Consider the following 144,179-nt stretch of genomic DNA (forward strand, 5'->3'; position numbering starts at 1 on the left):
CACAAGTATCACAGGAAAGCCTTTTCCTGATTTTTCCATAATTTTTCACCCAGAATTTTAATGAAATGGGACTTTTCAATTACATTCAGTGGCAATGTAGAGCACAGTATGAAATAGTAGTAATGCTACATCATTAAATTTTCAATAGCCTGAAATGTTAAGGAATAGAACTGATTATAGCAGATATTCAGCCTACCCCCAAAGAAGAGCATGACAGCCTCAAGAGTGGCCAGAACCTACTGCAACAGGACATTAATCCTTTTAGCAGAAGCTTTCATACACATCAAGTATGAAAAGACTTGGTCAACTTGTACTGGAAAATTGAAAATGAATCAGCTCTATTTTTACAACTATAATTTCATTACCCTCAGAAATATGTCTGCATGGTATGTTTGTCCTTTATTTTAACGCCTACTAAATGTAAGTGTGTACCACAGACCCATGGCTTATCTTGAACTGCTTCTTCAGGACACTGTGCGTATGGTTTGTTAACAAAACAAGTTGTGTGTGTGTGTAACAGACCAGTCTTAAATCCTCTCTTTTTCCTTTGCCACCAGTTTTACATCAGAAGGGGGAGAGCTGCATTTGTACTGTACCATTTGTACCATACCAGCAGAGTCCTCCACTTGGAATGCTCTCAAGCTGAACCTACCTCTTTTTTTTTATGAACATTTTCACAGCTTTTTTTTCTCACTGGAAATGGCACCTGGAGAACACATACACAAGTAGTGAACTGTGGCAGAGCCTTTCAAATATAGATTGAATGAAAACACATGGTAGTGATGTTGGTGCAAATATATAGCTCCTGCAAGTCATCCTGACTGAGTCAAGAAAGCTCGCACGGTCATTGCTAAGAGGCTAGCCCTGCATGTAAACTGTACTTCATTATTTTTCATTCAGCTCTGCACCCCACTGGAAAAACAATCAATTGGTCTTTTAATTTGCTCTGAAACTGTTAAGAGATAATCTGGCTGTAAAGGAGTTTTCAATCCCTAGGAATTTACTAATGGTTCATCCCACTTTAAAAATAAATAAATAAATAAATAAAATAAAATAAAAATAAGTAGAAATAAAGCTACAGGGTTTCTTGTCTTGGTAAGGGTACTTTAAATGAAACCTATTGTGGTGGTTTTACCGTGCTGGGCAGCTAAACCCCACAACCGCTCTCTCACTCCCCCTCCTTTAGATGAGGAGGGGGAGAAGTAAAGCAAAGAACAACTCACAGGTTGAGATAAGGATAATTTAATTAAAGGGAAATAATTATAATAATTAAATAAAGACTACCATGAACTAAACAATTTAACTAAAGGGAAATAAAAAGGGAAAGGGGAAAAGGGAGGGGAAAAGGAAAAATAAAAAGAAGGGAGGAAAACAAACAAACAAAATAAATGAAGGCTATATGGAAGTGCAGAGGAAAGAAATTACTCTCTACTTCCCACAAATGAGCGATGACTGACCACGTCCTTGAAGCAAGGCCTCAACGCACGCAGCCAGTGTTCGAGAGGAGGACCGACATTTTCTCGAGAGCCCACCCCTCCCCTCTTCTTCCTGTTTCCACCTTTTATTGCTGAGTGTGACACCACATGGTATGGAATAGCCCTTTGGTTGGTTTAGGTCAGCTGCCCTGGTGATGTTTCTCTCCTCACGTTTTGCCCACCCCCTAGGAGGGTTAGAGAAAGGCCCAATGCTGTGCCACTGCTGCTCAGCAGTAGACACAACACTGGTGTGATAACACTGCTGTTCCAGCTACAAGTACAGAGTACGGCACGGTATGGGCTGCTGCCGGGAAAGTTAACATTCCAGCCAGACCCAGTACATCTATATATACATCCTTAGTTTTCATTCATAGAAATATCTTCTAGTAAGGATTTTAAACATTAATATGTAAGAATAAGATAAATTCATTTTCTTCTTTCTGTCTTACTTTCATTTCAAAGGGTTTCCATGCCAATATACAAAACTGCATTAGACCATGGAATCTATTAACATGAGCCTCCCTCTCAAACTCAAGGATTCAAGCAGGTCAAACATTTCATGGGTATTAAAGTCAAAAGTAAGCAAAGTGACATCAACAATGTGGTATTTTTCAGTGTATACGTGAAGTCTGTCTGTGTGGTTTTTATTTTTTAATGTAACAAAATCAAATCAAATTCAGGAAGGGCATGTATACAGGTTCAAAAATTTTAAATCTGTTAAAAAATTAGAATGCTTGAATGCAAGATTTTGAAAGTGAATTACACATTGATAGTGAAAACCTGATATCCTCCTGCAGGTTTAATACAAAAACTACAAATATTTAAACACCCATTAAAATACTTGTCATCTTGGATCTTTTTTCTATGAAAGGTACCTTCAAGAGGTAAATTTGATTCTACTTGTGTGATAATATTGCCTTCCCCAAAAAGCCAAGGCATTATAGGACAATTAGCCGAGCACTCCAGCAGTAGCTTCTCTGTAATAAAAGTAGTATCAGACTAGTATCAGACACAGACAAGTCCTTTTTATTTATTAGCCTTAGCTTTGAGCAAACTAGTTCAAGCACTGTGCATTTGGACTCACTGTTTAGACCACTGTTCAGGGTAATTTTTATGGGTTCTCAGATCCCTTCTTAAATACAGTGACCATAAGCAGTGTCTAGTCATCCTCTTCATAGCCAGTATCTGTTTGCTTTGCTGATAACATGCAATTCTCCATCCCAAAATTGCAGTTCCCCAACCCTATTTTCTCCCTTTTCCAAATCCCACAGTTCAGACAGGTAGTCCCAGACTCTTGGTCCCAGTCTAAGATGAAGAAGATATTCCCAAACATCTCTAGACTCTTAGTCATCCTAAGTATCCTTTAAATTAGAGCACAATTTTTCTCTCCTTCCCACACTGGTCCACATCTTACTAGATTCTTTACTCTAGCCTGCTCCTTTCTTAGCCTAAATTTTCTTCCATTTTCCTTCCCGCTCTGCTGAGCCAGGATGACAAACAGTTTTACTCTATGTTGTAGGAAAAGGGTCTTCAATAAGGTGCCAACTTTTATTTACTACCTGCTAGTAGTCATTCCAGGGAAAACCATTTTGGTCATGATTGGTCACTGTGCGATGACAGTACTTGGGCTTTCTGGAAAACACTGAGAAACTAGGAAAAGCATTTAGTGAACAAGATTTCCAAACCAGTGCTGAAAATGCCAATTTGTGGCATTTAAGACAAGCCTGGATAGATTGTTACGTTTATGTCAAATGTCATGCCTGGCAAATTTGTCATCCATTGTAAATGTCATAGATGTTGTGCCTGACAAAGCCACACTGACACAGTTCAGATTCTCTGTGCAAAGCCTGGAGGTGTGGTAGCATATTCACACACAATAAATAAATAAATAAATAATAAAAATAAAGAATAACAACAACATTCATTTATTTTTTAAAGTACAATGACAAATAGTATTTTTCCCTATTCTCCTGAACAGAACCAGTTTGGTCATTTGGGGTTTCCAAAACAAACTAAGCATAAACACGTCTAGCATACAAAAACAGACTAACCATGACAGATAAGCAAATAGTAAACAAACTAAAACAGTCTTGCAAGATGTTAGCTATAACAATTTTGATTCTCAACAATAAATGTAATGAGCTACAAGATGGAGTCCACACAAATATACTTTATGAAGCCTGAAATGGCACAACAGTATATAGCCATGTAAAAACAATCAGACTAGGTCCAGAGACAAAATAGCTGAACCAACAAAGCACTCAGCATTTTTCTGCTCAAACCTCTGTGATGCTCTTTCTTCAGTCTTACTGAGGTTTTAGGCAGCACTCCCAGAGTCCCATAAGCATGCCCAAGCGTTGCACTGTAGTTCATCTGGAGGCTAATACAGGGCATATGTTTATGAATGCTCTGCAGATTGGTGCCGAGACAAAATGTTTGTTGCAAGTCATTACGAGATTGTATGTGGAAAGCCAGGTAATGACAGCCTGCCAGTGGTACCCTTCTGGACTGGACACAAAGGTCTAGAAGTCCATTCCTCCCTTGGCAATCAGACGCTCTGACAGCTGCACGAGCCACTGCCTATCACCAAGTCTGCCCTTTTATTGGCAATGTCTATATATAAATAGGGTTTTTGCCATTCTTTAGCTAAATTATTTCTATGAGTCAGCTCTCAGCCATCTTCCTCATGCTCAGACTTTCTCCAGGCTACAGCACCATGGCCTCAAAGCCTGGTATGAGGGAATGAATTTGTTTCAGAAAGCCTAATTCACAGCTAGCCTCCTCTTCAGCATGACACAGTAGGCTAGGAGTCTTCTCACACCCATCTGCTCATTGTTGGTGACAACCAAAGCACAAGACCAGAAAAATATTCCTTCATTAATCATTCACAATGATTAAAATTTCATTCACAATTTATTTTTTTATATCAGCCTGCTGAGAGTTGTTTCCCATATTCTGTGCAGAAAAAAAAATATAATTTGCATTATAAAATTAGATTTTTTAATATTTTGATAGTTATGAGCACCAAAACCAGACAAATAAATAATTAAAACAAAATGAGGTATAGATTAAAACAGCACTTTAAGCTGACCAGTTTTAATTCTTGGACAATAAAGAAAATTAATGTCAGCTTGACATTTTAGACTTTTTAAGTAATTTCATTAGGGCTTTAAAGTGTTGTAGAATGGTTGTCTTAGGGTAAGGTTACCTAAGAGTAAGAAAATTTTAAAAGTACTAATATCAGCAAAAGCATGCAATTTCAAACTTTTTTCAAAGTTTTCAAGTTGAACAAATTTTGTCAGCCCAACAAGAAACTCCATTCTTTATAACATGCCTATCGGCTGTAGAAATAAAGGAATTAGTATCTGTAAGACACTAATTCTATGGGGGTTGTATTGTTTTATTTTGTTTTGTTTTAATTAGGATAAAATGGGGTGGCTAGTGTGCAGTGTCTGTTAATCCAGTTTAAGCACAACGCAGTTTGTAATGAGTGTATTATCCAATCTCAGCACAAACTGACCTACAGTTACCTGATTTTTTTCTGGAAGCTTTTCAGCATAGAATTGATTACTTAGTTAAGCTTCTGTTGAGAAGAAAGAAAATAAAATAATAGTAATACATTTTCCAGAAATTCTTCCAGGGTCAAGTAAATACTAATTCTCACGTACACTTCTATGAGTGCTGTCTGATTGCTTTCTAAACACATAAAAAACTACGTGTTATTCAGAGACACTGATTTAGCATACATAAAATTTCCTACATTTTAGGTAGGTAGGAAATGTTGTATATGCTGTATATACAAGCAATCTTCTGTGCATATATGTAGTTTAACAGAAAAAATTCAGTAAATAATATGGTAGTTGAGCTGCTTTCAGAATTTAGATTCTTTCTGTGTTTTAAATTTCCTTCTTATTTATGCAGAACATACATTCAAGACTATCAAATTTCACTGTTGGATTAGCAACTAAGAATTCATAACCTTCCAACTAAACAAAATCATTTTGTCTCCTTGGTTTACTGGTTTCAGACTTCACAAAGCAAAAAAGGAATACAGAAGTACTTACCCCAATAATTTCTTTCTCATTTAAAAAAAACACACATACATTTCTTTAATTTGCTCTTTCCACTACATCTGTATAATCAGTACTGCCAGTTCGATTCTCAATCTTCAATTTTATAAATTATCAAAAATAACAATGTTGTTGTTGGCAGAATCCATCCTGAAGCTGGTAAACAGAAACACTTTTCATCTGAAGCACAATGGAATAATGAAGTGTTCCTTTCATCTGAGATGTTGAAACAATAAAAGCCATCTCACAAACTGCATGCCATACTGGAAGGCCTTCAGGAATTTGAACTACATGGTCAAATATACTTATTATATATTTTATATATATAAATATATATATTTATATATTATTTATGTATATTATATACTTATTATATATATATATATATTTGCTATGGTAAATATCTAGGTAGAAGGACCAACTTGACTGCAGTTTTAACATTTGTGCATATGCACAGAGAAAGTAGAAGAGATGCACTAAGAAAGGAATAAGACGTCAGAAAAGATAGGTGTGGTAACTGAGGAAAGTTAGAAAAGAGTGCTGAATACCATTTGATTTAGACATGGAACTCCAAGAGAAAATAAACTATTGTTTCCTGATTTTCAATTCCCATGTGTTTGGTGCTACTCAATGCTTTTCTATGTTTATTTGTTTCTGTGGTGGTGGCTGGTTGATTTGTTTTAGTTTGTTTAATTTGGAATTGTTTTGTTGTTTGTTTCTTTGTTTGTTTGTTTATCCTCAAATTAATGGAATTGCAACAAATACTGTACTACATCACGAATTACTCTTAGCCAAGAAAACGTTTGATCACATCTTCTAGGCTATGTATAATAAGACCAGATTTTAAAAAGTCTCTACTCCCCATCACTTTTAATACCCTCTCTGGAACAAAGTGAAGGTCAAGTCACATAAAGCAACAGCTGTCAAGCACTTTCCTGGCTCATCAGTGTCTATGAGCCAGAAGCAATGGTGTGAAGAACACAGGAGAAAGTGCCAATGCAGAAAGGGAAAACTCTCCAGAGAGCAGAGCACTGGTCCACAAGAAACAACTGGAATTAACAAACTAGACATGACAAGATGCGATTTTTCACCTTTTCATAGTCTCACAAATCCAAAGCATGAAAGAATTCCATTGCAAACAATATAAAAAATAAAAAGGGTGCAATGTAATCTAAATAAAGTAAAAGTCATACAAATCCACTTTGAATATTAGAAGGAATGACACTAATACTGAAAAGTTACTCAGAATCTTTTAGAAATTTGAAATAGGCATATCAAATCGGCAGATTAGAAGTATACTGCAAGTTTTCAAATTCTCACAACAATTCAAGCTTTCAGTTGAGTTTTCCTTTTTAGGCATAATGCAGTACAGAACAGTACATCAGCAGATCACTCTTTGTGATTGGAAACCTCTAAACTTTATACAGAGTGCATTCTGTTATGATACAAACATTAGTGCAAAGGAAGCAAAGGTGTACACATACTCAACCTCCATCCTTTTTCTCCTGCAAAGTCCAGTATATCTTACCCCTCAATAAAAGAGAAACGCTGTTTTGTGTAAGGTCTTCTAGACAGTTATATTCTGTTCCTGGAGTTTCTAATGGGGTGAGGTGCACGGACATCAACCGGCAGCATAGTGTGGTCTCAGATTTCTGTAAACTGCAGCCAGTTTGCTTTGTGGCGCTTGGTCTTTGTGGCCTCTTGAAATCTCTCCTGCAAGAATCATTGCTCAGACCTCCTCCAACTTCTTAACAGAGTAGGCTTTCATCAGCCTGCCTTTTCAACATGCAGTCATCTCTTCAGTATGCCCAAAAATGTCTTTTGCTGTGTTTCTTTTTCTTTCCTTTTTGCCAGTTTCTTTTCTTCCCCAGAAACTCCTACACCCTGCTGCCGATTTCCATCCATCTCTCCCACAACACACTATATACTTCTCCAGAAAATGACAGCAGTATTTAGCAACAAATAGCCTCCTCTGGTCAATGCTTCCTCTTTAAAACAAAAATGCCGAATTCTCTTGGTAAAAGACCTAATGAACCCTAAGCAGTTAGTTCTTAAGTACATGTAAAAATACCATTATAGAAATGTCAGCTTGATTTTTTTCAGGCTGTGGCCATGCCTAGGACTGAAAGCAGATGATCACTTGCGATTGTGTTAGAATGTTTTAACAAAGCTATTATTTGACAAAAGTCATAAAGCACTGACCAAAGCAGCCCATATTAAGGACTAAACAGTATGAACTTACTCTATTTGTTCAGAACACATTAGAAAAGTTTTGATAAAAGGAATGCTTAGCAAACACTTTCTTCCAGCACATATTGCCTGTTGTCCCACAAGCGTCGTGGTGTTACTGGCATTCCAGAATGACTGACAGGAATTAAGCCATGGGCTCACTCCTAACAGGAACTTTTTTGTGTACAAAATATACTTCTGCACATTAATAAGCATGGAATCAGAGCCTGTGTTACCACTCACACACCATGCAGCAGCAAAGCATTGCATGCTATTGCCCATTGCACACTATTGCCCATTACATACAATCAAAATGAATTAAATTAGTGAAAACAAATGTGCATGCTATTAACCTAAAATTAGAACAGTTTTACAATAATATAAATCAATGTCGTTACTTTTCTAATTTACATTTGGAGTAGATCATACCCTCTTTTAAAAATTGAACCAATGAATAAAAGTGTTTTAAGGCCAATGTTGAAAAACCGCTAAGAAGAAACCCATAATCACTTATTGGAAATCTATATAGCTTTTATTAGTACATTTGTGTGAACATGTATGTCTAATATTTTTCCATGTCATCACACAATAAACGTTTTAAAATAAACATCACACAATAATTAAAATGTATCAGAAACAAGTTTCAACAAAGAGAAGAAAGAGACAACAGCTGAGGATGAGATTCAATTTAGATTTTCACAGTAAATATCATATATATATTTATTGAAAGAAAAAATGTTCTGTGAGTAAAAAAAAATGGTTGATTTGCTGATGTCAGATTATATGCATCCAGAGCAGCCGCAGGATGTGCAAAGCTGCATCTAAGCAGTCTCAGAAGTTCTGTCCAACTCTGTTCACTCTTATCAGAGCTGACACATCTTCCCCTCTTTTCCTTGTCTTTGCTCACCATCTCTTGCCAGCATAGGAACCATCACCTTACCTGCTCTCTCTGACCATTCTTGCTTTTCCAGGAGGCAGTAACAATAAGAAGTGAAACAAGCAAACAAAAAATGCCAGTACTGTGGAGGGATTTTTTATGCTTTAAGATGAGAAAGTCCTCCAAATGAAACAAAGCACATTTAGTATTGTGAAAGCATATATTAATATGTATGTCTGTAAGAAAGTCAAGGGGAAAGACTTATTTTGTCAAGCCTGCATGTAATATCCTTGAGAAAATGTTTTATCATAACTTCTTGAAATAAGTAGCTATTTTCTTAGCATATACTTTCACTCTTGGAAGATCTTAAATATTAGCATATAAAAATCCCAAAGCTGCTAGCATGGTTAATTTTGTATATTTACTGCCTGAAGGACCTTAGGAAATTTGTTCATCTAGTCCAAGCAGTTGTCACTGTAGACCAAAATAATTTTCTGAATTGGAATTTAAATATTAGGGGGCAAAAGGACCTGATCCTGAGTTAAAAATTCCCAGTCAGGGAGCTTCTTCTATAATACATTAAATAGTTTTGTACTGTGTGTGTACCCAAAATTTAAACAGCTTCAGCTTCCATCTACTTGATGATGTTATTTTTATGCTTCTTGTAGATTATGGGTTTTGGTATGTATCAACTTTTACCTTTCTGTTTCAGAAATAAAGTAGACAGGAAATCTGCAGGTTCTCATAAAGCAAGGCTTTACAACTTTATTGTTTTTTGATGGCTTTTTAATTTTCTCAATGATTTATCAACTTCCATCTGTAAGTATTGGCACCTAATTTAATGTAATCATAGAATGAGTGGGTGATATAAGGGCTCAATTAAGATTTCTCTGTTAATCCCATCAGGAAGAGAATTAGAGAACTGATGTCATCTTTCTAACTACCATGCTTCCCTTTCTGGAGTTTCTGGAGTTGCAGCTTCCTGAGATCATAGAATCATAGAATGTTTCCAGTTGGAAGGGACCTTAAAGATCATCTAACTCCAACCCGCCTGCCACAGGCAGGGATGCCACCACTAGATCAGGTTGGTCAAAGCCCCATCCAGCCTGGCCTTGAACACCTCCAGGGTTGTGGTATCCACAACTTATCTGGGCAACCTATTCCAGTGCCTCACTACTCTTACAGTGAAGAATTTCTGCATTATATCTAGTCTAAAACTGTCTTCTTTTAGTTTAAGACCATTCTCTCTTGTCCTATCATTTTCTACCTGAGTAAAGAGTCCTTCTCCATCTTTTTATAAGCCCCATTTAAGTACTGAATGGCCACAATAAGGTCTACCTGGGGTCTTCTCTTTTCCAGGCTTCTCTTTCCCCAGCTCTCAGCCTTTCTACACAGGAGAGGTGCTCCAGACCTCTGATCATCTTTGTAGCCCTCCTCTGGACTTGTTCTAACAGCCCCACATCATTCTTGTGCTGGGGGTCCCAAACCTGGATGCAGCACTCCAGGTGGGGCCTCACAAGGGCAGAGCAAAGGGGTACAATCACATCCCTCCACCTGCTGGTCACACCTTTTTGATGCAGCCCAGGATGCAGTTGGCTTTCTGGGCTGCAAGCACTCAAATGGGGTGACACCCTCTTGTTAAAATATTGACTCTGTTCTTATATTGCTTCAGTTAGGGCTAACATAAAAGACAGGCTGTAGCAGTGGTTTATGTGGCAGCAGACAAACACACATTTTTGCAATCCAAAATTAGACATTCCTACACAATGATGCTCTCTCCATGATGTTATGTGTGTTTTTTTGTGTGTTTTTTTTTTTTTCTTTTTTGGCAGGGAGAGTTAGTTTTACTCTCAGTATTTTATAGTTTTCTAGTCTTTTAATGTAGAATTTATGTTGAATTGAGTTAGGCATTTTTCAGAGGTCTAATTACATTGTATCAGTGTTACTTTTATTAATGTTATAGATAATATTGTAAAATAAGATGTTTTTAGTTAGACAGGACTGATTTTGGATAAATTAATGTAAATTAGACTTACAGTGCATCCCTGTTCCTTTTGTAAAAGTGAGTTAAGTGAGTCCTAGGTTAGCCAGTCCATGTTTTTTTATTTCAATGACATTTCTCACTTGCCTAAATTATAATGTGTTGTCAGACTTGCAGAAGTATATCTGTAATCAGAACATTTGAGTCCCTTTGGGAAAAAAAAAAAAAAAAAAAAAAAAAAAAAGATGTTATATTTTGGAGGTGTTTCTTCCTATCTTTTTGCTTGGCATCAGAGCTGCTTGGCAGCCCATGTCTAAGCCATTTTACTGTTGTTTACTCATCTTCAGTCACAGATGCTTTGAATTATCACATTATCATTTTTACAGACTTCCATGTTTCTATACCATTTTATCTGAACTCTGCAAATGATAGTCAGACCACTAGTATCTAAAGGCAGAGAAATATATAATATTTTTAAAAAAAAAGGTCTAGCAGTTATTGGGGTACTAACTACTTACATCTAATTTGTACCAGTAGAACAAGTTGTTCCTTTTGTTCTTTTTTAGCAGCATACTGTTAATTCCTTCAAACGTTTGCTGATTTCACTCTTGAATCCACTTCCATTTTTTATCTGAGCACAAATAAAAATGTAGTTTGAATAAAAAGGACCAAAATTTAACAATATCAACGTGCAGTGTCAACCCATGTATACTTGCAGAGTCTTCTCTGCAGGGCAAGTACATTTATTGCTTCTTAAAAAAAGCGTGAGACAAATGGTTCCTTTTATGCACTTTTAAGTGTGTTTAAATTTACATCTTGAGCTTCTGATTTTCCTTGAGAGCTATAAAAAATATATACAATACAGAAAACACCTTCTTCTGTGACAAGAGAATACTTACATGAATTTGATGTTGGTCAAGCAATTAAGCACAAGTAAACTTGTAGCACTATTAAAGTTTGTATACAAAATAAAGCAAGCTCTGTTTGGTCTCAGGAGCTTAAGAGAAATCTAACATAGATAAAAGCAGTTGTAAGTCAAACATCTTCTGTCCAACTTCAACACCTTCCTGCCCTCTTGCACTTGGTTAGATGGTCCTCAAAGCTCTGCTCGGATTACAGAAGACAGTATTTTGCTGGGTAGTGCAGCATTAGCATTTTTTACTGCTTTATTATATTGAGGTTATGTATTTGGGAGAACATGTGTTATAACCCACTAAAACTAATAAATCAGCCTTGAAGATACTGTTTACATTAGTGAGAATATTCACAAACACTACCTACAAGATGTGGCAGAGAATCAACATTGAAATGGAGAAGGGAACTCAAGCTGGCCAAGGACACATTTTCTAAAGACAATCTAGAAAACAGCAGAGATCACACAGACAGAAAAACGGTATCTATTGAATGAAAGGTGAAATCTAAAACTTCAAGTCTTACTAAGAAATTCTTACTACAGTAAAATTTTTAAGATGCCCAAGAGCCACTGAAATACGAATAAAAATGTTTGGAAGGAGATCAAGTTTCATTTTTAACACAATGAAGTCAAATTTATTTTGGCTTCAAAGGCAAGAAAAAAGGGATGGAGGCTCCAGACTCCTAAAATACTTTCTGTAGTTCAGAGAGGCTATCTTTCCTGAAGTTTTCCACTCTGCCATTGATCAAAAGCCGTACATACATTCACTATTAAGCTTCAGGAGTAAAGGGTCACTGGGCCACAGCTGATTGATATTCTTCACTCTCTCCTGTAAAAATCCAATCTCCTCAGAAAAAATATGTCTGACATTTATAGTATACACACACTGTGGTATTTGCTAAGGTTTTAAACTGTTATGAGTCTTAAATTCTGAGAAGGTGACTTTTTCCTGAATGCTTGATTAGCAGAGAGAGGAGAAGCCATATTCTGAAAACTTCTGGACGCACTTGACTTACTACAGACCTCACCTATTATACAAAGAAAAACTGATTGCTGCAGACTTCCAGTTCAGAGCTGTATCCTTCCCCTTCTCCACAGTGGTCTGAAAGGACAAATGTATAGAAGCACTTCTCACACTGGAACTTGACTGTGAAATCTAAGATTTGGAAGGGAGCCAGTCTAGCAGTAAAGCAGGAAAATACTGCATAGATCCTCTTTAAGTTTTAGGAATTTTATATTTTCCTTTCATGTGGCTTTGAGTCCCTTCTCTAACAGAAGCAGGCAGTAGAAAGTTCATTTTTTTTGCTCAGTACTGATTTTCAAATAAGAATAGTCAGACACTAAACTCTATTTTTCTTCAGGGCCTGTAAAACTATTTTATGTAGCATAGGAAACATTTTAAATCAAAATAAAGAAAGCTTTTAATAAGAAGGTCTCTTAAACTTTATAAATTGTTGCTCTTTGTTGTTATATTGAGCCTCACAAGACCATAGTCATTGAATTGTAAATCTGCAAAGTCCTGAACATGAATAACTGTCAGTCTGAAATAGGTAGGGATGCACAGTTGATTTCAGTAAGTGTGGAAGGTAGGAGCTGCTGTGCCTCCTACTTTGCTCCTAATTAGAGACAAGCAAGGGTGGTACCATGGGGAGCACACGGCTGTGTGTTGGTCACAACCAACAGGGAAGGGTCACATCATGAAATGTCAGATTTGAGTGGGAAAAAAAAAGGAAAGAAAAAGGGAAGGAAAATACACATATATTGTGGTCATGACTTTCTAAGACGTTGCTACCAGAGAGAGGTAGAATTAATATTATTAGATGGTGAAATGTAATCACATTTTTTTTCTCCAAATTGCTTCTCAGAACCTATTGTGCAACTCAAACATTTTGCCCTCTTTCTCCCACCTATTTTTATTATTCATTCTAGATGTTTTACTTTCTCCAGTGTCGTATACATATGCCTTTAGTTTCATTTAATGCAATCACACGATATGTGCAAGAAAACCAGGGGATTGGGTCCAGAGAGCACCATGAAAGGCAAACCCTACCTTGTCTCCATTAATGACTGAGTGATCTGCCTGGTGGATGAGGGAAAGGCTGTTGACGTAGTCTACCTAGACTTCAGTAAGACCTCTTGACACGGTCTCCTACTGTATTCTCCTGGAGCAGCTGGCAGCCCATGGCTTGGACAGATACACTCTTTGCTGGATTAAAACCTGTATGGATGGCTGGGCCCAGAGAGTGTTGGTGAACGAAGTGAAATCCAGCTGGTGACCAGTCACCAGTGGTGTTCTCCAGGGGTCGGTGTTGGAGCCCATCCTCATTAATATCTTTATTGATGACTTATATGAGAGAATTGAGGGCACCCTCAGTAAGTCTGCAGATGACACCAAGTAGGAGGGGGAGGGGAAGTGTCAGTCTGCCAGAGAGTACAAAGGCCCTGCAAAGGGACCTCGACAGGATGGGTTGATGGGCAGAGGCCAATGGGATGAGGTTCAACATGTCTAAGTGCCACATCCTGCACTTTGACCACAACAACCCCATGCAGTGCTACAGGCTTGGGGCAGTGTGGCTGGAAAACAGTGCAGAGGAAAAGGATTGGGGGGTGTTGGTAGATGCTCACCTGAACATGAGCCAGCTGTGTGCCCAGGTGGCCAAGAAGGCCAACAGCATCCTGGCTTGTGTCAGAAATAGTGTAGCCAGCAGCACCACGGAGGTGATCATCCCTCTGCACTCAGCTCTGGTGAGGTTGCACCTCAAATACTGTGTTCAGTTTTGGCTCCCTCACTACAAGAAGGACATTGAGGCTCTGGAACATGTCCAGAGAAGGGCTACAAAGCTGGTGAAGTGTCTAGAAGACAAGTCCTATGAGGAGCAGCTGAGGGAACTGGGGTTTAGTCTGGAGAAGAGGAGGCTCAGGGGAGACCTCGTTGCTCTCTGCAGGTACCTGAAAGGAAGTTGTGGGGAGTTGGGGGTCAGCCTCTCCTCACAGACAGCTAGTGATAGGACTACAGGGAATGGCCTCAAGTTGTGCCAGGCAGGTTTAGGTTGGAAATTAGGAGAAATTTAGTCTCAGAAAGAGTAGTCAGGCATTGGAAGAGTTTTCCCAGGGAGGTGGTGGAGTCACCAACCTTGGGGGTGCTTAAGGAAAGGTTGGACGTGATGCTTAGGGTCTAGTGGGTGATATTGGTGCTAGAGGGATGGCTGGACCAGCTGACCTTGGAGGTCTTTTCCAACCTTAATAGTTCTATGATTCATTTCCTGTTTACTTATTCTGATCACCGTGTTTCAGTTTATTTAAACAAAAGAATGTCACTGTATTATAGACATGGAAATCTCCATTAAAAAGCTGTAAGATATAACCAATCCACAACCTTCTGCTTTTAAATCGGAAGAGAGATAGTAAAAAAAACAATTTCAGTGTGTAGGAATATATGCATCAAGTATATAAACCTCCTGCTAACTTATAGTTCAAAACTGATCAAGAGATGATTAGGACCTGAAGATTGTTTTTGTTTTACAACATTTTTTAAGCTCCACTGAATTTCCTGTCTTACAGATGTGCCGTCACAACACAGCATGATAATTTGTAGGGAATGCAAGAACAGAGACATCTTGTGGTAACAACTAGAGGTATGCAAACAAATCACCAAATCATTCTTTTAGATACTGAAAATGCTCTTTAAATACACAAAAGGAATTGAGTTTACTACAGTTTTTCAAAGTGAACCCAGAACAAAAACTTTCTGTTAAAAATGTTTGATTTAAAAAAAAAAAAAAGATCCACAGATTCACAAACAATGGTGTTGGTTCTTGTTGGGCTTTTTTTATTTTGTTTTGTTTTTGCTTTATCTCCTGCCCATGGCATTGGGCTTGGAATTTTTTTTATGATCTTTAAGGTCCCTGCCAATACAAACCATTCTATGGTTTTAAAGAATTACTTGAAAGTTTTACTGGCCAAATCAATTGTATTCAAATTGTATCTCTGGTTAAAAAAAAAAAAAAAAAAAAAAATCAATTATAGAATCTGTTTGAATTTACTGCAATTAAGATTTTCACAGGAAAAAATTTAACAAAACAAAGATAAGTGAAATCACAGATGAAAAGATGTATCTAAATAGCAACATGTAAATGCTGGGATAAATGTTGTACTTCTCAATGGAGCTCTTTAAAAAAGATTAGGTCACCATTTAAAGTGATGTCTAGAAGTAACAGGGTATAAGGAGACAGTGAGAACTGTTCTGCTGTGGTCTTCTCTGTGCTGGTTTTCCGTTATTCAGTTTCTTCATCTTAGAAAAATGCTGATTATCACCTTTTTAAAACGTTTGGAGTTTCTGCTGGAAGTATTAGTATCCACTACTTTCAACACAAATGGGATCCAGATCATGAAATGGGATCCAGACCATGAAAAATACTTTTTTGCTTTCTCCGGTCAGGTTTATCAGATAAAAATGGGCAAATTAAGAAACGTGTTATACAAACTGATGCATGACAACATCGACTGCCCTAGAAATGGGAGTGATCCTTACATGAAGCATTTGTACATCTTTAGGAATCTAGATGAGCAAAACTGGTTGGTAAATTGTTGATCAATATTCTTTTATGTGAAAGGAAAGAATGAACATGCTAAATCTGCAAGATTACTGGAAAGCATTTCACCTCAGAGCTACAAAACACTGCTCAGTGCTGAATGACTGCTGGGTCCTGAAATTCAGGGTCATTTAAATATTTGGGTATGATCAGAGGACCAAGGTCAGACACCTGATTTGGAAAAATGTCTCACACCCCAGGTTTCTGCCTTGAACAACTGTGACACAGTCTCACAAAGGCATATTATTTTACCCTTTTGTTTATGGTAATAAAGTTATCCATGACTGCAAAGCTGTTTTTAACTAGTTCACATAAAAATAGAAAGAACCATCTTACCAAAAGAAAGAGAGGAGAGGAGAGAGAGATCTTTAAACACCGTAAGGCATAAGACTATGTTGCTTTCTGAAAATGAAAAGAAAAAAAAAATACAGTAATATTTTCAAGTAGAAGACCAAAATCCTGCGAGTGGGTTTACCATGCCTTAACAAAACAAGGTGGTCTCTTGCACAATAACAGATTAGAGTAATGAAGAACTACATTGGATTGGAATTGCTGAACAGGCTTGCAGAGTGACAATGGAGGAGATTGCTATTAGCTGACCTGGAAAACATCACATGCTGTTTTGCCAGCCCTCTAGACAGTGAGACGTTTACGTAAGAGACAACATACAGCTCAGGAATTGTGCTGCTTGTGTTGCTATCACTTTTTATTAATATTATTTCCTTTTCTTCTGGAGACAAAAAATCTTGCTCTAATGCAGCTTTCCAAAGGCTGCAGAGCAGGAAGAAAACAGATAAGATCAAGACCACACATTTCTGCTTTCATTAAGTTTTGCCACAGCTATTTTTTATTCTTTATTTTTTTTAAATAGTGTTAAAGAAAATGTTTGGTTCATCTCTAACCAATAAAAAGTATTTTTTCTTATCAACAGCTTGATAGTTTTAACCCAATTCCCAATTATGAGTACAGCTTCAAGTCAGAACACACACTGTTTTTGTTTTGTTTAAATCAAATGTAAGAGCTTTAAAAAAGATAAAATTTTGTAAAGGGAAGGCAATCATCCTGTCACCTACTCCAGGCTGTAAGTTGCAAGAACAAGGAAGAACAAGGAATGACAAAAAGTTCTGAGATCCACCACCAAATAGGTAATTAGTACAGAAACAGAACAAAATTAAACACTACATGTGACACAAATGATGTTCAGAGTTAAGCTCTCCTCTCACAATTGTTTTTATCTAACCCACAGCTTTCACCATCTTAAAAAAAAAAAAAAAAAAATAGTGCCCAGAAATAATAACGGATACGGAATAAGGAGGAGCATAACTGCTTAACAAAGGCGCTAGGCAAGGCTCCTGAGGAGCCCTGACTGCAAGTGCTGCCCATGGCCAAGGAAACTACAAGGATTCAAAGCTTTAGCCAGGAAGCACTGCAAGAATGACAGGTGATAATGAGCTTCTCCACCGGCTTGAGTCCAAGTAAAAGCAAAGTTTCAGCTAAACAGGGTAAGAATAGCAATGCTGCTGTTAGGGATAGAAGCAATCCATGCCTTTGATTCAGAAAATTCAGACTACAGTGTATTTGTCCTGTAAGGGAGTTCAAACTCCGTGACGAGTAACTCAGATAAGTTGATATGCTATAAAATGGATGTAATTGGGTTGTTCTGGCTGTCTACTTTTCTATAGGAGAGATAATTGAGGATCAGAAACTAACTCACCACTCTTTCAAGGTGTCAGAGTTGTTTATTTGTGTAGCAGAAGCATGCAGTATGCATAACTGGGACTGCTGACACAATCCTCGTGCATGCTGCACATGGGGTAACCACAAGCACAGTGGCAGCGACCAGGATGCAGGCATGATACAGTCTCTCAAGAGTCTTTCTCCTTGCCTTCAACAAATTAAAAGCTTCTCTGGGATGGTGGAAAATTCTCATCCTGAGAGAGGGATCACACTTGAAAAAGGAACCATGTGGTGACCACTCTCCTCAGTAGAGCAAAGACAATGCTGCCCTTCTCTGCATGCATCAGTCGTGTCTGTTGCACCAGATGAGCAGCGCGCCCCTGCAGGACACCAACACCCCTGCAGGATACCAGCATGGCTCCTCTGCATGACTCATCTACCACAAGCCTAGTGGCCACTTCGGGATTCACCGAACCTGCACTGGCACCAATCATTCCTGTGGCAGCTGAGTTCATACTCTGCTCTCCAGACTAATGCCTGTTCTTTGCCTTTTGTTCCCATTCCACTGCACTGCATGTCCCATTCACACTACCCAATGTCCATCAGGTAATTTACCCCTGTATCTCATTGAAATCATTGAAATGCAAGTCTGCCTTTGCTTGGGAATCACCTTCAGTTACTGTTTCTCAGATTTTCAGTCTTTCTCTTGCTATTGAACCAAGATAAATCCAGAGGGACTTGTCTCTATTTGAATAGAGATTTGAAAATTGGTCTGTGTCTTTTGCCCACTATCTCAACTCCAAAAGAAGGAATATTCACAGTAACAGTCCAGTTACCTTGCACATTTTCAGCAGGAGGAAAGGCATTACGCTGAAAGAACTGGACTTGCCTAGGACTCAGAAGAGAGTCAACTTGAAACCCTGTTCAATCAAAATTGATTACATTTACACTTTACTGCAGATAAGAAAATCTTTTATGTAATCTCTCAGGAATAACTGAACTATGCAGGGAAACCAAAAAAAAAAAAAAAAAAAAAAAAAAAAGAGCATTCATACATTTCTGCAATGGTTGTAAAAGAACACAGATTTACCCTTGGAAGAAAGCTTTCCATGCTGATGTTTTGTCCAGTCACAGACATACCACTGAAAACAGAATATTTGAATAGAAAGTGCAGATATAATTCTGCTTCATCATCTTCCTTTACTACACCCAAGAAAACGTTTGCAGGGACTTTTTTGCAGGGGTAACTGAAGAAAAAATTCTGAAATATGATTATGGACCTCAAAAGTGTAATGCTTAGCTAAGTACTTGCAGTTCTCATTCCCTCACAACTATTTACTGGATGTGTTCAGAAAAATAAACCTGCTGGTGTTTCAAAAGATGTATACACGGAACAACATCTGCATCACTGTCAGGCTGGAGGGAGTAAGAGAAAATGAGGACAAAATGGTTCAGGCAAGAGAGAAAAGCAGAAGACATGAAGAATAAGAATACAGAGGATTTTTTAAAAATCACAGGAAAAAATAGCCCTGTGAATGCACTCATTGCTATTGGACATAAGGTGAAGTATCAATATTAAGTCACCTCTACAAATACATTTTGTCCCCAAAGCAGTAATTTGCCACTGCTGTGCCTGCTGCATATATTGTTTGACTTACAATCACTTTACTAAACTTTTAAAGAAAATACTGTCCTTCTGGGTCGATTGAGATGTTAATGCATTGTATGTCACAGTGTTCCTACAGGCACCAGGCCCTTTACACATTACTCCTACTGAGACCTTGCAAGTGTTGGGATGAAACAACAATTTTACTGTACGTTTCTGAACAGTTGTGCTTGTGCTTCCCAGATGGCTAGACACTTTTTACAGCAGCATCACCTAGCTGGTTAATATTTGGCCAAAGATGTTATATCCAACTCCTTTTCTGCTGTGTGATTTTCTGATGCTGGCTTTATAGATGAGCAAAGCAGAGGGCTGCTGGCTGTGTCAGAACAACAGGAATATCCCCTCTCACCACCAGCTGCCTGGGTCTTGGTGCAGGGGAAAGAATCACTGCATGTTCCATCGCTCCAAGGCAAGACAGGAATTTTGGATGACTGTGCTTGTAAAAGCAGTCAGCCCTAACCATCCACAATGATTTTGGAGGGTGAGTAGTGAAAAGGAAACAAAAATCAGAATGGCTTTCACCTGCAGCTGTGCAACTGGAGAGAGCAGGGCATGTACCAGCTAGCTCAGTTATCATTCATCACAGAATGACTTCTGCCACCTCAGCAACAGCTCAGGGAAAGATCTTTAACTTCAGGTTTTGCAGAAACTGCATCATCTGAGCTTTGCATGCATTGCAAACACCAGAAAAGGTAAAATGATGGATCAGGAAAGCATCCTGCTCTGTACTCAATCCATCCTTCAAGCTGAAGCATTGGCTGGATAAATTGAACAAGATTTGGCACAGAATTGAGCTAGGAAAAACACCCCTCTGACTGTGAATGAAGTGAAACCCTGACTGCAGGCTCTAGGCTGATTTTCCTCCATTAATGACATTTATCCTGTCACTAGATATTGGATCTTTCATGTTGCATGTCAACAATTGACTGTGAGGTACTATTAATTTAAAAAAAAAATAATAAATAAAAATACAGCAAATCACAACTATAAAAAACTGTCTATCCCATAGAGGGAGACAGATTTTTAAGAAAATAAAATGATAATAGCTGATTTTTTTTCCCAAACTTTAAATTGCTGTTGAGCAGTTCACACTACCCAGTGTACGAGTACTAGTTTATCCCACATATCACAAGAAGTTCCTTTTAAGGTGTTCTGAAACCTTCAGTAGCTTAACATGTGCTTTTGCTTTATAAATAATACCACAATCTAGGCAATTCTTAAATATTTTTGACAGCCAAAACATCAAAATGTCAGTCTCAATCTACACTTTCTACAGGTCTCTTTGTAATCAAGAACCTGTATTTAAACTGCTGTTTAAAACTTACACTGAAATTTAAAAAAAAAAAAAAATACAAACCCTTGCACAAATACATTTAATTTTAAATCGAGCAAATGTACTGGATAAACTACTTAGTTATTCTCTCTTATTTTATGAGAAAGGGTTCATATTGCTCTGCATATATGATTGAAGCAACCAGTACATAATGCTATACTTAATTTCTTGAGGTAAAGTGTTCCGCATAATCACGCAAACAAACAAGGTTAAATCACAAGATTGAATTTTTATGAATTTTTCTAAATAAATTTTGTGTTCATTTAGCCTTAGGAGTAGAGGTGTAGACCCTAAAGTATCCACAATGTCTGCCTCTGCCTCCAAATAAACAAAGAGGCACACTGAGAGAAAAACATTTTGCAGGACCAAAATAGAAAGCAAACAACTGCATCAGAAATTTCAAAATGGAGCTGGTGATGAAAACTACTTGGGGTTATGCTGAATTTGCACACATTCCCAGGGTATGGACAGCACTTACCTTATGCAGAGGTCTCTCCACCACAAGCCTGAGAACAAAAGACAGAGGAAGCAGAGGAAAAGACCTAATATTATAACCACATCTCATACTCAGTCATTAGATTTATCTGGATTTGCCTGGAAGCACAGACAATGGGTAGCAAACAGATCCAGGAAAAATGAAAGGAGAGGAGCTGGCAGTCCTCAAGAGGAGATGGGGTAGCACCAGCTGCATCTGGCAGCTCTCTACTCTGCTTTGCAAAGTGAAAGTGGATGGAAGTGGTCTTCAAGCAGTGTCCACTCTCAGGGCAGCAGTCTGTCTGCAAACTAAGATGCTGCTTAGATCTTTAGTTTGCTCTTTGGTTATCTGAGCGAGCATGGAGTAGCTCAGTTCACTGGTAATCCATATAATTTAACAAATGGAAAACAGGTGTGTTTTCACAGCCACTGCTGGATGAAATATTTCTAACTGTTTCTAAATCAAAAGACATTGCCTTGGTTTACAACAAAGTAAGAGTAATGCATGCTATTTGCTATTATTTAGTAGCTCCAACCTATAATTGTATTGAACTCAATCCACTATTATATCTTTAATTTGGAGGAAACACATTGCCAAACATACTTGTCACAGACCTGCATTAATCTGCGTAATGGGCAATGTTCACAACATGACCAAAGCTGAGCTGGTCATTATGACTGTTTGGCATGCTCCAGATGATTTGACAATTATATCAGCATCTCCCAGAGAATTATGCCATAGTTAATCACCTCTCTTCTTGACACTGCTCTAGGTTTGTAAGACTTGCCTCATCAGCAGTGCTGCTGGAATGTTTTACATCTACTCTTTTTTTGAGAAGTGGCATTTTCATCGTAACTGTTTAAGGATCAGAACAAAGGAGACTTAAGTTCACCTGGCCAGCAGAATGGAATGTCACCCAATAGAAAGGTGCTACCAAAGGCTTCCTCATTAGTGGTTAATATAGAGGAAATTATTAATAAAAAATAATAATAATAAAAAAAAGGCAGTGCTGCTATAACACTGTAACAAATACAATAAGCATAAAGCTAAATCCCTTCTTCTGTTTCCAAGTCTCTGAAAAATACCCTGACTGTCAGAAACTATGGTCACCATGCTGTCCTCTAAATAGCAAGTACACAGAGCACGTAGGAAGTTTAGCAGAGGTATCAGGTTAAAGCCCCGCATTAGTCCACTAATACACGGGTGGTATATGAGACACACAAACATTGGTGCCAAATGGATGAAGCAGCAGCTTCCATAGTCAAGTAAAAATGCAGAGCCAAGCCACGGCAGATAATGTGTGTAAATCTCATAATCTCTGCACAGAGAAGTTTGGTTGTGTTTTCAGGACCAGACCACCACTGAAGCCAATGCAGAGACTGCAGCTAAGTAGAAAGATACTAGATGGGCTTTAACCAAGCTAACTCATCTGCTTGCAGAAGCATGGAGGCCAGTGAGAGGTTGGTTCATAGCCAACCCTGAGCTCAGGTTCAGTGGCCAACTTGGAGCCCATGAGGCCCCTGTCTCCTGCAGTTCTGCAGCTGCAAGAATGGTGGCAGAGCTCCACCAGCTCAGGCTGAATCTGGTCTTCCTATAAGAGTGTTAGGTCAAACAAAAACATATTAAAAGACATAAGGAGGCCTGGGGCTGGCAGAACCACTTACTAAGGCCCACCCCTAATATCAAATAGCATAAACATTTCAAAGAGGTTTCAAATTCCCTAACTCAGTTTCCAAAGTTTCCTCTTATCTAAGTTAAGCAAGTCTGAAATAATTCTCTCTGAGTCATCTTTGAAGTAAATACCAACAACCAGACTTCCTGGCAGAAACCAGCATGCAAGATAAATGCATTTCAAGGGCAGAGATGTATACTGGAGAACCAAAGCAGATGACTCATGAAAGCTATTCAAAATGTCGGTTGTACCTACAGAACTTAAATGCCTTGCAGAAAAGACAGACACCAAGGACAGCACCAAATGAGCAGAACGGGGCAGCTATGGGTAAATTCTCTATGTGGTGAGCTGATTTCAGTGAGAAGCTTGGAAATGCAGAGCTTTGTGCTAGATTGTGACATGGGTGCCTTGTCAAGAAAGAACAATAGAAATTGCTAGCAAACACTACTGGATATGAAACATCATTGCCAGAGAGCTGTCACAATGCTAGGCTAACACTGTATTTATTTTGCCTCTCTTAATTCACCTACTTTCACTTCAATGTTGAGATCATATGAGTGTGTGCAAGAAACTTATGCTTTTAAAATGAACTCTGAGTTGATTTTAACTGTTTTCCTCTTCCAGTTGGTTTTAACTCAACTTTTCCACATGGAAAAAATGTAATAAAGAAAGAAAGATTAGTAATGAGAGAGAGACTTTGTCTTTGTTTACTTACAAACTTGGGAACTTCTGTTATAGCATTTTAAAATATGAGTTAATTTTAACACAGTCAGTAAGAAGATTAATATGCCTACTATGTTCATATAAAAAATGTGAACATGTTAATAAAATGCTGAATAAGTGTCATTAAAATTGATTCATAATTCAGATCAATATGTCAAAAAAGCCTCTCTATTAGCTTACCAATTTTTCACCAAGCCAGTGCGTAGACACTGGAAATCTCTCTTTGCATTTGGAAATGATTCATTCCTAAAAATCATCAATTTATGAATTTTAAAATATTCCTTCTCTGAATACACAAGGTCTGTTACACACAAGTTTTGAAATGACAGCATAGAAAAGCATATTGCAATAAAAATATGCCTATCTGAAGACTTAAAAGTCCTCTTTATGGCTGCCTGCATTTTCACAGCAGTAATGAATCGCACCCATTCTCCAAAACCAAAAGCAGAAGATTTTCCCCTCACTGTTAGGAGCCCAGAAAAGCATACTTCAATCATACCTGCTATCAAAGTAGCTAGTACATGATGCACAGTGGAACAAATCTAACCTTGTCCCGTAGAGAAGTATTCCTCATGACTAGCAACAGTGCACCTTATGTAATACTTCAAATGAAAGATATAATTCCCTAATGAAAGTTTTTCAGATATGAAGTGGAAGGGCATTAAAACAGATAATATAATTTTCATGGTTTCTTACTATTTCATGGATTCTTACTATTTCAGATAAGCACTTTTTCTTTCAAGCACTGATGATTCATGTAATTTAACATAAAAGTAGAGTTTTATACATCACGTTAAATTGGAGATGGCAATATATAACTGTTGTTCTCAAATATGGCTGGCTACAAGAACTGCAGTTTCTTCAGTAAATGTGATTATAACAAACAAGGAATGATAACAGCACAGATATTGCTACTATGAAGCCTCGTAAAGGTTTTAACTTGTTTCCATTTGCTCAGTACATAAGTCAATTAAATGGATGTTACTACATTCAGGCAAAATTAATACTTGCCAAGTTAGAAGAATAGCCCTGTTTACAGATGGAAATGATATGATGTGGCTGCATCTGGCCAGTAAATATCAGCTCAAGACAGCTCGTTTTCTTATGCCCTCTTCCAGTTCATTTTGTGTTTTTCATAATTTGATCCAAATTTGGATTTCTCTCTCACTCTTAGCTTAATGTCCTGGCTTTGCACACTCCTTCAGAAGCCATGATGACTTTAAAGTCGTCAACTTATTTCTAATCCTTGCCTTTTATCATGATGAAGGGAGTATTATATCAAGACACATCAATAAGAAAAGTAATTACTCAAAAGGTTACATGCAGCTTCATAAATTTGAGAATTACCAGACTACATTTTGCTCTGAAAACACCTCAATAGGTCAGAAAAGAGCATCATTATCTCCCTTATCAAGAAGAATAAATATCACTTCAAAAGGGCAATGTTAAACACTGGGAAGGTACCTTCAAGCTCTTATTGGTGTAGCTTTCTCAGGACAGGCAAAGAAAAAAAATGCATGATTTTCAGCATTCACTCTAGGAGTAACAGGGGCATCCCTTTAGCTCCTGGTTAGGGGGTAAAAGAGGAAAGAAAAAAAAATTAATCCCATTCTGTCAATTAAAGTACTGCAGGATTTGAACAATACATTTTTAGTAAGAGATTCACAATTCTGTAACAGAAATGAAAGTTGTTATTTACACAGGATATTTGGAAAAGCATAAGGTTGCATGTTTGTTTGTTTTCAGGGCAACATTACTCATTCCTCAGTGAAGCCTTTACCTCGCTCAATTTATTGCAATAAAATTATAGCCTGGTTATGAGCAGATTTCTCTCATGCAGGCACTGATTCTTTAATAAACAAAATCTGATGCCTAAAAAGACATAATAAAAATGTCATAGACTTTGGGATGAGAACACTCTATAAGTGCAAATCTCTCTGGTTCACAAAGCATGTAAGTTGATGCTGTTCAAATTTTACCAAAATCTAACAGGGAAATTTTCTGAGTTCAATAGCGTACTAGCTCCAGATTGATCAGATGAGCTGATTTCTATTTGCCTGACACAAGGATGTGGATGGTGGTAATGCACTACTCTGGTTCACTAAGGTCTGAGTTAACGGTTAGAAATGTCAAATTTCCTGCTGGGGGGAATTGCCAATGTGCACGTCTGATTGCACCATTTTAACATTTTGCATTTGATTTTAAAATAGAAGAAAAAAATAATAAATGGTTGCATCCATGGAAAACTGCCAAAACAGAACAAGCTGTCATTGCCTATGAATGGCACCTATGGAACCACTTTTATTCAAAGGGGCATCCGACACTTAGACATGCAGCAGGAATATAAATTCTGGAGTACTTCAGCACAAAGCCAAACCAGTCATCTGGACTAATACATATAGATTTTTGCAAATTAATCTCTCACTAAAATGTATCTATCATTTAAACTACTCTAATATTTTTAACAAATTAATCTTTCCAACAAGGTATTTATCATCTTTGGCTTTGCTAAATAAGCACTAAATTCATACATAACAAGGGAATTTCCATTTTAGCTCTTAAAGGAGATTTAATGTATTCACTTTATTAACGATTTATAACACCTTCCCTCAGATTTCATTCATTCTGCTGCTGAGGATTCTTTTTTAAATTAGATCTTCTCTGACAGATAGCTATGCATGACTTTTGAAGAGATATTCATGCAGGAGACTGTTGCCAACATACTGGAGAAATGTTTTAAATACTTAAGAGAGCATTACTAATGCAGTGAAGAAGATCAGAGTAAAGAAAAAATACTGCATTGGAATCAAAATCTCTTTTTTCCCATTATTAGAAAGAAATTCTAGTCCAGGTATTATAGATGTTCTAGAACCTGTTTCACAGAAGTTGTAACACACCTTCAAACTTACAATAGACTAGAATTATTATATTGTTCTGACTTGGTTACCTTTAAGCTACAAGTTTCTTGAGGAAATGGGAAGTATAAACAGAAAACAAACACACAGTTCTTTGCACACTGTTAGGATTTTGGACACCTAATTTAATATCCCACTCTATTAATGTCTTATGTGGTCATGAGCAATTCAGATAGCTTGCATGTGTGAAATTTGTCCATTACTCTGGTGAGTTTAAAAATCATGAAAGCAGAGGCTACATGTACAATACCAGCTGGAAAATAACTACTGCAAAGTACTATCCAAGGAAGGTGGTTTAAATCAGCTCAAGAAGATGTAGGCACTTGCAAACTTATTTTATTGAACTTTATATCTTGCTGTGTGTTTCAATTTAAATGAAATTTAGCATAATCCCATATAAAAGTCCTGGAGAAAGATGCTGATGTTTGAGCACCACAAACACTCCATCTAACTGTCCTGCCAGGATAAAATAAATACTCACCTGTAAGAAGCATTCTGCAGCACTGAAAATTATTTCATTCTCCTTCCTAGCTAGATTTTTAATTAAACAAAAACTTCCAAGGAACTTATTATCAGCAGCTTTTCTTCTTTTTCTCTGAAATGATTGATTAACATCACTACACTTGTTTTGTAACAGTACTAGCAATCAATAAAAGCAATTATGTTTATAATAGAGTACACAGAGGAGCAAAAGATTTGATGAACTTTTAAAACTTCAATTACCCTTCTAACTAAATAATATTGCTAGAACACTCTGTCTATATTAATGATTTACACTGCTGACCAGTCCTACTGTGCTTAACCATTTGCTGTGCTAATTAGACAGGCTACCTGGGGTATCAAGTATTTCACTTGTTCTGGATTACAAAATATTGTGCTCACATAACATGTTTCTTTCTGGTGGGTAAGGACAGCTAGTTATGTGCCTGAAAATTATTTTTTTATGAGAACATTGTTTTCATTATCTGGCCATAAAGAATACTAAAAAAAACAATATTGATATTCAACTTGCACAAGAAATAACATTTCTGGTCAAGCAACACTTTTTTTTGTCTTCATTTAAATGTAAACAAACCGTTGAAAGAAAGGTATACTGGAGATGCATGTTCATCTAAAAGATCTGTGGTTTTGATTTTACTTATTGTGGTTTCTACCACATGGATCTCAAACATTTAAGCAAAGTATTCGGTTCATTCTATAATGTTATGGGTCCTGAGCCAGGACCATAGCAGAGGCACTTAATTTTCCACAGTTAGTAGACTGATGTATGCAACATCTAAAACTCCAGCCTCATTTATGGGAAGAACACGCCCTCCTTCTCACCACCTCCCTCACCTTACCTCAGCTGTCCAGAGGAGTTCCCAGACTGCTGAACAGATGAACCAGAATGAGTTTTAACCAGCAGCCTAAACAAGACATCATTGTCACAGATTAACAGGATTTCTTATATATATATATTTGAATGACACTCTTTTGTATTATAAATGTCAAAGGACAAAACTACAGTTTCAAGCTGTAGGGTGTGCACAAAGTTAATATAGTGTTTAATTAATTCCAGTGTATATAACAATGCTTGTTAATCAAATCAGAATTTCAAGCTGGGTATATATTTGCATGTTTCTTCAGGAACACAAAGAAGTAAAATCATAGATTGTTTCAAAGGTGCATTGTTTCGTGGACTTGAAGAATGATAATACGGTGTTCATGATGGGCAAAAGTGAACATTATTTATAGCATCGACTTTATTAATTACTGATAACATTCATGCCCATCTCTGTATCGGCTGAGTTTCACTAAATTGTAATTACCTTACAGAATGGTTTGTCAACTGAGAAGTTTTAAATCGGTAAGCATTTCCCAAGGTGCAGTTTGTACTGTCATTGTGACTTCAGCTACTTGACACAACGTTTCTCTTGCTTTGAAAAAAAAAAAAAAAAAATTGAAATAAGGTGAACAAACACTGAAAAGTTGTGAGTTTTAGATTGCCTTGTAAAGAGCTTTTGAGGCTGACAAAAAAAAAAACAGCACATACCACCTGTGTGTTTCAAACATACTAGCAGGAGGGGGTGGTAGAAGATGGAGCTCCTGCTCAATGAACATGAGGCTGGTAGCTCTGCAGAACAACAGGGTCGTGTCTCAGTGTCAGGGATGTAGTGACAGCACCCTGAAGCCAAAAATGGGCTAGTCGTCTTAGGCGCAGACCTCCAGCAGCAGCCACAATGGCATTAAATTATATTCCAAAATAGGCTACAGAAAAACAAATATGATTCAAACTCCTTTTGTCACAAATCAGCTCAAAAAAAAAAAAAAAAAAAAAAAAAAAAAAAAAAGGCAAGGACCATAAAAAGTACATCTAAATGCTCAGAATACAATAGAAATTTAAACCAAAGTTTCAAACACACTTATCAAGAAGACCAAAGGCGTCTTAGCCTGCATTAGAAATAGCATGGCCAGCAGGACGAGGGAGGTTGTTGTTGCCCTGTAGTCAGCTCTTGTTAGGCCGTATCTCAAGTACTGCATTCAGTTTTGGGCCCCTCACTGCAAGAAAGACATCAAGGTGCTGGAGCATCACCAGAGAAGGGCTACGAAGCTGGTGAAGGGTCTAGAGAACAAGTCTTATGAGTAGTAGCTGAGGGAACCGGGATCTTTTAGTCTAGAGAAGAGAAGGCTGTGGAAAAAAATCATCTTTCTGTACAGCTAGCTGAAAGGAGGTTACAATGAGGAGTGTGTCGGTCTCTTTTCTTGGGCAAGAAGTGCTAGAACATAAGGAAGTGGATTCATGTTGCACCGGTGAGGGGGGTGGGGAGGGCAAATTTGGACATTAGAAATAAATTCTCCAAAAGAGGGTGATCAAGCATTGGAACTTGGTGCCCAGGAAAGTGGTGTAGTAACCACCCTTGGAGGTCTTCAAGAGATGTTTTGACATAGTACTGAAGGATATGGTTTAGTGGTGGACTAGTGTTAGATGGATGGTTGGACTGGATGATCTCAGAGGTCTTTTCCAACCTAAATAATTCTACAATTCTGTGATTATAAGAACCCCATGAAAACATCAAACTGCCATTATCACGAAGAAACCCAACAGACAAAATGCAAGCCTGCTACAATCACTGACTGCAGGCAGGGAAAAAAAGGTGTAAGAGTGGCATAGCAAATCTTGTTTCAGGAAGCCACAGTACCCAACAGTGAAACCAGGGAGGCTGGAAAGCATACACAGCATGTTTGAGGGCACAGCATGGGCTGCAAATACCAGCCCACCGCCAAGAACAGAAGGGATGACTCAAGCCTCAAGCTACTGTGTTGACACAATGTACAGATACCTTTTTTTTTTTCCATGAGAACCTAAATTTTTTATTAAAAAAAAAAAAAAAAAGCTACAACTTAAAAATCCACTAAGGTATTTTTCAACATGTGCCTAGCATTGCTAAAATTCTATGACTTTTCTCTAATAATGAAATTTTCTCATTTGTTCTGTGTGACATAGAACAACTCCTTTGTGAAAAGGGCACCAAGGAGCTGAAGTACATAATGCTGCAAACCTACAAGTCCATCTATGTTTAAACAAATAAGGGAGAAAAATAGGAAATTAACCAGCATGTAACAGCTAACTAGAAACCTTACATTAGCCAACAGATGTAAAAGTGAAAGCCAGAAATGTATCCAAACACATTTTCCTAATTCACATACAAAACAGAAGTAAATTTCAATCTAAATGCAGAACATGAATAATTATTCTGAGTTAATTTAACCATGATAATTAGAGCACTTGAAACAGAGAGGTGATTGGTGGTACCAGGGCATAAGGGGGTGTCAGTAGCAAACATGGTAAGTCATTATCTCTGGTGGGAGGGAGAGACACAAGTAATTACTACCTGCAGATCCCTGAGGAGTTAGCTGAGACTGACAGTGGGGGAAACTGCCATGTATTATAAAACCAGCATCTTTATTAAGCCTACACTTCAGTGTCCAGAGCTGCACTCCCATCTAACTGGAAGCAGAGTCTCATGTTCCAAGCTTGCCTGTGGAAAGCCATGCACAGGATTATCTTGAGGAGCAGGACTGAGAGGCCAGAAACAGCACAGCTGGTTTTGTGAGAGGTATTTCATTAGTCCATTATCAATTGTGTGCAAATTCATTAGAGTCATTATGATCTTTTGTGGTCTGGCTTCAATTGCTCTTCATAAAACAACTGTAAACAACCTTTGTGTGATGAAAACAGTGACGACATTGTTAAGGTACAGCCTGGCCCCTTCACGAATTATTTTACAGTGAATAAGCCATAATGTAGAGTGTCTTTTGGCTGTTGTCTCTGTCAATTGCCTAGCAACGGTGACAGAGTGCTGCATTAAATATACAAGTTTAAAAGCCTGTAGACCAGAGAACAGTAAAGATGTTTACAGCCACATTCCATTTTCATGGTGGTTAAATTTAGATGTAAGCAACAGACTGTGCACCTACCACCCAGCAGCATTTCAAAATCCAGTACCCCACTGCTGCTGCTTTCATTTTACTTTGGCCTTGTCTTACATGGAATGGCGTGGAAACAACAAACTTCACTCCCCAGCTTGGTCTGCATTTATGAGTCCATTTTGGTCTCCTTATACATGGTATTACAGCAACCCGAGAAAACAACTTCTTAAATAATTTTTGACCCAGATACAAAATTACAGTAACCATAAGGTTTGTTTAAAACATTTGACCTTGAGAGTGCTCTTTAAAAAGATGATTTTCCAACAGGGTGTAGCAATGCACTTACTTCTGGAGCTTTGCAAACCACCCTGAAAATTTAAAACACACAATATATATTATTACCAAATTTTGAGTCCAAAGCTACCTGTTGGCTTTATTTTATTAAAGTCACAAAATATCAGATAAATTACACACTCTAGTGTCTACAACACTGGGGAAAAAATGTTAATTCATATTCTGTGCTGTGCAGACCCTCAAAGCCTAGCTTAGTAAATCTGGCTACTAGGCTTACACAAACTGCCATAAATAACCATGAAAAGTCATTCAGTAATTATGATCCTGCAAGGAAATAACTTCACCATATGATCTTACACTGTCAACCAAGCATTTCTTTAAAAAAGCTCTCAATCTCTAATGAGTGGTTTCACCAGTCTTGCAAAACAGAGTAAAAGTAAATAAAAGCATACCACTCTGACTGTAATTTGTTTTTTTGCTTGTTTGTTTGTTTTTCAAAACAATCTATTGTGATAATTAACAACACTGTCCTTGGATATTAGACTATGAAACTACTGAAATCACAGACTCAGTAAGTGCCTGGAATCAGTCACCAACCAAGCATGAAATCGGAAAAGACCTGTAGATAAACACCTACCTCTCTCATGGAAAAAAACACCACCAACAACAATAACAAAACACTGATTTCGAATGAATGACCACAAGTGATGAGACATTATTTTCCTTCAGATGTGAGTAAAATCATCTATCAGAAGAATTCCCTTAGTCAAACTGTAGTTTAGTCAGTGTTGGGCATTGCCAGCCTCACAAATGCCTTCTGTGTATTTGCTTAAGCCAACTGAATGTTTGATGTGAGTCACAGACCACAGAAGGAAAATATTTCTTCTTGTTTAGATTTTTTCTTCATTTTCCTCAGAAAAAGAAAAATAACAGGCAGGGTTGTTTGCTTGTTTGGTTTGGTTTGTTGTCTGTTCAATTATTTGGTTTTGTTTGTTTGCTTTGGGGAAAGGGGTATTATTCTCTACATTTACATTTTTACCAGCTGTTCTTGGTAACTAATGTGAAAACTAGCACTGACAACTCCCCCTGCCCCCCTCCCCCCCCCAAAAAAAAAAAAGTAAAAAAAATAAAAAATAAAAAATAAAGAAAATAAATGAAAATCATTTATAATATACTTTGAGACAGGAAGGCTATTTTATCTCTGATACAGTAATCAGGTGGACTCATTTTGTCTTTATTAAAAAAAGAAACACCTAAAACACCACATGTATTACATTCAATCAGAAACTCTGCTATCTTTTATCATCATTTTCTAACAGGATTATGATGCTCTCAGCACCATAGCTATTATGAGCTCTGATAAGGTTACAGCAGATATACGGAATTGCAATGCCTGTTGTTCATAAAAATTAGACACAGCTTCACACAACAGAAGGCTGAACAGTGCAGAGCTCAGATCAGTTTTGACCAGAAAAGAAAGAGACATACAGGAGCAGAAAACAGGAGGAACGAGGAGCTTCATGAAAAGGTCAGGCAGCTTCATGAGTCACATGCACTTTATCTCAATGGAAAGATCAGTACAAGTAGAAAACAATGCACAAAAAAGCACTGTAAGAAGAAAATACATAATGCTTTGAGGTTTAACCCAGGCATGTCGACTGATGCAAGCTGCAATTCAATTTCTATTTTCTATAGGAACCTGCTGTCCTAATAACATTGGTACCAGACTGCGAACTGTAGTATCATTCTAACACATCCATCTTCTTTTATTTTCATATTTATTTATTTATTTATTTATTTATTTATTTATTTATTTATTTTCCCTAATCCTTTAAGTACAGGCAATTATTTGAGTAAAGTAAGACCAGGCCTCAGCAATGGACTGCGATTGTTTTCCTTACATTTATAATAATTTACTTTTTTTTTTTTTTCAATGGGCTATTCGTCGATACACAAACCTGTAACCACTTACTCGTTTTTTTATTTAGTCCACAGAATTCCTAGAATCCCAACAGCAAGACTTTTCTGCCAGCATCATTTCTTTCCAGGCTTAAGGTTCAGTGGGATCCAGGTGAAATCAGGGTGCAACAAAAGACATCCTTACCACTCCAGATTCTTCATTAGCAGCTGACATTGCTACTCTAAAATATGCTAGAAGTAATATACATGGAACTACGTTCATAGTCTACTATATTTTTCCTGATGTCACATCAGCTTATGTCCAATGCTGTCTATGTCAGTCTACCAGGCATACAGCTGATGGTCTAAAGGAAAGAATTCCTCACTGCAGAGGAATCGTCATGGAGAACTCACTCGCGTGTGAGTAAGAAAGATATCTGCACCAACTGAAGTAGAAGAAAAAAACACTGTAGAAATTGGAAGATATTAATATTTCCTTTCTTCCTTTACCCTTTCAAACACCATGAAGAAAATGCTGCAATGACACTTAGCCATTCTTTACACAACTCTTTACTCACATTAGAACGAAGCAATGTTATATAAATGCTATCCTATATAAATGTTATCCTATGTTATCCTATCTCATTGTTATCCTAAATGCTGCTTTACCCCTGACACTTGTGAAGTGGAACAGAAGGTACACTTCCAGTGAAACCAACCTCTGTCAGGGTACAACATTACATTATTTTGAAGAGGTTTATTAAAAAAAAAAAAAAAAAAAAAGATGATTTTTTTTAAATCTAGATTATGATAATTTATTTGTTATACTACTGAGTTCTTCCATTTTGCAATGCATTTTAATTTCTTAGGATGAATATTGATATAAGGACAGTTGCTTTTACAAGTAGTACAGTCCAACAAACATAAACACAGATAGCCTTAGGAGTATAATGTGCAATTACAGGTGGGCAGCTATTCCCTCCTCTAAGGAAGTGGGAATAAGCATTAGAAGGGATAGTAGGACATGAAATTTAAGTTTCTCTATCTGAAGTTGCTCAAGTTCACCTCTCTCATGCCTCCCATTCTCCCCCATTTTACTTGTTTTAATGTTCTCTGATTATGAATGCACTTGTCAACATTTAAAGAGCTGTTATCTGTAATTATTGGTGACATCTGGAAGATGTATTGAACTTCACTGAAGTAAACTAATTAAGAAAAACTCTGGTGAATAGAAAGCATAAAATTCAGCACAACGTTCTTTGAAGCCAACAGTTATAGACATAGAGCTTATATAACTTCCCTCATCTGTTATTACTACACTCTTGCTTTAGTTAAAAGGACTTGTAAATGACCGAAGAGGACAAGCCTGTGGAACTACAGTTTACTGTTTGGAGGGAGGAGATAATTGCTAGCCAGCAGGAAGACTGCAATGAATGTAAAGAGTAGAAAAAGAGAAATAAAAATTCCTGAGCCATAATTAAAAAACACAGCAATTTACTCAGCCAGATTTAGCCCTAACTCAAGTATTCCAGAAAACAAACTGTTTGCACAATGCTGTCAGACACATGGTCTGATTTTTGGGTGGTCCTGGGAGAAGGAGGAGTTGGACTCAGTGATTCTTATGGGTCCATTCCAACTCAGAAAATTTTATGATTCTGTGAGAATTTTCATGTAGCATGTGCATATACACACAACTGCAACAAATCCATTTTTCTAATACAGTATTTTTATAGAAATTCATAAAAGACACCTTCTGCATCTGTCACAATGTTGCTTGATAAAGAGCAGCTGTGCAGTACAAGCAATGATTAGACCCAACGTGGAAATAAGTGCTGTGGAGAAGGTTATTAAAGGACTTAAGGGGCATTTCTTCAGTGATGAGCATTGGATGGTCTCTTTGAGGAGGCAAACATCACGCTTGTCCTCTTTCCAATCCATTTGGAAAGTGACCTTTTACATGGGCAAAAGGGACATGGGGGAATGGTTTCAAACGAGAAGAGGGGAGGTGTAGAGGTTAAGAAGAAATTCTTCGCTCAGAGGGTGGTGAGGCACTGGCACAGGTTGCCCAGAGAAGTTGTGGATGCCCCCTGGAGGTGTTCAAGGCCAAGTTGGAGGGCTAGCATCCCTGCCTATGGCAGAGGGGTTGGAACTGGATGGTCTTTATGGTCCCTACCAAGCCAAGCCCTTCTGTGATTCTATTCATGAAGTGATTTATGAGACACACTCTGTCAGTTTCATATTTCTGTCTCAATCAAAGCCTAGCTGACAGTATAGCTGAGAATAAATACTTTTATGAAGAATTTGACTGACTATTACAACGTGTAACATCTGTCCTCAAACTGCCAAACTCATCTGCAGTCCTAACAGGCTCTTTAATAAAGCTGCAGTCTACTCAGGCAGCCAGGGAAGTGTTGCCAACTCCTAGTTCAGGGTTATAAATAAATAAATATTCCCTGATCCCAGGTGTTCAGGTGGCAAGCAGTATGTAAAAGCTGTGGCTATATGATTTACTGAAGAAACTATGCTATCCCAGTTGTACCCATATATACAAAATTAGTAATTCACTCGTACCCGCTATCTTCATAAGAATTAATCTACATCAGTGCTGTATAATACCTCTCAAATGAAAATGTTTCCCATAATTAATGCTTACCACTTCATCCCAGCCTCTCTTTTAATGCAACACTGCATACAGCATCACAGAACAGTTGAGGTTGAAATAGACCTCTGTAGGTCATCAGGTCCAACCTTCCTGCTCAGGCAGGAAGGAACCTAGAACAGGTTGCCCAGGTCCACGTCCAGACAGCTCCTGATGTTCTTCAAGCAGGGAGACTCCACAGCCACTCTGGCAACCTTTGCCAGTGCTCACACACCCACAGCAAAGTGCTTCCTGATGTTCACACAGAAACTCCTGTACCCATTACCTCTTGTCCTGGTACTAAGCAACACTGGAAAGCCTGGCTCCATCCTCTTTGCACCCTTCCTCCCCACCCATCCCCTGCCCTCCCATCTTCAGGCTGAACAATTCCCAGTTTCCCAGCCTTCCCTCACAGGGATAACTAAACTCCAGCACTCCAGTCCCTTCATCTTCTTTGTGGCCCTTCATTGACTCTCCCCAATATGTTCATGTCTTTCTTGTGCTGTGGAGACCACAAGTGGACCCAGCACTCCAGCTGTGGCTTCACCAGCACTGAGTAGAGGGGAAGGATCACCTCCCTCCACCTGCTGGCACTGCTTTGCATAATGAAGCCCAAGATACCATCAGCCTTATTAGCAAGGGCATATTGCCTGTTCATGTTCAATTTGGTGTCCATCAGGAATCCACAGTCCTTTTCTGCTAAGTTGCTTTTTAAGGTGGATGGCCCCCAGGATACATTGATGTATAGGGTCATTTTTCTCCAGGTGCAGGATTTTGTACTTCTCGTTGAGCTTCATGAAGTTCCTGTTGACTCATTTTGCCAGCCTATCCAGGTCCTTCTGGAAGTATCTGACAACAACTTCCATTTCATTTGACCTCATCATTTAATTCTACTACCTCAAAGAGACAGAGAATAACACTGAGTTGGAAAAACAGAAAAGAAAAAAAAAAAAAAAAAAACACCACAAACATTTGAGTCTGGCCCCCCATAAAAAAAAACTCATGATCCTTGTCTTCACTCAGCAGTAGGTATTTACAGGCAAGAAGCGTTAATGAGACTGGTGGGAAAGATGCAGATTATAAAAGTGAGCATGTACATGCCGTGAGCAGTACACCAACTCTCTCAACTGTTAGGGTAGCTACCTCTTCTAATTTCAGCTGTCCTATACTCTTAAGTAGTCACAAATCATTGTTTCTTAGTGTTTCATATTAAAACAAATTTTCCCCAGCATGAAAGAGTTAATAAACAGACAAACCTGTTTTTAAAAGCATCTTCTGCAGTACTTGAGCAATTCTTTTAGTAAAAATGCGCTTGGAAATGCTCTCTTGTTTTTTCAAACAAATAAAGACAGAAAGCCTTTAGAGTTCAGTGTGAAAAACCCCTAATTAAAATAATGAGGCATCCATCTCAAAAAGCCTTACTGAATTTCTGTATAAATTATAACAGAAACTTATTAAAAAAGTGACTGCCTGAAACAGGTTGGCAGAGCTACAGTTCAAGTATCTTCTGTAGAGAAAAAAAAAAACAAGGACAAGATGCAAACAAATAGAACAGACTTCCATTTTCCAGTTTTTTCATCGGGACTGTGGGAGCTTAAGATAAAAAATATTAATTTTAATTACAAGCCAGTATGTTCAAAGAAATTAGGATGTCTAAGTAAGGTGATATAAATGAGAACTAACAGACACATAGATAATATTAAAGAGATATATTCATTTAATTTTCATTAGAATTAATATAGAAATATATGCATCTTTGTAAGAACTACATACCTTTTATTCAGATAAAGACGTACAATGAGAAAAGTATGATTCTGTACTGATGCTGAGAAAGAAGGAACACTATTAATGGTTACGGTTATTTCATAATTGTGTCTACAGCAATTAAAACAGCTTGTATATTAGCAGTTTAATGAATCAGTACATTAACATTACGTAGTCTACAAAGTGTTTTAATCATTGCTTCTGAAGTAATTGAAGTTTCTGTTTTCTGAAGTTCTTCACTACTGTGGTAGATGATTGAGCAATTCAGAGTTTGGCATAATCTTTCAGGATTGTTTCCAGTTTCTGGCTCAGCATGATGTTCCCCTTCACTTTTAGTTTACCAGAAAAGAATGCCTACAAAAAGCAAAGAAAGGAAAAAGTGTATTCAACTGCACAATCCAAAGAATTGCTATCACCAAAAAAAAAAAGCCAAAGAAGGTTGTGGTTGTTTAATGCTTATGTGAAAGCCTTCAGTGAACAATTACTACTGGTTTGGAGTTTTTAAAAGAAACACAATCTAAGGTCCAATTTAATGGCATCCAGAATCACCATTTTCATTCTAGAGTACTGGAAAGAGTTCTAGTTTACCAACCAGAAAAGAAAGCAAAACCAAGTCGAACAAAAATTTAGTGGCCTCCATTTCTTTCCTAAGCGTAGCACAGACAACTTCATCTGGTATAAGGCAAACTTTTTTGCGGAAGCTGACAAAAACAAAGCTCCAAGTCTTCTCTTCCCTATGCAAGAAAAGTTATCCTCGTCTTACTAAATGAAAAAGACATCCAGTTGTTCAAATTTGTAACAATTCCAAATGGGAACTTTCACAATACACACGTGCATATTCTGAGGAAATATAATGGCTTTATACATAGCATATTGCAAACATACAAAAAATAGACAATACAAAGAACAGATTTTGTTGTATTTGCAGAATTAGAGATCAATGAATATTTTCTCTGAAATGCTGGTACATCGCATTCTTATTGTCCCTAGTTCAAAGAGCTATATACTCTGTTTCAATCTAGCTTTTTTCTTTTAAACTCGTTTTGCTTTGCTGTGGTTTTGCAATTTGAGAGCTCTTTGAAAGTTCTCAAAACAACATGCTTTTGCATAGTTCCATTAACTTGAAATACATTCAATTAAGGAAGAGAGAGACAACAGAACAGAATTTGAATAGATACACAGAGCTTCTTTAGATGAAAAACTTCACAGAAACTCCAAGGAAATAATAATGCCTAAGAATAGATAATATCCCTAAAATTGCAATCATTGTTTTCTAGCTTTCTGGAGATGACATGTCAACATCTTGGTTATGCCCTACTCTACTGCTATATACAGGGGATCACGAAAGTTTTCACTTATGTGGTATGTAGGACTTAAACATTTGCCACCAACATTAGTCTCCAATTTTAAAAAACGAAGTCCCCAAGAACTTCTGCTTGGGATCAAAGAAAATAAACTGTTTGATACACAATGAGCTGATTAAACTTTTCATGTGCTCAAGCTTTAATCTGTAAGCTGACGTTAAACTTGTGAGAGTTTAATTTATTTTTACACAAGGCATTTTTACACTGGTAAAATTAGTAGTTTTAAGCAGTTGATTACCCCAAGAAGCTGAAAGTACCAACTTAAGAAAGAAGCCTTTCTTAAATGTTCCCCTTAAAAACTATCTAATTTGGGTGAAGTTTGCCCAGTTTCAATGTATACGCATTCATGCACTGACAGTGATTTTTCTTTACAGCAGTAGTAGCAGTAAATCAAAGCACTGAAGCAAACACCAATTTCCTGTAGCACAACCAATCAAAACAGCCTGAGTGGCAAAACTGATGAACCCTCAAATCTTTTTGTGAAGTGCCAGAAAAACTAAAAAAATAACTTTGTACTGCTAGGCTTTATTTATGTCATTTGAGATTTCTTTGTCTCCCTTAGAAGTAAAGATGGCATAAATTCCTTACCTTGCCCTCTGACTAATTTAGTACAAGGTTATATGTGCTAATACCTAATTTGAATCTGGTATGCACTGTCAAACATCCAGAGTTGAGTGTCTTGGAATGTAAACAGTCATGATTCAGAACTGAACTAAAGTAAACAGTAATTTCCCATGCAAGTGAGTACATCAATGACACCCACCTTTTGGGGGTTGGTCTTTTGTTGCACCACATCCATGAAATCCTGGTCTGAGAGAGTGAAGGTAGTATCAGCAGAACTTTTTGCAGGTCCTTGATAAACAGCCCCAGAGCCATTCTTCAAGTCAATTGCTGAGAAAGAGCAGCAAAGACAGTTTTAGAACAAAATAAAGATGAAATTCTCAGTTTAAAGAACATTACCCTCTATATCTACTATTACAAAGTATCCAGTCGAAACAAACGCCATTACCTCAAAAATGGAATGGTTTTTTTTGTTTGTTTGTTTTTTAAATTCTTCTTTAATGAAATAAAATAACAGATTAGGAAAAAAATATCTATTCCAGTACTGTTTGTACCTGTGTTGTTCTAACAACAGTTAATCGTGCAGATAGTAACAAGTATTTTCATCCTCTAGGTCAGGAGGCAAGCAATTGAAATAGTAGTAAATCCAAAATTCAAACTCTTTTAAGAAAGTGGAGATTAAGGAAGTTTGTAGTTGATTTTTTAGAGCAGGTAACACAAGCCATTACAGACAATCAAAAATACAGTTGTTAACAAATCCATACCTCAGTCACAAGCACATAGTTTCATAGAAATTTAGAATCCCTACTATAGAAATTTAGTCAAAAATCAACTTTTAAGTGAGAACAATCCCTACATCACCTGGAAAAAAACCTGTCCTTTCATTGTTATGAACAGACAAAACTTAGATATTAGCATTGCACTTCCCTTCTCTAAGATCACTGATGTTTCTGTAGCTCAGACATTAGTCTTCAGTAGAAGAAGAAAAAAAAAAAAAAAAAAAAAACACAGCATAAATTTCCTAATTATTTCCAGTGTCTGCTTCTTCAACAACTGTGCTAGATTCAACTTTTGATATTCAAATAGAAAATTATACTTGTCTCTCTCCTTAAAGCATGTTTTTAAACAGTGCAAATGATTAAGGGACACATGCATGTAAGTTCTATTATTTTGTTTTATCATGGTTCCATGCACGTTGGTTTTAATAATCTCATTGTCGTCAATATAATTTAACACAGCATGGGAGAAGATTGTTAGTAGTTTGGGTGAGAACTTTAGTAGATGAAAGGAAAAAAATCTATTGACATCAAGGCAGGAAAATACCCATTTAAAGTAAAACAGACAATTGCTCAATACTAAAACTTGTCTTGGAGGAATAAAAAAATGGATTATTATGAAAGTTTTCAGTTAAATCTCAGCTTTCTGGTTAGTTTTAAAAGCCTTGTAGAGACAACCTAGCTAATGGGTAGAGGAACTTACAGCAAGGACTGACATTTTGAAATTCTTGCAAACAGCACAAAACACTTAAACAAAGAGTCAAAAGAAATAATGACTGCAAATAATGCAAAACCTTCGTATTAGCAGTGAAGTTTGAGGATTTTAAATTAGCATCCTATATTCAGAGAAATGAACGTGGTAGATTTCAAATACATGGTAGCATTTTCCATATTTTGCCCAACAGGCAGTGTAGCACATTGTGCTTGGTGGAAAGAGCATTTAAAGCCTTGCCAAACATCTGTCGTCCTTTTCTGTAAAGCCAAAAATTCTCCTAAGTGCCTGGAGCTTCAGAGTGTTATTTTCCCACACCAAGTGGCCCGCCAAAATAATCTATTACAAGGCTAACACTATCCAGTATTGTGTCATTTGCTTAGAAGAGTATTTTGACAGGATGTGCTCTGCCAACTCTTTCTCAGATTTTGCAAATACCCAGCATTTCCCTTTACACCTTTTCCTTTTGGCCCCCTCTTTTTTAAGCACAAAACAAAATCATTACCAAAGGACATGACATCTCTAATCACAGACTTAAGATTGCCAAACAGTTTCTTTTAGTTGCCAAATTTTAAGACACGTGTCTAACAGTGGAGATTTATTTCTGCATAAACTGCCTCATGCTTATTTTTTTCAAGTAATATTTCTGAAAGGTTAAGGTGAACTAAACAGACTGACAATAGCTTTTTTGTCTGACACAGTTAAGCTTTTCAGTTTTTGAAATCTAAGTAATATTTAGCCAGTTATAACAAAACTACAAAGAGAATTGAGTGTGCAGTGTTGTTCAGTGAGAAAAGTGACATAACAGATAATTATTATCCACTTGATTTTAAGGTGAATTGTAATTTCAGGGATTGGTTTAATGGACATCACTAACTTGACAGTAAGAAAAAAGATTACTGAGCACAAAATGAACGATCTACCTGTCCATCATAAAAAGAACTAGAACATATAGTAGTTAAGATACCACCGTCCAAGTTACAAATAAACCTAAGTAACATTATAGACTTGATGACCTCTTCAAAATCATTTACGTATTTTTTGTTTTATTTCTGTACTCTTCACAGCTAGTGAAACAAAACAGATGAGTTCTGCTTCTTGCCAGATCACTTTCCCCTACACATATGCCAGAAGAAAAAAAAAAATCCTTAAATATTTTGGTTGTGAAGCTTCACAGTATTCATGTGATGAAAATTTGCTTAAGAAAAAAAAGAGCAAAAAATAATTTGCCAGGGATTAGGGCCACAACAGTTTTCCTATACCTTCTGTGATGGTGGGTAAGAGCTGTGTAACATCCCTTTAATCCCAAACATCTACTATATAGTCTAGCATCATAAGCAAGCCTTTAAACTTCACTCCCATGGGTTACATAGGTCCAGGCTATCACGAAGTCTCACAAGGGATACCAGCTCCTAAGGTTAACCAGCCTTAACTGACAAGGAGCTCTTAAAATATACCTCTACTCAAACGCTAGCAGAGTGATGAACCATATCAGTGTGAGCTACGTGAGCTCAGATTGAGCCACACAAAATGCACTGATCGGCAAGTCCTGCTGTCCTGAGTTGAGCTCAGCTGGCTCCTCTCTCACGCCCCCTCCGCAGCAGGACAGGTGAAGAAAATACAAAAAAGCTTGTGGGTTGAGATAAGGAAATAACACTCACCGATTACCGTAATTGGCAAAACAGACTTGACTTGGCGAAGATTAATTTTATTTACTGCCAGTTAAAATTTGGGTAGGATAGCAAGAAACAAAATCCAAGCAAAACCACTTTCATCCCAGGCTCAACTTCACTCCCAACTCTGAGCAGTGCTGGGGGATGGAGAATAAGGGTTGTGGTCAGTCCACAGCCATTCCTCCCTGGTGCTCCTTTCTCCTCGCTCTTCTCCCCCGTAGGTCCCCCAGGAGAACCTGCTCCTGTGTAGTTTCTCCACAGGCCACAGCTTCCTTCAGGGCACATCTACCTGCTGTGGCATGCGGTCCTCCACAGGCTGCAGGGTGCAAATCTGCTCTGCCATGGTACACCATGGGCTACAGGACAACAACCTGCTTCACCATGGTCTTCTCCACAGACTGCAGGGGAATCCCCACTCAAATACCTGGAACACCTCTTCCCCCTTCTTCTTCAATGACATTGGTGTCTACAAAAGCATGAGTCCTGTCTTGTGCTTCATTATGCACGCATTAAGGTTTTGGTTGTCCCTACCTTTCCCAGATTCTTCCATAAGGAAAGCCAGATGCTGAAAATGCCTGACATCTCATAAGACACAACAGACCCTCTTTTCCTCTACTAAGCACCGGCTGGAAAAGCAGTTTTGATGTATCTCATCAACTATATTGATTAGTCAGTCTCAGCATTGTGAAGTTTAGAAGACATGAAATTAGAGTTAAAAAATTGTGACTCAGGAAATTCTAAGAACTCTGAATAAAATACATAATCGACTGTTGCAAGCCCTGTTCTCCTCTATTTCACATCCAAATCTCAAGGACACTGTTTATCAGTCCACATCTAAAATTAATTGTAAACTCTCCAAGCACAAGCATGTCTGTAAATACTACATGATTGTGGTACCAAGGATAAAAATATATTTAATCACATCAAATCCTTAACCCATCTCAAATTAAAACCTTTTTTTTTTTTTAAGAGGAGCTATCTAATATTATGTTCTTTCCTAGAAACATGAAAACCATGATTTCCATTTCCACTTTATTTTTTTAAACAGTATCATTATATCTGCTAAAGAAGACACAAAAAGAAAAAAATAATAATCACAGCATCCACAAAAGGAGAGCTCTGTAACAATACTGCCTTTTTCGTGAAGGATCATCTCCTGTTAATTGACATGTTTCCCCCACCACCACCACCTTGTCCGCTTCCTTTCTTTTAAGCTTGTTAAGAAACTAAGTTTTCCTTTCTGTTGAACGCTAATCAAAACCACTGGTATTTTTGTATTGTAATTGCATTGTATTGTAATTTTATTGATAATCAATACAGTTGTATTTTGAAGAGGGGAAATAAATTAATTCCTTACCGACAGGCAAAACTACCCCCAGAATTTTGTCTGTTCATTTTTCACAGGGAAAAAAAAAAAAGGTATTAGAAACATATGATCTTTTTTTTGATCTCCCAGCATATATTCAGAATAGAATATTCAGATCATAACTGGGGTTAAACTACAGCACCAAAATGCAGACAAGTGATCATAAAATAGCAATGAAAGAAATAAGCTGAAACAAGCACAGATTCCAAGCATCAGAGCAGAACATTTCTAGCTTTTCAAAATGATTTAAGATCAAAGAGGGTGCCTTATTTTAAAGTGTAAAAGTCAAACACCACAGCTGTCTGATGCAGCAGGAAATGGCCTTGACACAAGCCTCCCCTATGTCTGTTGCTAGAGCTACCATCTCATCACTGCAACTTGCATGCTGCAGTACCACTGCAGCAGGCAGCTTGATAGTAATTGGTGTGTCCGTGTCAGTGCTTGAACTGACAAACCTCAGGCTGCCAGTGGCCTTGGTAGGACAAGCACCTCTCACACTGCCAGAGCAGCTCCACAGCTACCAGCAACAGCTGAAGATGTCTCAGGTGACAGCTTTTCCGCTAGCCATTACACAGCTGACTTCATCCATTCAAAAAAGCAGAAGTCTGATAAACAGGCATGGTGCTCCTCAATATTGCACGCACACAACTTAAATGAAACTTAAAGCTGAAGTCCCTTTTTAAAATTAACTAGTTTCTCAAATACACAAAATTTCAGTATTGCACACTTAGTGGAAAAACAATTAAACAGTTTCAGTGGATGAAGCAGTAGCGATCTTTCAAAATTTTGTTTTTAATTGTATACATAAATGTTACATTAAGGTAATAAAACACCTATGAATTATTATTCTTCATAAGATGGTCTTGCCAGAGTAGTAATAAAAAAAGCCCAAACTGACAGACAAAAACTCCATACAGTTCAATAGCAGGTAGTCCAAAAACTGGAGTCTAATTTTTGTGGTATGAGTTTTGCCTTGCTTTTTAAGACTGCCATCCTTAGGATAAAGCTATCAAGGGGTCAGACTTTGTGCGTGTCTTCTTGATGTTGTTTTTTGTTTTGTTTGTTTTTAAATTCTGCTTCACAAAGGATAAGTAACTGCAACACAAGGCTCATTCTCAAAGCAAATGGAACCAAGTGTCACCCACTCTTCATTGCCCGGAGTCACTTGTGTCATAAATTATTAAGCAATTTCCCAGTGAATTCAGTGGCATTCCCAATCAAACACACATAATGATTTCTCTGCAGTTTTTCTACAAAAGTTTTATTTTTCCAAGAACTGGAAAGGAACAGAAGTATTTTTTGCCTTCAGCAGTGCCTTCAGAGACATGATGAAAAGCAACAGAAGGGGAAAATTCTGACTACTGTTCCAGAGAGCCATTAACTATCAGCTAATAAATCTCTGTGGCTATGTCTTCTCTCTATGGAAAGAGAACTTGAAATTAAGTAGCTTAGCTCTAAACAAAGATAAATATTTTATAAGTACTGAAAACAACAGAGGCAATCGTTGTACAGTAATAAATATGCAGGAGAGACCAAAGCATGCTTTAGGTACTAAAGCTAACTGCAGAAGCTGAAGTCAAAGCTGTGGGGTCTCTAATGACAATTCTGTTTGAAAAACAGATCCAGCACTGCTAAGCTTATGGGCTTGATACTGCCAAAATCTATATTGATTTGTGTCCATTTTTAGCGTCCTCTTAAATTAGAGCAGCTCGTTTCTTTAGAGAAAAAACATTAATTAAGATCAAATGTCAACGTATACAGTTCATCATTTTTCAAATACTAAATGATCTATTCAAAATTTCATATCCTGAGTACAAGACCAGTGTTTCTATATCCATAGTTTCACACAACCTACAGAAAGCTAAATAAAAGTAAAGGTCATTGCTGATTAAACAGACTAGTGTTACTAATATTAGCACTATCATCATAAGTGCCTCCATAACAACAGTTACAGAGTTCACAAATCCTATTTAATTTAAAGTAATAAACAATAATCTTGTCTTACTGTGCAGAATAGAGATCAAAAGGCTACAGTTACAATTAAAACACTAAAAGCAAATATAAATTGAAAGTTTGGAAACACTAGAATGACTGCTTAGATGACAGAGAATTTTACAGCAGTCCATAACACCGCTGCTTTCTCTCATCTGCTTCCCTCCCACGCTCCTCACAGATCTGGAAAGCTCAAGGACATTAGCAGAAGATGCTGGAGCTACAATTATCAAGTGAGACATCAATGAGCTGCAGGGCCCAGATTGTTTCTAGCACTGTCAATTGCTGCAGTTTTCACAACAACACTAAGCTGTGCTTAGTGACAAGTCAAAAGATCAGAAGACAAGCCAGAACAACTAGGTAACACATTTAATAAAGGAAAGAGCCTAGCAGGTAGCCCAAGAGTACCACAAGCACTACTTGTAAGGTCCTAGGAGTCCCTTAGAAGTAGAGGCTTAAAAAGAGGATAGATAATGAAATAATTAGCATTAACTCAAAGCCTATAACAAAACAAAAAACTCCCCCAAATTAATCCACCTCCTGACATTTCAGTTGTTCCAATTACAGTATGTCAAGAACTCTGAACACAGAGTGAAGGAGTATGCCATATTTACCTACAAGAACCAAATTCTAAATTAATTTTAATTTCATATTTTTCTCTGCTCATATGTCATGGGATGTCAATCTCAAAAGAACAATTTTATTTTAAGAATGAGATTTCAAAATTATTATAAGCTAAATTAGCATAATGTTTAGAAAACTGATTTGCAATTAGTTTACACAGAAGAACAACTAAAAAACCACTGGGCCAAATTCAAATGCGGTTTAGAGAAGTGAAATTCTACGGACAAAGTTGACTAAAATTGAAAATAAAACTTTTGAATGCCTGCCTCTGTTTAGCTTTGTGTTTTCAATTATGTTGAGGTTTAACCTGCAAAGCAACTACTTCGCTATCACATCCACAACAATGGGATGGAAGGATAGAATAATGGTGGGTTTTAAAAAGTTTAGTAACTTCCATTATTGAACATTACCTGACATCCTCGTTACTTGTGTATTCAGCACACAGGCAGATTTTTAGTAGATTCATCTACTACTTTAAGCTTATTTTCAAGATACCAGTTGAATGAGAAAAAGTATAACTAATCTTGCTTCATTAAAAAAATGCACCAGGACATTGTACAAAAGCTATGACTTACTCCATTGCATTGCTGTTTTTCCATCTTTAGTTATGTCCCACTGGAATATGGCATTTACTTTCTTTACCAATTCATTTCCAATCTCTTTGACGCGACGGCCTATTTCTTCAAACACAAGGTCACTCTGCAGCCCTGCAGTCTTAAAAAACAGAATATGAAGAATTTAAAATTGAAAGCTCTGTTCAAAAGGGAAAAATATGACTATCAGTTCAAGCATTGTGTCCAGAAAAGTCTCTATTGCAGAATTATTGAGAGTAATTGAGATGTCTTCCACCACAAATAATTACCTTTAGCAATTGTCAGCATTAAAGAGTACATTCAAGCAGAAAATGCTTCATGGACTCTTGCTTGAGAATTATTTCATCTCTTGCTTTTACAGTTTTTGTCATTTATCACTGTAATTTAAAATAAGCTTTATAATTAGGGTTCTTTAACAGTTTTTAAATTGTCCTTTATTCCACTTCAAGGATAACCATTGCCACTTTTTCCAGACTGAACAGCATGTTAGTTTTCAGAACGCAAAAAATGTTTTCACCAGTATGTTACTTTAATAGAATGTGAAAGATTTTCAGAGGCTGCGCTACAAACATGGTCACAATTCAGCGCGTCACGGTATGCTCATCAATTGAGAGCAAGAATAGTTATATTCACATTTTTAACTTTTCCAAACGTGTGATGTTTTGCAAGCCTTTCATTGCTTTACTTCAATTAATGGATTAAATGCTATGCTTCAGGAAACTATACCAGTGACATTCTTCATCCAACTGGAATTGAAGCAAAGAAGTTCTCATAGCTTTATTTTTTCTGCTGTACCTACCCATACACCTGGAGGTAATACTCCTCACTCTTCAATTCTGTCGTCTCCACAGTTAGGGTTAACAAACATTTTCCATGATATAACGTGGTTTCTGGTGACATCTAAATTTACCAACCTGCACTCATTCAGATAGGTTTTCCCTGGTGGATGACTGCCTTAGAAAGTCAGGAGAGTTCTGCCAAAGCACCTTAACTTCTCAGAGTAAGCTTAAATAATAAAAAAAGCTCATCTGCCCATATTAAATAAACCCATGTAATTATTTCACTGAAAAGTTCTAATGCTTATATGTTTGAATCTCAAACACAGATTTGGCAACAGTTCAGAATGTCAGAGGACTAAACACAATCAGTAAAAAGAAACAGGTTCCAGGAATATATCACAAGGTTTACATGAATGTCGCTATAGTATTTCATAAAGTTCAATGCATTAAAGTTTCATCTCATCCTTTGCAGGCAAAAATCAATGGAACAAACAAACAAACAAATAAATAAAAGAATTTTATTAAGGCAATGTACTGTGCACCCTAGAGACCATGTTAAGAACTCTAAAAATCCTCAGTACTGCATGGCAATTTTGTCTTTTGAGGCAAATCCAGTACCCCAAGTATATACTAGTACCCCATCTGTGTGTAACTGATGACAAGTTATACACTTACACTACAAAGTGTAGTGTGTTAGGTGACATGCATAAACAGTACCCAGAGACTTGTTTCAAAATAATTCAAATGACAAAGCTACTCTTTTCTGTGAGTACATCATTTCATTTTCACTTATTCTTTTCTTCACTTTACAGCTCAACTGGTAGAATGCACTTCAAACTGCATCATCTATTCTGTGTATCCTAAAATATTAGTGTTTTCTCCCCAAAATAGATCCATGAGTTTCTAGATGAATAAACAAAGCGTGCGTTCACCTTTCTGCATTCATACTCACTTAATTATTGTGAATAAGACTAGCAAATGTTTCTAATATTTTTCCCATGTTTTTTGCAAAAAGAAAGCTTAACCATGCTGCTTTAAAAATCAAGGCTTCTGTTGCTTCCCCCTACCTTCAAAGGCTCCCGATCAAAAGGCTTATCGATAGCTGAAGTTATATCCACATAGCCCCCTGCAATAGCAATGTCTCCAGTCTCTTTGACCTGTGATAGGGGAAAAATTACATTTATTGGCAAAAAAAAAAAATCACTAGAAGGAGCCTTCTTTACGTTTTAAACTCACACATTAAGAAAGCAAAATATAAAGGTCCCAGGGAGAAAAAGAAAAATAACCACAAATGCATTGTAAAGCAAATTAGTAATGATACCATTTGCAAAAGTCTCTGTAAATGAAACAACTAATTGCTTCTTGACAAATTATCCCAAAAGATATTGACATTTTTCTGCTTAAAAAGTTATCTAAAAAGCTTATGTATCTGAAAAATTACCTCCTCTGTTATAAATTAACTGTTAATGTTACTTCCCAAATAGCTCTGATGAAAACACTTCTAAAATGGTTTTCCTTGATGGAAGGTTATATAAAATATAATATAATATGAAGTTGACAGGGGTTCATCTGCAGTTTCAGTATCTCCAGGCATCTTAGACTGCAACTTGCATTAGAAATGATTTGATAATTTTTATAAATTCATTAGATTTGCCTGCCTAATCCTCTCTTTAGCTGCCAGTATCGGGGCTGTTGTACTCACTGATAAACAGCTTGTCTGCATTTTTACAGACAGGAGTAGCAAAACTTTGGCTAGCCAAAGCAATATAGAATGCATCTGCATAAACCTATGCATACTGAAAAATACCAGTGGCAAATCACAGTTTAAAAAAATGCTAGTGCTATAGCATGCTACAACAGAAAACAAGACAATTTACTTTTCACCTCTACACGAAGTATTTTCTCCTACCAATGGTATTGTCTACTATTGTAGAATACTCACACAAAATGCTAACAGCAAAACAAAGAAAGTTGTGTAATATAATAAGTGAATTTATAGAAGAGTAAGATCTGGTTTTTGTACTTAATATGTTTAGCTGCTATGAAACTGCTGTTATTAAGTAAGCTCATCTGTGTAAAAGCAGCTGAAGTTTAACTAAATTTAATCTACACTTTTAGAAGTTCACCTTCATTAACTAACCATCAACATAACCATCGACAGTTCACTTATGTTATCTAAATAAATGTTAAAAAAAAAGATGCAAGCACAAGGTTAAAATTAACTAGAGAAAACAAATAGAAACTACACTGGTTTGAGAATTACTTTTTTTTTTTTCTTTTCCACATACAATTAAATGAGTTCTGCTAACTATTTAATACAAGGAGAAAAAGACGTGCTATAACAATGCTTTTGATATTTTACTGGAATCTTTGTGGAACAACGAAATAAGTAAAAATATTCATTAATAATTAAGAATATTCAATTCTATTCATTTCTTTCCAGAACCTTCTTCAATTGTGTGTTTCATAAGCTGCTTTTTTCACTTCCCATCATATCCACAATCTTTTACACAACCCATACATTTCACAAAAGTCACAGAGGTGACTGCATTCTGACCTTGGTCTGAAAATGGATTCTATCTCCTTCCTTCCACATTTCTGTTTGTAAAGTCTGCCCTGGAATGACTGGCTTTGCGAAGCGAACCTTTAAAAAAAAAAAGTAGATGTGTCATACAAAGCTTAAAAGCACAGGCTCTACTAACATGAGAAATAAAAGAGAAAATGAGTCAACTAGCAATGCAAAATATCTAAATATTTAAGTAGACGTACTAGATAGAGGCATTAAAATGCATGCAATAATAAGTAAAAGCACTTGTGGCAGTCAGAACAATACAAAACTTTTTCCTACCATAAAGAATTTGCCACAGTTTTTTGGCACTAAGACTAAATTAAGGTAATGAACTATTAAGGATGAAGCCACAGACCTTGATCGCCTTGAATCTGGTCACATCATTATTTGCAAACTGCTTCAAAACGTTTCTAGCAGCAAACCCAAAGGTGCATAGTCCATGAAGTATGGGCTTCTGAAATCCTATTTCAAAAATTAACATTTTAGTGTTTGAAGCGTTAGGAGTTTGCATGTATCTTCTACAAATATCCATGTTTTATTCATAATATTTTCCTTCAGTAATGTTCTTTAAATTAGGTTAAAAAAAAAGAAAAAAAGACTGTGTTACTGAAGAAGCATCTGTTACTACTTGTTGTTTCCTCTTGAGGCGAAGGAATGTATTCACTGAGAACTGACACTTCAACGCTGCATATGCTAGACTCACAAGTAGAATGAGACCCTTCTGAAGAGGTGACAACGTGAAACTAAGGAGAACATCTGTGTTAGTATACGTGCACGGACACACCAGATACACAGTTAAATAGATGTGTATGGATGCTAAGAGGTATTATAAGGATGGATAAGTGGTTTAATTAATATTATTTGATGTTTCCCATTTTGAAGTCCTATTTATAGTTGACAAATGCCTTAGTATTTAGTACATGCTTCAGGATTAACTTTTTTATTTTTTTCCCCTCCTAAAGAAGGAAAAGTTCAGACATTCTGAACAAACCTAACAAAAAAAAATAAATAAATAAAATAAAATAAAATGCTGTACATTTCTTATGTTGACATTTTTGGTCAGGCTTCCTTGCAACACCATGCTTCGGAGCAGAAGCTGAATCTTGGCAAAGGACAAATTTTATATTAGCAATGAATCTTTTTCCAGTCCAGCCAAAGTCTGACAAAATAAGACTTTAAAAACTGGCCTGAGATTAAAGCACAACAGTAAAGTTTTAAAGATACTGCTTGTACTGACCATGTTCTGATCCTTTAACAGGTTGCTCTGACCTGACTGGCCATGTGAACAAAATTGTTCATGCTTGCAACAGTCTATAGATTTAAGACAGGTCTGTTCAGATTTGGCTCTGAAAATAGTTGCTTTGCCTGGAACTCATCTGCCACTCTCAGCTGTCACAATCTGTTTTTCCTGAGCTCTAAGCGACTCCTCACAGCATCTGCATAGCATGAAAAGTTGTTCCAAGGGACAACAGCTGGGAGAAAAACAAAAAAAGGGTGGAAAAATAAAGAAGAGAGACAGAAGAAAGACTGGCCTAAGGAAGAATCAGAAGATACAGAAGAAAAAGAAACCACCTTCAAGACAGAGACAGAAAAGCTGCCAGTACTCAATGTAGGGAAATATGGGAATTCTGAGACACAGCCCAAAGGGAAGACAAGGAGGCCAGATGAGAAACAGAAATTGTGACTGGTTAGGTTAGGAAGAGAGACGTGACAGAAGGGCAGGCTGAAAGGAGCATGAGTCTGTTTTCTCTCTGTAATAACTATTTCATTCTGATCATTCTGTCATTTCTTTCTGGTGAAGTATTTGAATATGCATGCTTTAATAACATTTTTATTTTCTACCCTGAACACAAAGTATTTCTGGAATGCACAAAAATACCTTGCAGTCAATTTTAAAACAAATTATAAATTGTAATGATATCAGCATTCAGTATCTCACATACAAAATGGTGGAGTGACAGTCAGCTGTTTAAAAGCTTAGTTCAGTTCACCACTCAAGAGCCAAGAATTACCACTATCTTAAAAGCTCAACAACAGACACACAGTTCAGTCGTATTTTCCCTGGCATTTTCATGATACAAAAAACACAAACTCAAAGGAAAATCTTTAAGTTACCTTTTACCTAGCCTAAAATGAAAGCAAAATTAATGTTGTTTTCACATTACAATACCTTAGAAATATTCACATGCTAGAGGAATATAGGCACAAAACTACAAACACATGTAGTGGTTTTTTTTTTAGTATCTTCTGTGAAACATTGCCTACAGGAAGGCTTGGAACCACCTGAGTGTGTTAAGCTTAACGTTTGCTTTCCAACGCACATCAGTCAGCATTCACAGAACTTAAAGACAAGAACGAATTTGAAAATATACTCCCCCCTTTCCCCCCCCAACCCCCCAAAAAAACCTTCTACATAACTAGAAGAAATACTTAGAGATGATCTCTTCAGTAAATTTGTTTTTAATCTAAGCATAAATCTGTTACAGGTATTTGATTAGGAGACTGCCACAGTTGCAGAACCCAGCATTTTTCTGTTCAGACAAACTCCTACAGAGTTGATTTTGTTTTTCACTTTAAGCACCAGTGCTCTTGGTACATAGAAAAAATTTACTCCTTTTGTAGGGATTTTTTATGTGTCATTACGTAAACGACCAACCTCCTGTGCTACTAAGAGGTCCAGTTAAGCAATTTTACAAGAAAGTGCTACCAAAATCCTTTTCTCTGCTCTTTCTGCTTTTATTTACTGGGACTGAGAAGACTAAAAAGAAGCAGAAAAAAAATCCTCCAAGACCAACATAATCTCAAAATCATTTAGATGGAATCATCTATCAAAAATGTTATGTATTTCCTTCTGAAGCTTTTGAAAGTCGACTGAATTATATCTGCTTATGAAAACAGAGGTTGCACATACATAAAGATGGCAAAATATAAACTCTACTGTGAAAATAGAAGACAGATTTCCACTGCAGTTAAGAGTCCAAGCACCATACCACACATTCCTAGCTTCAGGAATCAATGCTTCAAAGTGAGGTGTCACACACAATTTTGAATACATCTAAGGGTGACTTAAACATCTATGAAAAAGCCCTGTTTTTCCCAGCTTCTTAAAGTCTTACAAACCTAGTGAATATATATATATATATTTATTTATTTATTTACATTATCGTTCACCCAAACATTAATTGAACAGCATCCCTCAACTTACCTCCAAGCGCAGCAAAACTTGGATCGACATGTAAAGGATTCCAATCCCCGCTAAGCCGATATAAGGCAGCCTTCAGAAACAAAGGAAATGGGAGTATAGCTAGGCTTGTAGAAACCAGCAGGAGTCACACACAACTATTAACAAGTTTCTCACAATCTGTTTCAGTAGTTTAGATAATAAACTCTATGATAAACCAGATAAAACATAAATTAATGTTATCGTATAGACAAACCACCGAAAGTCTAGGGTGAAGTACCACGAACTGTGTGTAATGCTGGTACCTGCCAAAGCAATACAACTGCTTAATGAGAGGAAAAAACAGCATATTCTGCTGACTGAGAGATCCATCTTTACTAAAGTTTGACAACAGTAAAGTAACACCTTTCTTAGAATTTGACAGGAATTTCTTTTGCTTGAAGAGCCTTCTTACATAAGATTCATCCACATGTTTAAATTACATGTGAAAACATTCAAAACAAACTGAAAAATACTACCATGCATTTTCAACTGAGTCATTATGATACTGTTCCCTCAGCAGCTTCAAGCACAGCCAATCCCCACGTTAAACAAACAAACAAGAAAAACAAAGTGGCAAGCCAAGCTTTCTAGAAGACTTGCACTTTATGTTAAACATTCTCTTTCACTAGCAAAAAGACAAGTCAAATCCAGAAGAGCAAGCCAAATGGACTGCCACGTACTCGTATGTCAGAGGCCATTCTAGCAGGGTATCCAAAGGTGCGGTGAAACGTACAGTGCTATCTGAGAGGGGGCAACAAGGAAACATACCGAGATAAAGGGAGTGATGTAAATATTTACGATCTGTCACATCTAAGGCAACTGGAGTGAACAATGGAGAAAGAAAATTGCAAAGGGGCTAATAGTTGCTGTCTGTGAAGAGTACCTGCTCTTTTCATACACCCTTAGAACCACAGGATGGGTTGTGTAGGAAGAGACCTCAAAGACCATCTGTTTCCAACCCCCTGCCATGGGCAGGAACACCTCCCACCTCAAACAATTTTGAGCTTTGGGATGCTCAAAGCTCCATCCAGCCTGGCCTTGAACACCTCCAGGGACGGGGCATTCACAGCATCTTAGAGAAACCTGTTCCAGTGCCTTACAACCCTCTTCTGAGTAAAGAATTTCTTCCTAGTATCTAATCTAAACCTGCCTTCTTTTAGTTTAAAACCATTGCCCCTGTCCTGTCACTACACTCCGCACCTTTCCTGTAGGCCCCTTCAGGTACTGGAAGGCCACTGTAAGGTCTCCCCAGAGCCTTCTCTTCTCCAGGCTGAACAACCCCAACTCCCTCAGCCTGTCTTCATAGCAGAGGTGTTCCAGCCCCTTGATCATCTTTGTGGCCCTCCTCTGGACTTGTTCCGTCAGGTCCATGTCCTTCTAAGGCTGTGAGCCCCAGTGCTGGATGTGATACTCCAGCTGGAGTCACAAGAGCTGAGTAGGAGGGGAGCATCACCTCCCTAACCCTGCTGGCCATGCCACTTTTGATGCAGCCCAGGATACAGTTGGCTTTCTGGGCTGCAAGTGCACATGGTCAGCTCACATTGAGCTTCTCATTAACCAACACCCCCAGGTCCTTCTCTTCAGGGCTGCTCTCAACTAATTCTCTGCCCAGCCTGCATTTGTACTTGGGATTGCCCCAGCCCAGGTGCAGAAGCTTGCACTTGGCCTTGTTGAACCTCATGATGTTCTCACAAGCCCACCTCTCGACCCTGTCCAGGTCCCTCTGGGTGGCATCCTTTCCCTCTAGCATGTCAAACCACACAGCTTGGTGTCACGCTGTCTGATCTAAGTTCTCACACCAGTAAAAGAAAAACTGGGAACTGGAGTGGCACCCCACTCCAGACTCTCACACACAGAAAACCCACAACAGCAGGGGTTCAGAGAACACATACATACTGCTCTTACGATTTGATGTGTTTCCACTTGTCCTCCCTGAGAAGCAGTTAAAACTGTGTTTTTACTATCAGAAGCCAGAGATAAGCAGCAGCTCTGAGGTGCCACTAGATTCTTTGGTAAGAGCTGTCTATTGTCTTAATGACACCAGTATCAAAATTACAACATTTCAGTGGGAAGCAGAACCTTAGTTCCATTATTTTTTTTTTTTCTATGACAATTTAAAGGAAGTTGCACTTGACAGAATTATACAGAGTATCACCCTTCATTACTGAAGTTTCCTTTCAATAGAGCCTAAAAGATAACAGTAAATCCCCACTCTTGAGATCTAGAAAATAAAAGCTGTCAGATGTGAACTGCATAAAATCATTAAATGACTTTTTAAGTAAAATTCTGACGTCACAATTTTATTCTTTTAATTTGAATTGTTACAAAAAGCTGTCAGGAGATTGTTTTCATAAGGTAACTGTTTCAGTCAATTTTAAATCAAGTTAAATTTGAATTTTAACTCAAACTAATTACCACTTAATTGTAGCGATGGAAAATTCTATTTACATTTGAGAAAAGAGACCAAATCTCATCTTAAGTCTTGCTGTGCAGCGGTTGTTGCTGTACATAAGAACTGAAGTTGTAATAGGAACTAGCCATTTATTTGGGGTGATAATAAGCACTACCTGGGAGACAATACCTCTATCAAGCACCTTTCAAAATAACTGTAGTGAAAAATATTAGTATTTCACTAACAAATAAATGTAGCATTCAGGAAAGAAATAGTTTCAGACAATTAAATGCAATCAATGTATTTTACAAAAAATCTGACACATGAATACAGGATATACTTGTCTTTTGTTGTTTTCAGCAACTGGAGTGGCATTGGTCACAGCTAGAACACACACACGCTGAACTGAGTAACACAGTTACACAGCAGGTTATTTCAGATTTAGTGCAGCCAAGTAAGGCCTGCCAAATTTATTTTCCTTTACCACAGTCTTTGCTATTACTTATATAAAATACATTCCACATTAGAAAAAAAAAAAAATTGCTTTAAAACCTTGTTGGCTCTACTTTCTATATTCCTACAGTAATGATATTTCTTGACGTCTTGAGTGATAGCGTAAAAAAAAGTGATGCATCCTTGGAGAATGACAAGAGTCAATTGATGTGGGGCATTAGATTGAAGTCAGTCATAATATGGTTAGATTGTTCTCCAATTAATAGCACAAGCTGTCAGGTCTCATCTCCTAACAATTTAGGAGTTCTGCCAGACCACAAAAGGAAAGGCGATATTCAACCTGTCGGTGCCAATTTTTCAGTCTTGCCTGCAGACTACAATAAAGGTCAATGGTAAAGCTAACAAACAAGGAAGCCAACTCTCCAAATATTTTGCCTTCTAATTTGGGAGAAGAGAGAGAGAGCTTTGCCCCAGAGGTTATATTTCAAAGCACTTCTGTGCGTATGTGCATGTGTGTTTACGTGTATGTGGGTATATTTTACTGAACAGCTTATTTAAGCAATAGAAAGGAGCAAAGCCGTCTCAAAGAAAATACAGTCACAAATCTCACCTACACATTTCAGTGAGCTCTGATTTACGTTAAGAACAATGAATGTTTCCAGTTAAAACTGTCAATGCTGGTATGTCAGAGGCTCAAATTGAGCACAGTACTTAAATAATTCACTGTACTTAAAACTAAGCAGTTACACTTCACCTGAGATCCTCGTTTGTCATAGCTTCTTTTTAATTAATTATCTCTTTCAGCTGAAGTATAGACGTTGGGAATGAGCAATCAGAAGAAATCAGCACATAAAAAGGTAAAACTGTTTGTTCGTTGCTTCAGAAAACCAACCATTTTTTCCTCAGTGAAGTAGCCCATGTGGAAAATATAACAGATACTATTAGCTGTCCATAGCAGCTTCCAGTGCCTAAGTATGTTCTGTGGAAATCTGCTTCACACGTGATTTTATTTTTTAACATGACTAACTAAGAAATATAAATGTACAGTTTAAGACTGTTTTAACTTTTAGATTCAATGTTCTTTGTTATCTGGACTATCTAAGTACAACCTTATTCCTTAGGTCCTTGTTCCAAATACCTTAGACTCCCTCAGGAGTAAGAATTACTTAAAATATTCAACCAAAATACCTTCACAGACACAGGTGTAAACAGTAATAGGTATAATAGGTATGGAGTAGCCCAACATCTTTTCTCCTACCTTATCCCACATTATTTACATTTTTTATCCCTATCACGTATTTTTCAACTTTAAAATCAAGTTATATGCTCTCTGGCACAGGCTTCATAGAACGTTATTTATCAGAAACATGGCAAATGTACAATCAGCCTTTTCCTTAGCAGGGCCTCTCTTAATTAAAAAGTACAAACCTTTCTGGTTTACAGAACTTCAAATGGAATAGCCATTTTTATGTCCTTTAATAAGATATGCACAGACAAGGAGAGAAAACAAACTCTTGGTATTCAAGCACATCTTGTTTAGACAAAATGAATGCAAACCTAGTACTGTTTTTTGTTTTTACTATCGTACTACACAAAATTCCATTCTATTCTAGTGTAATCAAAGCCCTCAACTATTTTTCAAAATCAGCATTATTAGAAAATTATAGTCTGATCTTCCCAACAGGGATAAACACATTAAAAAAAAAAAAGTTGACGCAAGCATCTATATATATATATCAACAAACTTCTTAAGTATAAGTGCTCACACACTACACAATTTCAAGGGTCCGAAGAATACCAGGTCTGCATACCGTAATCTCTAGATAAATTAAGAAAACATTATCAAGCCTTTGCAATGGTTTCACATCCCTTTGTTTTCCCTGTATCATTCTTTGTTGTTAAGCACATTTTGTCTTCCATGCTCTGTGTATCTTTGAACACACTGCAGCATTTCATTCTTCCCATTATAAAAGAAATTATTTATGCTACAAACAGCAAAAATCACCTGAGGCTCTCGAGAGGTTCTCTTGCTCTGTACTCTGAAGTTAATTTAAATTTACATGTTTTCAGGCAATGCTGTACCACAATCTTTACAGAGCAGGACATAAAAAACCATCTGTCCTGTAACCATATTTTCCCCATCCATGAACATGCTTTCATCAACATCTCTCTCACAGGAGCATATCGCACTCATTCAAAAAACAACCTTCAAAACATCCCCCTCCTGTAATTTTTTCTTCTCATCTTTTAAAAATAAGAATAAAATCCCCTCCAAGGAAACAAATATAAGCTGGAAATAACCAAAGTTTATGCACATTGTCACAACGTGAAATTACTTATTCTACCTACACCTATGTTTTCTAAAAGCACACACAAATATTTACATATGCTTAAAAAGAAAACATAAATGCTATGTGCTGTATGAAAGATGACTTTCCACAGGCGATTACCAACATCCCAATTACAAAGAAGCTTGTAAGGGTCTTAACACTTCATACTCAAAGCATTTCTTATAGTACTAAACCTGCTGACAACAGGTAGACAACATTTTATGGTAGGTTTCAGCTTAATAATGCATTAAGCTTTTAAATGCTTCCCATGCATGTCTTTCCTTCCAAGATGCTCTTTTAATAAGGTTTTATTGCTAAGTCCACTCTTTTACAAGAAACTAATTTTGTATGTAATTGTCTTCGCAACCGTTTCCACTTAGATTAGGAACTGCAGTTTTGACAGAATGTGAGACAGGGAAAAGCTGAACTCAAGTAGCTAGACGACAGCAGGACAAGCAAGAGGACAGCAGGACTGAGTGTCACTGAGAACGGAGGGAGACACCTGAAGGCTTACTCACAGGGTGCTGATGACACTACCTAAAACATTGTAGGTGTCATTTTGTTTCTCTTTTAGAGAAAACAAAGTAATCGTATTTTAGAGGGGAAAAGAAAAAGAAAAAATACTAAAAGGCAGCACATTCTTCAGGTCTTGCCTGTTAAAGTTGTATCTGTACCTGGAACAGGCTTCACACAGCTTGTGTATCTTAATTCCTAACAGATTAATCTAAGTACAGATTTACTAAATCTTTCTTAAAAAAAATGTTGATAAATACAAAATCATTATATTTCCTAAACAGTTTTTTCTATGCTGCTTATTGCATCCCTTTCTGAAAAGGCACCATCAGACACCGGATGCCACTCCCTTAAACACGCTCTGTGGAGCTAAAATGACTCAAACATTTTATAAACATCTTTACTTTATAGACTGAAAACAATAAGACAGCAGAAAAGGTCATAATTGTCAGCAGCACAAACCAATTCTGGCTCTCCAATTTAACATTTGAAGGCCTAATTCTTCAAAGTGCACTTTTTATTTTCAAAGTACACTTTACGAGTTCAAAACAGAGCTCCCGTGAATTTCAATTTCAGCATGCTCTCAGGTACCAAGTTTCATCTCCCCAGCCTATCAGCACCTGTGCTGATTAAAGAGTACCTATGCCTGAGTACTTTGGGATATACGCATGAACAGTTGCCTACTGACCATAAAAAAATATACAGAAAAAGGAAAGAAAATCCACCGTGGAAGAACTGCAACTCCAACCAGTCACTAACCACGAGATCCGCTTCCTCTCATTAATATTTCTCAGAACACTACTGCCTGCAGCAATAAGACGGGAAAACACACTTCCAACTCTATCTCAATTCATGCCCAGAGCCCCCTCCTTGCCTTTATAAAGAGCTCTTGAAGAGAAAACACACTATTCATACCTGTATGACTAAAACCTGAACCACAACGCATTGCATACACGGTGGATTAAAGCTTGCTTTGTGTGTAATCTTATCTGGAATATTTATACCTTAAAGTATCTGCCATGTTTAAAACGTTATCATAGCTTTCCAAATAATAATGACAGGATATCAACAAAGCCATTCCTCTCAGCATGCCAGTATCAGTCTCAGTTTCATTTGCTTTCACAAGGAATTTTTTTTTAAATCTTTGATATCCCAATTTTCCAAATCCTTGAAGTCAGGTATCAGAGCTAGTGTGTACTGCAGATACGCAGGTTGCATGGAAAAGTAGCTTCAGGAATAATTCAGACCACATGATGCTGATTTGCAGGGACATGCTGGGGGCACAGCTACATGCACACAGGTTGCCCGAAGCAATGGAAGGCTGAGACACTGATTTTCAAAATCTAACTAGGCTTTTCTACCTCTTTGCTTTGTCTACTTCTCCCTATCAATACCAGTAACACAAAACACTCCAAGTCAGAATTCAAAGTGGGAGAATGCTTTAGTGAAATATATGATACTGTTGCAAGCAAAGATAATTTTTCAGTAAGTAACCATTTCTTAAAATACTAGACATTTTACTGAAATAAAATGACATTAACAAAAACTAAGAAGTCCTGCAAACTCCACCTGGTACAGCTTCTGTTTCTCCATGAAGACAAACAGAAAGCAATACAGAAGAGTAAAATTAAAACATCTCCATGAAAAATCCATTTAATGGGCTACTGTGATACTGCGTACTTTCTGTGATAACACTGTGTATGCCAAATAGTAATTTTGATATAGACAGATAACAGTTCTAACAGATAACTGCAAGAACAGATCACACCACACAATTCTCAGAATGCTGTATTTCCAAGACAAAAACAAATACCAAAGGAAAACAACTGCAGAAAGTCTCCAACATACTCAATTCCTCATATTTATTTCCTCAGAAGCAGCAGCACTTGGACCTTACACACTTCAAATACCCACTGCAGCTTATCTTGTGTTTGTCATAAAAAAAATGAACTCCAAAAAATCAACACTTTTGGGAATGTGGTGAAAAGAAAACTCTCCAGAGATGCAGATGTGTATGATTCACAGTTTGTGTATCTTAATTGCATAAGGAATCATTTAGCAAAATTTGTTTGATTGACCAATTTAAGTCCCTGGTTTGAAAACCGGCAAGAAAGGAGTAGCTTGGTGATACTGAAGATTTGTAACTACATTAAACATTCCCTACCAGGTTGAAATTGCATGATTCATTTCTTGCTAAATGGCTAACAGTCGAACACTCTCTAGACTTCTTGATCTTCTGTCAAAAGGTCTATTTTATTCAAAAGATTTATGGGAGTATATCCAGTAAAGCATGGCTCTGGTTGCAGAGAACTAGAAAAATGCCACAGCATGTGCACATCTCTTCAGAGCAGTATGGAAAAAAAACATCACTTAGTACATTACGGAAAATCTCAAGAACATCCCAGAGGAGATATTTTATGTACTTCAGCAGGATGCAAATTTTAAGCTTTAAACCCTTTTAGAAGCTCAGATGCTTCCAGTAGATTTTCCTTAATTTCCACATCTTCAAGCAGCCCACTGTATGGTACTTCAAGTCTTTCATTCCCAAGTACTGTTTGGATGTTCAAATAGCTTCTCAGGAACAGGCACAGATTCAAAAGGGATAAAGATTGATTATACTACATGGTTAATATATGGTAGTATACTACCAGGTACTATTTTATTATACTACCTGGTTAGTCTTTGATACCACTAACCAAAAGGATTAGTTTGTTCTGTCACTGGACATTTACATAAGAAACTATCATTTTTCAAGGAACTCTAGGTGGCTGTAGCCTCCATTCTACTGAACACACAGTGAAGGGCAAAAAATGGCTATTACACCTCTGTTCCCAGTATCCTCTTTGCTAATGAGTGATTCCCTCTGTCTGGAAACACAGGCTTTTCCTCTTGCACAGTAACTTAACCCAGAGTATTGAACGGTCTTCTGATTTCCACAGAGTACACACACAGCTGCAATTTGCTCTTTACAGTGAACCTAGGGAAATGGCAACACACAGGTAGTAGCAAGTAGTTCACTTAGAATTAAATGTAACTTCTACAATAACCAGAGTCACTGACTTCAGTGAAAAATAGGACTCGTAAAAAATTTTAAAAGATGCATGGTGGTTTGGTTGTCAGGAAGTTTACTAGGTAATGATGCTATGAGAAGTTAATGGGAAAAAAACTTTTTTTCCGAAATGAATTGTGGCAACATAGAAACTAAGTGTACAATGCCACTACAATCATTGGAAACTACAACAGGTCAAGTTAGCTCAAATGCCACGTACAAACGGAGTCTCTCAATCTGCCTCCTCACACTCTAAACTGATCTGATGGCTGAGTGGCAACAGTCATTTCTGCCAACACTTTTGGCATTTAAACACAAAGAAAAAAATCCAGAAATATCAATGCAATTTGCATGCCAACTTCCATTAATAAAAAGGATTTTATGCAGTGGTGCATAAAACACAAAAAGTTTTGGTAAGCTTTCCTCAAGTTGTCCTACAAATGAAATTCTGTATTTCTGCCCACGAAGTCCCAAGTTCTGCACATTCTCCATCCCATAAATTGGCATCATCACTTATACACAGATGCTACTGAATAATTTGGCAGGTAGGTGGTCTTGCAATTGCCTGCGACTCCTGAAAAATCTAATTGTAGAGAAATTCTCATTGTATACTTACCTATCATAACATATCATAAAATAAAAATAGTGTGATGTCTACTCTTAGCTACTTTCTTTATTTTCAAAAACCTACTTTGCAGTAGCAGTTTCTGAACTTCTGCATTATAGAATCACTATTACCCTTTTTTATCTCTTGAACTATTTTATACACAGTAACTAGACATAAGTATCAGAATCTAACCTATGAATGAAGGCATCACAAATATCATCTGAAAGCTGATAGGCCTCGGAATCAATTCTGATACAATCACACAGAAAAGAATCTGAACTATGCTTCCAAGATTCAAAATACATGCTGTAACTAGTGGGCCATTAAGGTTGTTGCATCGCATCTAATAGAGAGCCAGATGCAAGAGAGCACCTTCCACTGCATTCCTCCACCTCCAAGGAGCAGAGTACTCTTGTTTTCCCCTGTTCCTTGCTGTACTTGCACACATTTGATGAAGCCTATTAAGAAAAACTGGACATCTGCTTCTCGTAGACTGACACTGTAAATTTTAGGATGCAGCAATTAAATTATCGACAGATACAGAAATGCTGAGCATGTCTCTTTCTTGCTTAAGTAAGTAGGGCTAACTTGGACTTCAAGTACATGAATCAGATGGGTGAGACTTAATTTGAATTACAGTGTATATAATCAGAGCCAAGCAGATATCAGTTACCACAGGTCAGCCGATGCGTGATGATTTAATTTTATCTCCAAAAGGTATATCCTCCTGCCAGAACTATGTTGCTTTTGAAACTATTACTGAAAGCTGATGGGCCTGGGAATCAATCCTGATACAATCACACAGAGAAGAATCTGAACTAGGCGTCCAAGATTCAAAATAAATGCTCTAGCTACTGGGCTATTAAGGTTGTCTCCATGCCGATAGCTCTCCCTTCTTTGTCTGACTCCTGCATTTTTCCACCTTCTGAAAAAGACAGTTTTACTTACTTGGGTTTTTGCCTTTGGAAAGTAGATGCCTGCAAATCACTGAGTGGGACTATAGAACAAGGGAAACACACCTGGAGAGGTATCTGTCAGTATTTTAGGTTTCCCTGACTACTACAAATAGAGAAATTTAAAATTTTCAGAACTATGAAATTTGAAATTCTTTCATTTTTTAAGCCACTGTTTGCATGAGCCATTCATTGCAAATTGCAAAGACTTTGAATTTTTTTAAACTACAACTGAATACAATCTCTCAGCATGTTCATCTCCTCTTTGTGCAGAATTTTCTAGTAACAAAATATAAAATATTTATATTACATATTATATATTTATATAATACATATAATATAAAATTCTCACTGTTTTATTAAAAGGATATTTTAGTATATTGAATATACCACTGTAACATAGCATAAATTTTAGCTTCAAGTTATCAATGAAGTATACATAAATACCTGAGGTATAACAGAAAATTGAAAGCATTAGTGAATATCATGCAATACTTTTCTCCAAGTAAAACAAACATTTTCACACCTTGAGCATGCACAACTTTACCTGATCAGCTGTTGTGACATCAGAAAGTATAGCATCAGGGGGTCTCTTGGGTGGATTCACCGTTACCTGAAGCAAAAGTGGTAGTATCAATATTTCACTGTAAAAATCTTTTATCCATACCCATGCCAGAATCACTGGCAGAAACGTACAAAGAAAAACAGCATTTGCCAAGTTGTTAGGGTTCCTCCCACCCCTTCTTCACAGACAAACAGGAAAAAAATAGCTTTCAAGATCACCTTTGCAGAGACTGAACCTGAAGCATCAGATCTAAGTTACACCTAGCTGATCAATTTGCTTACTTTCCTTCCAAGCTATCTATAAAAGCTCAAGCCCCCCAAAATCTCATTAGTGCTCTGGAACACAGATATGGAAGTGAAGCTTTTAATATAATATTCTAAAAAGCTCAATGGAATACAAAATAATCTATTACCTCACTTACAGACTACATCACTTTTGGCATTTTAACAGCTTACAGATTCTTTTTTTTTTTTTTTGCATTGCACTTTTTTTTTCCTCTTTGCAATTACACGGTGCATACGAAGCTCAACCACATTGTAAGAAAGTTATTTGTCTGCTACCTGCAGCTTCATTGTTCAGTTTTGATTATATAAACTTTACCAGCTGACTGTCAGAGAATATCTTAGGTGATAATAAACACAAAGAATGCCATAATGAATTCAAATCTATTAAAGTAGCTGAAATCGTTTTTCCTCTCTTTCTGTAGTGTTTTCAAAAAAAAAAAAAAAAAAAAAGGAAACAAGCTATAAAACAAAAGCAGTCAACTTGACTCTCACCTGCAGGAATTCTACTTAATCTTAACTTGTGTAAGCTCTTTCCCAAAGAAAAGAAAAATCATCAGAAACTGAGTACAGAGTATTGTCACATCTAATAACAACAGAATCTTTCAATTTTATTAACAGCAGAGCAAAGACATCTATTGGATAGAAGACTTGAAAACATCACTCCTGCATTTGTCCTTCAAAGATCCACAATGGATCTACTGATTATTCAGCTTGATAACAAGAACACCACGTAACATGCTTTCAGAACATTAACAGCTTCCCAATCTATCTCCAGTTTATTTAAAGAAATTGAACCTGAATTACTGAGCTATAAATTGGTTGAAACTAGCCAACAAATGAGTAATTAAGGAAGCCACTGTCATTAGGGCAAGAACTCTAACTGAAGAAGAGAAACATGACTTGCACAAGGTGTTGCTCAACATAGACCTCAATTTGCAAATTTCTTCTCCTTGGTTGGCAGGTGCAGTACATGTGCAAAGTGACAAAATCATATACTACACCACATGTCTAATCAGTTTCAGACTTCTTTTTGGCACAGGGGTACATGAAATGCTTTGGGCTTTGTTTTTTTGTTCCCAAGAAGCTTTGTGAAGACAAACCAGAGGAATTTGTCATTTGAAACATGCAGAAAGGCCCTTGAATGTGCTATTCCTATGTTGTCTTAACTAGACAGTATTTATTTTCTTCTTTCAAAAGAGGGACTGTTACCTGAAACAGGCATTCATTGTATTTTGAAATGTAAAATAATTTTTTAAGTAGCATTCTCAAACTTCACTGAATAGTGTGAAGAAGTTGCATTTGCCTTAAGTGCAAAACTTAAATAAAAAGTACCAAGGTGCTACTCTGGGCTCATTGATACCACCAGCACGAACTAACACCATTTCTTTTGGACCACTATTTTTACATGCACTATTATAAAAAGAGAGAACAGAAGCATAAAGGGTTCCATCAAAGAATACTGCACATCATCTGGATGAATATTCTGTTAATTTGCTACACCACGCAGAATCTTCTCCCATTTCTCTTTGGAGCATTATGCATTTCAAGATTTGAAAGTCTGAAGTTAAAAAACTTCAGCATAATTGATAGAGGTTATAAAGATTAGATTATACAGACTAAAAGGTTAACCTTCAGTTTATATAGCTATATAGACTGTAGATTTTCATCCAAAAATCCCAAAGAACATCCTTCTTCTATGTCACAGATGTAACTCGGTACAGATTATTGGAAATACTGAGCTTTCAATAGCCTGTTGAACAGACTGTTGTTTACTGTAGTGCCTTAAGGCCCTAGTTCACAACAACATTCTGTCATAGCTGACACTATGCTTAAACACAGTATTCAGGGAAAAAACAGTTACGTGTCAGGTACCTGACTAGCTACATAATGGATTGGGACATGAATAGTTTGTGTTCATGTGGCATTGTTTGTCACTTGCTAACTCTCCGTCCAAATGCAAGAATTCCATTCCAGCAGAAGTGAGAAACAGTGATGATTACTTCTCTCTTTTCTTCTTTATGCTCTCCAAACCTCCTTCGTGCAGAGGGATAGATTTATGAAGAGCTACACCTAGAGGTCTTTTCCAGAAACAGCATGTTCAAACCTAACCAGTTTGAGTACTTGCTCCTCAGTTGTCTTTTTTTTTTTACTTTTTTTTTTTGTTTTGGTTTGGTTTTTAATTAAAATGAGCTTTTCAATAGTGCAAAATCTTGCAGTATTAATACATGATCATACCTACTAGCACAAACTTAACATATGAAAAAAATACTTAATGAAACTTTATACTTCATATTAGTAATGATAAACTGATGAAGCACAAATTGTGTATTCCCAACTGGGTTTACAAGCACTGAAGCAGAAATAAAAGAGTGATCATAACAGCAAAGTTGAGGCAAGTTTAAAATCACAAAAACTTTGGAACAATCCAACAGCTCAGCAGCAGGCCTCTGGACTAAGTCTCTAAAATCTCAACCTCATGTCACTCTGTCCTTGCTGCCTACGCTTAAGTTTGACAAAAATTCTGCTCTTAAAGCTATGCATGAGAGGAAAAGCTCCCAGAATCTACTTGAAAGACTTAAAAATAAAAGCCAATTCTCTGTTCTTGTTCTAATCTCAAAGGCCACTACATTTTTTTCAGATCAAAAGTAAATTGAAAAAACAAAACCTTCTTCAGACTAGCTTTTAAAAAGAGATTTATAGTTTTCCTTATCAGTCTGTCTATGGAGAGTGTGGTTGAGAATGATTAAATACATAGAATCAAAGCATGCAGTTTCTGTTGTTTGCAGAGCTTACATTTGGTCATCCTAAAAGCAAAAGTGAATATGACTCGTCAGTTGAACTGATCTTCCATCTGACTTACAGCAGGAGTTTAAGGATTTTAGCACTGCCCAGACATGTTACTACATTCTTCTATCTCTGTGGAATTAATCGTGTCAAATTTAGCTACTTCATGCTGCAGACAGCTAGACTGTCAACTTCAAAAGGTCCTCTTCTAAAAGACCAAATACTAATAATCCTCTAGAGGAGCTTTGTGTCCACATCACACATTTCAGGTGAATTTCAGTTTCACTGAAAGACTATTTTCTAATGCCAAGTCCACAGATGACTGCAGGTCATTTTAGACACTCTTAAATGACACTAAATGGCACCCTTGCCTGTGACGCAACAGTCTTCATATAAGTCTTATTATTAAGGTATTGTAGAAAGAACTGGATGGTTACAGTGAAGCATACAGCTTTTGACAAATTTAGAGGGGTACAGAATACAAAAATACCTGTTCTCAAAACCTCTTTTTTGCTTTTTGGTTGAGTCACTACTAGAACAATCTAACTTAATTTAGATTCAAATCTAAATTCGAATCACCTATTACATAGTCTTTTAGGGTATTTTCTATCTGTAATTTCAAATATTTAAATGCAGGAATATTTGATCAGTAGCATGCTCAGCAACTCACTTTGCTCTCTTATTGTCACATATGCTTTTTTCAGGTCAGGACCAGTACCTTTTCTCACAGGTTCTTCAACAAAATGAGCTATTTAGATTCAAGTTTGTACTGCCCTCACTTTACTGTAAGTGTGACCAAACACTGGAACAGGCTTTCCAGAGAGGTGCCTGATGTCCCATGCCTGTTGGTCTTCAAAAGGATATCTGGATAATGCCCTCCATAATACGCTTTAATTTTGGTTTTGCCTGAAGTCCTCAAAGCAGTTGGACAGAATGATCTTTGAAAGTCTCTTCCAACAGAACTATTCTATTCTATGCTGCTGAAATGGTAGTGTATCCTTCCTAGTTGATATAGTATATATCCTTCTTGCAGCACCAACAATTTTTTGCCAGTATAAATGTCTGAATTTACCTTGGCCTTTTCTGATGTTCGTTTTCCACCAAACCCTCCAGCTCCAACAAAGAACAAGGAGAACTGGTTATAGCACACTAGATCGTTTCCACAATAGGTATTCACTGAAAGACAAGAAAAGAGAATGGTCATGTGCTGTCTTCTTTTTTCACATAGCTAGCATGTGATGGTACAAGAGAACAGTTTAGCTTCAAATATGCCAAAGACCATTTTAGCAAGTTAAGGGACAATAATTACAATTTCCTGTTATACTGCTGCAATTCATTTCTTGGCTAGTGAAAAAATGATCATGTTTTGAATAATACTATCATGAATTTTATCTATATGAAAGCATTGAAATTTAAAAAATGAGCTATCAAAATACTTTTTAAGTATTTAAGATGTTAAAAGCACAGTGCTGCAATTAGTATTTATTTCAGTGTTTGATATGGCATTAGCAATTTATTTAAATAGGATAGAATTAAGCCATAAAATATGATTTATTAGAAGCTATTAAGAAGCCTTCATGTGTAAAGCACACTACCATCTCTCAAAATGTAACACATTCTTCTAAGAAAAAAGCTCCAGAACAAGTTTATTTTAAGGTTATTTGTTCCAGAAGTTAAACTCCTTACACCGAATCATTGAGATTCAGCTTCCTATTTCCAGTTCATGCCTACTCCACTCCTTTACATTTTAGACTGAAATTTATGGTATTGTTAACGACCATTTCCAGTTCTGAAAAGAATTTAAAGTCACTAACATTCTGTTCACAAAAATAGCTTGTGTGTCACAGAAAGACAGATAAAATTAATGTTAGCACAACACAGAGCAAAACACAATGAGAAGGAACATTAAATGTCTTTTTAAATGTTATATTAATATTTTATTATATTAATAATATTAATATCTTTTTTTAAAAAAATGTTATCTATAAACTGGAAGTATAAAAATACAAGAGGAATTAGAGATTCTTCTATTAGAGATTAAAATCTCTAATAGAAGAACAGACATTGCCCATTAATCTACTAATCTAACTTCTCAAGGTCCTTGGCATACCACACCTAAAGATACCAAAATTCAGAAAATTACAACTTATCAACTTCCAGAGATGTACTGATCCCTTAACTTGTATCCAAGAGAAAGGAAATAGGGTTTTGGTGGACAAATGCCCTCTAGCTAAAATTGCTACTTTCAGACCAGGCTAACTATTATTAATAAGAACTTTGTTCAGTTTGCACAGTGCACTATTCCACTTAACACAGGAAGAAATCAAATCTTCTCTGAAATCTTTTTCCAAAAAACAGTGTTCTTAATTTTAGTACCTTAACTGCCCAAGTACAATGACATTATACAGTTACACAGCTACTGATAATTAGCTCATTTCTCAGCTCTCAATAGAACTTAAAAAGGTAAAAGTCTTTACCGCAGAAAGGCTGGCAGATACTCTTACAGCTATAAAATAAGCCTCTCAAATTTCATTGCATCGCCTAGGAAAATTATAAACTTTCTCACCATCTATTAGCAAGACTGCTCCCGAACCTTTGTCAAGTATATCAGCAATAGTTGAAACTGAAGTTAGTTGTCCTGTAAGGCAATAAGAACATGTACGTATTTTAGAATCACTAAGTTTTGCTTCAAGAACTTTCAAGATCAGTCTTGATACACTATTTTTACAGTAATAATTATCATAATGAAAGTCGTAATAATCACAATCACCATGATAAAAAAGTGGTAATATTTTCCAATCTTGATTGTTTGGTTATTTGTGTTTTTTTTTTCTTTAAATCTTGCAACTGTTTGTGTATGCAGAGCTAAACGCAAACCATGCTTCAAACACGAATACATCACTTCACTAAGTCCAAAACAGATTCTACCACATATGGTTTGTCCACAGATTTCAAGAGGGCTGAGACAACTACAGTTTTACAGAACAGCAGCTCAACTCAGGTCCTGGGTCTGTACGTTTATGAAGTTTGCCTTTAAAGAAACTATTGCTCTAGAAAGATGTTACCATACATACTTATATGGTCAGCCTATGGAATGGAAAAACAAACAGGTTTATGAGTACTGAAAATCCATTAACAATTATCAGCCTTCTTTGAAATTAATAAAATTTTCACACACCTTATTTTGTTTCTCTAAGATATGCTATTAATCCATTGCTTTTAAGATTTCTTTCCTTCTATAATCTGAAAAAAATTATTTCCGAAAACAACTAATGAGGAAACCCAGACACATGCATGTGTATCCTGAATGAATCTAATGAGCATCTCTCAAGTGCTGTAATCAGGGAAAACACAGCGATCTACAAAAGGTGCTTTTTAAAACAGTAACTAATACCTTAATTTTTACAGGAAGAAATGTAAGTGACTTTTACCCTCCTCATAAAGATGTTCATTACTCCCTTGCAGATATAGTTTAAATCTATTTCTCTTAGAGGCACAAGAATGAACCACAGACAAAGAATTTTCTGGTAAACATCCCAAAAGTACCATGATACAACCTCAGAGAAAGAATTAAAATTTCTGCTAGTTGATATCAAATTTTATGTGTAATATACCTGCATGTTATGTATTTTCTTAATATTTGGCACATTTCTTTTCAGGCCAACTACAGAAAAAACAAATGAACAAAAAAAATCATAGATACTTGCTTTTATTATTTCAGATTAGGCACAAGTTTACTAAATACACTACAGAACAGCACCACTGAACCCCATAAACAGTGTTTCAGAATTCCTTCAATAATGCAACAGGTAGCCTCTCTTCCCCCTCACTCCTTGTAAAAAAATATTCAAAAAAAAAAAAATACAATTGGAAGCACACCTTCCATATTTGTGCTTATGATGTGGCTACAAGACGTGTTGTCATAGTGACAAGCAAATCAGCAATATAAAAGGACTGACCTGAGGTTGGTAATGGCTTATACAGTTCCAGATATTGCTCACCATGCAGCATCTATGTAGAGACAGGCAACACTATAACAACAATGTATTCAGTTGCCCCCCACTGTGCACAATCACTATGGCAAGGAAATATGCAGATATTTTAGTAAGTGTTCAGAATAAACAAAGAAACAAGAAGTGTGTGGGTTTTTTTGTTCTTTTGTTTGTTTTTTCCCTAATTTTACATTGTATTTTCGAAGTATTTTCAAAGCAAGTACTTTCAAAGCAAGATTTAAGCTTTGGAGAATTTAATAAAAACACAGTAGGCACAAACTACAATTTAACACAAAACTCATAATTCATATTGTCTTATGAAGATATAGTTTGTATAAGTGAAATAAATAATTTCTTAGAATGCAATACTATAAACACCAAATTTTCCTTTTCTAAAATTGAGGGCACCTATTAACATTATAAATGCACTAATTAAAGCAATTTTATAGTTACACAGAAGACAAACAAGATTAGATACTTAGCTCTTCCATACCTTTGCAAGATCAATATTTAGTCCTGGAAGAGAAGGAATACCATCAAACATTGAAGTCTGAGCAGGAATTACTCCAAAAGTAGGTAAGCAGCAGAACTCTTCACTTCCTTCAAAGAGAAATTTCAGGTGATCTGGATCCTTAGTTGACATTCCCACACCAAGAGCATATAGAATAGGCTCTAAGTGAGTATATGCATACACCTTGGTAGTCAATTGCCGGCCAACGATGTTGGTCTGAAAATTACAGATTAGTGTAAAATAAAACTTCATAGTATTTGACACTGCACTTGCATTCTTTCTATAATTCTCATATCAAACAAAATTCACATTTGAACTTTTTTTTTTTTAAGTATAGTTGCATGTAAACATGACGCATGAGAAATAAAAATAGAGTAATGCTAGATTAAGGTTGCTTGTACTGCAACAAATATAATAATGCATTATATCTTGCTGCTAGCAATTTACTTCAAGAGTAAATGGTATAACTTAATATGTCTCTGCTCCCAGTAACGTGTAAGTTTTTCTGGAACAAACCATGAATGAAATAGTTAATACCATCACAAAATTGAAAAGAGGGAAAACTAGGTATATTTTAAAAAGGAGACAGAGCAAAAACACATTGTATGTGTCCTCTGCTTCCTCTTCTGAACAACACCTAGGTAAAAAGGTTTACAGAATTTACAAGCATTTGTATTCTACATTATTTGGTTTATTTAGTCTCAAGTTTTTCCATCAACAGTAAGAAAAATGAAAACTGAAGTCTGGGTAAGTTTTTTTATTTAGCTTCTTTTCTTCAGAGGTTACTACCTTCTTTTTGCAGACAGCAAGCCAGAGTAGAAGTTAATCACCATCAGAACACGTGTCTAAGCTGTTTTCAACTAGCTTTGAGTGTGTCTGTTAGACAGAGGTACTCACTGTATTAACAGATGAAGAGGCCACTGATCCAGAGCTTGTGGAATTCATGGATATGCTCCCTTGAGACTCTATCTGACTTAGAGCATCATTCAATACACTTATGGACTCTAGAAAGAGCAATTGAAAAATATTACTTGAAAATACCTGCAAATAAGACACTCCAATTAGACAGAAAACAAACGTGCCAGCAAATGAGATACAGCTTCTCAATTTATTTTTAAGCACAGTAAGTAAACCTGTGCAAATTGAGCATGATGCTGCTTCCTTACAGACATCTAGGTAATAGCTGCTAAGTGGTCTCTGTAACTGTGTTGTGGTTTAACTTTGGCAGGCAGCTAAGTATCACACAGCTAGCTGCTTGTTCACTCCCCAAACAGTGGAACAGGAGAGAATCAGAAAGGTAAAGTGTAAGAATTCATGGGCTGAGATAAAGAGATAAAGTTCACTAGATAAAGCAAAAACTGCATGTGCAAGCAAGGCAAAAGAACTGATTAATTCACTGCTTCCCACTCTCAAGCAACCATTCAGCAATGGTTACTTGGGAAGAAAATGCCATCCCTCTAACAACCTTCTCTCCTCCTCTCCCCCCAGTTTTTACTGCTGAGCACACCCTCATATGTCATAGAACATCCCTTTGGCCAGCCTTGGCCAGCTGTCCTGACTCTGCCCCCTCCCAGCTCCTGGTGCAACCCCAGCCACCTTGTTGGCAGGGCAACCAGAGAAGCAGAAAAGTTTTTCTGTGCTACCACTACTCAACAAAAACTGAAATATTTCTGTGTTATCACCACTGATTTCTTAAAAATCCAAAGCACAGCAACACATTTGCCTTTATGACAAAAATTAACTCTGTCCCAACTAAGACCAGCACGACTTGCTCCATCAGCTCCAAGTAATCAACTAAGACATCTACTTAATTCCAGTGCCTGAAACGCCACCACCATTCAGGCCAAGAGGAGTATGTCAGTAAATACTTTTGTTGTAACTCCCTGAACAACAGTATTAAGGAGAAGATATTGAACACTGTTTTTTCAACTGCCTCAGCAGTGAGTATCTGAAAATTGGTACTGCTTCTCTTACCTTTAAAATTATTTGCTATACAAGTAACAAGTTACATCTCCGACTAGCTACTCTCTTTCCCAAATCACATTATACAGAAAAACCCACACACTCAAACTGAGTAACCAAGGCTTGGACCTTCTGTAATCCCAGGATTACAAAAAAGATGATGCATGGATGAGATACAGAACTCATTTCTGGTAAAGGCTGACCATCAAGAGTACCTTGCTCCTCAAAGCTCGGTATGCTAAAATCAGTATTTAACGATCTTGTATTTGAAAGAAGTGGAGAGTTGGACAAGAAGTAGTAAGAAACACACATAGAAGTGCTTAAATCAGATTAACACAAAATCATTATTCAACTACCTTTACCTTGGAGCTGTTCTGAATTTCAGAACTCCTGTACCCGTATTGACTTGCACTGCCTCTCGGGTTAGCACCAAGTTGCTCTGCTGTGTGGCACTCCCCGAAATACCCTGCTGGCTGAATATCCTCTTAAAGAATCTTGATTTTGTAAACAATTTCTTGCTTCCCAGACTCACAGCCAGAACCATAATAATGGTTTATTTGTAGCCCAAATCTCATGAACAAGAAGACCTACCTACCAAACAAACACAGTTGTCACCATCGCTGCTAAAGATAAGTAAGTTTATGTAATGTTAAAGTGTGGAAAATAAGAGCTGTAATTTATGAGAACCCTTTAACAAGGGTTCTCTTTTATCATTCATGAAATGAAGGAAAAGCAATAACGAGTTGCTGGGAAAAGCAACAGACTGTTTCTACCTTTCTTGCATAGGCAGAAGCAAGGCTTTCACATTGCTTTAAAATCTTCAAGGGAAAATACAGCTTTGATTCCCAAGTAAAACCAAATATCTCACCAACTTTTCAGGTCCACAATCCATTTCCATGCAGGAACACACATACCACTCTTGATCGTGAAATCTCAAAACAAGACTACCAACATGTATTACCCATGCAATGACATACATTAATACTAACACTACTAGAGCAAATGGTAATTTAAACACGGTGTAGGATACTAAAATCCGTGGTTTTTTGGTTGATAAAAATTTTGGTTGCTAGTCGGCTGAATATGAGCCAGCAGTGCGCTCAGGTGGCCAAGAAGGCCAATGGCATCCTGGCTCGTATAAGAAGCAGCGTGGCCAGCAGGGCTAGGGAGGTGATCGTCCCCCTGTACTCAGCTCTGGTGAGGCCGCACCTCGAGTACTGCGTTCAGTTTTGGGCCCCTCGCTACAAGAAGGACATGGAGGTGCTTGAGCGGGTGCAGAGAAGGGCGACCAAGCTGGTGAGGGGCCTGGAGAACAAGTCCTACGAGGAGCGGCTGAGGGAGCTGGGCTTGTTCAGCCTGGAGAAGAGGAGGCTCAGGGGCGACCTTATCGCTCTTTTTAGGTACCTCAAGGGAGGCTGTAGCGAGGTGGGGGTTGGCCTGTTCTCCTACGTGCCTGGTGACAGGACGAGGGGGAATGGGCTTAAGTTGAGCCAGGGGAGTTTTAGGTTAGATGTTAGGAAGAACTTCTTCACTAAAAGGGTTGTGAGGCACTGGAACAGGCTGCCCAGGGAAGTGGTGGAGTCACCATCCCTGGAGGTCTTTCAAAAACATTTAGACGTAGAGCTTAGGGATATGGTTTAGTGGAGGACTTGGTAGTGTTAGGTCAGAGGTTGGACTCAATGATCTTGAAGGTCTCTTCCAACCTAGACAATTCTGTGATTCTGTGATCTCCTTTTCAAAGAGGAGAAAACTTATTTCTTCTAAAACGTACTACAGTGAATGAATTCTCAACTGAGCAAACTCTCAGCTGGTCAAGTAGTTAGCATCTGGGTAAACATTAAGGTGATATGTTGGGGTTCACCTTTAACACCAAAGGCCCCATTAAAACCATTCTTTTCTTTTATTTAAACTCTGCCTTACTGCTTTATTTGTAACCAGCAACAGTACTTGAACTGTGTCATACCAGAATCCTTTAGTTAGATGTTTACTGGTATATTTGGTATATTATAAGGTATATTTGGAAAAAGCCATCTTTTAAGATGAATTGTTTTTTTAAGAACAACACAGTTTATTTCTAAAGACAAAGACATTAACAGCATGAGATATGTCTTTAGCTCTAGGCCCAAGTTTTTTGAGAGTTATTGGGAGAAAATGTGTTATGGTTTATGTTTCAGAGAGGTACCAATAGAAAGTATATGTTATATTTAATGGTCATTTTCATTCTTTAGTATCAAAAACTACCTTTAAGAAGATGCCCCTCTGGACTGCCTGAAAAATGTAAGCGAGCCAAAAAAATTCACAAAAACAGGCAGTACACATCACAAAAAACAGGCAGTAAAGTAAAGCTTGTTTGCCTTTCTTTTTTTTTTTTAAGAGGGGGAGTATTTTTTTTTCCCTGAATTACTATATTACGTAACTTTTCCCCTCAAGAAGCCCACCTATATTACTTTCATCTTTCAGAGACTGCTAGAGTAGCATGCAGTTGATGTGACTCAACATACTAATTCATTTCAGTCTTCATTGGCCTTCTGCTGCCTGAAATAATAAACTGGACTGGCACCTATAGCATTAGATTTACAGTGAAATTCTAGCAGCTGATCAGGTATTGGTCCTTTGTGTTAGGCAGAGTTACACAAAAATCAGATTATTGCTTTAAGAAGTACAAAGGTTGTGATCAAGTACATTGTTATGAGCTAACAGCTTGCCAGAAAAGATTACAAACACAGGTAAGTGTTGTTTGTACACTGTTAAGGATGTTTTCAGTAGTCTTCATTTTGTGTACTGAAGTGAAAGAAGTGCAGAGTAGTATATTAGCATAAAGTTTCAGTCAGCTAAATGTGTGAGGATGTCTGAAATTGAAGTTTCACAAGTAGATAATGACAATTTCCACTTTGTAATATATGACTTGGCAAGCTGAGTATGGTCCTTTAAAGATTCAAGAAATAGTATGACAGGAACACTTTTATCAAAAACAAAAAAGCAGGAAACCTTTTCATTAATATCACTATTTTTAACATAAATTGTTTTATTAGTTGTTATTCCACTACTGAACTCTGAAACCTTCAATGTCCACTACCACAGCATGACCTGCTCTTACAGAGCAAATGATTAGCAGACATAAGGAAAAGATTAACCTGAAGAGCAAAGGTTGAAAATTGTCATGGCAAAGCCTAGCTTTTTCCAGAAGTATTCCTCTCACTTTCTAATTAGGGTACATTGCCTATGAACCATAACCCTTAATTACAGAGGAATAAGAACCAGTGTTTAAAATCTTTTCAAATGTGTATGATGGAAACAGAAGTTGAAGCTGGAATAGTTTCCTTCTTGTATGCAAAATACTTCTTTACATATACATCTAAAGATATACATACACATCAATGTGTTTTACATTCACTTGCTCTATACCAGAGAATGACCTTTGAAACTTGCAAAAAAGTCATCCAGCAAGAATATTCAAGCTGTTTTCTGCACCTACACATCTTTTAAGACAATCAAAAATGCATATATACATGTACATAAAAGCAAGATACTAGATTTAACTGAAACTGGCTCATATTTTTATAATAGAGGTTGAAACTGAAGAAGTGGGAGACCAAGAAATTGCCTCATACGGGTGGCAGAGAACACAGAGATTCATTGCCACACAGTATTCATTAATCTACCAACAATCCTGGCTATCCAGGGAGGCCCCAGCTGACTGGAGGTTAGCTAATACGACATCAATCTACAAGAAGGGCAGAATGGAAGATCTGGGGAACAACAGGCCTGGCAGTCTGACCTTGGTATTAGGGAAGGTTATGGAGCAGATCATCTCGAATGTCACGATCCAGCACGCATGGGACAACGGAGTGATCAGATGCAACCAGCATGGGTTTATGGAAGGCAGGTCCTACTTGACTAATCTGATCTCCTTACATGACAAGATGACCCACTTATCAGATGAGGAAAAGACTGTGGATGTTGTTACCTGTGAAGTGTTTGATACTGTTTCCCACAGTATTGTCCTGGAGAATCTGGCTGCTCATGGCTTGGACAGGTGCAGAGTTTGCTGGGTGAAAAACAAGCTGTATGGTCAGGCCCAAAATGCCCTAGTGAAGGGACTTCAATCCAGTTGGCAACTGGTCACCAGTGGCAAAACCCAGCCTTCATTCTTAGAGCCAGTTTTGTTTAACATTTTTATCAGTGATCAGGATGACAGGATTGAGTGCACCCTCAGTAAATTTGCAAGCAACACCAAGTTGGACAGGAGTGTTGATCTACTTGAGGGTAGGGAGGCTCTGCAGAGGGATCTGGGTAGGCTGGATCGATGGGACAAGTCCAACCACGTGGCTTCCAACAAGGCTAAGTGCCAGGTCCTGCACTTGGGTCATAACAACCCCATGCAGTGGTATAGGCCTGGGAAAGAGTGGGAAAGTTGCCCAGCAGAAAATGACCCGGAGGTGCTGGTTGACAGCCAGCTGAAAGTGAGCCAGCAGCGTGCCCATGTGATCAGAAAAGCCAAGGGCATCCTGGCCTGCACCAGAAGTAGCACAGCCAGCAGGACTAGGGACGCAACCATCCCCTTGTACACAGCACTGGTGAGACCACACCTCTAATACTGTGTTCAGTTTTGGGTCCCTCACTAAAAGAAGCACATTTAGTTGCTCAAGCATATACAGAGGACAATGAAGCTGGTGAAGAGACAAGAAAATGAGACATACAAGGAGTGGCTGAGAGAACTGAGGCTGTTCAGCCTGGAGAGTATGACACTTAAGGGGAGACCTCCCTCTCTGCAAGTACCCACAAGGAGGCTGGACTCGTTTCTCAGGTGTCAAGTGATGGGATGTGAAAAAATAAGTTGCATAAGGGGAAGTTTAGTTTGAACATTTCAAAGATTTTCTTCATGGAGAGAATGGCCAAGCACTGGAACTTGCTGCCCAGGCAGGTGGCGGTGTCCTCATCCCTGAAGGTTTTTAAGAGGCACGGCTATAATGGAATATGGTTTAGTGACAGGACACATAGGTCAGGCTGACGGTTGGATTTGATGGTCTTGAAGGTCTTTCGCAACCTAGGTAATTGTGTCATTCTATAATTCTGTGTGAACACAAGAGCACGTAGTGCTTTGTGGGGGCAAGGGCTACCAGATCTAGCTCTGTGAGAGGCAATAGAAGCATAACACTGCACATTGTAACATGCAACTGTGACCGGCTGTACGCGACCACACATTCAGAAGCTTCTGCATCACATCTAATTCTGTCTTTATGCAGAGAGGTCCAGGACCTCTCAGTATCTCAAAACATGGGATCATGTTACCTTGACAAATTTGTCAGCGGGCTAGAGACAGCTGTAAATGACATTGATCAAACCTTCTATAGTACAAGCTAAGCCAGTCACATTTTGCAATTGTTGCTGCCTAAGAGTGTTGGTTGCAGTGGCTTGGCTGACTGACAGGAAGGTAGAAAGTCACTGTAACTTCATTCTTTTTCCTAATCTTAAGACTCAGATTATGCTCTGCTTATTTTCTTGAAAGACTTCTAGCTTGTTCTGAAATAGAAAATAAGCTAAAATGATTTCAGTATTAATATTAGTAAGAAAGTAACATAATCTAAGTTAGGAAAAAGCCCTAACACAAGTTACTGCAGATTCACTGCTGCCTCCGAGGCAATGGCATTTTCATCTTGGGTTAAACAGATGCTTACCTTCCAATACTGGTAAAGAAAATGTGGGAGAAGACGTAACAGCAAAACTGTATCTTCAATTTCTTCAGCTTCCTTAGGCAAGACATCATGTAGGGATTGTGCAAGTAGTTGTACCTTTTGCTAGTTAACAAGACTATACCTGAAACTGTTTGGAAGTACAAAAGGAACTGCCAGAACTTCTCCGAGTACATAAAGTAATAAGCCTATAAAGTTTAAAGAACGGCTACAATGAACAAAGAAAGCCACTTAAGGCATTAAAAGCAAAGTGCAAAGACAGGCATAGTCTGTTACTTCACGTCAACTTTTGGGGTAGGAGGAGGCAAGGACTACCGCACAATCAGCAGCTGCTCTAGAAAAAGATATGGGATGACTACCAAGGAAGTTCACTTTACTGTGCCCCTTATCATGAACACTAAACAAAGAGCTACTGAATCAAAAATGAACTGCTAACTTTAGTGACAATTAGCTATTTCCTATTAGTTTTACACAGTTCAAGCCCTGTAAAAATCACATGCTGGTACACAAGCAAGAGTTGTTTTTTTTTTTTTAGCTTGACTCAGTTTACATCCTGAGAGAACAAACTAAGCTTAGAAATTGAAGAAGGGCTTAAACTCAAAAAAGGTGGAAAAGGAAGTTCCTATTTTCACTTAAGCTGGTTTTAAGGAAAAAGAATCCAATCATTTTGCTTCTTAAAAGACCACTACTGTAACAGGAAGATGAGGCAGCATTTCCATTTAGCATTCAGTATTTGTATACCACCAGCAAAACACCCTTAGCTGAAATACACAACTAGGAACATGCTCTAGTTATACACCAAATGAGTGTTTTGCTAGAAAGTATTCTAGATGCATGATACATTATATGCTGAGCCTTTCATTTAGAATGACTTCACCTTTTGCTTGCAAAAAAAGAGAATTCTATGTTAAAAAAACAAATCCAAGTAATTTAAATATAGTTGGTGCAGATGTAGGAGACGTTATCTTTCAAAACAAAACCAAAATACACAATGCTCCTAGTTTTTGCAAACTACAATGAATGAGATTGAAAGCACTCTTGCCAGCATGTTCGCATTATGAATCAAGATTAACATCTCTGATTATTCAATTTTTATAGTATATTACAGGCAAATACTTTATCTAATTAGTATTTTTTTCTTTATAATTACACATAATGGTTAATACATGATTGCTTTTCCCAGCAAGTTACTTAAATTAATGAAATCTTCTGGGAGCATTTTAACTTGCAGATACTAGGTATTGTGGCATTCCATTTTTAAGGCAAGTATTCTAATTAGTTTCCCTAATTTAACACTTGAGTGCCTTCAAGCAATAAAGTTGAAATATTGACAGTATGAAAAACTTTTTGTATAGAACTGAAAAATTAAATCTATTCAGACAATGTCTTCAACATTTTACTCAACCGTTCTGATAATTCTTATATACATGGAATTAACACAAATTATTTCATTTATCCTAGCAGCATCTCTGGCTTGATGTCAGTGAAATGACAATGTTGTATTTAGTCTAACTTCATAACAAAACAGAAGCTAATGCATGTACACTGCATAGGAGACTCAGACTAACAATGTAAGAAAATTGTAAGAAAATGCAGAAACCTGTTATGTAGTACTGTAAGTATGACTACTTCAGGAGTCAAAATTCTTTTTTTTTTTTTTTTTTTTTTTTTTTATCTCCAGATAGCATCGAGAGGAAGATGCTATCATATACAGTGCTTAAGCTGAAGCAAAAGAAATTCCCACCTACACCTGTTTCTCTACAACATTTGTTTTTGCCTGCAACTAATAAAAATTATATATTTTATGTGACAGGTTGGAGAACAGATCAGACGATATAAAGCTGGAATTACATTTTTTTTTAAGATACCATTCCACAAAGGGAAGAACATTTATAAACTCAAATACATTTGAAAATGGGACTTCTGCAACGGAAGATCAGTGAAAACAATCAGCAAGTTGACAATGAACTAATATATTGCTGGTTACATTCCTCCACCAAGATCCAAGATAAAGGACAGTCTGCTACTCTGGTTTTGTTTCAGGCAGATAGAAAACATATCCCTGAAGTTTTAATATAATCCGTTAGCAGATTTTAAGACCAACATCTTAAACATCTACTGAGCTTCTTAGCAATCTAAAAATCTCTGAAATTCAATCAGCATTGTACATACAGATACCTCTTTCTCCCCCTACATGTATACACTGTCATTTCCTAATTTGACAAATACTCAAATTATTGGCCTAAATAACCACATTTATAAAAAAATCAGGGATACTAAGCACATGTAACATATTAATGAACAGTAAAGGTAACTAACATCTTGAGAAGTCTCAGTAAGCAGTCATAGAAAAAATAAACCATACAAACTAAACTATGGCAAGTATTTACTAGAAACAGGTCAGACAGACAAGAAAGACAAAGAAAGCTTGGAATATGAAAGGGAAGCAAGTATGATATCAGGAAAGATCAGTGTCATTTTGGAAAAAAAAAAAAAAGAAAAAAAAAAGAAAAAAAAAGAAACAAGGAACAATGGAAGGAAAGAAAGAAAGCACTCAAAGACACAGTCATCTTGGTCACTAGCAAAGGGGTTGATGTTGTCCAAGAAGGCGCTTTGCTGTTGATACCAAATGACTTCTTAACCAGAAGAACTTTTCCGTATGGAAAAGGCTAACACAAACCAAGATTTAAGGACTGAAAAGCATGTATAACCTCTCTATTATGCTGCTACTACCTGTATTTGTGTCTAATCAAACAACACACTGCCTGTAATCTGGCTGCAGTACACCAAGTGACAGTAACGTCACCTTGTTAGAAAACTGACTCTTAAGATGGCTGTCTTAATTCTACAGATAAAAACACCTAAGTTGCCTTTAAAAGATCTAACTGAACTGAAATTGTACATGATTGACATATTTACAAAAGAACTAAATGGTTCTTTAGACTATTTATTAGAAGTAAAGTTTTTGCAAGTGTCTGTTAAGAAAATGTTCTCTTCAAAGTTTTCTTGCCCTGACTTTCTACATTATTACAGTCTGTTTTACCTTGGATACTTCTGGGCTTGCTGGCGTTATCAAAGTCACAGACTTTCTCCCACTTGTCTCTCACTGCTTCAGGAGTCATTGGCTGATCCTTTCCTCTGACAATAGCACCCAAGGATCGCTCCCAGCGCACTAATTAAGAGAACAGAAATGGGAGACATTGAACAGAGTTCAAGCTGTCTGTCACAGCAAGAAACAAACAGAAAGAACATTTAATTTCTTCAGAGCACTTTTCATCTAGGCCACTACTTTCAAGACTGTAAGAGAGGAAAGGTTAAATGCACTCAAATCTAACTCACCAGTATAACATAGAGCTGGACTAAAACGACTCACTGGTTTTCACTAGCATTTAGAACAGTAATAGCACTGGTTGTAAATTTCATTAAAGCCAACAACAGACTGCTTTTTACAGATGCTATTACATCAGTTTTCAGATTCTGTCTAGTGAAATACTGTAGCTAGTATGCACCTACAGACATTCTTTTCTGATATGATTTTGGCTACTACTAGTTAGGAATCTCCTGAAAACATTGGAAAACTATATGGAAAATGTGAAAAAGATTCATTTTCTATGTTAGAATGTTTATACCAGTAGTCAGCATCTCTAAATGGTCCCTGCAGTCATATGTCAATACTGCCATTTGAGAGAAACTGTTAAAGCTAACATGAAATCAGCTCTGGGAGGATACAGGTTCCCAAGGCTGCAATTAATCCTTAAACTGTCATGTTGTTTTTGCTTTTAGTTATCAGTAGACAATGAATAAACCTCATTAGCAACCTGCTTTCATTTTAGGGACAGGAACAGGAGCCATTATTATGATAAAGGATGGTATTTACTTTTGACCATGGATATGAGGAGAAGCCAGAGACATTCAGCTGCATCAAAAGTCAGCTCCTTGTGGAGAGCAGCAAGAGGTTTGCTGCCCCAATTTTTTCAATCTATTTAATACAGAAAAAGCTATTCCACTGCCATAAAAACATCTACAGTTAGTGAGAAATACACAAAATCCACTTTTTTGTTCATTTTTCTTCTTCCCCGAAGTGGACAAAACACGTTTTGAAAAAAGGAGAGAGCACTTTTTGAATTAAATGGCCCTTCCAACTCATGATATTCATGTACACTGGAAAATCCCTTAACAGTTTAGGAAAATAATGTCAGGATTAGGGTCAACAAATGTCTTTAGGAAAGACATTTCACAGACTGAATGAAGTTTTCCACCTGGTAAGCACTCAGCACTATCTGTGAATTTTCTTGACTTGCATATTTAAGCTAGTTACTGGAGTCACTCACTGGCATAGCTACCAGTTATTAGAAGACAAATCACTTCCAACTGTTAATGTGTATCACTAGCATTTTTACAACAGTATAAACACAGGTGAAAAACATCTAAGACACAGCCTGTTTGCCAGTATGTGCTACATTTATACCATGAAAAATTGAAAGAATCGAGACGAGGCAGAAATGTACACTTAGGACCCCCCCCCCTCCAAAAAAAAAAAAAAAATCTTAACTGCAGCTATAGCCTTTGATCCAAGAATTAAAGACTAGTCAGGCACGTTTCCAATTACTACTAATCAGCTCAAATCATAACAGAACCCCTTCTTAAGCTACCAGCTTCCTCCATGTATAGCAAAATTTGTAACTTGTATTTAAAATAACCAATTCCCTGAGAATGCTAGATCTTTGCTTATTTTCTATGCCTAAATTGAAATGTCTTAAGCAGAGGTTAACAGCAAAGTCTGCATACTTTTGCTTGCTGTCAATTCAGAAACCAAAATTCATCTTGCAATAAAATGTACTTACATTTTCCAATCCATCCAGCTCCCACCTGTTAAGAAGAAGAAAAATCATCCACTTACCATATAACTACGCAAACTTTTCATGAGGCAAGAAAACAAAAGTATACTTCAGAACAAAATCAACATAATAAAAATTTCTGAACTGCCACTAACTGAATGTTAATAATGGAATATAAGCAACAAAATTTTAAGAACATGACAACATCTTCCACCCAATTTATGAGCTAGCAATATGACAAAAGTACCTGTGTGTTTCATAAATAATTCATCCTTCCTGCAAGTTGATTTCTGTGTTTGAATGATTTATAAAAACACAAATTTCCTTTTGAAGTTGTTGCTTTGGTATGTTTTCAAACATATAAGGTTACAATAAGAATTGTAGCGATCAATCAGTATATCTGAGCTCACACCAGAATTTGATAACTTTGCTGTTATCTGACTTACCTGTCATAAACAGCACCACAAGGTGAATGTTTCTATCCGTGCTTTGAGTATGTGTTTTTTCCCATGTTAATTCAGTTTCAGCAAAAAAAGGTTAAGACTGCAGAGACTAAAGCAAATATCAGTTTGCAGCTGGGACAGAGAAAGAGGTGGGTGGCAGGAAGGAGCAGAAAAAAGAAAGAATGAAAAATTACCTCAAACAGACCGCCATTCTCCATACAGCTCTCGTGACAAAGCCAAAGAACTAATGGAGCAACATACTCTGGTTTGAAAGCATCGATCAGATCTGGAATAAATTTGAGGGGGAAAATCATAAATTAGAAATACAATATGTTTTCATCAAACCTTGCTATATTTCCATCTTGCTGGCAACCTCAAACAAGGGCAAGCCAGACAGACAAAAGATACTCACAGAGACGTATCTGAGCAATTTCCCTTTCTATTTGTTATGGAGTTATAAATAAGAGAATGTGAAAAGAATTGCAGCTGCTGATCTGAGAAACATCACGTTTGTAAATGTCAAGGTTTCTAAGGGATATATTGGGAATTATAAGCCCAGCTAAATTTATGTATCAATCGATTTCTTTGGATTTACATGGTTACGTGGCATGGAAGAAAATCTTAAAATGGAAAAATTGTCATGGACCAAAATTTGTTGTCTAGGCAGCTCTTAGCATGCATTCTACCCACTTTCTGAAAAGCATAATCGAATTTGTTCAGCTTCCTTTTTCAGCTTACAGAATACTTTTCTTTCAAAAGTAATAGATATGTAACTGTAGCTGAGCTAAAGGTCAGCTAGCGTTTTCAAATACACTCTCAGAGATAAGAGCTGGAAAAGTTTGGCATTACCCACACTTCCTTAACAGCAAAGGTGAAGTAACAGAAGTTTATTTTTTGAAGTTCTACAAAGGTAACAGGAGACAGAACTCCATTTAATATGATTATTTTTAAGTACATAACAAAAGCTGTAAGGTTTTCTAAAGTACCGCATTTCATGCCACACACCATTTAGTGTCAGAAGTTAACGCTAAGTGCCATCACTAATGCTATTAATCCATTATTAAATACAGAATTAGGTGGTAATTTTTTTTTTTAAAAAAGGAAAAAGATGCAAACTTTTGTACAACTCTAGCAAGAACAAAACTAAATAGACTAAGTTGAACATACACAACTGTTGTAATACTACAGCATAGTTGCTTGCAGACATTTAAGAATGGATGACAGGGAAGTACTAACTAAGCTTCCAAGGATAATTTTACAAGACATAAGAAAATATTTTTGAAGCACTGGAGTCTAAACCTCTCAAGAGCATTCGAAAAACAGGATAGGGAGAGAGGGAACCAGGTATGGAGTAAGCAATCAGAGCTGCAGTCATCTTATGGGACCTAATCTCATTCATCTTAAAATGACTGAGAAAGAAAATTAGGAGACAGTTTTATCGCTTTACGTAAAAAGTCTTCGGGGAATTCCGGCTAGCGAACACCTCTTTAAACTTCAAGAGCTCTGGGCTGTAAGCTCACATATGTGACGCTTAGGTAAGTGCAATAAATCCATGGCACTGACAACCTATAGAGACACCAGATTTTCTGATCACTTGGACTATTTAGACCTAAAGCAGGATGCTTTACATAGGACTTAACTAGTTAAACAAAACCATGTATTCAACCTACGTATAACTATACAAAATATATTACTCTTTGCTATACTCTATGTCAGTCTGAAAAACGTAATGATTCTGCTAGCTTTGAACTTTCCCTGTCACTAGGCAAAAGAAGTAGGGCTGGGGGATGAAATAAGCTGACTAGAAGACTTTCTGAAAGCAATTTCTTTTTACAGAGTTTTCTTGCTTTGACTGCTTTTTGTTTCTCTGGTCATTTACCAAAGAAATTAGTCACTCTATCCTAAATTTATACTTTACACACAGCTGAATCTCGTAACACACTAGTCAGTATACACATATAGTGACTTCTTAGTGCAACGCTCTATTAAAACTTGTTCAAGTACTCAAAGATTATTAGCTGTGCAATACAGAAAAACATACTAGGTAACTCTGCTCATTATTGCATGCTGCTGATCACGAAACAAAGGAGCACACACACAACATGTTGTTTAAAAATGGTATTTGTAAATCAGACAATACTGGAAGTTCAGACCCCCTATGCACATACATCATTCTACATCTAACAAAACAAACAAGCCTTTTCACTACATCAGGGAGGATCTTGGAAGAGACTGTAATTAAAAAGCCTTGCTACATGAAATTGCGTTTGCAAATTACAAAAATTGCTTCGTATCCTATAGCAGAAAATAAGGATTCCTTACAACAACCGGTCAGTTGACAGTCCAAAGACCAAAAGACAGTAGAATAATGAATTAGCAGTTTCTCAAGTGCAAAAGATTTGCATTTTCTAATAAGAAACTTAGCTGTTCTTCAATCCACTGAAAAAATGTCTGCACACATACACCTTAAATAATTCACCTTGTGGCATGACAGTCTGGGTCAGTCTGGATCCAGCAGTAGGAGCAATGGTGTTGCAGTGGATGTTGTACTTCCGGCCTTCAATTGCAATTGTGTTCGAAAGACCCAAAAGGCCAAGTTTTGCAGCACTGTAGTTGGCCTGACCAAAGTTTCCATAAATTCCAGCAGCTGAGGAAGTCATAATTATCCTTAAGGGAAAAGAAAGAGAAGTTACATGACTTCAAGTTGTTTAATTCTTCACAACAGTACTTTCCAGCTTTGGCATTATATTTTCTGTATTCTACCAAAGTGTGGAAGTAGGAATCAAAGCACTTTTTTTGGTAACAATCAGATGTCCTTTCAGTGTCTGACTGATACAAAACACTGGACAAATCCTTAGGAGTTGTCATAGCAGAAAAACGCATGTGCCTTTCTGAGTTATACCGTGAAACAAGAATATACACTTGTGACAAAATTATGGCATAGAAGAACGTATTTTCTTTTCCTGCTCTAACTGCACTTCAAATGGCGATATTAATAACAAATGACTTCAGCAGTCAGAAAAACTAACTTTACTGAAAATGACTTCACCTTTTTATCTACCTTGTAACATACGAAAAAGCATTCTTACTGAATTCACAGAAAACTTCAAAGAATCCTAATGTGCATTAAATAAGCAAAAGAAGTTCACCAAGTCTTGCCCTTTGCTGTTCGCTAACATTATGGTTGTGGAGATGACTGAACTGTTCACAAGACAGATCTAAAGTCACTGACATTTATAGCTGTTCTGAGGCAAGATAACACTGTGCTGCATGTCTTCTTATAAAACAGAACCCAAAAGAAAAAAGAGTGTCTACACCTTCACATTTAAAAGAAACCTTATCAGAATCACTTCGAGTCTACTACAAGCCCATTGTATATCTAGGACCAAAATCTATTTCATCTTTTATTTTCACTTGCCTCACTGGCAACAACCCACTGTTCTTAATCTAATAAAGAGATATGTCTCAAGTGTTGGCTCAATATCACGAAGACAAAAAAAGTTACAAAATCTATACCAAACAAGCATTTTGCAGATGGCACACATCTATACATAAACCGCAGAAGTACAAAGTACCACTGTTACCTGAGCAAATACCTAAAAGGAGCCCAGAGAAGCATATCCTAAATGGTTGCAATTCCTAGACTTTCCCCATGTATTCTGCATGCTGATCTCTTCCCTCACCATTCTACTTTAGTTCCCTGGAATGAGAACGAATGCTAGTTTGGTCACAGAATGATAAAGAAATTAATATAGCTTTCGGCATGTGGGCACTGCCGTTAAGATTAACATAATCCCATCACTGTTTTGATAAATGCAACAAAAACAGAAAAAATAAAGATCTGAAGTCACTGCACCCTTTCAACTAACATACAGAAACAAACTTAGCACGTACAGTCAAAGAATCATAAAGGTTGGAACAGACCTCAAAGATCAGCTGGTCCAACCATCCCCCTACCACCAATATCACCCACTAAACCATGTCCCTAGGCACCACATGCAACTTTTCCTTGAACACCCCCAGGGACAGTGACTCCACTGCCTCCCTGAGCAGCCCGTCCCAGTGTCTGACTGCTCTTTCTAAGAAGAAATGTCTCATTTCCAACTTAAACCTCCACAGCACAACTTGAGGCCATTCCCTCTAGTCCTATCATTAGTTACCTGTGAGAAGAGGCCGACCCCCAGCTCCCCACACCTTCCTTTCAGGCAGTTGCAGAGAGCAATGAGGTCTCCCCTGAGCCTCCTCTTCTCCAGGCTAAACAACCCCAGTTCCCTCAGCCACTCCCCATAGGACTTGTGCTCCAGGTCCTTCACCATCTTTGTAGCCCTTCTCTGGACACGTTCAGGGCCTTCATGTCCTTTTGGGCCATGTGAAGGGCCCAAAACTGAACACAGGACTCGAGGTGCAGCCTCACCAGAGCAGAGTACAGACGGACGATCACCTCCCTGGTGCTGCTGGCTGCACTGTTCCTGATACAAGCCAGGATGCCATCGGCCTTTTTGGCCACTTGGGCAAGCATCGACCAACACTCCCAGGTCCCTTTTCTCTTCACAGCTTTTGAGCCACTCTGCCCCAAGCCTGTAGCGCTGGTTGGGATTGTTGTGCCCCAAGTGCAGGATCCGGCACTTAGCAGTGTTGAACCTCATCCCACTGGCCTCTGCCAACTGACCCAACCTGTCCAGGTCCCTCTGCAAGGCCTTACTACCCTGCGGCAGATGAACACGTCCCCCCACCTTGGTGTTGTCTGCAAACTTACTGAGGGTACAATCAATTCCCCCATCCAAGTCATCAACAAAGACGTTAACAAGGATGGGCCCCAACACTGACCCCTGGGGAACACCACTGGTGACTGGTCACCAGCTGGATTCCACTCTGTTCACCACCCTCTCTGGGCCTGGCAACATGCCACGACTTCTACGTCAAACACCTTTGCCCAAAAGGAAATAAAAAAAAAACAAGCCCTTAAGACCCACAAGCAGAAGTGTATGCACCTGTCATCTGTATAAAGAGCAGGAGAAGAACCTCTCAGACTTGCAGTAACAGGCATTTAAGACACATTTCTAGTGAGTAATAATGAAATGAAGTGTTATTTTTATAACACTACAGCTCCTGACTGGGTATCACCATCTACGTGGACATAACCTGTAAAAGTGGATGGGGCAGGAGGACAGAACTGATGCAAAACTCCTTTTTTAACATAAAGACATGCATCAGACTGCTACGTCTTACTTAAAAAAAAAAAAAAAAAAAAAAAAAAAAGACATTTAAATTTTTACCTGCCAAACTTCTGATTTTTCATATGATTCCATGCAGCTCGGGTGACAAGGAAGGATCCCCTCAAATGAATTCTATGAATTATATCTAGGAACAAGTTAATTGTAATTTAATATACCCAGGATTTTGTCTGCACATTTGAAATACAACATTTGTTTCTTCTTGACAAAAAACACTCTTTCTTCACATTCTGAAACTGTGACTAGAAAGGCTAGTTTTGTTTTCTTTTTTAAAGACCATTTTGAAGTGTTTGTCTGAACACACACTGACCACCCCTTCCTCCTCTTGGGATGGAGATCTGTATAGAATTTACAAGCATCCAAAATTCCTGCCCTTGAACAGAGTCAAGAAAGGCCTACAAAAGCTACACCATTTTTAAAGAAGACTACTCTACTAGTTTAGTAGTGCGGACCTACCAACTCACTGGAGGTTGCCCGTGCTCTCTTCTGTCTCTTGGCATGTGAGTTTTCTTTCCTCTGTTTTTGGTTCTGGGTCTTTCAACCCTGTTTAGCATTCAGTCAGTGCTGGTGCTAGGAATGCATTCTGTTCACAAAAACTGTACTGTGTTTATCACATGGCTCTTTTTTCTATTTCACTCAGCAACTAGAAGGGCAACTAGGGCCTTTCTTTCCCTTGAGAAACTCACCCACCTACCATGCACTGCAGCACAGATCTGGTTTGCAAGCTGAACACAAGACAAGTGAACACAAGCATGTTATAACTAATCTCTCAAGGCAAAAATAATTCTCTGATCTGGCAGAGACAGCCTTCCCACTCTTTTCTTGCCTGAACAAACATGTACCTTCCATGTTTCACACATTAAGTTAATTTCACAGTTTATCAACTCACCCCAATCTTCATCACTTATCCGAACAAAAGACCGGTCTCTTAGAATCCTAAAAAACATAATCAGGAGAACCAAAATGGAAGATGAAATAGTGTTTACACAAAAGTAACATCCCACAATCATACAGGAAGATATTTTCATGTTTACTTACCCAGCATTGTTTATAACAATATCTGAAAAGAGGGAAAAAAAGAAAAAGAAAACTTAGTGAATATGCTGACAAAATACAAGGTTACTTCCATTTTTCTCGCAGCTCTATAAAATACATATAGACAAGCATAACACTGCACTCATGCATTATTTTACTATTCTATACTATAGCTCCTTGTTCTCCTTGTTCTGTTTAGGCAAACTCTACCACTGCACAACGATTAAGACTAAATGCCTAGGTACAGGCAAGTCTCAGCCTACTGACAGAAAAAAGCCAGATAAAGAAGTCGAGAAGTGATGGCTACCTAGGAACACAATACTTGCAGGATGCAGCCATCCTGCTCTGTTTTGCACGTTGCTTTGTATTTCACTGCACTCCAAATTACGCAGTTTGTGCCACCATCTTTGTTGAAGTGAATCTCAAAAGTTGGAAGCATTAGAGTTGTACAGACACTAAAAAAATCTGAACCATAACCTTTTATCGCATTTTTAATTTGAATCTTCTTGGCTTTTATCACATATAATATTAGCCATTTAAGCATAAAAAACTACATAAATTTCACAGTTAAGGAGTGGTAATCATAAGCAAAAGAGAAACTTTACTTGGTGGATGAAATAGCTCAGGCATGGCTGTTTGTTGGTGGTGTTTTTTTCCTTTTTTGTGTTAGAGCATTTTGATTTTCACATACGCAAAGAGCTTCCCAAACATGTCAGAGCCTATCTGACTCTCCTGCTCAGTTATTTATCTTAATTTTACGTAATTAATAATAATTGATGAGCTCTGTGCTTCGATACAGAAATTGTTAAACATTACTTCAGTATCAAAATTCTGCAGGGCAGAATTTTATATTAAGCTTTAAAATTTGCTAAAAAGTAACAGGAGAGAAAAGTTGCCTACTCATATTTAAAGCAGCAAGTCCCTGCAATCTAATGAAATCAAGGGCTTGTAAGTACAGACCAACTGCTATGATGCTGTACTTCATACACTTGTTAACTACACTGTTTATAATGCTGCTGCACTTGCAAACAAGTTGTAAGAATTAAGCAACTGTACCTATCCTCCCAAAAGCCTCAAGTGCTGACTTCACAAGCTTTTCACCATCTTCCACTGAATCTATAAGAAAAAAGCATAAATTTAAGTAAATCCAACATTAAAAGTCAAGGACATTAATAGGTAATTCCACACAGCTAAGAAAACATATCGTGTACAACCCCAACATAAAATAAATTTAGTCACCAAATGCATATGGCCTAAAGCAAACTCCATTCAGTAAGTCTCAATGCTGCAATGTTTGGCACTGCAAGAAAAACAAGAAGCCAAACAAGTAAGAACAGTCCATTTGCATTTTGCCTCTGGTAACTGCAGCTGGACACTTCTTCAGTAATCCAATACCGAGAAAGTGTATGAAAGAAAAGGTTATTAATAGAAGATTATGAATTAGGAAACCCTTTATGAACTTGCTTTTAGCATCTCTGCCTCCTTGCTCCAACTTACCATTCACCTATTTAGTCTACATGATATTGGCAAGCTAGCAGCAGTCCTTTATTAAGCAGTGTTAGCTTTTCGTTTAAGATGCCCACTATAGCTAAAGATAAAGCATTAAAGTAGTCTGGAAGAATAACATACCATAATTGGGTACTGCTTTCCCTCCTTTTGCTCTGATTTCATTGACAACTTTGTCGGCAGCTGAGGAGCTCTTGCCATATCCCTTGAAGTCACCTCCAAGATCATTCACTGTGCATCACAAAGAAATATTTTTTTAATCGTTAATCTTTCTTGTCTCTGATTATCTCATTATCACACTAGAAGTTTTAAGAAGTATGCATAAAATCTGGAGCATCTGGATCCTGCTGAAAAATTCAGACAATTAGAGAAGAACAGTAGGTCATGTTATTGTTTGGTTTTTTTTTGTTTTGTTTTTTGTTTTTTGTTTTTTTAAAGTAGTATGATATACACTATTATTTAAAAAAAATAACGTGAAACAACTTTTGATTTTTCTCCCCACCATACACATAGTTTATTTTCCTTGCCCAAGCTACCCCTCCAACTGTGTCACTGTATTTTAGAGATTGAGATATCGTACTAATTATAGGTGATTAATTCCGGTCTCTCGTCAAACTGCCAAAGCTACTGCATGAACTGTAAACAGGACTGGGAAGACTTTCTGCCTGCTTAATAGAGTAGCCAGTGTTACAGGTGAACTTCACTATAGAACAGATCAAGAGATCTGAACAAAGGGAGAAGAGCTCCCCTGGAACTTCAGATCCTGATCTTTTAGGGAAAAGAGGGCCACCTGACACAGAGAGCTGCTTTGTTTGCAGACTGCTCTACATAATGGGGCACACACGTCATTAACAGCAGCTGCACTGTACCAACACCATAGATAGCTGCATTTACATGTCACAAAAGTTCACAGAATTCATTAGGGAAAGAAAAAAAAAAAAAACATGCACATTACATTTGGTCAAAGAACTTCAAAAAAAAAAAAAAAAAAAAAAGATTATTTCAACAGGTTTAATAAGAATTTTTAAGAAAACCTGAAATTAATATGGATTGACATGACTGTCTTTTGCTACGGTGAACTCCAGCTTCATACCTTCCAAGTCCTGAAGCACCAGGCTATAGTGAAATTCAATTCTTGTGAGTCTGCTGTATCATCACAAAATACACGTTGTGCTTTGTTTTTTCTCCTTAATTCTGCATATAAAGAGGAACATGGCTTGCAGAACACGTGACAAAATCTTTCCCTATTACTCAAACCAAAAAGGTCTTATCTAGAATCCTGTATTAAGTTTTGTGTACAGTACTTCAGGCAAGATGTGGAAACACTGGAGAAAATCCAAGTGAGTGAAAGAGTCTTCCAAAGCCCAGGAGAAGTCAGCTATGGAAAGAATTTAAAAAAAAAAAAAAAAAAAAAAAAAGTGCAATACTTGAAGCCAAAAGAAAGAATACAAAACATGCTAACAGCTAACATTGTCATGTACATTACAGAACCGATGCAAAAGAGAAAGGAAATAAAACCTCCAAGCTAAATAGATCATCTCAAATGCATGCAGTCTGAATCATGAGAACAGAATAAAAAGAAATAAATACAAGCACGTAAAGGAAATAGAGGAATAGCAAGGCACTCCTCTATGAGCTGAAGAGGTGCAATTTCCCGAGGGAGACAAGAAGTTTCCCTTACAGACAGTCAATTCTTATCTTACTGATTGAAGTATTATGCAATAGGGCCATGAGGGAAAGGGCCATATGAGTATAGCCAGGCAATGTAATACGAATGATCTCTCAGATCATTCTGGAAAGTCAGAACAGTATTAACTGCACAGAAACAATACAATTAAACATTTTGGCTACTTTAGTGACCTAATGCTTGTTAGATAAGAACTAGAGATGAAGTGCTCATATTCCCAGTAAATAAGGTACATATCAAAAGTAGAAATTACCAAAAAAAAAAAAATTTAAGTTGTCTACAGAAAGACTTCTCATTTTTAATCAAGAAAGGAAAATTAATATTTTTTATGAAAATTTATTGTAAATTTATTGTAAATTGAGATTGGGATGTTTATCTGAAAGCTGCAGAAATCAGCAAGTTCTTGCCCATACTCAAGAAAGTCTGCTTAAGCTTTTAATCTTGAACTCAGCAACAACACCTGAACAAATTCCCCTCACAGGCAGTGAGATGGCACTGGCTCACTTCTGGAGAGTGCCCAAGTACATAGCTTAACCTTCAGAATTGTGACACAGCACTTTGCAGAACTAAAGAAAGCTGAAGCAAATAACTAAGAAACCATTAGAAATCCTCAACTGAGAGCTATATAGTACTGTAGTTGATGGCCCTTGTGCGATGCTTTGCAAAAAAGAAACAGTGCAGTGTACTTTCACGGTATTTTGTTTTCTGGGGGGTAACTAATACTGCACTACCTTCTGACATATTTACTCTCCTGGGAGAAGGCAGCAGAAGACACACATTCACATTTCTGAATGGTCATATTAAAAGATTATGAACAGTACTCACCTGAAATTATACCCTTTGTCTACAACTCACAGTAAAGACTGGTATATACGGATGAAATACAAGTCAGGGCGATTATCTGACTCAAACTTTTTTCAACAATAGTAAGCTCTTGGACAATCTCAGGTAACTTATTTCATAATAAAGCATTGAAGCAAAATTTAAATTGCATCAGATAAGACAGAAAATTATTGTATAACAAAGGTTACTGTTAGAAAGGGCACAGATTATTGAACAACAGCCGTGTGAAAAGGTAAAGGTTAGTATCTCGATCGAGTTAGTTAAGATAAAACTTACCAACCACTGAAGCTCCTCTTTCAGCAAAAGCGAGTGCATAAGCTCTGCCCAAACCTAGTTTAAAAATAATTATTAAAAAAAAAAATTTAAAAAGAGTTAAATTTTGGAAACAAAATAAAATGCATGAAGAAAGATGCACCAAATGAACAGAAAAATCCTGCAGGTTTTAAGTAAAATTCCATTTCCCCCTGGAGTTAAAGTTGCACAAAAGCAGATCAGCAGATAAATTCTTGACAGAACCTCCAGTCAAGAGAAAAAAAAAATTGCCCATGCTTACTTTTTGTTACTGCACTCAGAAGAACCATCAGGGAAAGCTACCTGCTGCTGTCTTTGCAACAGAAAAATATATTGGTAAAGCAGAAAATTTAATGTCTTGACACAGCTTTGCAGGAGGGGATGTTTCAAGTTAATTAATTACATTCAAAGTGAATAAGACACTTTCCTGGTTAAAGTTAGTCTTTAAGATTTGAAGAAGAAACTTACAAACCAACAAAAAAAAAAAAAAAAAAAAAAAAACTGTGACAGAAGATGTAGTGACAAAATTCCTCCAAGTATTTCGGTACAAAGGAATCACCTAGTACCACAGCTACCCAAACACACACATAGTTTACCTACTGTAACAGTAGAATGTAATTTTTATCTCACATACTCAAGCAAGACTTTTGCACCTTTATTCTGATTTACATTCTAGGTGTGTTAAACATTAGTTACTTGCAGTAACAAACCATTTACTCACACGGATATTATTCACTGAATCAGTCAAAAATCACTATTGAAATTCACGATGAAGATTTCAAACTAAGATTTGAATGATCAAAAGATGATAAAAAAAAAACAAAATCAGAAAAAGGTTTCTCATGTATTTCTCAATAGTAGCTATTTGTTCCTCCCCAACACATTCAATGCTATTTCTCAAAGGAAAAAAAAAAGAACATCAGAACTGTTTAGACTGTTTTGAAATACACTAAACTCACAACACCAATTTTGAACTTTCCTTAAGGCTCCTGTGAGCCTCTGCAAGGGATAGTAACACTTGAGGTGCGTGTACTGCTTGATATAAACATGGCCTCAAAAAACTTTTTTTTGAAAAGCCAAATGACTGAGGTTTACAGATCCAGGTAATGTGCCAGTGCTCTCAACTGGCAAAGCTCATCTCAAAATAAAATATATATAAATAAATATGTAGTGTGAATTGCAGCAACAATGACAGTGCTGCATTACAGGCAAGTACAATGTATTCTTCATAGGCGATTTGCCCGAAGTGAAAGCTATCGTATTTTTAGATGCCTGTGTATGCAAAAACAGGTCTCACTTTGAAACAAAGGGATCAGCAATACAAATAAATTCCCAGCTCTCGTGTGTTCACTGACATTCAAAAAAAATGTCAACAAGCAATGCTATTAGCGGTATATACTAACCACAATGTTGTAAACTAGATGGAAGCAAACTAATAACTAACATGAAGTTAACAGAGCTTCCCTTTATCTTGGCTTACATTTAATCACCTATTCGTCAAAAAAAAATTGCTGTGAAATAAGACATCCGACAACAGTTTTCTCTATCAACAAACCATTTTCGATCAGCCTAAAACTAGAAATACAAGGGTGTAAGGGCCATGCTTACACCCTTGCAATAGCCATGCTTATGACAAGCGATTTTTGCCCCATGTGCTGGTTTCTGGAAGTTTTGTTATTGACACAGGTTTTTGTTTATTAGTTTCGCTATTACCTAAGAAATTAACATCTACTTCAGTAACATTTGCTGCCTAGCAAGAAGCACATCAGTACAGGTCCGGGAAAAGCAGAAAAGCATCACACAAAAACCTGGCCTCAATGTCTCTTGAGGAGAAAGCGATAAGTATCAGCCAAGTGACACCCAAGTGACGTGAATCTGACCACTCAGTGCTTTCCACAAAATTCCTCATGCCTTATCCACAAGACATGTGGTGCACAGGGACGTGGTTTAGTGGGTGGTAGGGGGTGGCTGGACCAGATGATCTGGGAGGTCTTTCCCAACCCTAATGGTTCTCTATCAGTTTGGGGCCCAGAAACGAGTTCTTGGTGTGTGCGCGCAGCTCCACAAAGGCATTAAAAAAAAAAAAAAAAAAAAAAAGGGAGGAGTTCACTGTGGAAACACAGCATGCCCTCGGAGGGTCGTGAAAAACCACCAAAACTCCTCCAGCAGCTGAGAACCACCCCAAACTTCGCACTCCCAGATGGCCATCACGGAGCCGCCCGGGTCGAGGCGCGGCTCTCAGGGCAGCCGCACGCCCCCGAGCTCCCCTCCCGGCCCGGGAGCGGCCAGCGGGCCACCAACATCGGGACGGGACGGGACGGGACGGGACCGCAGCCCCCCGGGCAGCCCCGGCACCTGCCGCAGCCCCGCTCCCTTCCTCCCTGCCTCCCCGCCTCGGCTCAACGCGCTGCTAACGCCCGGAGCCGCTCGCACACAGCCGCGGCCGGGCCCTCGGCAGGGCCCCGGGAGCCCCCCGCTGCCACCAGCACCGCCGCCGCCGGGGCCGCCGCTCACCTCCTCCGGCGCCGGTGACCAGCACCACCCGGCCGTCAAACCGCAGCCCCGCCGCCATGGCGCTGCGCTGCGCTGCCCGCACCCGCCGCCGGGACGGCCCCGCTGCGGGCAGGGCTCGGGGACGGGGATGGGGCCGGAGGGGGCGGTGTCGGAGGGGGCGGTGGAACGGGGCCGCCGCCGCCTTCTGGGAAATGTAGGCAACGGCGGGGGTGCTTCAGATCGAAAAATAAAGTGGAATAGATCACGGTTTTTTTTTTTTCTCCCAGATTTACTCTGTGTGTGGGTGTGCCTCTTTGTCCTGGCACTAGGCGCCACTGGAAAGAGCCTGGCGCTATCCTCTTTGCTCTCTCCCTTCAGGTATTTCACAGAATCACAGAATTTCTAGGTTGGAAGAGACCTCAGGATCATCGAGTCCAACCTCTGACCTAACACTACCAAGTCCTCCACTAAACCATGTCACTGAGCTCTACATCTAAACGTCTTTTAAAGACCTCCAGGGATGGTGACTCCACCACTTCCCTGGGCAGCCTGTTCCAATGCCTCACAACCCTTTCGGTAAAGAAGTTCTTCCTAAGATCCAACCTAAAACTCTCCTGGCGCAACTTTAGCCCATTCCCCCTCATCCTGTCACCAGGCATGTGGGAGGACAGACCAATGGACATCTCCCTTGGCCTTCCCTTCTCCAAGCTGAACAGTCCTCGCTCTCCCAATCTTCCCTCACAGGTGATGCACTCCAGTTCCTCCATCATCTTTATAGCCCTTCATTGGACTCTGTCCCGTATGTCCATGTTCCTTACACTAAGGTGCCCAGAACTGGACCCATCGCTCCAACGGTGGCCACACCAGTGCTGCGTAGAGGGGAAGGATCACCTCCTTCCACCTGGTGGTAATGCTTAGCCTAATGAAGCCCAGGATACCATTAGCTTTCTTAGTGCCAAGGGCACACACTGCCTGCTCATGATTAATTACATGAGCCTTTTCTGCTAAGCTGCTTTCCAGTAGGGTGGCCCCCAACATAAAATTGTTAGGGTTGGAAAAGACCTCCAAGATCAGCTGGTCCAACCATCACTTTACTACCAACATCACCCACTAAACCATGTCCCTAAGCACCACGTCCAACCTATCCTTAAACACCCCAACAGACAGTGACACCACCACCTCCCTGGACAACCCATTCCAATGCCTGACTGCTCTTTCTGAGAAGAAATGTCTCCTCTTTTCCAGCCTGAACCAATCCTTGCACAACTTGAGGCCATTCCCTCTAGTCCTATCAAGAGTTCACTCTACTGGGACCTGGGGTTAACATCAGCCCAGTACGTGGGCCTCTCTGGGAAAGTGTATCTAAGAATGGGTAAAAAGCACTGTGTAACTGCTGCAGGAGAGATGAGAGAAAAACATGCAACAGAAACCACAGCCAGTGAAGAAGGAGGTAGTGCTACAGAGCAGGCCCTGCAACCTTTGGAGAGGAACATGATGATGCGGGTTGTCCTCCTACAGGCTGTGGAGGACCATGTTGGAGCAGATAACCATACTGCGGCCCATGGATATGGCATGAAGGAAGCTGCAGCCCTTGGAGCCTACAAAGGAGCAGGAACTGTGGGCCATCAGGGACTCACACTGGAGTGGTCTGTTCCTGATGGACTGTATCACATGAGAGGGACCTCATGCTGGAGCCGGGAAAAAGTGTGAGAAGAAAGGAGCAGCAAAGAGGAATTGCTATGGACTGACTGAAATCCCCATTCCCCAACTCCTGCTCCAGCATGGGGGTAGAGGTAGAAGAGTCAGGAGTGAAAGAGTGGGGTTGAGCCTCAGAAGAAAAGGTGGAGGATAAGGTATTTTTAATATTTTTAATAACTTTTAAATAATTTTTAATAATATATTTTTGTTTGTTTGTTTCTTTGTTTCTCAACATACTACTCTATTTTAGAATGGAAAAAAAAAAAAAGTCTTCCCCAAGTCATCAGTTTTTCCAATGACTGGTAGGTAATCTTCCTGTTTTATGTCAACACACAAGCTTTTTGGTCTTACTTTGTCCCCTGTCCTGTTGAGGAGAACAGCTGGGTGGGTATCTGGCAGCTGATCAAGGTCAACCCACCACAAAGGCTTCAGTTCAGGAGAGGGAAATGTTAAGTCTGTGAATCTAGGTTCTCCAAGAATCAATATCGTGAAAACATATCAATTTTAGGGAACAACTTTTAACTTTCTATATTTCCACATCTTAGAAATTGCTTTTTTCCTCAGAAATCACAGTGACCATAATGTGGTCACACTCACAGCTTTCAGATTTTTTACAGCCAACCTGATCAAAGATTACTTATTCACAGACAGCAAACTGCTAAGTTAAAACAGAGATTGAAAAGTTTTATTATTGTTTTCCTCATTCCATTCATAAATTGATGGTCTGCCATACTTTATTGAAATTCAGAGTAAATACATTTGAATGAAGTTTTTCATTTCCAGGCAGTTAATTTATTTACTTTTAAACAGTTTGCTAACATCCATCTTCTACGGGTATGCCTCATTGCTATGGAAAGTCAGTTTAAAGAAATCCATCATCTTCACTGGGCTCAGGTCATAAAAGAATTTCATACTAACATTAACTATATTTACTTCTAAATAACCCTGAAAAATAAACAGCTTCCTTTTTATAGACTGAAAACCTCAGAAGAGATGCATAACGTATACAGTTGTGGAGCACTGAATACATCCTTTAACTTTGGAACAGTAATCCAAGTGTTTTGTTCCTTACAATTCACTTTAAGCAGTTGCTGGTAACTGTTTATGTATCTTGTGGAAGCAATCTGGCGTGTTAAGTAGGAGTGTGCATACCTATTCATTGTATCATTGCAGGTACAGTACAGTGCAAGACTCATTCATTCAGAATGTAATTATGCTGGAGTTTCCTAGAGCCACTCCTCTGGATCTCAGCAGTAGGTCTAAGCAGGATTTTCCAGCTTTACCCACCCAACTCTGGGCTGACAAATTTTATCTGAACTATGAACAGGGATCTCAGGGAGCTTTTTCTTCTTACTCGCTCACTCTTCTTACTCGCTCACTCTCCCAGCTGACTGAGAGCATCATAAACCCGAGTCTCCAGGAGATATAAACTGCCTGCTCTTTTGCATTGTGTCTTAAACCTAGAAGGTGCTTAGGGAAGGGAGGTTGGTGTAAGGAGTACCCATTAATCAGAGCAGTTGACTAGCTCATTTTGCTGGGGAAGACAACAGCGTACTCCATCAGCACAGACAAATTTTAGTTCATGATAACATTTCTTGTACAGTTCACGTATTTACAGAGCTAGCAGAAAGAATTTTTTGTTGCTGTTGCAGATTATCTGCTGTGCTGTTGGTGCTTTATTGTCTACAGTAAGGAGAGGTGATAGTTACTAGAGTTAGTTATGTGGAGACTTACAAAGGAGAAGAAGTTAGCATTTCTGACCCCAAGTAGTCTGTAACATTCACCATTTTAGAAACATTAGGAATATAGGCGTATTGGCCGCGATGTTACTACATGCAGTTCAGTTTGCGGGGCGAAGTTACCCCAATTAAATCCTACGAGTGTAACTTTTAGTTCGGACACTAGAGGGAGCGTGGTGCTTCAATACAACTCGCTGCGCCGCCTACGTTTACGGATAGCCCAACACTAGCAACGCAATTCGTACCCAAAAGAAAACTATAAAAAGGTAAAGCGCGGGTCACATCAAAGGGATTTTATACACGCTGGTATTGCTTAGCCGATAGATTTAGCCACATGATGGCACTTTTCTGGCTACACAGGCATGTAATGCATATGTACTGGAAACTACCAAAAAAAAAAAAAAAAAAAAGTTCTGAACACAGGTAAGGGAGCAGGGAAGCTAAACAGTCTATTAAAAATCATGAATTTTAAGTGTGGGAAATATTGCTGAATGTGTGCAGAAAGAGCTCCGTCCACTGGGTGTGTGTTATGCTGGCACTGTATTAATCAGAATAAAATACACTCACAAGTAATTACACTTTCAGAGATCGCCTGTTTCATTTTCATACTGCTCAGCACAAGAGCAAATATTCCTGCAGGGAAAGGACCGGAGCAATTGGCTGTCTATTACCAAGAGAATACTTCTGGATGTGATTTGTCTGTGCTGCACTTGACAGCGGAAGGGAGCAGTTTTCTCAGAGGGATGAGCACCGAGTCACTGTGTGGTTGCTGTTCCTGAGGAAGTAACAGATGGAGCTCTTAATCTTCTGTGAGCTTTGGTTCATCCTCAATATTTCAGTTGTTGTCGCTACACGATGGGATCAGGCTCCCACCTGGGAGAAGGGAGAGAAGTCTTTCAGGACAAGAGTGCTGCTGCCAGCACAGTGCAGTGCACAGAGAGCCCTGCAGAAAGGAGTTAATGTGCTGTCTGCTGAGCGCTGTGCACCCTCACTCGCTGGTTCCCACATTTTTATTTGGGTGCCTGGGGGCATGTTTCTGTACCGCCCAGTGAGTTTAGGATACAATTTGTTAGGGGAATGCATGCAAACTAACAGCACAAATACCCAGCTTAGTCAAGTGTGCATACACTTCTGGAAACCTCTGGTTCAGACTGGAAATACTCAGACACTTAGACAGGAACTAACCTAGTCATCCTTACGCCATCAAATATATTTGCATAATCCCTAATGTAGTGATATCTGTCTAACACAGAATGGTTTTGTGTACTTGGCTATAACTGAGTCTAGGAGAATTTGGTTCTTTTTTGGTACTTGTTCTGGATTCTTCCTTGATCCATATCAGCTTTGGCCTTTTGGGTTCTGTATTTTTCTGTGCCCTCTTCAGATCAGGGGCTATTCAAAACAAAACAAAACAACAACAACAAAAAAGGACTGTACTCTTGAATTTGCCTGGATTTGCCTGGAAGCTAGTGTTTACATGTCCCTAAGTAGGGTCAGGCCCTGAGGTACTTCTTATAGCATAATTTGTTCTTCAGGTAGCTAACATACCTTGTTATCAAGTCAGGATCTTTTATAGCTTCCTTGTTTTGGTGCACACACTGTGATTAGAATCAGCAAAAAGCTCACACTTAAGAACAATAAATAACATTGCAGTTTCCTCAACAGATTTTTTTTTTTTTTCTGGAAAGCACAACATAAAGTGCATTAAAGTGAAAGTGTGTCACTTTTATATTTTTTAAACCAAACTTGACCCTGTAAAAGGGATCAAAATACAAAGAGCCACTCAAAATGCAAAGGAATTCATTAGGTTCCCTTAACACTTGAAAATAATTTGTTCCAAAAGTCACAGAGCTATCAGAAAATAGCATCAGTCTGAAAGTAGGTATGAGCGTAAAGCATTACCACTGTTAATCACAGCAGGGTGATGTTAGGTGGAAATTTGGATGGAGTAGGTGTCAAGCCACAAATCAATAGCAGGTGTCAAAGTGATTTTTAAATGAGTGAGTCATATTGCAAGAGTAACAGCAGGATATCCAGTTTCCAAGCTCAGCTAGACAAGGTTTAAAGTGGTTGAAACTGATAACGAAAAAAGTGAGTCGAAAAGGAAGATCAAGTCTACTTTATGTTGTCTCATAATAAGCAGTGTGAACCAGCAAATATTTGTCTTAACTCTTTTACTGACATAGCAGGCTTTTTAGACCAGCAAAATTTGCCAGCCACCCCCAAGCATTGGCCTGTGACATTGAATATATATTTTTTTCTGTTATGCTTCTTTGTTTACAGCAGGTGAATTCTTTCTGTAAAAGGTGAATTTTCGTGTGGTGTACTATACAAAAGTGATGTATGTTATAAAACCATGCGTTCAACTAACAAGTTAGATAACTGGAAGCATTAAAAAAAAAAAAAAAAAAAAAAAAAAAAAAAAAACAACTTATGGTTGTATGTATTGTTGATACCATAAGCCTTTTAATGCCTTTCAGAATGTTTTCTACTGAAAAGTAAAAGTGATTATATTGATTCCTTTATCTGCATGTGGTGATTTTATCCAGCTCCACCACAACCACTCTCTCCCTCTCCCTCCTCAAAGGAAAAGGGGGAGAAAATACAATGCAAAGGGCTCAGGGGTTGAGATAAGGATGGGGAGATCACTCAAAAATTATCATCATGGGCAAAACAGACTCAGAATTTCTAGGTTGGAAGAGACCTCAAGATCATCGAGTCCCAATAATTTATTAGCTATTACTAACATGCTAGAGCAGTGAGAAACAAAACAAAACAAAACAAAAAAAAAAAAACAAAAAAAAAAAACACCTTCCTTCCATTCACCTTCTTCTTTCCCCTTTCCCTCTAGTGGTGCAGGGGAGTGGGGAATGGGGGCTGTGGTCAGTCCCTAACGCTTTGTCTCCTCCACTCCCTCACAGTCCCTCTCTGCCCTTGCTCCAACATGGGGTCCCTCTGATTCCTTTAAGTGGTATATTCTTTATTGCAGCGCTGGATGCACGGGGGATCTCTCCACCTATCGTGCATACCTAAAGCGGAAAGCAGTCTTGAATTTATACAATCAATCTATCAATATTCTACAAGCACCTATACATATGCATTACCTATCCCCGCCTTCCCTCGCTTCTCATGCTAATTAGCCTTTTGGCACCTTGCGCCTGCGTAGAGCCTTCCAAGAATTGTGGGCAGGGGTCTTTGGGATGTGGGCAGGGGTCTTTGGGAGGAAGACCCCGAGTCTTCCTCACAGTGTACTTTTCACCTTTGGTCAGGAATCTGCTGAATTGGCAGGTTTCTTAATTGCAAGAGCTGGTTGTTGCTAATTCTTCCGTTTGTTGTATCTTTATAATGAATTCCAATGTCCAGTTTTGAGATTTATAGTCCTTACATTTGTTTCTCTGTCCGTCTGCCGCTTCCTTATCATGAGTTCCAGTGTCTTGTTTTGAGATATACAGTCCATGTCTGGGGATTGTCCTTGCCTCCCCAATGCCTCCCCAATACCTCCTTAATCACCTCCCAGGGATGCTGTCCTTCCCCAGCTGAGCGTGGGGGGCTGCCCACAGGCAGCAGCTCTTCAAGTACTGCTCCCACACGGCTCCGTCCCACGGGGTCCATCCATCCCCCAGGAGCAAACTGCTCCAGCACGGGTCCCCCATGGGTGGGTAGCAGCTCCCCCCAGACCCCCTGCTCCTGCGTGGGCTCCTCTCCACGGGCTGCAGCTCCGGCCCGGGGCCTGCTCCTGCAGGGGCTCTCCATGGGCCGCAGCCTCCTCCAGGCCACATCCACCTGCTCCAGTGGGGGCTCCTCCACCCATGGGGGGGCTGCAGCGTGGAGATCTGCTCCATGTGGGACCCATGGGCTGCAGGGGGACAGCCTGCTCCACCAGGGGCCTCTCCCTGCACAGCCTGCAGGGGAACTGCTGCTGCCTGCCTGCAGCACCTCCTGCCCTCCTGCTGCACTGCCCGTGGGGCCTGCAGGGCTGCTTCTCACCCCCCTCTCTCTCCCAGCTGCTGTTGCCCAGCAGTTTTTTTTTTTTTTTTTTTTTTTTTTTACCCTTTCTTGAATCTGCTCTCACAATGGCACAAAAAAACTCACTTACCGGCTGTGCTCTGGCCAGCAGTGGGTCCCTTTGGAGCCAGCTGAAACTGTCTCTGATCTGGCATGGAGCAGTCACCGCTGCAGCCCCCTGCTACCAAAAACTTGCCCTATAAACCCAATATACCGTAGAAATAGCAAGTAATATTATTCCCCATTCTAACTTGCCTTTGCATGTGTTCTTTTCTGTGAGCCTCGTTAGCAAGTGGGTTTTTTCTTGCCATTAAATCCAATGTTTTCCAGACTCAGAACTTGAAAAGCAGCTTTCATGGTGTGATGTTGAGGATCATCATATTGTGCAGTTAGCAGTGGATGTATTCTTATGAACTAATTAGAAATGTAAATGTAAATGTTTTTATAGCTTTTGACAACAGCCCACATTACAGGAGGTCTCTTGTCCCCATTCTGGTAACAAACACTAATTTTGCCATTTGTTGCACATACCACTCAATTAAGTGGAAAATCCATGCTGGGAGCATAAGCAGAGCATTATGGAAGCTCTCCATTTGACTCCACAAGAGACTCAGGGTTTGAGGATGACTGAAGACCTGAGTTGTCAGGGCTTAGTGGACTGCTGAGCTGGTATGTAGTAACATATTAGTATAACAAATTCATTAAGCAGAAACTAGTTGCACGTGCACATCTACAGTTTTGAAAATGTATCCCATGGAGAGTTGTTGGGGACATGCCAGCAAAAGATTGCTCCTGTAGCACAGCCCTAAATTTCACCCTAAATGTCTCTTCATCAGAAATTCATTAACTTGATCTCCATGAAGGACAGAAAAAAAAAAAAAAAAAAAAAAAAAAAAAAAAAAGGAAGAAAATAAAACCACATGGAATAAAATAAGAGGTAAAGAGACTGAAAAATAAACCTCTGTTGCATTCTCTGGAAATCAGATGCATATGGGCACTCCTACCATGTTATGAGTAAATAGATTCTACAGATGAGCTGAATCTTTACTGAATGCATGGAAGACTTGAAGTCTCTCCTGAGAAAAACTGATTCAATGCAGTTGCTTCCTGAGCTAATGGCCATATTGAGCTCTAGGACAGCCAAAAATTCCAAGAGGTTCTGCTGTTACAATAAATCCAGGCAGCTCCTTTACTGAACAGCAAAGACAGGCTACATTTAAGCTGTGTCTCCTGAAGTCACCTCTTCTCTCGAGCTGCCTCCAGGCACATTCCAGAGTTCTTATTTCTGATTTCTACATTTTATTATGTGAGTTTCTCAGCTCCAGTTTTGAAGTAAAGTGTAGGTTGCAGTGCTGTAGGATACTAGTGCTGTAAGATTAAACACACCTTACTTAGACAAAGCTGAAGACCTGTGCTTACTGTAGGCAGTAGACCTTATCACAGTGAAGATGGTAAGTTAACCTTAATGAAATCTAAGTGTCTGATCACAGCCCTTTCTCCCAGAAAAGTGCTGAGCTTTTCTTTCCACTTTTCCTTAATAGTTTCTTTTTTGATGGCATATGAAATACACCTTTGGGAGTGTCTGTACCGTTGAAATCAAAGTAAGCAGCATATGATTGAGACAGATAACTTTCAAGTTGGGCAGAGACTCACCTTAGTTCCAAGCATGAGATCATTTTTTCTGTTGCTGAATTATCAAGATCCTTGAGATACAGAACCAGCTTTTTTGAAAGTAGCAGCTGATCTCATGTCACATCCTGGGACCAATGCGCTTACTTCCCCTCGGCTCAAAGCACTGCCTCAATGTGTTCTACTGCTGCACTCTCTTAGCAGGCCTAGCAGATGATGCACAGCTGTAGATCCTGACTCTCAACAAAATAAAACCAAACCCCAGACAAAACAAGGAAACCACAGTACCTCAAATCCAAACAGTGAAGTAAACTGTGAGCATCAGCTAAGCACTTCAGTACTGGGGAACGACTGTCTTCTTGTGTCATGGGATCCCTTAATTTGACAGTAGTGTATTTGGAACATCAACAGCCAGGGAACTTTCTCCTCAAGACACAAGCCAAGCCCAGCTACTGAAATTGGTTCTTCAGATTAAGGGAGACTATTCTGCTCAAGGGAGCCAAATAACTTCTAAGAGCTATTCCAAAACGGATCAGAAGTCCCTTGCCATTCCCGTACAAGAATGGAAGGGTTGGTGTTGTAATATGGGCTGATTTATTCCATCTATGATATCATACTCTCTGAATTAAAAAAAAACTGACACAACACAAATGTTAAAATATTCTTCATCTGCTACTAGCTGTGGCTTGGCCAGAAGAGTTAAAGATAAATGAATTCTGAAAAACTTAATATAAAATGTTCTGCAAAGGCTGTTACAAATGAAGGGCTCTAAATTACCGTGTATAAGAACTAGTGGGGTTGCCAGCAGGAAACAGAGAACAAGTGGGTGAAAAGCCAACAATGTTCTCTCAGAACAACCTGCAAGTACAGAATAATACTTCAGAATAATACTGCCCAGAAATGTCTTTGTAGCATACAAAACAGACAGAAGAAAAAAAAGGAGGACATAAAGGAAAAAAGATACATTGTAAAAAGCTGCCCTTCATTTCAGCTCATACCTATGTGCATAATAAAACAAACAAACAACAACAAAAAAATCTAAATATTTAATACAAACTGGAATAGGAATTATTTTGTCATGAAGCCAACAGGAAGTATGATTTTAAAATCCAGCACTAAGGTTTTTAAAGTAGAAAGTAGAACATCTTACAAGTGATGGTAACATCACTTTATATCTAAATCACAGTAACTGTAGGAAGCTCCACCTTTGTCCTCCACCTACAGCAGCAAGACTTTCCCACAGGAGAGGACAACAAATAGCAAACAGGTTTTGGTTGCTTGGGAAAATTGGGCAAGTAACTTACCTCTTTAACTCCATTATTCGTAATTGTTAAAGTCTGCTGCTTTGCTTGATAGTGTGTAATTATGGGACATCCCAAAGCTATGAGCTGACTCTTTTCAATTTGCTCCCTAATGGAAGTAAATGCCATAGGGGATGTTTCTCCAGAAACTAGTGAGTAGAACGTTGCTAGATCATTAGAAGATATGATTCAGTTCCTGTATTTCCCAAACTCACGAGGAAAAGCTGATACTGATTCAGGGATTCCTACCTATAAATATCAGCTTTAAAATTGGAAGATAGTACTCTAAATAATAAAACTGGGTACTGAGGGGAAACAAACAAACAAACAAAAAAAAGGTCACTTGAGCAATTGTGGTTTTAACACTAAGATATCTTGATTGGTGACATAGACCGAGCGATAATGTAATAGAGATATCTTTTAGACGTGGCCTCTAAGGAGATACAACTACTATATCTTCATAGAAGGAAAATAAATCACATGGTAAACTAGAATATATAACGCTATAGATATTAATGTCAAAACTGCAATGCAACTTCAGATATTGTATGCAAACTCAAGTACCAATAATAATTCAGTATGGATTAGTTTTCAGAACTTCTTTCTTCATAAGAACAAATGCAAGATTAAAACAATCAAACAAAAAAAAAAATCAAAAAAACAACCAATCCACCAAAAAAAAACCTAACTGCATCACTTAGTCTAGATAAACTGTCCAAGTAGTATCCACAGTGTGCTTTTGGGTAACAAGATTTTCACCATAGCAAACTTTCTTCTCCCAGAAAGTTTCATTTATGTGAAAACCATGAAAATAAGGTATTATGGAACTTTTCTGGACAACTGTAATCTCCTTTGACAGTTGTTTTATCCAGAGCACAGATGTTTGCCTCTTAACCATGAATGTTGGCTGACCTGCCCAAATCCCAATGAAAAACAGTTTTAAAAAATAAGCTTTTTCTGCAAATGGTTATGCAAACTGGAATCTTGATTTCACATTAAAGTATACCCTCTGTCACACATTCAAAAGCATCTTTTTTAAAAAAAAGAAAAAAAGGAAAAAAAAGGTCAGAGGTACATGTACTGAAATCACAGATAAATATTTGCTATACTGATGAGGGTATAGATTATATCCAAGGCAATATTAGCAACTAAATCAAGACGTAGATTGTTCTTTCAGATTTCAAATGACTTAGGGGGGGGAAGGGGGGAGGAAGGGGGGAAAACAGGAAACTGCTATTTAGGTCTGCTTTTTTCATTAGGTGAAGTGGGTAACATATTCCATCTAACCTTCTCCATAGACATGTACACAATGTACTATAATCCTGGGGCAAAAGGAGCAGGGAGGGAAGAGATGTAGCTGAAAAGCTGCTATTTGTGCTGCTTGGAAGGCAGGAAGAACACATGAAGCCAAAGGAAAGCTACGGTAGCAGGTCACCGGGTGATGAATGCCTATCAAAGATCATCATCCAAGCCTGCAGAGCGTGCAGTTTACTGACCAGGATGGACTTACAGGTACAGCATGAATATTTCTCTGCTAGGCCATGGAAACAAACACGTTCCAGTTTCTCAAGGAGTTCCACGCACAGGTCCAGTTTACCTTTCCGTAGTCACACTATCACTGGTACGCCAGGAGCTGCGGGTTGCTGGAAAACAGCTGAAGCCAACTGTCATCAAAATGAGATCACTGCTTCCCTGGGACAATACAATCTTTTTTTAGGGGGAGATGTGAGAAAACAATTGGCCATCTCCTCATTCCTTTATTTTACAGGAATTTAGTTTAAGGGAGGGGCTGAATCTTTTTTTAGAAGAGACATGATTTGGTGTTCTCCTAAATAAAAACAGTTCCTGAAAGCTTCCAGACTCCGGCTGATAATCTCTGTACCTTCCAAAGGGAGACACGTTTTTAGAGAGCTTAAAGACAAGAACAATGCTTATTATCTTACCCAATTGTGTCCTTTTGTTTGCCCATGCATACACACACATACATACAAATGTAGTTAAGGGATGGGCAGAAGTTGTAATGAATCGCTGCTAAGACAACACACACAAAGTGGACACAATAACCCTGCTGTATCTTGTTTTCTTTGTATGGCTGAGATAACAGTTGTTTGATGTAGCTTGTCAAAGGCTTGCAAGGTCTCACCACTTATTCAGCTCCTCTAAAGGGCTGTAACATTAGTTTTAACTTCCACAAATCCAGCAACACACTTCAGTGGCATCAGGTACCACAGATTAACTACACATTAAAAGGACATTACAAATATGAAACTCCTAAGATACTGAGACTTGAAAGCCTGGTGTAAAATGAATCCATGGCGATTAGTTTTATATATATTTATATATATATATATATATAATATATATATATATATATTTTTGTAATTTTTACACTATTAAAATAGTGATGCATCCGTTTTGATGCATACAATAATGACATTATTTATAACTAAACAGTACTACTGTAACCTTTTCATTTTTAAACCTAGCTAGACAAGGAATATGTCAAAATTGTGCTAGAGGGCTGATGCAGGGATAACAGGTATATTAGAAAGAAAAGTGGCATCAATTTATTTCTGAAATTTTATACTAGAAGCCACTATTTATGTAATCTTGCAGGAAAAAATGAATGAACTGCAAAATTGCACAGCTTAAGTACTATGCCATGTTATTTATAAAAGTAGGTCTTTGGAAATTCAGTTCAATTAGTTTCTTTAATAATTACAGAAGTCAATTATTCATAAGTGAAAATGAATGCCAGAAAGGAACAATTTTTACAACATCTCAGAATAATGTAACTAGACTGTGAGCTAGGTGTATCTTCTCCCTGTTGCCAAGTTTTTATGTGTATAACCAAACCTCCAAGAACTTTTTCTAAAATGTGTATGGCCAGACGATGCAGCTGGCGATAATGCAACTGAATACTTTACTCCATTACTGACAATGCAAATAGTTCAACTGCAGTATGACTCACACACATTTAAATAGGTGTTTGTTAACAACATACAAAGAGCATTTAGGCAATTTTTGACCCAGGAAAAAATCGTATTTGAACAGTCAAAATATTCTGGGTCATGGCTGAAAAAAATCTTTTGTGGTTTATACAGCAAATGTGTGCAATGTGCCTGGCTCTACACAAAGTCCTGTCTTCCCTTCAGTACCTGTCACCATTCTTTATAAACTATGGCATCTTGTAGAATCAGCATGATTAAGGAATGGGATTTGTACAAAACAGCTTCAATTTCTAGTTAAGTTCCTTCCTATCCTCACCTCAGACAGACAAACTGGGAAAGAAAACGACTTCTCTTTCCATGTTGGAGAAAAATGACATAAGCCAGTAAGTCAGAAACTGCTTTCTTATGGTTTGTGAGATTTTCTTCATGATGTTGCATCCCCATAAATGACTTCTGATGGACTACAGTAACACATAAGATGAGATCTTAACAGATACTCATTCAGATATCACACTAATAACCTAACTCTTTGCAAATTCTCATGCACTATCCTTACATCATTTTCCTGTCATTCCAGCCCTGTAGTACATTAATCTTTTCTCTCTGCAGGACACTAATGACTTCTATAAAAGGAGTTCACCTTTTGAACACACATTTATCCAGCATATTCCTAGTGTCTTTCTGGGAATACGCAGAGCCTAGTGACTGAATTAACATGAGTAAAAGTGAATTTTGCATTCTAAAAAAATGACAAGCAGTTTTGTCAGAGGCTGTAATACTCTGGTTGCCTGCACAGTCCAAGTGTTATCTTTATGATTTACAATGCAACGGGGGAAAAAAAAAAAAAAAAGGAAAAAAAAAAGAAAACATGAAAAGTTCAGAGTGCAAATATTCTTTGGTTTACTCATAACAACAACAACAACAAAAAAAAGACACAGCAAAGAGCAAAAACACTGGTAATTAAATAAACTACAAATTCTTTATATGCTTCCTAATAAAAAGTCTTCAGGTGTTTGAAATGTATTAACTTCATGCTTTTAAGTACATTACAGTGTCTAGAAAGTCACATTTTTCTTTTCCCCAAGGGCAAGGCAGGGAGAAGACGAGGGAGAAAAAAGAATGAAAGGTAGGAGGGGAGAAGAGAACAAATTGATTCAAGATGTCACTTTTCCGTTAGTTCAATAGCACATACCCCAGATTAATTTGTTTTCTAGATACATTGTACAAAAAGCAAACTGGCTTGGAATTTATTTTCAGATGCTCAAGCTTTCTGAATTCATATCCCCCTAACATGTAAAATAAGCTGACCCACACCTTTGCAAAAATAATTATGACTTATTAGCAGGGTTCTAGAAATCTTACGGAATTGCACAAGTCACTGTGTGTTACCTTACAATTTTGTATGTGAAGTTAAAATCACGTACCACAGGTGTTGTCTAGGGAGTACTTTTTTTCCAATTAGGCAATTTTACTGTAGCTTATTGTTTCTGACATAATTAAAGGAAACAAGGCATCTGTGTAGATCTGTAAGGATCACTTAGTGGCCTTTCAGACATAAAGCTTTCACCTCTGAGCTGGAGATGAACAAGCCAGTTCAGACTTTATGTGACAGCATCACAGATATTGTGTAAAATTGAATGTTTCATAAGGTCAACACTAGGAAGCTGTGATCTGTGCACTGCTTATAAAAGACTATAAATGAATCAAATATATATTTTACAAATAAGATGAAGAAATTATAGACTGTACCATCACCACGTTAATTATTTACCAACATTCCTGGACTCTGATCACTTATATTTCTGTAAATATAAAAGATTTGGATTGTCTGACAGCTTATCATTTTGTTTTGCATATCTGTCTTGCAAGACTCTTACTCTACTTGGACCCTTCTGTTTTATTGTCTTTATCCAGCTGTTTTTGTGGGCAAAGCACAGTGAAACAATGTCATGTGCTGTCTTTCTTCCATATGGACTGCAAATAGCAATAGACAGCTCATAACAAGGAATCGGTTTAATAAAGATCGTTCTGAAATATTTGTCAATATATATATATATATAAAAAATCCCCAAAACGAGCAAAAAACCACCTTTTGCATGCTCCCTTATTCCTTCATAAATCAACAGTGTTCCATCTACAAATAATGCATAGTCAGTCAACTTTTATACAGGTACTTAAATGTTCCCCTCATCTAGCATTTTGTTGACACCATCACAAAGTTTCTGCAAATGGAGTTTATAAGGTCCAAACGGATTGTACAAGGCAGCCAAAAATTCACAATCAGAGAAGTGATCAAACACGTTGTTGACTCGTCCATGCGACTTTGCAGTTAGGTGACGCTGAATGATCTGGTGAAGTAGCTCTCTACAGTCATTTAACAGTTTGGACAAAAAATTCCTGTCAAAGGTATAATCCACCTGATGGAAACTGACCACGGTCTTAGCCAGCTGATGAACTTTCTTCTTGAATTTCTCCATCAATGCTATTTCATCTTGATTAAATTGGTTGTTCCTGTAGAGGATTGCCAATTTGAGGACTATTTTAATGAGGTTTTTAATGATCTTCTCTGCTTCCTTTTTATTTTGTGTGTATTCCTTTGTCACTCTGTAGAGCTCATCTAAAACATCACTGCTTGTATCATCTATCAAAGTAGTTGCTATTGATTTGGATACCATTTTTCCAAGGATCTTCTTCTGGGCCTGAATGGCCAGACTTTTGGAATTGAAGACATCAGTGGCCACTAGAAAAAAGAAAGGGGGAAAAAAAAAGAAAGAATGTATTCAGTACTTCATCACACACATACTACAAACAGCGAGCTAAGGAGTATTTCTGTTTGTATCCGTCCATCTTACTCCCTACTACTTACCACAGAAATGTGGTATGTCCTATACTAAATGCCAAAAACAAACACTCCAGGGTTTGCCATTACATTTGCTAACATCACCTCATTAAGGAACTGCTCTATGATCGACAAAGTAGGTCCTAAAACAGGGTTCTACCTCCAACACTATGCTTGCTTACACAAATATACCCAGTGAGGTTCCAACTCTTTTTGAGGCTCTAGTCTTTTGTAATTTCTTTAAACGCTTTAAAAAACCCAAACGTTCTTTCACACACTTGTTTTGTGAAACGTTCCCACCCATATTCTCTCGTCAGTGACCATTATTTACTGCACCTTCTCCTCCAAGTCACATGTGAATTTCTATTTCCATGGAGAACTGCCTGGAAGGAGGCTGCCTTCAAGCTGCAGCTTTTCCTAGGGTCTCAGGCAGACTGAAGGAGGGCTTCAGCTATTTACATTTATTGCACATATGGAAAGTTTACTTTGCAAACAGAGGGCCAGGAAAGATTTTGCTTTATTTTTTTTTATGAAAACATAAACTCTGCAGATGCCAAACAGTAAATCCCTGAAATTGGAAAAAGTTTCCTTCTGACTGTTTGTGCTTGGGCAATTGGGTGTGTTACGATCCACAGTGCCTCTGGGGTTCCAGCAAAGAAAAGGAGCTTGTCCTTCACGAAGGACAAGTGAGACACAAATCTGTAATTTTTCTTGATTTTTTTTTTTTTTTTTTAGAAACTTATTAAAAGGCTGCTTTTCTATGATCTCAGAAACTTTCCAGCGAGTTTGTTTCTTCTTTGGACTTTTACTGCATACTTCTTTCTGAAGCACAAAGTGTTTGAATGCATTTTAAAAAAATCTTTACTGCATGAGGACACTCAAAAACCAAAGATCCCATTGTTAAGTATCGTGGGTAAAGCACCCAAGATCATAAGATGGACACGTTTCTAAACCACAAAGATTCAGGAAGAAGTTAAAGATGCTAAGCAGTCAATCTGAACTGAAAACATTTGATTCAATGTTTGTGTTTTCAAATATAAAACTGTAACTCCCTTATTCAAATAAAACTAATCAAAACATTTCAAAGTAGTCAAATACTAGAATTCAGTAGCCAATGCATTACAAAGATCTACAGGTAAAAGTTAGCTTTTATTTTTCTCTAAAACAGGAATATAAATGCTTCTTTCATAACTTTGCTTTCTTAAAACCTTCCAATTTCCTAGCTGTTCACAGTATCTTCTCATGTTCCACAAAGATATACAGATGATTGTACTAATATAAGTCACTATTCTTCCAAAAACTTGTGAAGAAAAACAAACACAATACAATCTATATTTTAATATTTTAAAATGTTCTTCCCCAGGATGCTGTAGGTATTCTTATAAAATTGTGATCATACCACACAGAACGCTCCATTATAATTAAACAGAAATCAGTACAACCTTTCTCCAGCAAGTCACACAGACACTCAAATCTAGTTCTTACAATTTACACACATTAACTCAGGAAGTATCAATTTTAAGCAATTCAAAACTTGGCCATTTTCTAAGGATTCAACAGTTTTGAAAAAAAAAAAAACAACAAATATTATGTAATTTCACATTTGACAAGGTGGAGCTCAACATACAATTAGCATGCTATGCAGAACTGGACCTGCTCACTTAAAGGAGGTATTACAATCTTAATGGCATTTCTAAAAATTGTTCAAGTTTTGGGACTATGCAGCAAGGCTTACTTTCTATATAGTTAGCAATACAGCATTAGTCTACTTCTTTTTCTGTGTTATTACACATGTTATAGTTCGATGGATAAATACATAAATTTCATACTTCAGCATTTCTGTCAGTTGATCAAAAAACCAAACTGCTTTTATTTTGTATTTTTTCCTCACCACCCATGTCAGAGAGCTGAAACATACTTTGCAGCCAAATGTTTGAATAAAACTGAGTTTAAGGAGTAAGTTTACAGAGCTCCTTCAGACCCAGCATACATACATGCTTCCTTTAAAAAAATGTAAAATTATTACTTACTTGTTCAGCAAATGGAATTGCAATTGTTAATGCTGATAGCAGAAGCAGGGGAAAATAACCCAGGTGAAGACCAGCCTAAGACGTAATTACTCTGCTAAATCTAGCATTTGCTTTATCACGCACTTTGAAACACTGTCAGAAGTTACCACACAGTGAACGTGTTTTCTTCCCCCTCTCCATTAGAGCCAATCTTCTCAGCTACCTTTCTCTTCTGTCCGAAGCACTTCATTTTACTTTGGCACCTCAGAATGCAAAAAATACATCGCGGTGGTTTCACTTCCTTGAAAAGAGAGCTGAAAGGAAATTGCACTGCTGAGCAAGCAGTGCAACGCCTGTACTGCTAACCGGCAACTGCCACCACGGGCAGACCGGGAGGGAGACAAGCGGCCCCAGGACTAGATGGGCAGGGGACTTGCTGGGAAGCAGCCAGAGCTCTTTGCCATCCCCTGCACCAGCCGGGAGCTGCACACCAAGGGTCTGGTTCAACAGAGGATGCAGTGACAGCAGCGAGGGGCTGCCAGCCCCCGGCTCTGCAGGTCAGGCGCTCGCTGTAGATGCTGTGAAGTCTCAGATGCAAGCTCCAGAAAATAAGCATGCAAATCCACACTTAGACAACTACCTACAGCAGCCCCATTTTGTTAGGGTTGACCATATACGTAGCCACCATTAAGGAGCAACTGCCATGTGTGCTCAGTGCGCATATGTATCTGGGTACACCTGCTTTATGGGCAGGTCCCATCCTTGTGCTTTAAACAGAAATAATGCCATCTCTCTGGTGGCCTGCAGCGTCCCCGGAATTTGTGCAGGTCATCACACTAATTTTAAGTTTCTTGTGTAATGCTTTTTCTCATGACTCTCCTTTATTACAGCTCCTATTGCTTTGATGTGCAGTTTTACACTTCACTTTTTAAAAGTATATTACCATAAAACACTCTTTAAGAATCCCTGGGATGTCATTTTCTGCACAAGCTACACAAATAAACAATTCTGTGAGCCTGCCATGATGATGTTCAGTGGAGCCGTCCCTCTGCAGAGCAAGGTGAGAGAGGCTCTCGCGGAGAAACCCGCAAGATCTTAGCAACAACAGGAACATCTGAAAAGTCTCTTCATCTATTTATGACTTAGATGAAAAATAAAATTGCAAAGTTGAGAGCTTATTAGTTACAAAATTTTGTAATTTTTGCAAAAAATAGTTCGCATCGCATGTTTAACACTAGTATTTTGTGCATTAAAGTCAATAAATGCTAGAGATGTATTCTGGTTGTGTTTTTCCCCAAAAATGTTATCTTCCAAACATTTTACTTAAAACTGTGCTGGGAAACGCGAACTTACGGTGAAAACTGGGAATTCTGGCTTAATAAACTCTCAGGAGAGTGGTATAAAAGTACTACAAGGCTATCACTTATAGCTGTGATGCTCATTTTTCCCTGATATGGAAGGCAGTATGCCTCTCTCCATACTGTGGCAAATACCTATTACCAAATACCCTATTTCTCAATGCCATTTATACTAAAAAAATATAGTTGAAAAAAAGTTGAATCAGATGATTTCACTGCCTTACAGCAAGGCAGAATCTCTTTTTCCACAAGGTAATGGTCAATGGTAGATGCAACAGCACTCGCAGGGAGGTGTATTCAATCTCATACACATTGAGAATGAACACTTAATCACTGAGTGTTTCTAGGCTTGTTGTCATAAAGATGGACCTAAAAGAAAACAAAAAACAGTAAAAGCTTCCAGTGAACCCTGTTAGGGCATAGGCAAGTCAGGAGCTGAACTTTTTGACATGGGTTGTTTCTCTAATGTATGTATTCAGCATGTTGACATAACAGTCCCAGCTGAAGAGAGAATTTGTCTGCAGAGCCGCTAATAATAATGCTGCTGCATGAGACTGCTTTCACATTAATGATGTTTGACATGCCATGTACTGCACTGGTAGCATGCAATGTCCAGAAACCTCAGGGGTTTTGGGGTGAGACACAAAGGACACATACAGGGTCGGGGAAAAAAAAAAAAAAAAGGAAAAAAAAAAAAAAAAGAAAAAGAAAACGAGCATTTCAGGCACCATTTAAAAGACTGTATCACAAAGTTTTGAGAAATGTGGCAACTGATTTCCTGCCTGGCTTCCTGTGTGGACATGTGTGCTTGCCTCTGCACCGGCAGCGGGTTGCAGCTGAAGCAAGAAGCCTGCATGCTGTATGAATCCTGTGTCCAGTCAGAGTTCTGGAGTGGGAGAACATCATTTCCCTGGAGGGAGACAACCTGAAATCAAGTAGGACAGACAGCACTGCACTTCCCAAGTATATGTGACTACAAGTCTCACCCCTCCAAAATCCTGAAATCTGCCAGATACCAAAGGATAGCAAAACCCACTATTTTTTCCTCTGCCTTCTGTTTTGCAAGTCTTTACAGGGCTATATTTGTGTTCAAGAATGGTAAAAGCTAGAGACCTTTAGAAAATAAATGCACTAAGAAATAATGCACGACTTCATGCATAAACACATGACTCCAGTAAGTTAAAGTTCCAACAGTGGTCAACTGCAGTGGTCAACACCAGCGAACAACAACTCCTGGTGTACAGAACAGGCAGGAACAGTCACAAAGCTGTTACCAGAGCTGAAACAACTTTCACAATATAGCTATTACGTAAAGATAAGATTAAAAGTGAGTAGCAGAACACAGACTAAAAATTCTTCAGACATAAATAACGTAAGCTGATTTCTGTAACTGACACCACGATGTGTATCTTTTTAATAATTTTCTGAGGGAATGAGTCATGGCTTCAAAAAGCTTTTTTTTTTTTTTTTCCTGTTTTTGTTTTGTTTTGAACAGAAGAGTCAGTGTAATGATTCTAGCCTGTACGAAGGTTACTCCTAACCCGTACAAAGTGCTTCAAAGTTTCTTGGGTAAAGGGTATGTTAAATTTATCTTTTAAAAAGCACAAAGTCCTTGCAATGTGAAAAGCATTAAAAAAAAAAAAAAAAAGACCATTCCCCAAATGGCCACTTCAGAAAGTCAGATGCTCTTTCTATTTGCAAATGCTTGTTCATACACTGGCTTTCCAAAAGCTGATGAAAATACAGCTGGTATGAGACGTGCAAGACCAGGCAGCTCTGACAGCTTCTACTGCTCAGCCTCGGACACTGGGACTGCAACCTGTAAGCTGGCTGACGGCAGGAGTGGAAGAGACCAGGACAGACATTGAGGAAAGGCCTGCAACAGGGCAGATTGCCTGGGTCAGCAGCATTGGGCAGCAGAAAAAACAGAGGGCACACAGCTACGAGCTGAAGGTGAAAGGGGAAATAAAGCCTGAAGGAATGACAACAACAATAACAAAAAAAAAAAGAGTCCTATTCAAAAGGAGAAAAATGTATTAAGAGAAGCAAAACTGAGCTGGTGAAAGAAAGGGGTATTTGTTTATTTGGCCTGTTTTCCTGCAGGCATTGCTCAGGGAGCCGAGCCCAGAGGATCTGCCGCTTCCACACGCTGCAGGGCACAGGAGCGCCATGGCCTACTTCCTGCCCTGACGGCAACAGCGGTGGCTGAAAGGAAGCTGCTGCACAGAAACACCCGATTCTGGTTCAGAAAGTGTCAGGGGGAACACCCAGCCTTTCCTATGATAGGACGCTGGTGACATTGCTGCTCCCTCAGAAAGGCGAGGGAACCTACGTTGCATTACGCTGGGCCTAGGGTGTGTGGTGCAGCCCTTAACCTGCCCTCTGGTCCATGCTGCCACAGGCCTCACTGGGCTCACTTCTTCCACACCTCTCCCCTTCTTTTGGTTCAGGCACACGAGGTCCGTATTTGATGAGCAAATATTGTATTTGGCACCTTGTTTTTAAAAAGGGAGGTTTATTTATGAGTATCGATTTTAACTAGAAAGCAGTTCAAACTAAGATTTTCAACACATGCGAAGTGTGTGTTCACCAACAGTTTTGCCTACAGTTTTCTCAATAGGTGCAGTGACTTGTATGAAATTCTCACCCACCATGATCTTCACCAACTAAGCATACTACAGGAACATTAATAAGTCGAGTGACGTGTACTGATTTTAACATTCATGCTGGAAGATCTTCAAAAGGAAAAATAACCAATCTGAAAGAAGCCAAGCCTAAGACATAACAAATATTGCATGAGCAGCCTTACTGGATCTGGAAGTCAGCTCTGAGGCTGCAAATACTCCGAAGCAATAGTTAATCAAGCAATTTCAGAAAAATATCTTGTTAATCAAGCATTTTTTTGAAATATTTGGTATGTCTAATCTGCATGCTCATACTGAAAGTGAGCATATACATTCAGCAGCAGGAATGTATACTTGGGAAAGATACAAGAAAAGCTAGCAAACAGCACAGGAAACACCTTTCTTATCTGACGAAGTCCTGAAGAACTCATTACTAATAGGTCTACAAAATACATTAGATAGTTGTGTGTTCCTTATATTTCTATTTAATTCACTGCTTTAGTGTATTAAAATAACGCAAATCTGACCAACAGCAAAAGAAGAAAAGACCCACTTTCTAGCTGCCAAAACAGAAACCATGAAAAACAGAAAACAAGGGTTTTTTTTATGTTGGTGGGTTGTTGGTTGTTTTTTTTATGACCAAAAGGTGAGAAGAATTGCCAAAAAAAAGTACCTGGAGGTTAAGGTTGGGTAGTGTGGCAAGGAAGGATGCTATTACCAACAAGAATGTATGTGCAGCATTTTGCAGTCCCATGAGAGCAGTCTGTGCCAACAAGTTATTCTGGTTTTACATGCCGGTGCTTCCCACAGCCACCCTGTGCATCACATGATACATGCTGTAGCTGATTTAGAAATTTAAAAAGCCTTCTTGAAAGCTTTTTATCCTAGAGCCTCTGTATGTACTTTAATTAATAGTAAAGCTTTAATAAGAAAAAAAATAACATTAACCTCTGATGACTGCTGTTACAGAAGCATATTTTAAAATATATTGGATATTAAAAAGAGAACAAGAACATGACAGTCAGAGGAGGTCATGAACTTAATTTGGTATTTTACTCCTTTGCCACCATTTGCTATCCTTGCTGGAATGTTACAACAGGTGCTGTGATATTAAATATGAAGCTTGTATATTTCAGCTGTTGGCCATTTGATGACGACCCAAGTTCCTCTGTATCTACCAATATGCAGGTGTTCATGTATACTCAAAAGCAACAGTGCACAAATCTTTTCATCTGAAACAAAGTGTATCCTACGCCATTCCTTCAGAACAAGCAAATGCAGACCAGAAAATGTATGTTTTGTCCAGCCTTAGAAACATACACCAAACCATATCAAGGCCAGTGCCAACCTCCTTAACCCAAGAGGCACTTGCAATAAAATAATCTAGCCCCATTACAACTGAATCTTTTACCAAAAGTTAAAGTTTAAAAAGAGATATCTAACTGCTTTTACAACCATGCCAGCAAAAGGAATGTCTTCTCACCAAAAAAATAAATAAATAAATAAAAATGCTATAGGCACAAGGCATTGAGATGCTGAACACAAGAGGAAAAGCACTGAGACAGGCAGACCCTAGGAAACTCTGAATGCATGAAGAGCATTATTTTTTACCCAAAAGAGGGAAAAAAAAAAAAAAAGAACATGGTAGAGGAAGTTGAGGACATGTGGCAAAAATACAGCCAACTGACACCTGCCCATAAGACAGAGAGAAGATGGCAATCTAGCCTGAGAGGAACAGGTAAATCAATTACAAGAACAAGACAGTAACTTGGTAGTCAAAATGCAAAGAGCATATATTTTGAATAACATGTAAAGAAAGCCACAGCAGAAGAGAGTTCAAATGACAGAAAGGTTTGTGAGTCTTTCACTGACTTTGAAAATAGTTAATAATGTTTTTCCTGTATTTCTAGTTCCAGTCCTCTGTTCTTCTCAGCTTCAATCTGTATGCCACTGTTTGCATCCTGCAGACAGGATGGGACTCCACTGGTATCTCTCCTTCAGTTCTAGCTTGAAAGACAACTAGTGCTTTGTTTATATATATTACTCTCTTATCTTCCACCAGTTGCCCCAAAAAAACTAAATGATACTCCCCCCCCCCCGCCCCAATTTGTTTTTTCTTTTTAAAAACCTATTCTGAGACACCAAAGATTGCCACATTTACAGACCAGACACAGAAAAAAAGAAGTAGTGATTCCCAGGGCATTTCTTCCATACCAAAACTGGAATGCAGATTATAAAAAAGATGGAAATATGCCATCTAAGAATTGAACATATCGATTACCTGTCTGGGATACTGGTGATGCTCTTCAACTCTTTTGCTGCCCATACATTTGCAGTTTTAGTTTTACACTATGTTTTCCAGTTTTTATAGCATGAAACATGGTATGTTTCCTGGCATGAACAGTTTGGTTGTACATAAACTTCATGCTTTGTTTACTCTTCTGCACTAGTCATTTGTTGTGGTTCTGATTAGGGAGGTTTACATTTGATGGCCCTAGTGGCCTTTTCCATTCCCACTGCTAACATACTTCCTTTACTTTCCTCTTCCACAAGGAAGAAAATAAATTAATACCTCAGTTTTCATTCTTTATCACAATGTTAAGTAGCCTGTTTGCTCTGTATACACACTAACACTACCAGGACTTCTGCCCAAACTTCCAGCCATGAAATCAATGGATGAGAGTATTTTCTCTCCTTTATTCTCTTCTTCCCTTGCTGTCAGTTCAGAACAGGTTCCTCAAGAACTAAAGGCACAGTCTGCCTCTTGGAGCTTTGCTGTGATTTATGTTTGTTTTCACTTGTTTTGCTTTATGCCTGGCTTCTCCAATTTAAAACCAATGCTCAAAACAGACACAAAAAAAAAGGGGAGGAGGGGGGAAATGAACACTGCCATTCTTTTATGTCAAGAAGCAGTATAATTTTTCCTTTGTAGAACAGAAAAGGTTCTGTTGTAGACACAGAACCTTGACTGATACATAGCAAGGCAACAGTAAGCCAATTTACTTTTAAATGTTATAAATATTGACTAAATACTGACTAAAAATAGATGGTCTCCAGAGGTCCTTTTCAGCCTCAAATCTTCGGTGACTCTAAAACCTGGATCTATTTTGTAGTTTACCCCTTGGGGCAAGCCATAAGAGATTTAGTACATTGTTTTTTACCACTGTTAACTGTAGAATTTAGATGTCCACTCTCTTTGTACTGGCATCACATCTTATTTTTAAGCAGACTATGAACAGCACTGATCAGGTATGAAGTGATATCCACATGACCTTCCACCATCAGGAAAGGGTTTTGTAGCTTGAGATTATCAGGGTTGTTACCCAAAAAGAAGGAGGGAATGCAAATTTGAATTCTAGAGAAGGAAAAGCCACCAGTGGTGAAAATAAATACCATCAATTTAAATTTCAAATTAGTTGGGTGACATTTTTGTACTGTCAGATGAAATAAAATGACAACAATTTTATCTGCGCCTCACCATGAGATACTGCTATCCTCACAATGAAGTAATAACCCACAGTGAACTATGTACATCTTAATCCAACATAATTCTTATCTCTGCCCATTGATTATAATAGCAACTGTTTGTTGTAAATAAAGCCTAGCTTAAACATCCATCCTGGACGTCTTGCATCACAGATTTTTAGATTTCTAGTCCACAGCACTTAGGACAGGACTGTGAACTTGGTGAAGACATATAACTGGTGAAGACACCAGAGCCTTCATTCTTACCTCTTCCTGAAGGATACAGTATTCCTGTTCACAGCTGCTCAAATTCATGATTCATTGTTTCAAAATATTTGTAGTTCAAGATACAAAGACTAAGACATCATTTCTCAGTCAATATTTTTAATGCAAATGTTTTCCGTTAAGATAAACATTTTCTCATTTTTTATGTGGGAAAAAATAGACCTGCGTATCAGTAGATAAAATATCACTCATTTTGCTAACATTCAACCATAAATTTCTTCTTTCTATACACAGACTTTGTAGAATATCTTGCTAAAGCAGACATAGTACATGTAAAAACAAAAACAGATCCCAATAAAGTTTTGAGATTTAAAACAATAGATTTTCTACACTTTTCAAAGCCAAAGCTATTCCTATGCTTCTTGATGAAGTTAATTAAGTGGAGGCTTGTCTGTGCATGCACTGATTCAGTGCTTTACTAATTCCTGTATGAAGTGCAGTGTAAACATTCTGGGATCAAGGCTAGAGGGTACCACATTCTTAAAGGTCTACTGAAAGCACAGGTCAGCTTCCAATGCCTCAGGGAAACCTGCAAATACCTACCTTCACAGCTAATTAAAATATATCTTACGATACATTCCTGGATTTCACACTAGAAACCTTTCAAGGACAAATGCTCTCAAGTAAATGAAACACTAACTCTCACTTCACTGCAATTTTGTCTTACACTGTAAAGTGCCAGCAGGAACATGACTCTGCAGAGACACCAAAATTTGTGTATTACCACGTCAAAACAAAAAGTAGATTTCTCTCACTGGTGTGCAAGTAAGACTGGCTGATAGTTTTTTATTGACCTGTATAGTTACAAATATTGATGTTGAGTGTAGCAACACGTCAGGAAAAATATTTCCAAATTCTCTCTGCATTGTTCCTGCTGAAACAGATCTGCAAAAATTTCTGATCCCAAGTTTTCCAAATGCGATCTGCCATGAGATGCAGTCGTGTGGCCTCTCTATTCATTGTTGGGAACTAGAAGCCAGCACCAAAACATAACTGTGACAGGAAATCAACTGAAGAAAATGAACCAAAACAAACCCCAACCAAGGTAGGGAATCTTATGAAGAAAAATAAAACTTATGAGAAAATAGCAAATGTAGAATAAAACTCTTAAAGGTCAGGTTTCTCATTTTCTCCTATCCTCACCCAAAAAAAGATTGTGTCCAGCTGAGAGCTTTTTCTAACAGTATGGTTACAAGGAACCAATTTGCTTATAGTCACACGTGCATCACTGATCACACAATGTTTTCTGTTCAGTAGTCATTATGGAGATGTGTCCACAAAAGAAAAATTGTACACATAACTTAAAAAAATAATAATAATAATAATAAAAAAACTCAGCAAATCAAGAGGCACAGACAGATAAAATGTGAAAATCTGTAATTTTTATATTTTCACACTAAGAGAAATTTAATGTTAATATCAGTATATATAAAACTGAGTTTCAGATTAGAGCTATTTATTAACGCAGGTACAGTCAGTTTAAGCAAGTTTCTTACAAAGACATACACAGCAACTTTTACTACCAACCAGAAGTACTTCTACTAGATAGTACTGGACCTACGAGGTATCCAACCAATGAACAAATGTGAAAAATTATTCCTTGAAGATGAAAATAGACTTCAAAACCATTTTGAAATAGACAAAGATTATTTTTAGCCTCCTACTTCTCTGAAATGTGATGTATGGAAAAACAGAACATTTTTTTTCAAAAAGCAGCATAGAAAGTATTTAGTATTTTTTCATTGAATATTTATTATTTCTTCATAACTCTTTATGAAATGCTCTCCCCTTACCACAGATTGTAATGACTGTTAAAAAAAAAAAAAAATCAGTCCAGATGGTTGAGATAACACCTGGATAACACCTGGAATACAGTCTTCATTTATTTTGTGTTTATAAAGACTCTAAATATTTTTGGGAAAAAAAAAAAAAAAGAAGAAAAAAAAAGCAATTTGCTTTTCAAAAAGCAATATTTACAAAATCTGATGAAACTGTCACATTTAACAGAAGAATTGTCCAAATGATAGTTACCGATGACAGGAGTGATGTGTGCTCTTGAATAAGGGACACAAATGGTTATTGGTATCTGAGCATCACATTTTCCTTACGCCATCACTGGCACATGTGTTACAAAATACTGAGTGTTCTTAGAAGCCATTCCTTTAGCCAGCTCGCATACTTGGAAACAACACTGTTCAGGAATACACCCTTTCCAAATGTAGGTGCAAGGTACAACACCCAACTCAGTAAAATGGAAGAAAATTGTCAGAATTCTGAAACAAAATATCATCGTCCTGTCTGTGGGGCACTGTGCCCAGTTTTGGGCCCCTTTGCATCTCTGCCAAAGGAACTGACAAACTGAAGCAAGTCCATGAAAGCCACCAATATGCTGAGGGAGCTGGAGCACACAGTAGAGAGGACAGGCTGAGACTGCTGGGTTTGCTCAGCCTGAGGAGGCTAACAGGAGACCTAACTGGTACAGCTGACTAACAGGAGAACTAACTGGTGAACCTGACTAATGGGAGACCTAACTGGTACAACTAACTTGTTACTGAAGGGCTGTAGAGAGAAAACAGCCAGGTTCCTCTTTGACTAGCACAGCAGAAGAGTGAGGAACAGCAGATGTGCTGCAGCAAGGGCAAATCTCGCTAGATGTAAGGAAAAAATTCTTCACAGCAAGAGGGAGCGGTACAGTACTGGAGGGTGTTGCTGGAGGAGCTGCGGGAGCACCATTCTTGAAGACACTAACAATTTGACCGGATAAAGCCTTAGCAACTTCAGCTAGCTCTGAATTTGGCTGCTGCTCCAGAGCTGTCTCTGCAGTAAGTGGGAGGTCTTGCCAGATGACCTCCAAGAGCTCCCCACAGCTGACGTTAGCCTGCTGCTCGCCCTGTCGATGGTTCCCTCTCTTGGAGGGCCTGTATCTTACTCACAATTAAACACTTAGGTCCTGCAGTTCACTACGGATTAAAAGATTTGATTGCATAAGCGTAATTATCTTAATGGAATTTTCTCAAAGCAATGTAGCATTCAACCCAACAACTGCAGCTAAATGATTAACCAGTTAAGAGCTCCAGTGCTTCCCCGAAGGAGCCTACCAGCTACAGCTAGTGCTTATCCCCCGGCCTCTGCTCAGATTACCGCCTCGCTTCCTCGTCTGCCCCCGCTGCACAAGGAAGAGGTTGCAAAGTATGTGGGGTATGAAGACGAGCAAAGTGTTCAGCAGCAGACAGCTGCTGGGTATGGACTCCAAATGTGAGACAAGCGAAAAACACCAGTTCAGCACATCACACGCTAAGCCTGTGGAAGCGGCGATGGGGGCTGCCACCTAATCCATTCACAGATAGGTATTGCCCCGACTTGGCCAGGGAAATAAAACCAGCCGTTCTTTCAGTTTTCGAGGGGAGACATGCTGAGCTCCTTAACTGCTCTAAGCCAGGGCTCTGACGGAGAGCTGCAAGTGCCTACATCAAGATGTAGCTGCAGCAGCTGTACTACAAACCACAGAAGTTGTATCTCCGTCCTCAAATCCCTTTATCGGGTTTCTTGTATTCTGCTTCATTACATGCGCAAACCTCCAAACTGCACTACAAATTCTAACAGTTTTGACTTGCCTGGTTGCCCTGATCTTATTTCCTCCAAATGTCCCATTGTTCCTTCTTCATTAAGGTGATAACTTCTTGCTTTTACTTCCACCCCCCCCCACCTGCATCTTTGGCAATGTTTTCCCCAATACGATTGTGGTGCAGTACTACCATGTCCATTTGGTAATTATTCTTTCTTTTTCATAAACTTTTTTTCCTTTTCTATCTTTCCCATATTAACATTAAATATTTTGCCTTTAGCTTCTCCTATTACTCTTGAATTCTAATAACCTACAGACAGGATTACATGAAATGCCACACTGTTAAGCATTGCACTAACTCACAGACCTGTGCAAACGACATTTATGACGCCACTAATCTCTTAAATCTCCTCATCTGCAGCAGGGATGTTATCTACGCAATAAAAAGTCTTCAACTGACTAATCTAGATCTCGGACACATCCACTGGGGCCAGCAGTCTGAAATTTTCAGACTGCTCTCAACAAGAAGCTCCTGTTTCACCAGCCATAACGTTTTACGGAGATTTTTGTTATGACAATGGAAAGTAGACGAAGAGTAAGCAAAACAGAGGAAGCCCACATTTCATAGTCTGAGGGGGCAGAACGTGAGTTTAATACGTGGGGTTTAGTACTAGTTATTTGTGCTGCTCCACTGTGGCTTTGTACAGAAAACTGAGCTCTACAAAAAGGAAGGAGATGATCTCTAACTTTGGCAGCTGCCAAAGCTACCACAAATCACACAAAACCGCTCTGATTTGGATTCAAAAAAAGAGAGAAATTCAATTTCTGCTTAATCTTACATTTTTCATTTCATTTATTCTAATTATGACCAGAAACAGTCTGCAACTTCAAATTTTGACATGAAATGGGGCGGCCATCATCTGGTACATGTCACATTTAAGTATGGGTAACATTTTACTCGCACAGTTTGGATCTCCCCATTCACTATCACAAAAGCAGAAAAAACTGTAACAAGCACTGGCTATGGAGATGGTGGGATGCAGAATCCTGCTCTGCAGACTACCAAGGGTGCTCTGGGTGCGGTAAGTGCCCCATAGGAGCACAACAGCAGAGAGTTAGTGACTTAAATAAAGATTCTGCCCTGGAAAATTTTCAGTGAGAGCTCAGTGCAAAATGTCAAAGCAAATCCATGACTACATACAGTATTTACTTCTCAAAACAGAGAGCACACTGTGATGTTATAACCTCCAAGTCTGTTCTCTAAAAGGAACAAAACAGGTGAGCTCATTCCTCAGTAGTCTCATTTGGATTAGAAAATGCCAATTGTGTCTAATAAAGCTCTGAGCACTTTCAGGAATGCAGAGAGATCTCTCTCCCACGAAATGTGGTATTTAAGTGTGATAAAGGTGCAGTGCAGGCTCTCAATGCTTCTGAATTTGTAATACATTATCCATTGTTTCACAGGCTCTGTATTACACTCCCTCTGATATCTGCAGTTATTTTCTTTTGAGATACTCTATTTCCTGTTGTTGTCTACTTATCCAACATAAAACCTGTAGAATGAAGCTGAAGTTTTCTGAAGCTTCATGGATATCACTTTTTCATTCTATTGAAGAAATATTCTTTAAAGACTCCATTTATACTACAGTAACTTTAAAATGCATTTGCATGTATTTAAGAAGGAATATTAATGATACCTAGTTTTCATGTGAAACCACTACGAACATTCCCTTTGGATCACAGAAAGGAACCGAGTCAGGTAACAGCCTGAAACCATTTGTTACTTTCCTTGGTCTGTGACATGCCACCATGCAACACCAGATTGAAATTATGCCATAGAACAGAATGTTTCTTTACTTTTCTACTGTTTATTTTTCTACTGTTTCTTTACCAAAGTCTTTGCTTCATCCACAGGAAAAGCAACTACAAAAAAATGTCCCAAGTTATTTATATCATGACAGTTGCTGGAATCTGTAAATGTAATACAGACTGGTGCCATATACACACAACACACTTTACCACATCATTGTGGTATATAGATGAATATGAAGATTGTTCTAAAGTTACTGAGCAGTATGACTGAAGAAAAAAAAAAAAAAAAGTTTCATGTTAGCATTCTAATATGTACCATGCAGAGATCAAAGGCAGAAACTGAAAAGTCCAGATTTGTACAAAATAAAGGCAGTAATGACTGCATTCTACTAATGTATTTCTTACTCCCAGTTCATACTATATAAATAAGATTAGGCTGGAGATCAAGGATTATACATTTATATGATTAATTGAAAAAAAAGAGAAAAAAAAAAAAGAAGAGGAAAATCTTTGGGAATTCGTAATTCAAAACTTTTGGGTTTCACTGTAACCCAATTCTGAATTTCAGAGTTCCTCATATACTCCTTCATTAGCTCTCACCAGTGATACTGCCATCAGCCATCTGACCTTCTGTTTTAAGAAAAAAAAAATTCTTCCTTTGCTTGCAAAAAACATTAAAATAATATTTTTCATGTACTTTTTCTCCTCTTTTCACTCTCTAGCATGTAGCAGATTATCTACTGCACTTTCATTTCGAGCTTTGGCCTTGAAATGTACAGACTTTGTCAAAATAACTACTTTATAGTCATGTAAATGTACCATGTATTCCTTGCACTACTAACAGAACTTTACCTGCTGATGTCTTGGTGGAGCCTCATAATTTGTGGGCAAATCAGAACTTATGTTTTAGGACCTTCAGTCTTGCACTTAAAGGAACAATCAACCACCCACTTTGCTAAACCATTTAAAAGTTTATATACCTTTAGTGTTCAAAGCCTGAGCCTCAACCTGAATTTGAATTTGTGACGTATCAATTTTGTTTATGCAAAAAGCACACGGCTCTATTCTTGATGAAGCAAAAAGATAGCTGAAAGATTCTGAATACCTACGTTATGCCACATACACCAAACCATTACAAACCCACAGTACTAGACTGTATTTTTCAGTATCATGATCAGTGATCTTTCATGCCGTGTTCAATCAGACTAGGCAAAGCAGTACATAAACTGCAGCTCTACAAATTCACCTGTTAATCCTGGTCTTTATTCACACAGACTAAATCCCCTTTTCTCACAGATCTTCTCAATTACTCCTTTACAGACAGGACTGCATTACTAGGAATACATTTACAGACTGACTGATACCCTCTCAGTGGTATCTGTATCTCATCTGCCCATAACGGTCACTGCTTTTATCTTCCACTCTATTAAAATCACAGTGCAGCAAAACCCAAGTATTTTCCCAGCCAAAAATAGCTAACCAAGAAGTTATCCCTTCTTTCCTGTCTCAGCCACCTGCTCCCAATCCTTTTTTTTTTCAGCATGAAGATCCTGGCATCTCAAATTGTATCAAAGGAAACAAAATAATATGCACAGAAAGAAACAAATGTTTTCAGAGCATCTTAAGAATCTGAGTTATCTAAGAAGGTAAAAGATTTATTTTAAAAAGAAAATTTACATTTCAAACACAGACAACATTATAAAATTGTCTGGAGCTTCCTGTATGTAAACCAAAGGATGGTTCATGCTGTGGCATGCATGCTGATCTCTCCTACTGTAAAACTGAGGGAGAATGTTCACATTGCCATATTCATTCTCTTTTTGAAACAGTTTCTATGGAGAAATGCTTTTTCAGTTCTGCTTTTCAGTAAATCAGCCCCCCAGAATCTTCTTGGGTAAAACCAAATTCTGTATTTAGTTCATCCACTCAATCAACGAGAAGAACAAAGGAAAAGAAAACAGGGCATTTTTGTAATTCTTCATTATTAACCAGGTTTTACTGACATTATTACCACAAAGTTTGACCCAGTACTTTTCTGTACGTCAAAAAAAACCACTCATGCCTGTAAGCAGAAGCAGAGGTCCACAGTAATGTTACTCCTGAAGCAGGGGAAGTTGTAAGAGTGTGCGGGGAAAGCCAGCTGAAACACTCAAACCATTTCTTCTTTTCACCAACTACAAAACGCTCAGATTGCCATGCTGCTTCTTAACCTGTTAGTTGGTTTTGTGTGTGTTGTGTGTTTTTGTTTTTGTTTTTTTCTTTCAATTTTCTGAGCCACACTGGATCCCTGTAACTCTGAGCCTCCCCGAGGACTACTCACAGCAACAAAACTTCAATCCTACCCTAAGAAATCCAGCTTACAGCCCTGCTCCCTCTTCCGAATAAGCGTCCCTTTGTACGTGGGGCCTGTCAGGAAGCCGCCCCCTCCTCTGGCAGCGGTGGCTCCCCACCGCCACCAGCGCCGCGTGAAGCCCTTCAGGCCCGGCTCGCGCCTCGCACTCGGCTCTTGACAGGGAAGTGAGCAGCGCCCGAGCTCATTCCCAAAATAATGACCTTTCACTTCTCCCCCACGGGACTTCCTCTTCTGTTGAAACACACAGCACTTCCAACTCCAAAGAAACCCTTCCTCTTTCGATACCCGACTGTTTGCGCCTTGAAGCACGGCTGCTCCCACCGATCAGCGCTCCACGCGCTAGGCCATGGCCAGGGACATGGCCAGACCTCCCTCTGCTTGGGGTATTTCATTCCCAGCGAAACCCACAGGACGCCAGGCCGCTCTCCCTCCCCTCCGAGCACCCAAAAGTGAGCAGAAAACTCTTGCTCCAGCTGAGGACATGTCCCTGGGCCCTGGGGGTGCTGTGGAGATGTTCCCCTACCTTCCCTGGACTCGTCCGCCTCCGAGCTCATGGTGCTGCGGGCAGCCGAGGTGCGCCCTGAGGAGCTGCGAGTCGACTTCTCAGAAAGAAGAAAAAAAAAAAAAAAAAAAAAACAGGGGAAAGAAAAGAGAAAAAAAAAAAAAAAGAAGAAGAGGGTTGGGATTTTAAGGGGAAAAGTCTGCGAATTCAGCAAATCACAGCTCAGCTGCTCGGAAAGGATTCCGCCCCTTTCGGAGCGGCACACCAGCCGCCGTCTGGAAAAGCAGCGGCACCTCAACAGAAACTCTCACTTCCCTTGCCAGCAGTTGCCGGTTATGCATTTCATTCTCCCTGGTCTCTAGAAAGGGTGGAGTTTTGCTTGTTACGGCTCGCCAGCGGGGTATGAGAAAGCAAGCACAGGAGACCAAAAACACCCTGGGCGAGGAACGGCGTGTGATCGCAGCAACTGGCAAGCAGACTGGGGCTCTGCTAACTGGGGCAGTAAAACCTAATTTAAATCAATTACTTTTTAAGCTGAAGTTGTGCGTTTCAGCACCGGCTGCTATCTGGGATGAGTTCTGTGCTATCTGTAATTGCACCGACTAAAGCAGGATGACTACACAAACGCTCAGAGGATGAGGAGCAGCAGCAGCCCTGCTCAGGCAGCTCAAGCTGAAGTTAAAGAACACTTTTTTCCCCTTCCTTTGGGCTGTGTGTGATGCCAGCCTTCCCAAAAGGTGCAACTCAGTTCTGCTCCGTGGAGAAGCTACCTGATTTGTTTGTGCCCACACCCCTGTGAAGATCTTTAAATCATCTTTAAATATCACTCCACGCTGTTCTACAGCACAGCGAGAGAGCAGCCGTCTCCTGCAGCAACCCCCCACCTCGTCACACAAAGGATCAGCAGCAAAAGCGGTGGGAACTATGTGCAAGCCTATTTTCCAGCTGGCACAGTCTTCAGTACAATCACTGTTAGAAGGAACTATCTTTTCCTACTTATTCATTTAATTTATTTTTAGTACAGCAAACAAGACAAAAGCAGAGCAGAAGGGCTATTGCTCAGACCACAGCAGAGGCATACTTCTTTCCAGAGCAGCCCCAACTAAATCAGAGCCAGCTTTATGTGGGGACAGCATTCCCTCCCACCTCCAGGTAACAGGGCTCAACACACACCTCTGTAGGGCTGCAAGGGTCTTGGTGAAAGCAATGCAATGAACAATGAGTGCCCAGGTTCCTGGAGCCTCGTCAAGAAGAAATAAAGCATACTTCAAGATGAAATCAGAAAGCTGTGAGCTACACAAAATTGGGGCGCATTCAAAAATAACAGTAAAAAAAAAATTAAGCACTTCAGTTTTGTAACATTCAGATGTATTCATTAAAGTTTATGAGAACACTGTAAGTAGGAGGGATGGTTTCGCAAGTACAAGACATAGTCAGGACCGATGGTATGAATTCTCTAGCCACGTCCCATTTGCTGCATTGACCTGAGTAAATAATACTTCTGCATGTGAGCACTTCTTGTGCTATTTTAAGTGATTTTATGCTTGATAAGGACTGCCTTTTCCCCTGTACTTCCCATGTGCCTAAATAAGATCTCATTTTAAAGGCACATGGCGATGCTGAAAATTTCCTGCTGACAAGATGTACAACCCCATGGGTCTCCTAAGGTTATTCTTAAATTCTTATTCTCTCTTCCACAGGCCTCATTGTACAGCAGTTGTGTCCTTCAGAGCACAGAGAGAGAGAGCACATATTGTCCTACACGATGTCACTGAAGAAAAAGTAATTACAACACTGGACTACCTAAAAAAGCCACATTTTTAAATTAAAAAAAAAATATATTAAAAAAAAATATAAAATCTTTTTTAAAGATTACTCCTCTGCATCTTTTTGCTCCCTGAACACTGGTTTGGGGTAATTACTGGATAGTAGACTGAAACCACCCAAAAACCCCCACACAGAATAGAGGAGGAACAGGAAGAAACAGCATAAGCCAAGATGAACCGCAATAGCTTTTGGGGTCCTTTGATTACAGGGAGTAGAGAGATCAAGAAGCCAGAAAATGGCCTGGTATCAAGAGCCTTCCACGAGCAGATTTACACAATAGATGTCTTTCAGTATTTTAGATGACAGACAGGCATGGAGAGATAATGAGCTTTGTGATTAAACTTAGCAAGTTCTGCAAATTTACATTTCTGAAATCTCTCAGGAACTTCAGAGCACTTAGGAAAAAAAAAAAAAAAAAAAAGAGAGAGAGAGAAAACCATGAGAAAACCCCTACATTTTTCTTCAGTTTCTTCCCTACAGGATCTAGATTGCACCTCCTTCTCTGTTCCTCACAGCTCCTAGAGGGTCTCCATTCAGACTTTAGATTTTTTTTTTCATTTTGGTTGGCACACTTCTTAAGGACACATCCATCAGCTGAAAAGACCCCAACCAGAATGAAAAGAGGTAGGTAATCTTCTAATCTAGCATTAAACAGTGACTTCTAATGGCACTAGATCATAAGGATATTACCACCTTCAGAGTCTGCAACCAGTGAACTCCAGTGAACTTTATTAAAGTGTCTGAAAAAGTAACAAAATAGGGCAGATAAAAATTAAGTAGAGCCAGTGGACAATGCCCAGGTATGGGACAACAGGATCTGCTCACCTGCAAGTAGAATCCAGACCGACTTTTGGGTCCTCTGATGAGTAAACAGCCTGGAAGCTTAATAACCTTCTTTAATCATAACCTGTGCATGTGATATGGAGCGGGCTGGACACAAGAAAGAATGACAAAAACTCTAAAAATAGAGTCAGGAGACTTAATTTCACTAAATTTAACTAAATTTCATAGGACAGACAATCTTCAGGGGAAAAACAAACAAAACAAACTAACTTGCAAAAATGAAGGGTTTAAAACCCATTAACAAACATTCATTTGGACAGGACCCACCTCAGAGGGGAGGCCAGAGTTCTCTGAAGAAAATTTTGTGGCACACACACAAAATCAGTTTGCATTCTAAATTTCAGTGGTTAAGAGTCTAAAAGCCACAAAACTGGGAAAGACAAAGGGATGGAGTGAAGCCTGGTCAGTCCTTTACACACTCTCTACTAAAACAACAACAACAACAACAAAAAAACCTTCATTTGTAAAGAATAAGCTCATTGCCAACATTTCCGCAGATAATACTGCACAGTGAACAGGCAGTAGCCGGCCCTTTGCTTATTTACAGAAATATACAAGGCAGTGTTAGAGGGTGGGTAGCCTTGGCAGCACATTCCCAAGTGAGCTTAAAATCTTGTTCATGTTTTGTCTTAATGCACTTAAACAGAAGCATTTTCTTAATAGATAGACAGGCGCCAAATATTATTACACCTTCTCTAAATACTTAAAATAAATAGTAAAAATAATAGTACACCAAAACCGGTGCTGAAATTACCGCTAAGAAGATACTGAAGCGCAATGCTGAAATGTCATAAGGGACTGTAATGTTTCTGTTCACAAAAAGAAGGAAGCTACACTACTACGTGAAAAGTATCAGGAAGAAGCTTTCAAGAAGAGGCAGCTGCTATGGAAGCAAGAATAAATCTCCTACTGCAAAAAGAAACCGCACAGCCATAGAGCAGTTCTTGAGAAGGAAGCGGTAATGCACCATTTCAGACATTACATATTCATCGATTTATTTATTTTTTTAATCTTCCTCTGTTTGGTTAATGTGATTAACGGTGTCTGGTGATAACTTCTTCTAGTCCAGAATATCACATTAAAGGTCTTGCAAACATCTTAAAAACAAACAAACAAAAAAACCAAACATACAAATAAGATCCATGAGCAACTTTAACTCCCTGCTACAGCCAGCAATCGTTCTCTCTTTATGAGCCAACTGCTTGTCTTTTGCTGGTTATAACTGCACAGTTATTGAACCCATGTGACAGAACTGATGTGGAACCAGGGGAAATCTGTCTTCCACCTCACTCTAACTGTTGGACAACATAAAGAGGTGCACAATACCCTGAAAGAGTGATAGTACACAAAACTGCAGGTAGCGTTTCTTTGTGCTGTGTCAACAGCCATGTCATTGAGATTTTCTTTCCTATGAATTGTCAGGGATGAGGTAAACGTGAATGTTGTGTGATGAGTATGATGAACAAGTAAAAGTGGGGCTAGCTTTCAAACTACTGCTACAAGCAAGACTTTTCAAACAGATGTTTTCTCTATGTAAGGTGCCATACTTAAACGTGTAACCGAGGCATTATAGAAATGTTGCAGTTTAGCAATCATGCCGTAATACAAAAGGAAGCTTACCCCAGAACCACCTCCCTCCTGTAGCCCCAGCAAGTCATACCTATTTCTGATACAAAGGTTCCTGGGTGACTGATTTTCACCTTCTGGTACTCGTCCAGGGGAGTGGAGTACAGGCGTGTAAGGCAGCTTTTCACGCAGGACAGGCGGAACATGGATACTGCCCTGAAGCAGCCCATCTCTGTAATCACAAGAAACTGTGTGGTACATCCATCTCTGTGAATGTGTTTCACCAATTCTCCAATACTGTTTCCCAAACTGAAATAAGTTTGGTAGGTCTGGTATGCAAACATTTCTGGAACACCCAGACATGCTGCCCTGTCAAAACAGTAACAACACGTTTATGCAGTATCTCAGATAAAAGGTACAAGTCAGTATTCAATGGAGAAAAAACAACTAACAGTTACATTCACAAGCCTGGAAGCCACGGTGAGACATAATTAGGAAATGAACCATAGCTAGCTTTTTTGCTAGTGTCTCCACGTTAACTTGTAGGTTTTGCCAGGAAGATGCTTTTACAGAAGTTACTGATTGGGTAAGCGGTCAAAGACAACAAGCGGACACTTGACTTGCTCCTTTCCTTGGTCCTTTCCTGTACCTTTTGCATTTTTTTTTTCCCAGACAGGCAGACAATAATTGAACTGTATTTCAAGATGCACAAATGTTCAAAAGGGCAACGTTTTTGTTCGTTTTTTTAGTCCTTCTCTGATACTGCAGACTGGCAGATGAGATTTTTTGGCATCTCCAGCAAGCCCTGAGCTCTTGCAGCACATGGTGAAGAGCTGCTGCCTCTCCCAGCAATGACTCCTGCTCATCTCCTGCAGAAATGAACCCACCAGGCATCCTCCCAGGTGCCAGAGGGTGCAGCTCTCACCTGGTGCTGCCACGTACAGACATCACCTGAATGCTGCTGCACATGGCAGCACCTGGGCACAGTGGTGCACATGGACATCAGCAGTGATGCACATGGGCACCACCTGTATGCTGGCACACGTGGGCATGATGGACACAAGCTCAGTGACAGCCTTGTGAGACCTCTTCCTGAAAACTTCACACAGGCTCTGCAGCAAGAATTAACTGGTGTCTTCATCCTCGCATGGGTCCTCTCGTGTGCTTTTTGCTATCACAGACAAATTAACACCAGTACAGGCAGAAGCAGCACAGGAGATGGACGTCCATCTCCACACCAGGGACGTAACTGTTAGTTGTTTTTTCTCCATTGAATGCTGACTTGTACCTTTTATCTGAGATACTGCATAAACGTGTTGTTACTGTTTTGACAGGGCAGCATGTCTGGGTGTTCCAGAAATGTTTGCATACCAGACCTACCAAACTTATTTCAGTTTGGGAAACAATATTGGAGAATTGGTGAAACACATTCACAGAGATGGATGTACCACAGGGTTTCTTATGATTACAAAGGCGGGCTGCTTCAGACATCACACTCTGACCGACATCCGGCACCAGCAGCACATACATGGGCAACTTGCTTCAGAAACAACCTGCAGCCATTTTTAGTTATCCATGGTCTTGTTATAGGTAGAAAACACTTCCTTCAGCCCCTCCTTCATTTAAATTGAGACAGACCTTATTAACAGGTTGTTCTCAGGTTCTTGCAAAGAACGTGGCTAAAAAATTGAAGGTGAAACAATCCGAGACTGCCTTCCCTGAGTAACTCAGGTTTTACAAAACAAGACTGATCAGGAACCTTAATGTCTAGCCTGCCTGCAGCCTAGCTGGTGCCTGAGTATTCAGCACATACATGGTGAAGAGATCAATCTGTATATAATTAGGTACTGCCCCTCCACGAGTAGATAGCTATCCTGCGTTAAGCACGGAGCAGTTATGATCAACAGCAAACCATCTACACAATGGCTTATGATCCAAGTATGTGCAGAAACAAGTTTCTATCATGTGATGATTTCATGAAATAGTGGACTAGAGAAAGCTGTATATGCAAATTCTTTGACTGCTGCCCTAGTTTCAAATCTCCAGCACATTTCAAGACACAACAAGGGATCAGGAGCAGACTGCTACAAGACAACCAGAATAAGCAGAGAAAAATCTGGTTGCAAAATCAAACACTATCTGAAATGCAGAATCTGTGTTATTTTTCATTTCCTTCTTTATACTTTTTTTCTTTAACAGGCCAGCAGAAAACAAAACACCTATGCACTAGCCAAATTATTTCTGGAACATGAGAAAGATTGAAATAAAAATGAAAGAATGAAATACATTATACAGTATTATTTGTAAAGTATAAAAACATAAATGTAATGAACTGAAGAGACAGCTGAGTGACAAATTAGCTACGCTTTCACAGACTTATGTACTCCTTCCACCTATCTTTATACGGTTAATGCACGTGTGTAGCTAGAAAGTAAAGGGCACCGGGATTAATTTCTGCAGAAACCATTTATTAACTGCTAGATAATAATTCAGAGGAATCTTCTTGGAAGCATTCGCATACAGATAAAAATGTAGGTTCTTTTTTTGTAGAACTATCACAAAAGAAAACTCAGACAACAAAAACGTTTAATACGATTAAACATATACCAGCATACCAGTATTTTAATTGAAACCATGCATAATGCCTTCTGTGTGCAGTTCCACTGTTTATTTCATTAGCATTCAATCTCATAAAACTTTGCTGTCTTATATATTTGTTTTCCCAAGGTTCAGTAATAAATACATTGGATTTCTTTGGAGGAATTGTAAGTTGCTTCCAAATACCTAAAAAAGAACTGTACTCCTACAATATTAAAAACAGTCCTGCACAGAACATTTCCAGGGAGATTTTTTAAGTAACAGCTCAAAAGAGCAACAACCATCAATGTGGAGATTTAATTTATAAATAGACAAAAACTGTTAATCCTCTACTAAATGCTGTTTGTGACACTTCTGATGAACTTAGAAACAAAGGAAAAATAATCACCAGCTATTAGTAACTGATTTATTTGCACTGTTTGTTTTTATTTTCTACATCAACCCTTCACAGAAGAGGTCAAATAACTGAGAGGCTGTGCCAGAAAGCTCAGTTGAAGTGGCCAACAGCACAAGTATTTTGTGAGTGTGTTTTATGGTAGCTAAAAGCATTTCTCAAACGTCCATAGCACAGGGCAAGGAAAGGTGTGGAGACAGGGGTATGGACTTACAGAGAAAAATTAAAATGTCCGTTTTCTTGCAATATATCTAACTTGTTCTGCTTTCAGTTCTGCACTTAAACAGCTATGCACAGACATTCAAATTAGCAAGCCAAGAGGCTATTTTAAATTTATTACCTAACCGAGAGGTAGAGCAATAACATCTGCAGTTGTGTTACTTCTATTATTGCAAAATAGAATGCAATATGCTCTGTCTGGCAAGAGTGCAGCAAAAACAAACTCCAGCTCTTATGCAATCTTGCTAATTTGTGTTTTAATATTATTCTACGTTAAAAAAGAGGACTTTTGTTTAGCGATGCCATTTTAATAGCACTGTTCTGCAAGTGAAAGGATGAGATACCATAACCCATCTGTTGTTGCTTTAGCCAGACTTTACTCCTGAGTTCTATTATCTTCTATAATAAAACACAGATACATCAAGATAATGCAGACCGTGATTAGGTCTTGCTTGCTGTCAGAAGTACTGTGTTCAGCATACAGCATTCAGAGTTTTCATAAAACAGCACAATTCTAACATCTCAGATATCTATGGTGCAGAATTTTTAAACAACTCATCTTCATGCACACAAGCCACATATTAGGTTACCATTTTCATGTTAAGAAAACACGAAACATGTTCAGCCCACAGAAATTTGGAGAGACAGAATATACCAGAGCATTAGGAGTTTGAATCCGCATGCCAAACATGAAAAGGGTGTATTTTGGCCTGATCCTCACTGCATTATTCCTTATCGTTATGCCCATGCTTCCCTTGGCACAACAGACCTCACACCACTTCTCATGATAACAGTGGTGCCACTTGCTGAGACACTCACAATACTTCCACCTACTGGGCAGACCCACAAGATGATCCTCCGGTATATGTTTCTATCATGTGGTTAACAACTCATGGCAAGTCCAGCCCCAAATATCACCAAGTGATCCCTCAGTGGCTTCTTTATTATGCCTGCTATCCAGTACTTTGCCCCGTTCTTCTCTGTTACCTCTTTGCTCTCCTTCTTGCCTATTTCTATGCCCTCTTGCTCAGTATCCCTTCTCCATCCTGCCAGTGGTTTCTTGAGGTCTGTCCATCCTCTCATTTCCAAACCTAGTGCCATATGAACCCGCTCCTGACTGCTGGTGCATCTTTCAGGTAAAGAACGCAAAGCCCAGGGCTTCATCACAGAATAAGAACTTCTTTACTGAAAGGGTTGTGAGGCATTGGAACAGGCTGCCCAGGGAAGTGGTGGAGTCACCATCCCTGAAGGTCTTTAAAAGACGTTTAGATGTAGAGCTTAGGGATATATTTTAGTAGGGACTGTTAGCGTTACGTCAGAGGTTGGACTCGATGATCTTGAGGTCTCTTCCAACCTAGAAATTCTGTGATTGTGTGATTCTGTGAAAATTATGTCTCAAGGCCTGCTTTCTGGTCTGCACAAGGACAGAACAAGCAGGGGTTTATGGTGACAAACGGACTGAAAACACGGCCACTGAGTTAGGGACAGGAAGAAAGGCAGTGCCGGGAAGCAGCAGGTACCACAGGCCCTGGCTTCCATGTGGATGCAGTAAAACTCACCTTCCAGAGGCTCCCCACCTCAGCTGGAGGGGAGCTTTTCCTCCCCAGACAGGAAAAGGGACAGTGAGAGGGTAAGAGGGGATATGCACATAAGGTCAGAGGAAACTGAAAACGCTGGACTAGTATTACACAGAGCTTTGTTATGAAACGTGAAAGCCTCAGCAGTCTCCCCTGCACAAGTGCCCCACGTCCACCCGCGCAATACCCACACCTGTGTCTCTGTATTTTCAGTGTTGGCAGCCCGAGAAGACAGCAGAGAAGAAAGCACCTCACACACAGCAGAGATGTCTCCGCAGTGCTGATCCTCCAAGCCCGAGCCCCTGTTACAAAGACACCAGCTGAGACAGCCAGTTCCCAACCGGTGACAACAGCTGCTTCTGAAGTGCCGCTGCCTCTGCTCGGGCTCTGTCGTGAGGAGCTGGGGACATGTCTCCACCTGGCCTCCAACCACAGCTGTCCCGGAAAGCCTGGTGCAGTGCCACAGCATTTTGCAGGCATGCCTTTTAACCTCCCAGACCTCACCAACCCACACACCATGACTTCTGAGATGGGAACTCTGAAGTATTTCTGTCGCCTTGGCTGCAAGGAGCCCGTTGCACAAAATGGGTAGCGATGCATCGGCTTGGCTGCAGCCATGCAGAAACCCTGCGCTGCCCACAGGCACCGAGGCACCCAGCAGTTACCACCTGCTGAAGACACGGTTTCCGTGCAGGAAGTACCAATTTGTCTACAGCAAACATGCTGAATAATATTTAATGACTTGGTCGCTGTCCACAGATAGGCAATAATCAGTTTGGTAAATGTTCAGAAGGTCACAGAGGACATGACAGTAGTCAAAGACAGATAGTCGAGGCTAGCCAGCTGTCTTTTGAGGGCCTCATGCCAAGGACTGCAACAGGTAGTGGTGCAGGTTTATATCACCCTTTCTCCAGATATCATGAATTTCACTCACAAATTTAGTTTTTCCTTTACAAAGAGCATGTGCAGATTGCAACCACCAATGCAGCCATTCCAGGCAAAAGGCAGCACTGAAAAGAATGAGACAGCAATGAGGAGACCCACAGGATCACAGGGAAGAAGTGCAATCCTCCTCCAGTCTGGTTAAGGGGACAGCAGATCTGGGTTAGTTTCAAGACTTTTATCACACAGAAAAATAAGCTTCCCAAAGGGAGTTTGTGATACTTACAAAATATTTGTGTTAGTACGTGACACTGCAGCCTTTACAGCACTGAAAGAAAGGTGTAAGAAGAAATCTGAGTGACAGAAGGCCAAACATATTGTCATGGAAAAACTCTGCATCAGAAACAGAAAACACACAAAAGTGTCACAGATTCCCTAGATTACCAGAGAGTCAATATGCTATGCAGAGACCAACAATGTCACCACAAACCATGAGAAGAGATACTTAAACCAGATCTGCTCTCAGCAAGACAAAAGACAAGAGGTATTGCCAGATACTTATGCATCAAAACACAGTGCTGGAATACTTTTAATTAAAAAGGGTTACTTTAATTAAAACCATAAGATCTAATATTACAGAGCCAAAAGCCAAAAAGAGCTTGAAAACAGACTGCCTGAAGTAGTGTTAAATATAGCATGATTTAAACAGTGCTTCTGGTGTTTATGGCTAATATGGCACGTTTTTTCTTTTTGAAAAGGTATTGCAGTGATGCTGACAGAATAGAAAATTGGATATTAGCTTAAAAATTGAAAGTTTCTGTTCACATAAAAGCAGCATACATATGGGAAAACACATGTCTCTGTTTGCAACGGCTGTGTTCCAGTTCCAAGTGAATGATCCAAGTGTTTTGCTAATACGTAACAATCAAACTATGTCCTTTTTCTTTCAGACGCCAGTCGTTAATCATGCAAACAGTGAAAACTCCACTTGCATATCAAATAAAATCTTATTTAGATAAAATTTCAAATCAAACAAAACTAAAAAATATCAAGCTAAGAGAATAATCTCTTTTTAGTTCAAATTTAATTAAAATAGATTAAAAGAGGGATTTAAATGGATATTAAACCTAAGCAGAGTTTGCTTTCAAAAAATTCAGTTTAGCTATAGTTTACATTCACAAGCCAGATGTACCTAATTATGCGGTGTTCGTTCAGAGAACCATATTGATTTCTGGATGTTCCAAATTGGTCTTAAATCAGTTTACTATTTTCCTAAAGCTTAGAGTGAAGCCACATTAGGAATCTGGAAAAGTACTTGCAAGAACTGGGTTTCTTTGGGGAAATTATTAATTACAAATATGCTGAACATGAGATGAAAAAAAAATCAGTTCCCAATATCCCCATTTTTTTTTTTATCATCACTTGCAGCAGCCTTAGAAGAAAAATTTTCAGCACTTGCTTATCATGGGCTATGGTGACATTTTCAAAACTAAATCACACTTAGGAGATCAGCATTGCAGGCTGGTCCATGTCCAAGTGACAGTCTAATAAAGCATAATCATCATCTTCTTCCTTTCTGTCCTACCATTACAGCATATGCAAGGGGTGTCCACATAAGGAAGGTCCCAGATATAGCTAACCTCTCCTACTTATTCCTTGGCTAGGACAATTTCAAACTAAAACAACTCTTTGGATTTATTTATTTTTATTTTTTAACTTTAAGTATCTATATCAGTAACTGAAACCTAATGATTTACAGCTCAAAGTAGGCATTTCTCTCACGAAAGAAAGACTTCGATAATTTCTAAGCTAATTATGATGATTGAAAATACATACTTTGCTCAT

General features: G+C 38.4%; 2 protein-coding genes across 2 annotated transcripts; both read right to left on the reverse strand.

The window, feature by feature from the left end:
* Positions 1 to 37,533: 37,533 nt before the first annotated feature.
* On the reverse strand, positions 37,534 to 98,438 carry HSD17B4 (hydroxysteroid 17-beta dehydrogenase 4). Its single transcript, XM_084305480.1, has 24 exons — positions 98,315 to 98,438; positions 95,786 to 95,839; positions 93,103 to 93,210; positions 92,530 to 92,589; positions 91,477 to 91,498; positions 91,328 to 91,374; positions 90,481 to 90,565; positions 87,684 to 87,871; positions 85,399 to 85,490; positions 84,768 to 84,792; positions 82,967 to 83,095; positions 73,166 to 73,272; positions 72,251 to 72,484; positions 71,725 to 71,776; positions 70,332 to 70,403; positions 68,838 to 68,941; positions 64,680 to 64,745; positions 53,818 to 53,887; positions 50,968 to 51,074; positions 50,601 to 50,687; positions 49,111 to 49,200; positions 47,247 to 47,385; positions 39,731 to 39,858; positions 37,534 to 37,957 (listed from the first exon to the last, which is right to left on the reverse strand). Exons 1-24 carry the CDS (start codon positions 98,370 to 98,372, stop codon positions 37,868 to 37,870), a joined length of 2,214 nt encoding a protein of 737 aa, XP_084161606.1. The 5' UTR covers positions 98,373 to 98,438; the 3' UTR covers positions 37,534 to 37,867.
* A 14,128-nt stretch (positions 98,439 to 112,566) lies between these two features.
* On the reverse strand, positions 112,567 to 132,515 carry TNFAIP8 (TNF alpha induced protein 8). The gene is made up of 2 exons (XM_084305539.1): positions 132,450 to 132,515; positions 112,567 to 114,356 (listed from the first exon to the last, which is right to left on the reverse strand). The coding sequence occupies exons 1-2, from the start codon at positions 132,478 to 132,480 to the stop codon at positions 113,791 to 113,793; spliced, it is 597 nt and encodes a 198-aa protein (XP_084161665.1). The 5' UTR covers positions 132,481 to 132,515; the 3' UTR covers positions 112,567 to 113,790.
* Positions 132,516 to 144,179: the final 11,664 nt, after the last annotated feature.

This window comes from Netta rufina (assembly GCF_964035555.1).
Source record: "Netta rufina genome assembly, chromosome: Z".
Taxonomy (NCBI): Eukaryota; Metazoa; Chordata; class Aves; order Anseriformes; family Anatidae; genus Netta; species Netta rufina.

Bases quoted from the DNA above. Each gene is read 5' to 3' on its own strand.
- HSD17B4 (XM_084305480.1), bottom strand. From the start codon at position 98,372: ATGGCGGCGGGGCTGCGGTTTGACGGCCGGGTGGTGCTGGTCACCGGC. The intron at 71,777-72,250 runs GTATGGAAGAGC...GTCTCTACATAG, and splicing joins TAAATATTGATCTTGCAAAG to ATGCTGCATGGTGAGCAATA. The intron at 51,075-53,817 runs GTAAGTTGAGGG...TTTTTGAAATAG, and splicing joins AAGTTTTGCTGCGCTTGGAG to GATTTCAGAAGCCCATACTT.
- TNFAIP8 (XM_084305539.1), bottom strand. From the start codon at position 132,480: ATGAGCTCGGAGGCGGACGAGTCCAGGGAAG. The intron at 114,357-132,449 runs GTAGGGGAACAT...TCTTTTTTCTAG, and splicing joins GGCGGACGAGTCCAGGGAAG to TGGCCACTGATGTCTTCAAT.